The 101883-nt window shown below is 40.1% G+C and overlaps 4 protein-coding genes across 5 annotated transcripts; 1 reads left to right on the top strand and 3 right to left on the bottom strand.

Moving 5' to 3' along the window:
• Positions 1 to 30984: 30984 nt before the first annotated feature.
• rpa1 (replication protein A1) lies at positions 30985 to 58252 on the bottom strand. The gene is made up of 17 exons (XM_022211650.2): positions 58089 to 58252; positions 57639 to 57686; positions 57100 to 57178; positions 56554 to 56662; positions 56382 to 56470; positions 56159 to 56233; positions 54793 to 54907; positions 51999 to 52101; positions 51837 to 51905; positions 51324 to 51516; positions 49318 to 49454; positions 47970 to 48118; positions 41408 to 41537; positions 38588 to 38764; positions 37679 to 37786; positions 37323 to 37409; positions 30985 to 31808 (listed from the first exon to the last, which is right to left on the bottom strand). Exons 1-17 carry the CDS (start codon positions 58116 to 58118, stop codon positions 31704 to 31706), a joined length of 1803 nt encoding a protein of 600 aa, XP_022067342.1. The 5' UTR covers positions 58119 to 58252; the 3' UTR covers positions 30985 to 31703.
• A 1684-nt stretch (positions 58253 to 59936) lies between these two features.
• On the bottom strand, positions 59937 to 65605 carry serpinf2b (serpin peptidase inhibitor, clade F (alpha-2 antiplasmin, pigment epithelium derived factor), member 2b). Of its 2 annotated transcripts, XM_022211647.2 has the most exons (10): positions 65429 to 65605; positions 64898 to 65001; positions 62755 to 62823; positions 62566 to 62640; positions 62161 to 62437; positions 61846 to 61989; positions 61550 to 61738; positions 61119 to 61261; positions 60831 to 61035; positions 59937 to 60718 (listed from the first exon to the last, which is right to left on the bottom strand). In XM_022211647.2, the coding sequence occupies exons 3-10, from the start codon at positions 62806 to 62808 to the stop codon at positions 60366 to 60368; spliced, it is 1440 nt and encodes a 479-aa protein (XP_022067339.1). In that variant the 5' UTR covers positions 62809 to 62823; positions 64898 to 65001; positions 65429 to 65605; the 3' UTR covers positions 59937 to 60365. The 2 variants fall into 2 exon arrangements, with proteins under 2 accessions (XP_022067339.1, XP_051813778.1); XM_051957818.1 differs by lacking the exon at positions 62755 to 62823 and having other exon boundaries at positions 65429 to 65604.
• Positions 65606 to 66132: 527 nt separating this feature from the next.
• Positions 66133 to 81614, bottom strand: wdr81 (WD repeat domain 81). The gene is made up of 12 exons (XM_022211646.2): positions 81342 to 81614; positions 80105 to 80612; positions 75867 to 79435; positions 75676 to 75783; positions 75330 to 75529; positions 74971 to 75152; positions 73960 to 74125; positions 73258 to 73423; positions 72322 to 73137; positions 72075 to 72220; positions 71735 to 71917; positions 66133 to 67982 (listed from the first exon to the last, which is right to left on the bottom strand). Exons 2-12 carry the CDS (start codon positions 80464 to 80466, stop codon positions 67656 to 67658), a joined length of 6225 nt encoding a protein of 2074 aa, XP_022067338.2. The 5' UTR covers positions 80467 to 80612; positions 81342 to 81614; the 3' UTR covers positions 66133 to 67655.
• A 6271-nt stretch (positions 81615 to 87885) lies between these two features.
• Positions 87886 to 97156, top strand: slc13a5b (solute carrier family 13 member 5b). Its single transcript, XM_022211649.2, has 12 exons — positions 87886 to 88064; positions 88930 to 89058; positions 89142 to 89278; positions 89514 to 89734; positions 89855 to 90035; positions 90129 to 90251; positions 90389 to 90601; positions 90716 to 90819; positions 90929 to 91050; positions 93042 to 93203; positions 94274 to 94411; positions 95759 to 97156. The coding sequence occupies exons 1-12, from the start codon at positions 87966 to 87968 to the stop codon at positions 95882 to 95884; spliced, it is 1755 nt and encodes a 584-aa protein (XP_022067341.1). The 5' UTR covers positions 87886 to 87965; the 3' UTR covers positions 95885 to 97156.
• Positions 97157 to 101883: the final 4727 nt, after the last annotated feature.

Below are 101883 nucleotides of genomic sequence, written 5' to 3'. Positions count from 1 at the left end.
GTTGTGCAGTTTAAAAGAATTCCCTTTAAAGATGGATGAATGAAAGGCTGATAAATGTAATTCTGAATTTCTTTAGGAAACTTATTTCTTCATCAGGGTGCATTGGGTCATTTTCTAGGGTGCACAACATCTAATGTCCACTTGGAGCGGTTGAAGTCCTTCCAACGCTGATGGTTAAAAAAAAAAAAAAAGCATGCCATGTTTAAGGTCTTATATTGCATGAAATAAGGGAATATCAAAAAAAATGCATCATGATATCACGTAAAATGACATAAGAAATAGCCTGTTATTTATGTGCGATACAGTGATAACATGTCGGCCCCCTGCAGCCCTCCACTGGATAACGTGGGTATACCAAATGCATCAATGGATAGATTTTCCAAATACAAATAAAGCCAATTTTAAAGCTAAAGTAGTGCTATTTCAGCAAGTTGGTTATTGCTTTTAAAAATAAGGCACAAGGACTTTCTGATTTGATAAGCAGGATAACAGTCTCCAAATCTGATATGACTGCTAAAGAATTATTCATTTGACTGTCGGTAATGATTTCAAATCAGGCACAAAAACTACTCGTTTAGCATTAGGAAACAATCATCATCACGGCTTAAAGAAACCAATGAAGGCTGTTGGTAAAAACAGGATACGAGAAAATCTAAATTAAGTGGTGTATCCCAACGCATTAGATTTATCTCCTACTTTGTGTTTATGTTCTTAATGAAGCAACTTCATTATGCCTAAGAGAGAAAATCTCTATTTGGTTTCATCAATAAAGGGATTTGCTAAGAAAGCAACATAAGCTGAAAAAGCTAACAGGGCAAGTGGTGTCAAAAGTTAAGTATGCAAGCAGTTAAAATAAATGTTATATCAAACATGGATATTCCTGTTAGTCTTGAAATGTGGCAGACTTGTGCAGAAAAAGAGAGATGGCAAGCGGAAAAAAGACCAAAGAAACAAAAGGAGTTTTTTTTTTTTTTACAAAATACAACCATTTCTACAAGAACAACAAAGCATATGAAAGACAAAATACTTGTCTGTGATCCACTGCATTGCTATAACAGTTCATTTGCCTGTGCTTGACAGTACTTCAATACCGTTAGGCTGTTGTATCCCATTCGGCGTGCAGAGGCATGGAACAGGATGGTAAAGGCAGGGAAGACGTCACTTTGTTCACATCTCAGGCACTGCTGCCTCTCGCATAAGGGGACAGATCTGCATTGATTTTGTGGCAAGTGAATCAGGCTCCGCTTTAATTGGATGTGTGCATTGCAGTCCTCCAAGCTAATTGCAAAAGGCCTGGACCAGCATGGTACTTGACAGTTTCTGCCTGCTTTTATAGCCACAAAAGTCTCTACCTCCTTACAGAATAATCACTCCGGGTCGGCAGCAGAGGGCGGGCCCTGTTTAATCACTGATGTGCCTCTGGTGTGACAACACTGGAACGCCAATACCATCCTGGGAGGCAAGTGTTTCAGTCAATAGCTGATGTGTGAAGTCAGAAAAAACAGCCTTGTTAGGGTAGGTGGGCTGGTGCATGTCACAATAAGTAAACAAATGTAGCAAGGTTGATCTGGTGTTTATCCCACCATATACTTGTTACAGATGTACAGTACATGTACATCAGTGGACACCTATGGCAATATTCACTGGTGAGAGTGGGTGTGGTTCAATTGGTGAAACAATGATCTTTAGCCTGGTATTAATATTCAGGTCTCATACTGTGTCCTTTTGCAGCAAATTAATCAAAGACTTACATGTTCCCAGAATATACCTTTAAATTTTTTCATCTCGAAATACTGCAAAGATGGTTCATCTTACAACTAGAGTATAATTCCTGGTTTCAGTCCAGATCGTACAAGTTGTTTCAGCGTCTGCAGCTTTAAATGTATCTGAGTTGCTACTCTTTACGAACCCTTCAGGAAGGAGACTCTCTCTGTATATAGTGATTGACAGCACAGAACAAAACAGTCGACCACGTCACAGCTGACACAGTCATGACTGAATGTGTGAGACCAGGACTTTCCATCACTTCCAACTCTCATGTCACATGTAAGTGTGGTTCAACTCACTGCACAGATGTTGATTTTAAAATGTCACGTTTATAAAAATCAGCAGCTAAAGTGGCTCTGAAGTGACTTCTAGTTAAGATGTATTCCTAATGGCCTGCATTTCAGTCACCACTCATTCAGTTGTCTGACAACAGAAACAGAAAATCATGTAAATGACATCTTTATTGGGAATTGGTTAGTATTAAAAAGCAGTATATCTGTGCACAGAGAGCAGAAGAAAAGCAAACAGTGTAAAAACGCTGGCTGAACTTTGGTTGTACTGAGGCAAAAAAAAAAGCAACATTTTTAAAAAACAAAAAACAAAACATAACCCACTCAGTTGGTGTTAACGTCTCCATCATCCCTGATTGCATCAAAATAATCAAAGCATAAAGTAGCTTAGCCACCTTGGTTGTGCAAAGTGCTAACACTAAGGATTTTCCTATTGTTATAGTGACATTGCCCTCAATAGTAAAATGAATCTCCTGGGTTTTCAGTTCCTCAGTTAGTAGCAGTGAGTTAAGACTGTTGTGTTCACTCTATTTGATGTGCTTCGTTTGTAGCCGAGACATTTTATAGTTAGCAGAAGCAGCGCTGGTGAGTAAACAAACATGGCAGACTTTGAGGCCGCTGCTCTTTCAGACTATTGGCCATCGATTCCTTAGCTCTTATTCGCCAACTGAACACAATTCTGACTGGCTTGCAAAGCTGGGAGGCCATCTAGTTGGGGGATGTTTTCACCGCTTTTACTTTACACCTCTCAGTTTTTCTTACTCCTCATTGGAACAATGTCAAACCACTGAGAGGAACTTTGTATGCCTTCATGCAGGTGCAAATACCATGAGACACACAAAGACTGAACCCGCTCATTGAAACATTAGCAGCTTCAATAGTGGTCAAGAATTCCAAGGGCATCCCAAAGTCTTCTCTTTCACACAGATTTGGACCGTTGCCTCTGTTTCCACGGTCCAGCCCCTACTGACCTTGCTCATCATGTCTCCCTTGATTTTAGAGGAGCACAGCTGGCCTGAACAAATGTGCAACCAAAATGTAAGGGAGTTCTCTGTGTTCCCTGATGTCCATTAATGCACCAAGTGATAATTATACTGTAGAGGAATGCCAGATGGTGGATTTCTATGGCACCTGACTAATGGAATAATAGCTTACAAGCTCCATTTATCTCGCATAGATACTGTATATGATGATAACAGTTCACCAGACAAAATATATCACCTTTGTATATTTTGAAAAGTTGAGTATTTTGTCATTTTTAACTAGTTTTTATCCTGCACTGAAATATGTTATGAACTATTTGTGTTGTTTTGACTATTCTTTGGATATCACAAATCACACAAAAATGCATTTTTTTTCTTTAAAGTTTCCTCACTTTCTTGCAGTGCAGTTTCACTGGACTGCACAGTAATGCTTATTAAATGTTGCTATAAAAGTTGTTCAACTCTGGCAATGACAAATAATTTGCCATGTGTGTTTTTACTGCAGGCGGCTGGTTAACTGGCTAAAGTGGAAACCCGTAAAGAAAAATAGTGCAGGGAGCCTCTGTGGCAGGTGTAATAAATGGAAGGATAGATGGAAAGATAAACAGGGCACAAAGAAAATGAAAAATGGTGAGTATTTCCATTTTTCATTTTAATTTAATGGCAAGGATTGGCCTGCTATCTTTTGTAATAACGTTTGTGGAGTGTGCTATAAAAATGTAAAAATGTACCCAGCAGAGTCCTTTGCCATCTCCCTGGGGGTTTGAGCTGGAAAATCAAGCTCCCACATCACATCCCCGCAGCCCTGACAGCAAACGGTAAGGCAGCGTTGTGAGTGCCACTCCATCACAGGGGACTAGTGCAGCTACTCATGTCAGCCTGCCGTTCTCTCCTCGCCGCTAAAAATAAGATGTTAAACCCTTCGAAAAAATGCCTCCCATCTCTCTTGGTTTCCTAAGTTGTTTCAACAGGGAGACTTAAAGAGATTCCATCTATCCTATCAGCTTTGGTGCAACTCTTTTCTATTCCACAAACACCAGGGAGGCAACCGTCGGAATCTAAAAACGCTGCGTTACACATGGAAATTATTACCTCTGTAGAGCTTCACATCAGTCAGCATACAAGGTGGTGTGCAAGAGATACATCTTTCTGGGGTCTTTTCATGAAGGTACGTTTCTGATCAAAGAATTCAAAATATTTCAAGATGGCTGTGATGCTGTGAATTTGTAAACCCAAACTAGAAAGAACGCAGAGATTCCTGTGAATACAGGTGGAAAAAAATTGCCTCAGCTCTCTTTGTTCGGTAACAAAACATTTTTCAGGTCCACCCGGGGGGTTTGTGGTTGGAGATAACCTTGATTTCAAATGTTTACAAGCCACATTTTAAGGCTGCGGTTCAAAGTGACAAGTGCGATCCCAGTCTTTGCACTCCGCTCCGAACTGAATGAAAATGAAAAGCACCTCTGCTTCTTGTCCGTCCTTCTTCTCGTGTGTCCGCTCCCGTCCCATCACAGTCAATTAAATTCAAACTTGTCAGATCAAACGAGCTTACTCTGCCTTTCCATCTCACACACACACAAAATAACAACCCCCACAAGGACACAAGGAAGGGAGGCGATGCCTTTAATTCTCGGTGAGGAGAAGAAAGCTGACATTTGTGGACAAGCGTCTGTACTGCCAAGACATGCTGCGATGAACCTGCACACTGTCCAGTGCACTCAGTTAACAGCATGCTCCATGAAAGTCTTTGATCTGCGTTAATATGCCCTGTACATGAATCAGCATGCACTGTGCACCCGTTGCTGAAGACACACAATTCTGGACAACAAAGACTAGAATATACTGATACTTTCAATGTCATGTTTCTTTGCAAGATTTCTTCACTCCTGCATCACTTCTTGTGTGTTTGTATAATCTGCTCTCTTTCCAGGTCTCAAGTGGCGTCTCAAAGATGCCCACATCTTCTCTGATCTATAGTTTCACTCAGACTTGGCGGTTTGATCCATAGCTGCTGCTGTCCACATGTGAATGTGTCCTTGAGGAAGACACTCAGCCCAGAATTGCTCCCAAGAGCCTTCACAGAAACTTTATCGGTTCACCAGTTCAACAGAGGCACACAAGAAATATGTTCCGTTTTCTCTGTTAGCACTTAATGTGCTTTTTATGTGTGAATGACTTCATTTGACCCAAGTGCAGATGAGTCTGTTCTTGTGGGTTTAGTGCATATGTAGAAATGTCAGTGCTGGACTAGAAACAGGCCTATCTGCTGAGATTATTACTGTATTTCAAATGACAGCACTGGCAAAATAGCAACTTATAAATTCCCACATGTTGTACATAATGATTCATCTGTTATCTTGACAAGGCTGGAAGATGAGATCAGTGGACAGTGAGACATTTATTAAATCATGACTGCCTAAAATGTTCCTGACAATGAGGGAAAAAAACATTTGGTATCTGCTGTGATTCTGTTAAAACAAATTATTTGATTTATAATCAAACAAGGGTAGCAGCACTTCACGTCTCTTCCCTTGAGCTTTATTAAATCAGCAAATTAAATGTCATAGCTGGTAAGAGGTAAACAAAGAAACCACAGCTTTAAAAAATGGTGTGACAAAGCAAATTTGATTTGGCTTTAGTACATGACCAGGAATTTGAAAAATTATTTTGATTAAAGCCACCACTTTGAAATCGAATAAAAAGTGACAAATCTCACAAACTGGCAACGATCAAGGTAAAAACTTAAATTGCACAAACTTAATGCAGAACAAACAAGAAGCGTCTTCCATAGTTGTAAAATTTACAATACCCAAACAGTTCTAAGGTTGTGTTTGACTGTATTCTCCCCTGCAGCTCATAGGTCTATGCACACACAACAACAACAAAAAAAACCTGAGGGACACAAAACGAAGGAACACTTTACTTTAGTACCATGTTCAGCCCACAACTGACAGAGATCAGGTCAAATGTCTTTCTGCATTTTCACCTAGCACTAAGCATTTTGTCAGCATGTGTCACCGATACATACATTCAACATGACAGAGGCCTACAACCCAGAGATGAGAGGTTTTCACTCTGCCACTCATTAGTCCCAGTGTGCCCTATTTAAGATGTATGGGGTCAGAAGGGCATCGTATGTGCTTGCCGTGATGCTCATATTAATCAGATATTCACCACATGCGAAAGGAGAGGACAGGACGGAAAGTGAGAATATTATCAGAAGGCTGCACACTTTAAAGTTCTAATATATTCCCAGATGTTAGCTGTAGCTTATGCAGCATCTTTATTTATTATTCCTCTCTCTGAAGGGGCAGTGATATGCAAACGGCGAGTGAAGAGTTCTCTGTATTCCCACCGTACAGAAGTGAGAATCCTCAGACCTCCTCATGAGCCGTTCAGCAGAAGCGCTATCAATGTGACGACCGTTTGCACCGACTTCAGAGGAGCCTACCCCTCCTCTACCTATTTCATGGAGCCTTGACATCAGAAATACGAGGATTAAAATTTTCTTCCTCAGCATTGGGGGACTGAAATGAAAAGTAAACAAAAGCGCATTCTCAGCTCACTTTTCTGTGACAGAAAACAAAGCTTTTGATATTTTTCCACGGGAGCTTTTTGTAAAGCCGCACCAGTTCAGCTAATTTATTTGTCCATGTTTTAATAGTGAGGAGTGCCCAGATTGTGGCTGTGTGTTGTGAATGCGACTTCAATGCAATTTTAAGCTCACAAGCAAAAAGTATTTCGTTTTTATGCAGTTCCATCGGTGCAAAACTTTTCTTTAGAACTCTCACCATGGTTACTTAGGTTTGTTTACAAAAGATGAGGCATTAGTATGTGACCTAAAAGCTTTTCTGGAGAAAACTAACTCACAGATACAGTCGCAATCCAGAGTATTTGAACAGCCATACATGTTTGTTCTTCATGATTTGTGCTCCAGAATATTTAATAGGAAATAAAATGATGGATGACGCATTACAGTGCCAAGTCTCAGGTTTAATTTGAGTAGGTTCATATCACTATAGAAGCAACTGTGTGGGAGATGTAGCTCTATGCTACACATAATGCCCTAAAAGTTCAGCAATAATTGAACAGATACATTTGAAGTCAAACTAAATTATCATATTTTGAGAAAATCCAGTGCAGTCAGTGGCTGCCTGAAGTCTTAGATTAATTCAGCAGATGCTTTGTATCTCACAGGCCATCACTGCAGAGTAAAGGGAGTTAAATGGCTTCCTGCCATTGTTCAGTGTGCTGTGGTTTTTAATTTTAGACCAAAAAAGCTTCAATTTACCAAGAATTCATAGCATATTAACCTTATTTAAGGATCCCATATTATACTTTTTAGAATCTCCTTTCCCTTAGTGTCTTACAGCTTTGCTGGGCATGAAAAAGGTCTGCCAACTTCTTTTCCATAGAAAACCAGGCCCCTGACCTGCCTGAAACACCTTGTTTAAAGTCCAGGCTTTTCTTCCTTTACTTAGTGACATCACCGCGTAATACATTTGCATAACGGCTGCCTAGTGGCTAGTTTGGTATACCCTCAGACAAAGAATGTGCAGCTGAGAGCCATTAGACTACAGGTACACCACTGTACTCATAGATCTGAGGTTAGCGTATGTACCCAACTAGCTTTTGTCGGGCCAACTGACCAATCAGAGCAGACTGGGGTTTTGGAAGGGGGCTTTAAAGAGACAATAGCTAAAACGTTTGAGGCAGAGAGTGAGAAGATCTGCTTCAGTAATGTATAGTACAAGAAAACAATATGTGTTTTTATAAGAATAAAGTTTGTACACATATTCTAGTAGATCTTAAAAATAAACTTCTGTGTTTGTACATTTGTATGTTATGGTTTCTTTAAGACAATGAGACATCCAATTCAGTCCATTATTAAAGTGAACAGCTCTTTCATTGCTTTGGTCATTGTTCTCCTGAATGATTAAAATGTTGTCTAACTGAAGCTGAGCCACAGAATGCTCCTGTATTCCTCTGCATTAATTTTGTTGCTTCCATCAGTGAGGAAATCCTCAATAAATGACACTGCGTCAGCTCCACTGACAGCCGTATATGCCAAAGCCGTAAGAGAATCACCGTCATGTTTAACAGATGAGTTATGGCTCAAGTCAAAAGCTGCTCGTTTTTCTCCACATTTTCACCTTTTTTTTTTTTTTTTTTTTTGTTGCAATATTTTGACAGAAGTGGATTTGTGTTGCATCACTTTGTAGAGCACTGTTCCAGGACTCAGCTGGTTTGTTTTTGTGAACTGTAACCTGGCCTTTCCGTTTTTGTGGCTTACCAGGGGGTTGCATCTTGTGGTGAATCCTCAGAGGTTGTACGCCTACATCCTAGAGAGCATCCTTGACTTGCTGTGCAGTCATGAGGGATTTTTCTTCACTTCGAATGCTTTTCTGGCTGTCCAGAACACTCTTGCTTGTCTGTGAAATTTTTCCTGTGCATAACTGCTTTTAATGAACGCATCTGCTGATTTTGGCAAACTACCTACCTTTGATGTTTCTGCATTTTTATTTATTAGAGCCTAATTATTATCTCCTCACTTGCATAGTCAATTCTTTGCCCCTCATATTAATGAGCAACTACAGCTCAATCTAAGTGTGAACTCCTTTGTGCATGAATTACCTTTACAAAGACAGAGAGGAAGCAAATTTTTTCTTCCTTGTGCCTAATTACATTTGAACCCTTGCAGTTTGGCTATACTGTCTTTCAATTTAGTTGTAAATGTACTCAAATTAAATGCCTCATCCTGTGATTAAAAAAGTTTTTGTTTTTTGTTTTACCTTGACAGTGTGGTGTTTTTTTACGAGCTAAACGATACATACTAAGAAAAATCAGCATCAGTTCTACCTTCAAATTTAAGTGTACCAATGACCATGTCAAAAACACAATTTTAGCATTTCCAGTATTCACACAAAACAAAGCAATCCTGTCAATTTCTTTAAAATCACTTTCATTCAATACTTAGTGAGTGGCAAGAGAGGCAGGACCTTCACTGATACACACATTTCACTGGAAATAATGCTGAAGAATTGCATTTAAACTGTTTTGAGGTAAGAATGGGTTACTTTGATGGAGATAAGAAACTCTAATTCTGAAACTGTGATACACAGATGTTTTTAGGGGTTAAATCAATGACCAGAAGGAGACTTTAAAGCTGAGACTTGGCCCTTTAATGTAGGGTAGATTATTTTATTTTGATTTTTATGTGCTGAAGCAATGAGCAAAAGATATGCAACTGTCCAAATACTTAAAGTTTGTAGGGTGACGACTGATTGTCAAGAAACTTTCAAAGTCTAAATGGGATGCATGTCTACATGAACTACATCGTACTTATCTCCTCGTTCATTTGCCTGCAGAGCATACATACTAGATGTGTAATTTTGACTCCTCTTCCAAAAATGCACACATACTCACACAAACAGCAAAGCCACTGAAGAATGCCACAAAGTAATCAATTGATGCAATGACTAAGGATCAGCTTTGGCAGCGTTTTCCTAATCTTGTGCATAAATGATTTCGGTTAATGACAGAGCTTTTACAGTAACAATACAGACGCAGCCAACCCACTGCAGGCGCCTGCTGGCTGCCAATAACCACTGCCTGGCGCTCAGCTGCCTATTGATCAGCAAGGTCAATGTGTGCTTGAGCATCACACAAGTGGAGGTGTTTCATTGTAATCAAAGAGAAAGGAGAGGGAGGGCGGCATGAGAGCAGCTACCTTGCGCGTAAAGAACAATGACAGGGTGTCGGGTTAAATTACGATAACTTGTATTATGTGAAAACATCAACTAATACATGAGTGTCTAGCGGTGTTTATGAAGAAGATTAAATCTCCTAAAGACCTCATATTGATTCATTGTTTAATAAAAGGCTCATCACCACCTGGGCTGGACTGTTTTTGTAAATAGCGGTCTCTGCCTGCTTTTGTGTTGTCCTCATCATTCAGCTGTTGCTCGGGTCACTCACAATGGCCTCAGCTCGCATGCCATCTTGGCAGGAACATCTCTCTATTCAAACCCATTATACATCCTAACCCAATCACTCCATTTCTACTTATCCCATAGTCCACTGAAAAGCCATTTCAAGTCATAATCAATTTTTGCTGAATCAATAAGCTGAAGGGAGGACAATGAGAGATTATACTCTCACTGAGGTTGTCACTCAGATGGTTTCCTCTAGCCGTCTCTGTTGTCTGCTGCTTGATCGTATCTCATCATACAGCGAGTACACACACGCACAACATGTACAATTATGTCAGCGCAGCACTCTGTCACGTCAGTTTTTCATGAAAAAATCCTCCTTAACACGCTGGTTTTAATTACATACCACCTTGAATGTTGTTTCCTGTTGTGATTACACAACCTCTGAACACAAGACACTCTTCCAAAATCAACATTCCTGGGAAAACCAGCAAAAAAGCGATTCAAAATGATTTAATCACATCTATACATGTTGACAGTTGTTGTTACGACTGCATTACAACGGCAAATACTAAATATTTGCATTTCACACCCGCTGAACAGCACAGTGCTGCAGCTGGAGATTTAGCTTCTCATTTCATTTGTTCCTGATAGTCAAACTGGCAGCCAGGAAAAGCTGCAGAGGATAATTAAAACTGTGTCAAACTATTTTAAAATTTGCAGGATGACTGTTTGCTTATCATATTTACCACTGGAGTATTTCAGTGGCAGATAGTGTTGATTTTGGCTCCTGTGATACGAGTTAATGGTTAGTGTTTTAGCCTGCATGCATGAAGCTTCTTGAAGGAAAAGAACTAATCTAATACTTGGGACATACGATATAGCGTGTATAGACAGTTTTATGTTGCTTAAACAAAAGTCTGTCCATTTTTAATTAAGATTAGCGGTTGCAAAAGCTGCAGTATGTGGCATATTGGCTCAGGGTAGAATACACAAAATACAAGCAAAATTTCTTGCTCTGTAGCTGCCCCCAGAGATGATACAGCCTCAAACCTGCTAAATGCGTAGAATCGGCATGGCTGGAACAATTTGTTGCCCATTGATATCATTAGCACTGCTTGACTGAACCTGCAAATAAAATTAGTGACGAAGCGTTGTCAAATCCACGCCTCTCTCGTTCCAGTTTAGCTGCATTTTCCACAAGAACCTGTCATGAGCTCAGGTGAAAAAGTGACACCCCTATGGGCTCAGAAAGCCATCATTAAGGATTAGACAGGCTGACAGATATGTCAATATTTGTAAGGCCATTTTCAACAGCATGTGGGATTCCCATTTATCCGGAAAGTAGCAATACCAGCCCCAAAAGGCAGCCTTTCAGTGGCAGCTCTTTATCACTGAGAGATGCAAGTACTGATTTGTCAGATCAGATTCAGAGTATTTATATTGCAAGAAACAGGTCTGATGAAACTGATCTTTTAGGACAGTTGGACCTTCATGGCACCTGTACAGAAGAATGCAGTTCAGCACTGAAATGAAGCCTTTCTCAATCTCCTAATGGTCTCTGTTCTGGCTCTGTTAATTCAGTTGTAATTTTTCAATCTTTGCTCGGCAGTGGGATGCGTTTGATGGCATAATATTAAAAAATAAAATCTGCTTATTTTAAAATATTCTTATTTTGTCCACTTGCATCTGCATAAATGAAAGGTTAACAAAACATTCAACCGCCTCCCCGAAAGACTCATTTCCTGCTTTTCTGGTTATTGCTTTTCATCTCGACATACTCAGCAACAGATGTGTAAAGGGTCAGTTAACCAAATCACACACACACAAAACAATTCCCCAATTTCTTTTTGTGGTATCGAGTTATTCAGATAGCATTCCTTTTATTCCTCTGCTTCTTAGATATTCACCACTCACATTTATGCCTCACACCAGAATAACGGGACTGAAAAGAATTCGCCTTGTGGTCCTCAAAAAAAAAAATTGATAATGAAATCCAAATTCTGCAGCAATGTGTCTGTCCAAAAAAAAAATACTGTCTGGGTTACTGTGGTTAATCCAAAGACGTCGCTGTGAACCGTTTTATTCGAAATTGTTTCCCCTGTCCCCATTAAATATTCACAGCAAAGTCCGTGGACACAATGAATAAAAGTCTGTCCACTGTACATCTTCAAATTACTCTTAAGTTAAGCTGCATAATATTACAGAAAACAAGCTCATTGTTCCCTTTACAAATAAACCACTGTAGCTCAGTTTGATATACCGCAGTAGGAGGAGTAGCTTATGGTGACTCACAATAGAAATAACACTGTACAGCTCACATTCCTGAGACAGCTTTCTAACATTACACGATTTAGCATATCATAGGTAGGTCATTTAATAGTTTTAGCACAAAAATACAAAAGCAGGTATTTTATCATGTCCCTGTGCAGTGCAGTGTTATTATTCAAATCTTCAGCATGAAGAATGGCTTAGTTTAATTAATAGTCTCATTAGGACACCCCAATATGGCAGCATAACAAGACCAAGACCCTGGCACACCTACATAATACATGATGAATTGCTATTAGTTACACCGGAGTCTTCTCTGTTACGGTGTTAAAATGTCTTCAGTGACAGACGTTGATCATGCCTTCCTGGTAAGAACTTTGAAGACTTTGAAACTCACATCAGTTTCATTGTTGGGTATGGTGAGAAATGGGATTTATAATATCTGTAGCTACACTGAGCAGGAAAGTCACAGTGTTCCTGGAATACAACACTGCTTCAAGGCAATGAAGGAAAAACTAGGAAGGTCCTGAGCCAGATCCTAAGATCAGGCTTGGGGCAGATCACAACAATTTTTACTTGACTGATATCAAGAGGAAGACCGATTTTATTAATGTTTGTTGTCATACAATGGCATGGATTTACTTCACCTTAAAGAGTGTCCCATTTGCCACTAGGATGTAAGAATGTTGTTCTCATTTATTCCAGCTTGAGTGAATAGTTGTGCATGGTCGATGGTCATTAAGCCTCAAAGACGACTTTGTCATGGTGCCCATCTTCTCTGGTCTCTCCAGTATTAAACAGTAAGAGGCTTCATCTGGCAGTGTAACCAGGCACTGCAGCTAATCTACAATACTTGAAGTGTCTAGGAAAATGGTATTGTATCAGCAGGTACTAAATGATAATAACTCGGCAGTAAAGAAAAACTTGCTCAGGGCATCCCTGGTTAAAACGCTGCAGGTGAGCAAAAGCAAAGTTCTCAGATTAAGTTTCTTATTTATTAAGAAGCTTGTAGTGTGCTGGCATCTCCATATGATTTTTTTAATAAGCTGGAAAACACAATGAGTGGAATAGGTCAGAAAACGTTTTTGTAACATTATTCTTTGTCAGAATCAGTTTCTATTTCGAATAGATGTGGTTGAATACTGCAATATTATAATTTGTCACTGTGTAGCGTAGAATTTTATATTATTTAAGCAGAGTCAGAGGTGAGCTGGTGTGCTCCAGCTGCAGAGAGCAGGGAAGGGGTGAGTGGAGAAATGGTATTGGTAAATCTAAATCATATTAAGGCAGGCAGGGATGTTTTTTAAACAGAAAAAAAAAGTCTGAAAATGCAACTTTACTATGAAGAAATTTGTTTTTAAGGGTAAAATCAAAACCCAGAGATGGACTTTAAAGCAGTTGAATTCAACAGAGTCCTGAGAAAACATACGAAATCTAAAAGAGCTGCAAAGTGGGTGGAACTGTTTCAGGCTTCGCTGCTTGCAGATGTAAAAGTCCCATATTACCATAAAAAGCAATAAAGGACTCACAGTTGCTGCACTTTGGTATGAATGAGCATAAACTTTCCAGGTTCAATCATATGTGAAAAACAATTCAAAATTGCATTGTGCAAAATATTTGGTTTTATGATTAAAAAGTCATGGGTAAAAGTTTGTGTACATAAAAAAAAAAATGGCCGGGGAGCTAATTTTAATGAGGAAACATGCAATCACTGAGTTTAAAATGCTATTATATGCACTGCTGACAGGCAGAAACTAAACATGACATTCATGAGGAAGCTGACAATTTAATCTGCATTTAAATTAATTCATTTTCAAATTCGGAGTCAGATTTGCATGAATTCAGAAAGTATGGCACTGGGCTTCATTTTCCAATTCTGCAACAAAGCATTTTGTATTCCCCACGACTCTGATTTGCACATTTGACTGGCTTCTCTTCCGTGACAACAGCAGCCAAGGCCTAAAAGTATTGCAGTATTTAAAACCACCTACCGAAACACAATTTCTCAGAAATAACAATAAAATAGTCACAACTGGTGGCCAGAATATAAACCAATGGAAGCATTACACAGCCTGGAGAGTCCTCTTAAATATACAAAAAGAAACACTGAGGATATTATGGAAACAAATGAAAGGCAGATACAGAATGAGGACATACATTTGCTGAAGCATGTATTATTGTAACAGTGGGCACTGTTGTGTAAAATGTGCATAGATTTGCTTTAAACTGCATATTATATAAGATGATTTACAAATACTGTATTACCTCGCCACTCGATTTTTCTTCTCCATTTCTTTTTGAACCAGAATTTGTGTCTTTATTCTCCAGTCCTCTAACATTAGCTCTTGTACTCCACTGTTTATTCATAACAGAAAAAAAAATCCCACAGAATCCCCAGTGATTGAAGCAGTGCTGCTGGCGACACCAGATCCTGAGCTTATTTCTTTATCAGGACAACTCAGGGTATACAAGATGGCAGGGGACAATGGCAAGTCCTCTGTCTTTACAGGCAGTGTAAACCCCAGTCTTAAGGGGTTGTTGTCGATTCCAGAACTGACAGGCATGAAAGAAGGGATTTAGATGTTGACCCAAACATCTCTCCACCTGGCTTTGAAGGCTGCGAGTAAAGGCCTGGTATCACACTGTCCCACCACCTTGCTTCTCTGCTCTGCTGTAAAGCTTCCAGCACAGCTCCCAGTCGAAGACGTGTCCGCCGCTTCGAATGCGACACATTTTACTTCCTACTCTTCTACTTTTTGCTGCGCGATTTCAAAGGCGCAGCAGCTGATAGGATAAGCCGTTCAAATGCTGCCCAAAAACCTGACCATTAAATTTCCCCCAGAGGCCACCCCACCACGACAAAAAACTTCAAACACCGGTCAGGAAGCAGGTCACCGCGTGGCCAAATAAGAACTTCAATTAGGCAAAAACTATGGGTGCTGGTTCAGGCTACTACTGGCTTGAGGAGACATTCCCACCCACACAGCAGCGTTATCTCCCCCACTACAGACATGCGTGCAGCGCCTGGAGCTTCTCAGAAGACACACAGTTGGCATTGGTTGTTCTTGTTTAATTATAGCTCTTCAGAGTAATGCAGCACATTACCTTAATTTTCCCTCATTAATGATTGTCATAAAGCATCCCTTGGCTTCTCCCTCTACCCGTATTCTCAGTTTGTTGATTTTATTACTCAAACACAAGGCACAATGGCTTGGTAAGTAATGATGTGAAATGATAGCTGCAGGGTATCTCCTGAATTAAAGCCCCGAAGTTGGCAGGGCAGAAGCACCTTGACAGCTGCGTAGTGCGCACTCTCTTTCTCGCAGATGACAATGTGCAACTCAGTTAGAGGCAGAAGCAACTATAATTGAAGTCCTCCACCAGAAAAAGAAACAGCCGAGAGTCACTGGTGTTGCCAAGAATTCCCCACTTCCTGCTCTGCTCGCCGTGCTGGTGGGAAGACAGTGTTGATCTCTCAAACTGACATGCTGAGCCTCTGACCAAAGACCTGACAGCACAGTATGTGACACAAGCGCTCCTTTATCGTGTCCTTCAACCTGGATATCTGAGTGATAGTAGGGTCTGACAGTAAATAGATTTCCCACTAAACTCTAGTTTTCAACTGTCTCTCAGAGCTCTAATTGTAGCAGTCTGCACAGTGCGGCTGAGAGTTTCACTTCAGTAGCCGCAAACACATACATTCCCTCAGTAATAAGCTCAAGACAGTGCATTTCTGTGGAAAAGCTTTAAATGAGACAGTGATAAGAGCAGAACAATATGACAAAAACTGTGATTTCAAGAGCATTTTTTTTTACCATTTAACTTCCCCCTTCTTTCTACTGCAGCTTTGCTTTTCTGTTTTTTCTTTTTCTATTGCATTCACATGACTGACTAAAGTGTACTCCAAGACTAAAGGGTTTCTCCAGCTTTTGCCACGTCTTCAAGGGGTCTGTAAAGAGATGTCAAAATATCATTTCCAGCAGGAAGGGTGTAAGGCTGCCTGTGCAGGCACTCTGTCAGCTCCTGAGACAGCACAGTCGCTCTCCCTGACTTCCCCTTTTTTAGTGTCTTTCCAGAAACAGGAGAAGGCTCCACTGACAAGTAAGTAAGTAAATAAGCCAATTGCACTTTCACTTTGGTAGGAGAGAGGAAACTCCAAAAGGGTTTGTATAAATGGAGGAGTGTGCAGGGGATACAGAGGGGAAAAAATTACCCTGTCACCACAGCGTATCACCCTGAGCATCCAGAGGGCTGGACTACCGGGATGTACTGTAGTAGGGCCTGAGGCTGTGGTCTCCCCTCGAGGGGTCTGCTCGGCCCAGTCTGCTTGACATGGAGATATAATCTGCATCCCGAGAAGAAACAGAGGAGCAAGCAAATTGTGTTTACTCAACAAGACTTTGGCATATATTCAAACAAACATGTTTGAATGCACAAGCTCCCCTGGACTCCTTTTGCACTGAGGCGATAATGTGTAGGCACTCGCTGAGGAGAGATATTGAGGAAACACAGGATAACAATGTAAAAAAAAAAAAAAAAAAGAAAGAAAAATGCTAAAAGTGAATCTCTACACTGAGGAATACTATAAATATAGAAATGGAGTGGTGTGTGCAGAGATGAAGAAAGTGCAGAGGATGGGAGGGAGGGAGGCTAAACAAATGTACAATCCCCATTCTGCAGATGCTGTGTGCTCAATCATGTGCACAAACACACAATCACATGCCGTAGAGGTCACACATTTCGAGACTGAAGGTGACTCCACCGGCATTTCTTAACAATTGAAGTCCCAGTGCATGAAAAAGTGAAGTTGAGAGTGAAAAGGGAGGCACAGAAGGAGCACTAGCAGGGGCCCAGTTATGTAAGTAAAACGCCTGTCCAAATCCGACTCCACAGGGACTGTTACAAATGTCTCTGTATAGAGGCAGGAGAGGACAGGAAAGTGGTGGGAAAGTGGACAGATAGGGAGAAAAGCAGCTTGGTAGAGAAGGTGGACGGAAGGATGAAGCACAAAAAAGCCAAGGATTGAATACACTACTGGCGTCATAATATATTACAGTTTGACTGCATGTATTCAGGGAGACAAGTGTTTCCATAGGCAAGAAAACAGACATTGGTATTTTCAGTGTGGTCCCGGGTGCTGAGAGATTCACACCGTTTCTCCTTGGACTGTCTAATCACTTGTTATCTTGACACTTCAATGAACTCGGAGATGATACCACTCCTCAGTATTCACTGATGAGCAGCCCTTATTCAAAGCAATGGGTCATCCAATTAAAGAGAACGTAGACAAGGTCACTCGCACCTGTACATACTGAATGAAGACCAGCCCATCTCAAAGCGTGGGGTGTCAGTTCCTTTGTGAGGTTTACAAAAGAGCAACATGAAACTTCAAAGTTATTTTGATATTGGAAACCATACTGGAATAGTAATTTCAGTGACGTGCAGAACCTTTGATGTTTCCCCTTTTATTTCCCACCCCCCCACCCCCTCTTTCAATGTAATGAGTATGTGGAGAATATTCCACCGACACTGTTCAAAATGCCCCTGTGGTGCAGATTCCTTTCCTTAAAGAAAAAGAGAGGAAAAAATAGACAGCTACAGGACAACCATCCCACTAACACGATCGTCATCCCTAATACACGTGGAAATTAAAATAAAAAAATAAAAAAAAAGGTGGCAAGTTTAGAAAATGTAATTAGATTAAAATGCTGCTGCTTTAAACATGCATGCAAAAGAGTTTCAAATTCAAATTCACACCTGCTCTGCATGGTATAATTATGCAATTAACATCAAATTATGCTCAGGGTCATGTATAAAAATTCTCAGAAGGCAAAGTTGATTCTGATTTTGTATCAGCATGGCAAGAATAAAAGATTTTAAAAGGCAATTATCATTGAGGCACAGATGGCAGGAGCTTCAGTTACAGAAAACAGCTGAACTGGCTCATGTGTCAATAGAACAGGGGCTAACATTTTCTGATTGTGATGCCTGTACATACGCGATGTGTCGTGAAAAAAAGAAAAAACAGAGAACATCAATGCAGGAAGTGTTTAAACCGTCAGTAAGAACAATCTGTCAACATCAACATGGAGACAGACATTATAGAATGGTTTCAGTGTATAAATTAGGACTATACCTAAATCCACTTACGTTATACAACATATCAGTATATTGATACGATACTGATTATTTAAAATCTTATTTTAATTATTTATTTATTTATTTTCGTTACATTTTTTTCTATTACAGTTCAAAATGTTTATTATATTTTTTTTTAAATCTCAGAACCTGTTTTGGGTACAATGTTGATTCTTCTGTTGCACAAAGAGAGAGTAAGGTAATTTCAATCCTTGGTATGTTATGTACATACTAAAGAATTGACCATAAAGCTGATTTTGACTTGGAAAAAATGCCTCTTTTGTTGAAACATACAGTCCTGTCTCCCAAAAATTCTAAATATTTTTTGAAATATGTTTTCAAAAAAGACTTGAAAACATATTTGCTGCTGGATTACTTTTGTGTGTGCTGTATCATAAATATATTTCAAATGTAACATATTTTGTGACATTTATTCCATTACTTTACTGTTGCTCTTATTCAACCAAGTAGTTATTTATTAGTAGGGGTGGGAATCATCACCCTGGTAACATGAAAAAAGAACAGATGCTTGTAATGAAACAATTGTATTTTCGCCCAAACTAATCAGTTTATTTCCGAGTCGAATCAAGTAAATTTGATGTCAAAACATAACCAAGCTACTAGCAAGTATTAATTGTTGTGAAAGTGCCAACCAAGCTATGATAATTTACTACTAGACATGTATTTTTAATGCCTAGCCAAAAACCAAAAGTAATGTAGTTTTTTTATATCATAGTCTTACCCTTTTGGAGGGAAAATACATTTCTTTAAAGCTACAAATGTCTGTTTAGTGCAGTATAGCTACACTTAAATAGATTTTTGGGAAACAAGGTTCACATGGGACATTGATACTGGTTTCACTGACCGCACAATATGGAAAAGTGATCACTATATTCTTTCATCGCCCCACCAAGTCTGAGAGCTGACAGTTTCCAGCTATCAAATTAAAATAACAAATATAACAAAATGCCTTGTGTTTATTTAAACAAACAGCAACAAGTTCAGTTACAGCAACATGAGATTTATGGAGCTGGTGATGGACTCTGCAGCACTCCAAGCAAAAATGAACTTGTACTATCTAGGAGCACTTTACAGTTACTGATACAGCTAACTTTATCTGCAAACTTTGAAAAGCCACAATAAGTAGAGGCAGTAATGTCAAACACTTACCAACATCTATATTGCTCAACCATAAACATTTCAAACAACAGACACAGAGACACAATTGACCCTTCGCTAAGCCCCTCCCACGAATGGCTAATGTCCAATCCTACCTTAGCAACTGTAACTATGCACGAGAGGTCCGTCAAGCTTTCAGCAGAAGACAATATGCCGAAGCGGTGTGCTTATGGTACTTGCAAGTCCGACACTCGTTATCCACAAAGCTTGGATTGATTTTTGATTGATTTTTTTGCATCCCCCAAGCAAAAGACACAAGAAGAAAGGTGCCGCGTGTGGATTAAAGGCATTAGAGGAGATTTAATTTCCTACGACTTTGAACGTAGCATGCGCATGCGCACATACAACCTCTCCCTCACCCCCCTCTAACCTCCCCCCTCTTAACATTTACGAAGAAACGCCCCCCTCCAGAAACTTGCGTAGGACTCGTTAAGTTGCCTACAGCCGCAGTGTAATACAATAATACATTTTACCTGTCTAGAAGGAATTTAGCAACCAAGACATCTGTCTTTAGGTTCATTTGTTGGTTGAGCTGACGCCATCGCCCAAATGACTCGCCAATAATCACTTTTGTTTTTGCAGTCTCCCGATCCAGTTGTCTTTTATTTTCTCTGACCTCAAAAAAAAATGCCTTTCTTTTACGGCTGGGTCCCCCTGGATCTTTATCTGCCATTATGTGAAAAAAGATGAGCAAAACAAGTCGCCAGCTAACTACGAAGCTATACCAAAGCAACACATACACAAAACACGTAAGTCCAAGGCGTACGTAATCTACGTAACTAGGCCTGAGCCGGAAGATTTTTGATTGACAGGTAAGGGAGCAAAGCAAACGCCTCAGTCCGAGCGCGTTGATTGGCTGATGTTTTTCAGGTCCTGCCATGTCCACAGTTATTTTTTTTTTATATTCTTTTAGAAACCATACATACAAGTCCACTAAAGGTCAGTATATTCATTTTATGTGAATTAGACAAATTAAACAACAAAAACATCCTCCATAATGCCTTTAAGCAGCGTGGGAGACCGCATGATCAGCTGAATCCCTCCAAAATCAATAAGAACACCTACGTCTGTTCTAAGGTAAGTTGCTAGCTAACATTAGCTAACCGTAGCTCTGTGTGTTAGGTCAGATAACATTAGCAAAGAAAGATGTCTCAATGGAAGGTTACTTCTCTTAAAACTTGAGCTACTGTGCATTATTTGAGCAAAACAAATACTGGTGATATATAGAAACAACTTCTGACATACTGGTATCTTTAAGCATTTTTTGGACGGACGCCCTACAACTGAATTCCCAAATCCTGTGGCTGCTCAATATAGAGCTCATTGTACAGTACCTCATCTTCCTAAATATGATCCTACCTGCTTCCTTTGTAGCAGCAATCTATGGGTCTCCGCCTACGCTCACGTCTGGCTTTGGCGACAACAGATGAGATCGGTACTGCATTAATGTTGTAACCCCTTGGTTTGTGCCACTGTTGTGGCAAACTTGTGCAAGATATTGCTGGGCTTTGCTGTGCCTTAATGAGATCAAGTGTATAGATCAGCCCCACTATATGTGAGCAATATCCTGGCGCGCTGTAAACAAACACACATTTAGCTTATCAAGAAATGGGCAGACACATGATAATGACAGTTGACATAAGATTAATTTAAATGTACATAAAACATATCGGCTTACCCTGCTGTACAAGAACATTATTGTTCTCGTATATGATTATTTTTGACGTGAAGTGACAATACATGGGGTCTTTTCCCTCTATTTTAACGTCCTCTTCATTTGCACTCCGCCAACATTTAATTTGGTGAAAGTAGTTCTCAAAAGCATATTGGAGAACCTTCTGTCTGCTTCTCTCTGATATCGCTGTAGAATATGTCCAGAAATTTGCACATATCTCCTGAGAAATATCACTCACCGGTACCGCTAAAACCTCCATATTTCATGCTAGGAGGGAAAGCTTGACAGGCATAGCAACAGTAAACAAGGGAGGCGGGGCTTAGCGAAGAGTCAATTCTGTGAGATAAACAGAAGTTTACACCTGTAGCATAAACCCCTGTTTACAAAAATGAATTTGAGAACTCAGTGGTGCAAAAACCACAGCAGCACAGAGAAGCGGAAAAAAACTAACATGGTGATAATGAGTCACGATAAGTCATCCTTCGCCATATTCTCAACTAGTGGGCGAATGTGTGGACCAAGAGAACGGTACAGGCCTGAATGCTTGACCTCTACATCGAGAGGATCCGGTGGTTCCATTATGCTGTGGGAGGCATTTTGCTGGCAAGGTTTGGGTCCACAGGTCAAATGAGGGAATATCATTTGGAGGAATGGCGTTGTATCCATCCAGAAGAGTTACAGAAACTTGCAGAATCGATGCCAAGGCACACCGAAGCTGTCCTCGCTCCATGTGGTGGCCCAGCACCTTACTAAGACACTTTATGCAGGTTTTTCCTTTAATTTATCACCCGTGTGTTTGTGCAGTAATTATGCCAGGAGACTGCAAACTCGACAGAAACAGCCCCCTTAGAGGATCTTTAAACAGCAGCCAAGGAAGTCAGTTAGTCAGTGGCAAGGGCACTGATTTAATGACAAACAAATGAACAAAGCAGATGCTGTGACAGAGAAAAGGCATAAAAAAATATATATAAAGAAAAAATGTCTACTGTTGTCATTTTCAAAAGATTATTTTAAAACTGTTTACCAACTGGGTCTTCTCATCGCTATTTAGCCAGTATATATACTATATGTTGTTATATGGCATTATAAGGTTGTTTTCACAGCTCTTGTTGTATTGATTGTGGACACAAGCAATCCACTGAAAGAAACTTTCAAACAGAGCAAGGAGGCCAAAAAAGAAGATGTATAAGAGTGTTTTCATCAAAGTAACCATTAACCCATCAGTATAAAACATATTTTTGGCACTTAAGAAGAAAGTGCGCATTCAAAAAGGTCTAACTGCAAGAATTATTCATAAAAGTCCTTCACTTTGCTGCTTTAAATTGTGGATATAGATCTGGAAGCAGAGCGCTATTTTCTTTCACACTGCGGGGAATTTGACCAATTACAGCCTTGTATTTCTTTGGCCAAATTAAACTCTGCTGTAAAGTTGTGTTTATAAGCTATAGAAGTAAAATGAGAAGAAAAAGGTGAAAGAAGCAAAGAACTAAAACACTGAAGGCAAAAAGTCAAACGAAACCTTACAATTCATCTGGACAACAGCGGGGTAAAAAGTGTCCTCCACACAGACCAAATTGCCACATTCTCACTCCCTAAAATATCAAACAATTCCACTTTGCACACTTTGTAAACAGTCACCTAAAATGTTCAGTGCACAGGACAAGATTGTGGCAAGTAAAACTATATAATCTTTGAAATACAGACTGCTACTATGCTTATCCGGGGAAATCTACGAAGCAGATATGTCCTCAGGCTGACATTTGGCACAATAATTGTGAGGAACAAACAAACCCAAGAACGATTTACTGAAATTGAATCAAAGGCAAGTCTGTTTTTCAGGACTTCTGGCTCTGACCCTGACAAGAAGTCACAGCAGAGAAAATAACAATACAAACTCGCTACATGGCTTTATAATCTAGTGCTTGTGAAGACAAACAGAACTTTATCTATAACCAAATTCAATTAAAATGGAAACAGGATAGGGGGCCGGAACACATTTGTGTCTACAGATTCAATCTGCAGTGCTTTTCAGAAGCAACAATGGATTATTGCTTTATTTGATTGCAGCAATTATTGTAACGATCAGCTTTCCACCTGCCAGACATTTTGACTGTCAGTGCAATTTTCTTCACCCCATTTGAAGACAGAGCACAGATGCTGCCAGAAACTCTTATTCTCTTTCTTGCTAGCACAGCTCTCAGAGAGGCCATTCAAAATAAAAAGCTTTACTGCAGCCACATGATCAGTGTTTGGACAACAAGTCTCGAGACTTGACTACCGCTTGTGCAAACAAACAAATGTCTTGCATGTGTCAATGCTGGACTGCACCTATGTTTTTTTCTTGCCTTAGCTGTTTCCAAAGCACTTAGAATTTTTTTTTTGGCCTCTTATTCATTCAGTGTCTTGCCTAGGATCTCTTTGGCACGTGGACCAGAGGAGTCAGGATTGAACCGCCTACCCTGTGATTACCCGCTCTGCAACCTGAGCCGCGACTGTCCCTTCACATGCACCTGGAAGGGAACAGTACCCATGGATCTTGAGAAACACACACACTGCTCACTCCCATTCATTACCACGGCACCCCAGGGGTCTTCCTCGTACTCATTTGTCTCCTTGGTGTCAGGGCCGCAGGCTTTACTGCACTCAGCACAACCCCAACCTGCAGCCGAGGTCCAAAGGTCCAGACGAGAGGCACTGGCAATAAAATTAAGCAACCGGCAGACTAGGCAAGGCCACGGCTGAGGCACTGCTGGCTGTCAGTGACCGCAGTAACTCTAAATGATTTGCAGATATGATCCTCAAAAAAAGATTCTCCAATCTGTAAATGCATTGTCAGTTCCTCAGCACTCAATAATGTTTAGACTCGGGAGGACTGGTTCTACTTTCAGGTCACTGCAGTACTGACTGCCAGACCACATTAAATGTTTGTACTGACACTACTGCATTGTATGAAAAACAGTTTGTTTAAAATGAATTGCTCCTGCATCTTAAACAAATTCTATAAACTATGAACTAAGCAAACAACTCCGATCAAGAGAATTTTCTCAAAAATGCTCTAAAACAGTGTTTAAATAAGATTTAAAAATCTTTACTATCATTGTGTTTCCACACAGCGAAATTTCGACTGGTGACTCCCAGCTATAGATAAGTAAGTAAGGTAAGTATGTGCATCTACACTACCCATCAAAAGTTTGGACACACCCTCTCATTTTTCTTTATTTTCATGATTATTTGCATTGTAGAGTCTCACTGAAGGCATCAAAACTATGAATCAACACACATACACACGTGGACAAAATTGTTGGTACCCCTCAGTTAAAGAAGGAAAAACCCACAATTCTCACTGAAATCACTTGAAACTCACAAAAGTAACAATAAATAAAAATTTATTGAAAATTAAATAATCAAAATCAGCCATCACTTTTGAATTGTTGATTAACATAATTATTTAAAAAAACAAACTAATGAAATAGGGCTGGACAAAAATGATGGTACCCATAACTTAATATTTTGTTGCACAACCTTTTGAGGCAATCACTGCAATTAAACGATTTCTGTATTTGTCAATGAGCGTTCTGCAGCTGTCAACAGGTATTTTGGCCCACTCCTCATGAGCAAACAGCTCCAGTTGTCTCAGGTTTGATGGGTGTCTTCTCCAAATGGCATGTTTCAGCTCCTTCCACATATGTTCAATGGGATTCAGATCTGGGCTCATAGAAGGCCACTTTAGAATAGTCCAACGCTTTTCTCTCAGCCATTCTTGGGTGTTTTTGGCTGTGTGTTTTGGATCGTTGTCCTGTTGGAAGACCCATGACCTGCGACTGAGACCAAGCTTTCTGACACTAGGCAGCACATTTCTCTCCAGAATGCCTTGATAGTCTTCAGATTTCATCGTACCTTGCACACTTTCAAGACACCCTGTGCCAGATGCAGCAAAGCAGCCCCAAAACATTACTGAGCCTCCTCCATGTTTCACCGTAGGGACAGTGTTCTTTTCTTCGTATGCTTGGTTTTTGAGTCTATGAACATAGAGTTGATGTGCCTTACCAAAAAGCTCCAGTTTGGTCTCATCTGTCCAAAGGACATTCTCCCAGAAGCTTTGTGGCTTGTCAACATGCATTTTTGCAAATTCCAGTCTGGCTTTTTTATGAGTTTTTTTCAGCAGTGGTGTCCTCCTTGGTCGTCTCCCATGAAGTCCACTTTGGCTCAAACAACGACGAATGGTGCGATCTGACACTGATGTACCTTGGCCTTGGAGTTCACCTTTAATTTCTTTGGAGGTTGCTCTGGGCTCTTTGGATACAATTCCAACGATCCGTCTCTTCAATTTGTCATCAATTTTCCTCTTGCGGCCACGTCCAGGGAGGTTGGCTACTGTCCCGTGGGTCTTGAACTTCTGAATAATATGAGCCACTGTTGTCACAGGAACTTCAAGCTGTTTAGAGATGGTCTTATAGCCTTTACCTTTAAGATGTTTGTCTATCATTTTTTTTCGGATGTCCTGGGACAATTCTCTCCTTCGCTTTCTGTTGTCCATGTTCAGTGTGGTACACACCTTTTCACCAAACAGCAGGGTGACTACTTGTCTCCCTTTAAATAGGCAGACTGACTGATTATGAGTTTGGAAACACCTGTGATGTCAATTAAATGACACACCTGAGTTAATCATGTCACTCTGGTCAAATAGTTTTCAATCTTTTATAGAGGTACCATCATTTTTGTCCAGGCCTGTTTCATTAGTTTGTTTTTTTAAATAATTATGTTAATCAACAATTCAAAAGTAATGGCTGTTTTTGATTATTTAATTTTCAATAAATTTTTATTTATTGTTACTTTTGTGAGTTTCAAGTGATTTCAGTGAGAATTGTGGGTTTTTCCTTCTTTAACTGAGGGGTACCAACAATTTTGTCCACGTGTGTAGAATTATGTAGTAAACAAAAAACTGTGAAATGAGTCAAAACATGTTTTATATTTTAGATTCTTCAAAATAGCCACTCTTTGCTTTGCAGACAATTTATTGAAATAGAATAAATGAACAGTCAATTATCAAGTTTTCCTTTCATTTTTAAAACTGGAACTCCTCTTTGCAACTCATGACCATTTAATGGACCCTTTTTGGATGAATCAAAACAGTACCAACTCCAAATGCAAATTCATCTAAATCTCAGCATGTGACGCGTAACAAACCATCCCAAATCCTTGTTTGTACATGAAAAAACACTGAAGAAATCCATCCTGGTTGATCCTAAGGTGCTTGGCAATTACCACTTGCAATGTTGGACCCCATTTCCACAACCCTTTTTAAACTGTCATCACATTTTTGAAAGGTTTTCAGATGTTACAGTACAGAAACAGCCCCGGTCAAGACTGTGAAATTACCATTAGATTCAGGTTCAAATCTTATAGATTGCTTTGCAAGCACTGATGAATGCTTATCTAAAAACTACAAAATTGCTTATGGCGATCCTCAAGGTTAAATTTTTGGTCCTTTAATCTGTTCATGATGCTACATCATCTGGAGGCACGGCATCAATATCTGTAGTTCTGCTGATGACACACTTACATCCATCACTGCTTCTCCTGATGAACTCAGGTCAAACAACACCATCCTAAACCATATTTCAGATATCAAGCTATGAATAGCAGAGAACTTTCTGGAGCTCATTCAGGACAAAACTGAAGTCTTGGTTACTGGTATTAAAACATGATGTAAAACTGCAAACATTGGTCAAAAAAAAAGCCTGGGTCAACACAGGAAAAAAACTCCTGTCATCTTTGACTCGGAGCTCAGTCTTAAGCCTCACATCATAAACATAACTGAGAAAGCTTTTCGTCATTTGAAAAGCATTGCCAGACAGTAATTAAAGCCAACAGAAAGACACTACTACACGCTGTTTTTCTTGTTTTCCATTCCTTTTGTTCTGTAAAACATGCTGTGTTACTTTCCATTTGTATGGAAAGTCATACACAAATAAACTCTGCCTGACGGATGCACAACATGAAGTTAGTATTGTTGTTGCATAGCATGTACATACATATTACAATAGCTGCAAAATGGGGCACATCTTTCAGACTTCAAGGAATTTGCTAAATTTATGTTGTTTTGCAATTATCGGACATAGGATACGTCTCAAAAAATGTGTTGTGTGTAACGCAAGCTCCTCTTTTCATCAAACAGCATCTGATCCCGCTGGTAAAAGTGAACATAGACACGTAGGAAATCAGAGCCAAAAACAGCCACGGACAAGGAGTCATCAAGAATTACAACATCCCCGAGGTGCTCAATCTTACAGGCAGTTGCATTCAGAATTAAATTTATGTCATTCTTTAAGGCGGCCGTGTAAACTTATGAGTGATATTTTCCTGTGCGAAGACAGAAAATGTCAAACCCATAAACACCTCAATAAAACAAATGAGAGCACCAATGTAGCAATCAATGTCTCCGCAGCAGCAGCAGCAGCAGCAGCAGCAGCGTCTGCAGTTTACCAGCACATTCAATGCCTGGTATAACTTAGAGCAACAAGCATGCTTTCTTCATAACTCAACCACACATGTCCCAGTGGTGCTTTGCTATCCAGCTGCTTTCTCACTCTGTACGTACCCTCATGCTCAGCGGTCATAACTTTGTACGGTCCTGACAGTTTCTAATAACTGCACCATAAAAGTGCTCCACCTTTTCAGGAGAATGATTAAAATATCTGAATCATTTTTTACTCTCTCATAAGAAAGCAACTACAGACTATATAATATTCTTCTTGCACTGAAAATGCCAAAAATTCTCTGGCTAGATGGGTTTTATGGTTAGATGCAATTTTAGGCATCATGCATGTCCAGTAAATAAAGATTTACTGCTATTATTAGCTGCAGGTTTTTTATATTTCACTCTAACTGCCAGGGCTGCATTAACCTGTTAGAAGGTCCCAGTTGACTGTGGACTAATTGGTGCTTTGCGTATTATCACTTCCAAATACATGCACACAACAACCCACAGCCCAGTCTGTATTCCAGAGCTGAAATTAAACTAACTGGCTCCAGATTTTAAGTGTCAGGCTGTTGGATTACGTGAGCACAGTGGAAAATAAAACTGATATTTGGGTTGAATGTAGAGTTTGACAGCAGGACAAAGCTGTAAATGTTAAGAGGTTGCCTTAATTGGTATTCGATCCGACTGAGCCAAGTTCCCACAGCACTGCAGTTAATGAAATGACTAAAAATCCATCAATTAATTGTGAATCTAGGCTTTTCCCCCAGAGATTTTTGCTTAGTTGGAAATCCAGCCTCCATAACAGCAGTGGACTCTATGATATTCTTACCTGTTTTAAGTTAATACCTGCATTATGGAGCCACAGCGTTTCTTTATTCAGTCAAGGATCAGTTTGTCTTTGAGAGCAGAAACTGTTGATTCCAGCAACCTCAGTGAGGCGGTGAAGCTCTGAAGGAAAATCAGACATTGTTTTGAGAACATTAAATCTTTGAAATTAAATTGAACAAATGGACTACATGAAACTGCAAAACTCTACTGCACAGAAGTGGCTCCTACAAGAACTCAGTCTGACAATAATCATTTCAGCTAGTTAATTGCTGGTGGATGAGCACAGCCAATTGCAGGGTTGTCAGACTGCGAGATGTGATTAATTCAGTTCAATTCAACTGAACTACTGAGCAACCAGAACAGGCTGAAATGAAAAATTAAAGACAGAAAACACACTATACTAAACAAGAAATCAATAATTGTTAACAGATTCACCAATATGTTTCACAGTGACAAAGACATCTCTGTAGGAAAGTATAATTACACTTTGAATTGGTCAAATAATGCCACAGTGGTCATGATTTTGGAGGGTATTTGCTTAGCCATAAATATTACATTAATGAAGCAGATTTAAAGCTAACTATTGAGCTTTATTGTAAAAATAATCCACCACAAAAAAGTAGTTTCTATCAAACTAACTCTAATCAGAACTGTCATTTCTCACTGTACAATAATTACCGTTGATGACTGTGCTATTGCGGCTTTTGAAATTAAAGCTTTAAAAGTTTGTCTTGCTGATAATGAAGAACTCTGAATGTTCTTTGTCTTGTTAACTGTTGGACATTTAGCCTTTTAATGAACAACCAAACAACCAGTGATTTATAAATGAAAGCCTTGAAAATTATCAGGGGTGCCCAAAATCTGCATACCACTGTATTTACATCAAGACCAGGAATAATCTAGGATAAAGCAGTGTATAGAGAATGGATGGATGGATAATCTGGGTTTGATAATCATGGGAAGTTTGTGTCTGGATCATGGTGATACGATGTAACTGCTTTTTTAAAAACCTGCACAAAAAATGGATCACTTGAAGGGAAAAAAACATACGATTCCTAAACGCAAGATAAAAAATTTTCGAACTGGAACTAGGCATTACAACAGCAAAGGGCACATTTTCAACTTTTTAAGAGCCAGTTCTTATTCTTACCTGCTTGTATCTGCAATCCTTGTTACTGCTTCTGTGAAACATTTAATGAAAGATAATTATAAGTGCAATTACACGTTTGATTCCTCATACTTTTTGATATCAACACGGGGCTTAGGTTGTGTATCAATCATGAACGAGAAACCTGGTCAAAATCAAGACCTCAGCAGAGATCACCTCACAATCGATATTTTACGTTTTACTGTATTTTGTATGCCATTTAGCCACACTTACTCACCACTAACACAGCAACTGCAGAGCGAACTGTCTCAGAGTTACTAATGTAATTCAGTCCAATTATTTAGCCAAGCTCATTTAACAAGTGCAAAATCAATTATAAGCGCATGACAATCTAATTTTTTTCCTTAACTACCTAAGAGGTGTGAGAACTGGATTCAAGTGACTTCGCTTTGGTCGAGATTTAGTTTTCCTGCTTCATAAAAAAGGCTTATGGGACGCAAGATGTAAATAAGGGCAAAAAAATAACTCTCTAGACCTGAGTCCCAGGGGAAGCTGCTAGAAAACCCTGCAGAAGTACAAGCCTTTTTCTCCTCAAATGTGCCAAGTGCGTCCCTAAATAAAACATTACAGCTCAGATAGCTAAAGAGCCACCATGTTCTACTGCACCATGCCTCATCTGCTGTAGCTAATTGACCAGGAGTATGAGGCAGGTATGGACTGAAACACTGCTGCAGCCTGTGACAACAGCTGACCCCATGTCTAGCTTCCGGCATAGAATATGTATAAATAAACCACAACATCCAGGAATTCACAGGGAAGCACATTAATACCTAAATAAAAGGCAAAAAGCTGTTCATAGCGGGGTGTAGAGGCGATCGCAGGCAAACTCAAATCAATATCTCCAAGCATGGTGAGAAAAAGCGGAAAACATACCTTTCCTTACCGTTTAAAGACAGGTCTAATCCATCTCAGCACACTACAGGCAACAGAAGCGGCGCTCAGCAGAAACGAGATGTTATCACAAGAAAAATGGGAAGGTGCGGCTTCTCTGATGTTCTGCTTTAATACAACATGAAAGTCAAGTTTGCAGGGAAGCTGTTGCACATCTGAGCAAAACCGTAGGAAATACGGGGCATTGTGTGCCAGCCCTTGAATAAATCCCCTGAACATCGCCCAATGCCGAAAAGTCGACGTGTTTGCGGTCAAAAGGAGCAAGTTACGATCAAGTGCTGGAAGCTAAACAGTTTCTCATGTTAATTATGTGCATCAATTACTACTAATACACTTCTGACAGACTACCAAGTATCCAGTGCAAAATGGACAATAAGGTGATTATAAACATCTTTATTTTTTGATTATTAACAAAGGGAAAAAAACTACCAAACAGGCACTGAAAACACCAACAGCACCTTGTATCTTCTTAAACAGAATGCAGTACATTTCCGATTAGGTCTGGACTGTGTGTGTATGTGCTTGTGTTTGCGAGTATGTGAGAGACGGAGCACACAAAAAAAATGTAAAAAAAAAAAAAAAAGAGAGAGTGGGAGAGTAAACGGTCTTATCAGGGATGTGCAGGTCCAGCCCAGCCATTTTGAGTGTGCGTCAGAGGGTGAAAAGAGCGCTAGCTGCAGTTCAGGTTTCCTGCTTAAAAGCAGCCACCGTCCCCACATGACCACAGTGTATGCACGAACAACTGGTTGACTTAAGACAGACACAGTGATGATTTCTTTGTGTCTTACTGACCCACTCTCTGCTCTGCTTCCCCGAATAACAAAAAGAAAAAAATATATTTTTTTGTTCTGTTCACTGGAAGAAAAAAGCACCCAGAATGAGGCCACTAAGCACTATTTGACAAAGGAAAGGTGAACAGTCACTCCATTAGTACTTTATCAGTATTCACTCATGGGGAAGAAAAATTACAAACTTAAACACACATTTGGAAGAAAATGAAGAAGAAAAACAGTAATACATTTAGAGCTGTTTGTTGGCTGTACAGAAACAAAGACAAACAAGGAAAAATCCAAACACTCCACAAAGGTCACAGCTTCCTAGTGAGCAGCCAGTTTCCTTATGTTCTGAATCAGCCTCTTGATGTAGTCCTTATGGTCAACAGGCTTCACATCCATCACCGTGGCCTTAATCCTGGACTCATCCTGTCAGACGAAGAATGAGAAAATCCATTTGTATGACATACATTCACTTCCTTCGCAGTACAACTCAGGGTCACAGGACAAGACACTTCTCACTGTTTAACATTTTGTGCAAAGCTTGTCTTATTTCCCCTTTACTAAAAGTGTTTTCTACATGGCACAAACTGAAAAATAAAAATGTAACAGACTTTATTGCTCAGGAAAAACATATCTTATGCAATATATTAATTATCAACATGAGCCAAGCATCTCCCACTCTCTCATATGAGATGTTTGAATGAGGTATCACAATTGTGTTGGCATTTAAATGAATGTCTCACACAAAAAAGACAGCTTTTAAAGCCTTGGCAACCTCCACAGCTGTCTAGACAGGGGAAGGTCATTCCTACCAACGCTATTAATCTCTGCATTTAAACAGAGGTTACACTCATTTTGTCTCCATTAATCCTATGCTGCTTAAGCGGGTGAAATGTAAACCGTCTTTCTTTGGATAGACGCCCACTTTCTTCGAGAAAATCCTGTTGCAAATCTTGTTGTTCGTGTTAGAGGCACCTTCACAATAGTGGATTTTTTTCCCTAATTATTAATTAATCTTTGTCATCTCTCTCATCCTCTTCAGGGCCAACTGGTCAGGGAAGCTGATCTGCAGTAGACATGAAGCCAGACAGGGCGGAGCATCACTCACTTTTCTACCAACCTGCGTTGTAGGTGCAGATTTTGTTTTTGTCAGTTATTAGTTTTATTGTTTATTAGTCCTTTTCTGGTTTTGTTTAATCTCTCTTCGTTTGACTGGAAAGGTGAAGTTGTGCTGTTTAATTTAAAATGCAGCAGGGATTTTAGAAGTGTGACCATGGGTGTAGAAAGTAGTATATACTTCGCAGAAGTTTGATCTGTCTTTATAACTTTATGAGTAATGTATGTGCAAATATATATCTAACAGCATACTTACAAAGCTCTGGTTTCACTCTTGTGTTATGAGAACACACCATTGCGTAGATATTTTTTATCAATGGCTGCATTGCACAGACATTAAGATGTCCATGTTTTAAAATCTCTACATCGTGACAAGTTCATGAGAAATTTAAAGAAGAGAGAAATGTGTATGAATGGACAAACGGCTGCATGAAGGTTGTTACGGATTAAATTTGATTTAAGTTCCTAATTATTTTTTCCTTAACCTCGCTGTGCTGCACAGATAAGCCACTAAAATATTGGAAAGGTCAAGTTGTGCAGATTTATTTTTAAGTGTCACACTTTGCTGCAACAAACACATCCAAATCCAACAGAGAAGAAAGGATCTGGACACCAAGTGCATTCATCGGGCTCTAAGGGTTAAGTCGTATTTGAGGACAGGAAGAGTGACCATCTGGTAATCAACATAAATATTTCCGCTACATGATTTTGACACAGTTTAACGAGGTTGAATCAATCAGTCCCTTCAGTGTGCACAGCAGTCTGCTAGAAAGGACACCTATCAATCCTGTACCTGCCTTCAATTTAAATTTTTCACTATAAAAAAATATCACCTATGAGGACTAATGTGGTTGCAGTAGACAGTAGAATGATATTGTTTTCCCCCTACAATGAATATGACTTAAGTAAAGAAGGATCAAATTAAAAAGCTCCACCTTACCCCAAACAAGAATAAATTATGAAGAATGCATTATGAGTTTGTAGTATCTTGCATAAATTACATACACTGACTGTAATGTTGACTATGGCTGCAAGTCAAAGAGTGGGTGTGTGTATACAGGATGTGTGTGTTTGTGCATCTGTAAGTAGCCAACATCACACGGTTGGGTGTTGATCTAGACTTGGCAACCAGAGCTGTGTGTGTGCGTGCGTGTGTATACACAAGATGACAAGGAAAAAAAAAAAAAACAACACATAGAAATTTGTTCCGCTCTGACCTTTTTCTAACAGCTTTAAACTTGCCAGGAACACTTGCAGCAAACAGCAGCCAAGGAAACTAACCATTTCCAACGTGCAAAACAAGGTATTTTATCTCCTATAAAGCCTCTAGAAAGAGAGCAGCAGAGATGAAGACCTGACAGAAAATTCACACAGACACTCATTTACCAGCAACTAATGACTCACTTTAAACCTGCCAAATCTTCGCTTTAAATCCCTAACCTACACGTAACCCGTTTGATCCTTGCACAGTGCTACACCAGTGGTTCTTATCCAACCCTGGAAAGCTGCAGCTCATCTGTGGTGGAACAGAAAGCCAGCAGTGCTCAGGACAACCAGTGCCAGGAACCACTTTCATACTCTCTCCTTCAGCACCCTTGTCTTGCATTGTAACCTCCAAATCGTACGATTAGTGATGGTCACATCACATCAGAAAGATGGATTTGTCAGGGCAAAATAAGAAGATATTAGCCCACCAACCATTTCTACTTCCGTTTAAACAGAGGTTGCAGTTGTCAATACTGTGTCAACAATGCTACAATAAAAAGCCTTGTATGTTCAATCTTTTCTTTTCCATCAGTATCGTCTAGTGTACACTTTAATCAGTTAGAATGTCTAGACAGCCTACAGAGACAACAGCTTAATACCCGCACAACAGTTTGAATGTTACAGCCTCAAGCAGACACTTCTTTATTCCAGACGAGCAGTAGATTTAACAGAGTCAAGTCCTAACCGACAAAGTTCAAGAGATTTGACAATACAACACATTCAAAGTAATGAAATAATTCACTGACATTTTGAGAGTTGCAACACAAACATCTACCAACATTACTTTGAATAGGTTTGATTTCAAGGCAAAAAAAAACAAAACCAAATTTACATGATGCGTCTCACCCGTATGAACCAGCTGCACCTCGCATTTTACAGTGTAATTAATCTGTGCTTTGATTTAAAGTGTGCAATATTGCTTTCGATTTGGAACAACTCCCCAGATTTCTGGCTTTAATACTTAAATATATAAATTTGACATCAAAGTGAGAGTAATTATGGCTTGACAAACTAAAAAGAAATGTTCACTCCACTCTTTATTGGACAGTTGCAGCCTCTCTCAATGTCTGGATTTTTTTTATGTTTATAAGTTCTTGTTCAATAAATGTGTCCTAACACTCAAATGTGATGAAATTTTATTTACTTTTTAAGTCAAATAAATCTATTAATTCCCTGTCAAAACTGCACGGTCTTTTTAATTCCGTATAGTGAAGTCAAGTTTACAACTCGGTCACAGTCACTGTATTATATAGAAATAAAAGTTAAACACGGTTTTCTTTTCCTTCATCTGTCATCTCATTTCTGTATTAAGTGACTAAAAACATCTGGTGATGCCTGCAAGTTTCTCATTTTGCTCCACTAACCTTCGAAAACCCAAAGACAATAAATTTACTATGACGTAACTGAGAGAAGCAGAAAATCCTCCTATTTCACAGCTGGAATTGGGTGAATTTTCGACAAGTCAAACATGAGTTTAAGTAATAATATCATTAAATGTAATTCAAACAACTAATCAGTTTTACTGTCATCAGTTTTACATTACATCTGTGTGTATGTGGCTAAAATCCTGATGTCTACCTTCCCAACATAAGATCCAGCCAGAGTGACTTTTAAAATGTGCTGACACTCTATTTTAGCATCTTGATGGCATTACAGGTGAATTTTATTATATTCCTCAAGCGATTAACATGATTCAGTAAAGATGAGAATAGTATAATTCCCTCAACTGTTCAGATAATCCTCATTGGAGCAATGCTGTCAAAAGTTAAAGCCCTTTCAGTCATGGGCTTCTTTTTATTAATCTGAGGACATCTGAACGTGACAGCTTCATATCTGAATGAGCACTGAGATCACTTTTACGAAAAAAGTCGCAAAGGTAACCTCACTAGGTCGGACCAGGCGGTATTGCTTTTAACAAATCCAAGCCACATGCACTTATATTGACAGGCAAATTACAACCAACTTCTATTTGTGTGAAGCGACCTGGGGGCTTATTTTTCCACGTTGCAGCACTAACATTGGTCCTTAAACACCACAATTGCAAAACACACAGTTGTGAGCCAAAATCACACAACACACTTCAAGTAATTTACTAAAAAGGCTCAATAAAGTATGTAACTTTACAAATGATAAATTCTGCCTCATTCACTTGGTTCCGTCTATAAAAGTGTCACTTTACTGCGACGGAGACAGATTTTATCACGTCAGATCTACCACGCTCACCTGCAATGAATGCAGCCTGGTTTTTGAGAAACACTGAGAGGAGGTGACATTTTGTTTTTGTCCTTCAGCTGTTTATTTTCCCCGAGTTTATTAAATAACTGCAGCATCAAACAGCAGAAAGCTCCATAAGAGCATCTTCAAAGCGAGAAGGTTGCACAAATTTACACACATGGAAAATTAGAGGTAACTACACTAATTACTTATAATTATAAATTATCCAGAGCATGGAGGACAGCATCGATCTGGGTCTATTCTTGAGACAGGTGAGCGCTTACACAGAGTAGTTCATATGCAACATTAAAACTGTTTGGTACACAGGAGAGGCTCCAGCTAGTTTTAGTGTCAGTAAAAATCCACTTACTGAAGAATAAAGGTTTCTCTGTCACATGAAGATTTTTATAACAGTTTCGATTTAGTGTGTTGTTTATTAGTTCATTATGTGTCACTTGATACTGTCCGCTCTCCATCCTTGTCCTGAATATCAGTGAACAAAGTCGGGAAGAACATTAACACAAAAGTGATCGATGTCTCAAAGTCAGAATGTCGTCATTTTAAAAGACTGAGGCAGCAATTTTACACCTCCCCTGCCTGAAAAAGCCTCAGGTCTCTCTGTGATACAAGAGGATGGATGAGTGTCATCAATTGTTAAGGACTTGCTTTGTGTTACATCAAGCCTATACAACACTGTACACGCGACAACATGCGAGACTACAGCACAATGGCTGGCTTGTAGTATCGAGAAGGAGAAAACAAACTCAAAGAGGGGTTGCAGGTGTCTCTGTTGACAGAATATGGGGTTTGGAGACAGAAGCCAATACATGCTTGTAGCAGTGCCATTGGCAGTTAGGATGCTGAGCTGAATGTGACAGACACAGTGGCCTCTTCTGTGTGTTGAAGGCGGATGCAGCCTCTGGCTTGGCTCCAGACTTCCTGCTCAGAGTCCCAGCCCAATCAATTCTTTTATGTGCTTCCCTCAAAACAAACCTCTATCTGTGTGGCCTACAGGAAATAGTGACCGCGGCTAATCTGTGTGTGCACTCTTCACAAAGCCACTGAAAACGAGCAGCATTCGAGGACAAACACAGTTTTTTAGAAGTGCTTCTGTCAGTCAAAATGAAAGCTAGGTTGTTTTGGTAATGAACGGGAAGACTATCAGAGAGGGGGAAAACACAGCCAGAACATAAAGAACCTACGTTTCCGCTACGTACTTTCAGCCTACAAAGAAAGAGTTGGGGGACTTGAAGCAGCCTCTTCTACATGTGGTAAATCCAAGCATGCTGCAATGACAAACCCCTGGGGGTTTATCGGACTAATTACAATTCCGTTTTTACTTACATTATACGTTTCCAGCTTCACTCTGTTGCGGAAGACAAAAGTGTTGAAGTTGGCTTGCTGGAAGATCTCATCGAAGGCAGCTTCATTCTGAACAACACACAAAGCACGCATTTTCTTTAAATTGAAAATTAGTACATATATCATTGTCTCAAGTATAATGTTTGTGATAACTCAAAAAGAACTCGTACCAGTTTCAAAGTAATTATGCTTGAAAGGAACAAAGTATAGCACATGTCTGACACATTTGTATTCATCTACAGGAGCGTGTGTTGTCTGCAATAACAAAGCCAGAGGTTTAGCTCTCGCCCTTTTCATTTCCTGAGGTCAGTATGAAATTCAGGAAGGAAGAGTCTCACCGAGTCCTTGAGCTGCCCCAGGTAAGCTGCATTCTGGCCTAGAATGGCCTCTGCACTCTCCTGGAAGCAAGTCACCCACTGGTTGTCCCCATAATCCGCAATATTGGCCTGACGGACAACACAGAGAAGAGTAACAGTAAATAAAGAGGAAAGTTCCATGAATGAAGACGTACTGACCAGTGTACGCTAGCTCACATTTTGTACGAGGGTGTTGTTCATTTTATATAGCAGGCAGTGGACAGAATATATACTGTTGGCAAGTCTGGAAAAACACGCAGTCAAGGTGCACTTACACATACATAAACAGAGAGGAAGCAGATTCACAGCTTATTCTACAGCTTGTGAAGAACAACAATATGTCAACTGGCGAATGGTACAAAACAAAAGCCGCTTATTTCAGATGCCTGGCTCCCATTACTCTGTTGCTGACTAAGTGAGTTTTTGTCATTTTCTTAAAGAAAAATGCTTATTTGGAGACAAGCTGAAGAAACGTGCTTTGTGTGTGTTCCCCCCTGCATTCTCTGTAAAACGACGGCACTGTATTGGAAGCTGCAGCAATTAACCCAACATGGCTCTAACCGATTGTAGAGACGATCTAAAATTAGTCTTCATTACAACGTCCCACGGAAACAGCTGAATTGGCTTTAAACACATCTAAATTTAACTGCAGAGAGCAGATTGGGACATTGTTGAAGCAGAGGGAGTGAGCCATGAAGAGGGAGAGTGGCTCAAGTTCCAGGACACAGAAAGATGAATAAAGAGAGTTAGTTATGAGAACACAAACTGACTGAGCAGAAACAGGCATGCAAAATATGTGCATTAGCATATCTACTTGTGTGAGTACATATGTGGCACAGCTCCAAAAAAAAAAAAAAAAAGCTTTATGGAAACCAGTTCTGAGTCACTTACAGAAAGGATGAGGCGGTACTTGAAGTTTGGAAACTCTTTGTCACACTTCTCACAGCGGAACATGCCATTCTGTTGGTCGATCACTTTTTTATTGCAGTCTTGGCTCGGGCAGGCTTGATAAAGGCAATTTTCCTTGCGCAGAAACACGACGGTAGCTATGCAGGTGTAGTAGTCAGCCTAAAAAAGGAAAATAAACCAGAATACGTGTAAACAAAAACTTCAGTGCCAAATAAAATTACTCTTCGCTAGATGCAGTTCTCGCACTCTCGTGACCTTTGTGGTTTCTATGTTAAACATGTTGACTGTTGAAAACTAAAAACAAAACAGCAATAAATTAACATTAACATGACATTTTCAGGAGTATGTAGCAATATATGAGAACAGTCAGAAGGCAACATTTATGCAGCAGATGCACAAGTTACACACCAAACCACAATCCTAGCGGTTGACGCAAATGCAAACTAGCGAAGGAGATGCTGCTTTTATAAGGAGACGAAGTTTAGAAAGCCGCTGCATGTAAACAGCCTCCAAGAAACTTTCCTAGCTGACATATAAAACACCCAAACAACAGACATGAATCCACACAGAACAGAAATAGATGCATACAAAAAGAAGCTCAGGATGTGCTGCATTGAGTGCAAATAAGTCACATCACCTCTCCTTGTGTGATAGCCTTTTCCTTTGTTGCACCCTAACAGTTGACAGTTTTGGACAAAGTCTAACCACTCTTACTAACTTCGGCACAGGCTGTCACAATAAAGAGGAGACTAGGCTGCCGCATGCTGTGATAAAGGATACAGATGCCTCTTCAAGGGTCAGGGAGCAAAGCAGCAGATCTGCCACCTGTTCACCAAGTCAGAGGTCAGAAAAGTTTGAAAAATGTCCATTACGGTTTGCTATAAAAAATAAAGACTGAAAGCAATTCATACAAAACATAGATCATATCTGTAAAACAAAATGGCAATCAGTTCTTTACTCTCTCTGTTCTCCACATGCTGTCTGATCCATTAATATGCAAAATGCGTTAGACCTCAATTTACTTCCAGAACAGGACAATTGATACTCCATGTCACTTTGGATAAATAAAAAGCCCTTGAGTGTGTTAAATGACAGCAACAAAATAAGCAAAAATCACCAGTTTGCACACAACAGTGTGCTGTTTTTAATGACTGTTTTGCTTTACAGAACAATCAACGCATCAACCTCTGCTACTTTTTGAAGAGGTCCAATTAGTCAAGTAAATACCTCTTTAATGAGCGCGTGACTGACCAGCAGGAAGAGGACAGAAGCACTTGTTTCTTGCCTCTGTCACAGGATTTTACAAATGCAGTGTCAAGCCAACAGGAGGAGGGTGACCGCTTACTGTCACGGAGGGCACAGGAGCAATGTGGAAACTTGAGATTGTGACACAAAGACTTTGTGACGGTGACAATTAATCGCTAAAGAGTTTGGTTGGTGGGGTCTCGAGAAGCTTGACCCCCATCCCCATGTATGGGATGTCTCAGAGGGTTTGAGGACAGCTTTGGCTCAGCTCCTTTTGTCAGCCCCGGGTCTTATCACAGACAATGCTGAGAAGGAGCGAGAGCCTCTGCAGACTGTCAGGATTTCACCTGAAATGGGCTAATGATTATAGTGCGAAACTTAATAGAAAATAAGGAGATTGAATGATTTAGGTTGCATTGTTGGATTTCGGATTATCAAATAGCTGAAGTGGGTACAGTAAGAGGAGCGATAAGACAAGTGCTGTCTGTGACTGGGATTCATATAGCTTTGTCCATAGGAGAGAATTAGCAGAAGTATGGCAAGGTCAGTCAGCAAACAGCATGAACACCACTGCATTTAGAAAAAAATAAAAGCAGTCATTCAACAAAACATTGTTCTCTTAATTGAAGTTCACAGACGCCTCTCGCTCCATTTTTAATCCAAGCACTTGAGCCTCTTTGTTTTTATGGAATAATAGGCCCTATGGTAGTTTGGAGCTTTCAACTAGCCGATATATCCCCCACCTCGAGTGTTTTACACTTGTCTTTACCAGCCACTGCAAAATTGTCCATCCTGTGCCTGTTGAGGGCCCGTCATAATGGCTTGCATCCTGGTCTTAATGGGACATTTTCATCATACTGTTATGATTTCTAATGTGCAGAGCATGCTAACTGATGTTAAATTACACACCTTAAGATCTCCGTACAGGTCACATTTTCTGCTCTAAGCAATTTCTACACTTCTGTGAGCACCATTTCCCTCAACATTGTACATTTAAAATAATTGGTAAAATTAAAGAAGATAAATTACTTTACTTATCTGACGGCAGTAATTCTATTACAAAAGGGCAAAGGAATAGAGACTAGGTAATCTTCAGAATCGATACCAGAGATAAATGCGACTTTCACCAAGAACATACACCAAAACTATAAGGGGGGACACCCACAATGCGGGGGGATTAATGTACAGTATAAGATGAGGAAGCCTTGCGGGATGAGACTTAAGCACACATACTTGGTGGTGCAGTAATTTTATGAGTCACTGATTGTAAAGATTCATCACACAGACTGTGAACTAAAGGAGCCTTTGCAAAGCAGAGCTGAGAGTGACAAGGTTACACTGTAGAGACGATATAGACTTGCTGTGTGTACCTTGGATTTTTATTAACAAATGCAGCTTAACTGTGAGCACTTTCATATTTGTTGTTTGGGATTCAACAGCGGTCTTTCAGTTTGTCCTTGAATATCTTCAAAGCGTCATCCTTGAATAACAATATATCTGGGGTTACCATATCTTCAGTGGTTGAGTGTGTCAAGACAAAGCTGTGCATGTGTGTACCTTGTCTCCGTGTCCTAGATGCTCGTTCTTCACGTCAGATAGAGACTTCCAATTGGTGCTTCCTCCCCCGCTGCCACCTTTCACCTCCGTCAGAGACTGTCCATCCATGGCATGGCCCTCCTTGTCATACCTACGTGGAATAAAATTATTAACATCCACTGCAGGTTTAACCCCTTTCACAGTAAACCAAGTACAGCTTTAAAAGGGCACCAACAATGTACATAAATTTATAAGTCATTCATCTTTTTGTGGGCTGAATGGCAGCCTTGCATGGAAGCTCTAATGTGTGAGTATGTTTGAATGAAAAATGTATTGTGAAGCGCTTGAAACATATATAAACATGGGCTATTCACCATTAATCTGTTGATCGAGTCCTTCAGTCCATAAAAATAATTTAAAATGTGCATTGAATTGCATATTATGTACAAAAAAATTGCTGAAAAATAAGACATTTGGTTGAATATTACACAGGATTAAAACAAAATATTCACATTTGAGAAAAAAAAAAAATTTTTACGTTGTTGCTTTAAATATTACTTAAAATGATAATTTATTAATATATTTTCCAAATAGAGGTCATTGAATTTTCTGTTAAATTGATTCATCCATTCTTGAACTTATTTCAGCTCCATGATGTTTTCAGTGCACCAATATAGCATTTAATTCCTAGAACATCATCTGACTGATGAAGAGTTAAAGTAGTTAAAAAAAAAAAAATACAACACAACCAGAAATATTGTTTTCTTCTCCTTTGTCAAAACCTGTCAGTGTCTTACACAATAAGCCTCTAATGCCGCCTCAAACAGCGCTAAGGAGACAGAGGGACTCTTGTAGCCCATCTTTGTTTGTAGCTCCACAATCTTCATCCCTTAAACACAGGCTGTTATGGAAGGACATACTGATGTCTGAAATCTGTGAGCTTCCCCTTTAAACTAAGTTAACTCACCCTGTTAACGTGACGAAAACAAATCGAAAGTACTTCCACTTGTCATAATATTGCTTTTTAGAAGCCCACTTATGAACTGCAGCATTATTCATCCAAACACATCCAAACCAGAGCAGGAGGCACAATACGCCGCTGCTCACATGGCTGTCAACACACTGCAGGCTGTCCATTTAACAGTTAGTCTTAAAAAAAAAAAAAACCTTGTTCCAAGCAGAGAATCCGTTTGTGTTTGTCAAAGCAGTGATGGCTCATCTGAGAGCAAGCAGGCTGAGAGGCTTGTGAAATGAATCAACAGCAGAGGGACAGATGAGCTGGCCAGGGTCAGGTTACTGCTGTTACGGTGATATCAGAAACCCATTTTCATCCAATGTTCCCAGTAATTCGGGGAAGACAATAAGAAGTAGTAGAGGGAACACAAGGTACAGTCAGAAGAAAGATGGGTGGAGGTAAAATGCAGTTGGAGAGGGAAAAAATGTCAGTTTGAAATGGTCACAAAGATCAATGGAGCTTACTAATCTGTTGGCCACAAGGCAGAGCGGCGCACAATGAGGAGGTTGGGCTGTAAATATGAGAAGAGCATGCCTTGCTCCTGGAGGCATGACTAATTGAAAATACCCCATTAACGGTTCAGACTGTGGCCCGAGCAACACACAGGCTGCTTATTTCCCACTCCTACTGACAAATGTAAGCAATCCTTTGTGGTGGCACCAACTTCCTCACCACTGAACCTGCACAGATTTGCTTTATTTGTGCCTGCATCCAACAAGGAAGATATCCTGACAAACCAAATCTGACAAAACGGAGACGCCACTTCCTGCCGTGACTTCACAGCTCCTAAGACAGATGTTCTACAGAGGAAAAAAATGTAGTGGCATAGCTGAGCTGATTAAAAATGCATGACACTCTAAAAGGTAAAACTGCACAACAGTAATGATTCACATGGCTGCTCTGGACATCTGATTTGACAGATACTGAAAAGGGCACCAAAGATACCACTGTGACAGCATTCTGGTGTTGTTTCTCATCATACAGACAAAATGGAGCAAGGGAAACCAAAATGGCATGGAAAGTGGTGATTGTGATGAAGAAGACAAAAAAGGGGAACAAATTAGGTCTGGCAGAAAATGTGCAACAATCAACGGAAGGCAGGCGGATCCCAGCTTGGAGCAGAGTGGCTTCAGAGAGGCAAGTGATCTGCAGGAACACCAGGATGGTTGACTGGAGCTTTGCAGACACATGCATATGCATGCTACAGACGTGTCAAATGCCAGCATGTCAATGAACAAGGACAGTACAGGAGCAGACGTGTCAGAGGAGGAACCATGAGGGGATGATGGGAAAACTCTCCATAAGTAGAGTTCTCAGCTCCAGGCTAAGACTCTCATGCCTGAGCTGAAACTGGCAAACACACCACAGATTACCCCATGTTGTGTGTGACATGGTGTTAGCCACTTCATCAGTGGTGCCTGACATGCTGACAGATATGGAATTTGAAGCAACTTTATATATATATATATATATATACATACACACACACACACACAAAAGCAAAGACACAATAGTACTTCTTTTTATGTAAATGAAGATGAATCTATATTTTTCTTTACTCTCATTTTGGCAAAATCACAGCGAAGTGTTCATTTCTCCTCATAATGAACAGATCAAACAGGCAACAGAGTAAATATGCATAAATTCAGCAGTCCAACATTTATGTGTTATTCCTGCACCTTAGGAACATTTCAGCATGCATCAGTGGACTCTCACTGGTGCATCACAAAAGTTGAATTTTAATGAGTTTGTCTTAGAACTCCATGGAGAAAGTATATCATGGAAAAACAGAACAAATCATTAATATGCCATAATGTTTTTCCTTGTATAAATAGATTCAAATAATGCAGCCATAAGGCAACCTGAACTGCCTGTTAACCTGCTATTTAATGCATAAAGTTAAAATTATCAGACAAGTTGATTATCTCTCAGAACAACAGTTTACGCCTTAAGACTAAAATATAAAAACACCCAAACCTTAACTTTGCAGAAGCTGTATTTAAATACACAGTCAATACAGGTAGTGCTTGAAACTGTCAATTAATTTAATATCTATCAACCAGTCTATTCTTTTCTCAATTAATCACTAATTGTTTGGCTACAAAACATTAGAAAAGAGTGACAAGTGTTAATTATAAATTCCCAGAAGCCAACTGAAAACATTCAAAGTGTTTGTTTTGTCCAACCAAGCCCAAAGATATTCCATTTATTATAATAAATGACAGAAAAATCCTCACACTGGAGAAGCTGCAACCCCAAAACATTTAGCAGTTCGCTTGAAAAATGACAATTATCAAAAAAGATTGCATTTTTATCTGTCAACTAATTGGCTGAATACTGCAGCTCTTGTCAAAAATAAAAGCACAAAACAGCATAGCGCTAATTAAATGATTTTGTGCAGCACTGAACAGACCCAGCAGAGCAGCTTGGGGATGAATGTAAGATTTCCTCACTGCTACCAAATATAGTTTAAATCCCTCAGTAGGTCAGTTACTAATTAAATTCAAGCTAATAAATCAGTAATTCAGCTAGTAATTATTCCATTTTTTTTTCATTGACGCAGCATTGTGAAGCATTCGGGTAAAGTAACGGCCAATTCGATGATGAGGCATCGTTTTCACTCAGCTACTGTGTTGACGTTTGTTTGCTTCTTGGTCAAATAATTACGGCCCTAGCTATGTGCAGTGCCTGCATAAGTGGAAAATACCGGAGTCATGATAAGAAGACAGAGAAAATGTCAGCTTGGATTTGTGTGACTAAATGAGATAATGGTGAACGTCTGAGGTTGACAGAATCAAGAACTGAGAATAAATCTGACAAAGTGTAGCTCACAGAGGAGTGACTGAGGAAGGCAGCATGACCAACTTTAAATGTGCTGTTGCCACCTAATGGACAACTGCTTCTGCACAGTTAGATGGATGGAAGTGGGAATGCAGAGTCTGATTTGACACAAATAATTCACAAAGAGGAGCCTACTGTAGGTTTAATGTCAAGTTATCAGCCTGTGTGAAGTCGTTTTAAGAGAGAGTGCAGATATATATTCACATGTAGCACAACAATGCACTGAGACTGGATAAATGAAAGATCAGGATTATTGGTGCATAGTGCAGCAGTCTTATTAAAAGGACATTAAAGCTATTTTCATCTTTACAAGATTAATTACTATGTCAAAACAGGGATGCAGCTCAGCTTTCCATAAAAGCACACCAGTAAATGCTGAGCAGCACCACTAATGCCGTGTCTGAGTTTGAGACAAGAGCCCACCTAGGATAGACTATTCATTTGGGCAAGTCCCAGAGGTCTGCGCCAAAACACAATCAAATTAAGACGCCTCCACAGGAGTAAAACAATGTTTCAGCAGCCTTGGCTGTACTGGAAGGACACCTTTTTTTGGTTTAGAGAGAAAAGGCTTTGGGTTCTTTTGTGCAAGCCTAAATAAATAACTATTGACAGATTGATTCAAATTTGAATACATTTTTTTTCAGAATTCAAATTTTAGCTCTCAGAACAATTATTAAGGTACACACCACAGACTGCAACCATCCTGAGACGCAGTCTTAACAACACAGCAAAACACGCATTATGTATTCCACAGGTAGCAGCTCTCCCATGAAAACACATGCTAACAGCTTCCATATAATTACTGTGATGTCGCTTCAAAACAAGAATAAATAACTCAGGAGGGTATTCTCCCTACTCCCCTTCATAGCGTGAGGCTGGCGGTGCTACAGCTCTTAACATGCTACATAATGATCCTGTCTTTGCGTCGGGTGTCACTTGGATTGACTTGGATCCAGAGTAACAAGTCAGGTCTGGCTTCCTTCCATGTGTGACTTTTAAACCGTTCATTAGTGGACGTTTGCAAACCTGCAGAAACCCACTGTCCCACATGGACCGACCCCTCTTCTGCAGCGCTGAATACCAACACAAGGATTTAAGGATGATTATCCCTGGCTGTCCAAGTGAGGAGTAACTGAGAGTGAAGAGCAAACATCTGTCATTAAACAGAAGAGAGCCCAAGAAGTGCATAAAGTCTGTGCTACTGGGGTGTAGAAAAGTGATTCAGGATTTAATGGAGTAAAGGTAAAATAAATCTTAACACCCAGGAGTGATCTTGATAGCAGAGCGTTTCTATCACCGAGCCAATGTAAAATAGTCCAATTACAAAAATAAAACTTGAGTCATTGGCTTTCTGAGAAATCAAATTTTAAAAATTTAAAGAGAAGCCAGAAGCTGGTACTAAAACTATCATAAAGAAATTACCATTAGACAAGATATCTGATTAAAAGAACCACATTTGAGCGTATTTTGTGATGTTCCTTTTTCCCCACCTGCAAATCAGAGTCACATTTCACTGCTCTGATTATGCAGATCAAGTCCTCTGATCGAGTACAAATGCTCGCAGTCCCATTTTTCACAGCCCAGAACTTACTGCAAAATAAATTTGAACTGTTTACTGTCTTATTTCTTATTGTGGAGCGGCCACTGGTATTGAAAGGTAAATAAATGAAACCCTTTGGATAGAATCGATTGGATCTCCACTCACAAACTCAGACATTTGCCTTCATGTCAGAGAGGAGGGGTCAGACACAGCCTGCTTAAGTAGGATCTATAAAGAGGACAGATCAATCAGTGTGCCACAGTGCTGGAGTGAGGTTAAGTAGCCCCCCCTCCCCCTTCAGTCCATGTGAGTGCCACCTCGTCCATCAATCACGTGCCAACCCAGCCTATACAAAAGGCTCTATATGCTCAAATCTGGCGCACAAAAAAAACATGCATACAGTACATATTTATTCTTCATCATGCTGTGCCCCGTGGAGAAGAAATTATGATTAATGAAGGAACTGACACACGAGGGCAAAAACATATGAAAGCTTGAGGATAAAATTTTTCTCTCTTCCAAGGCAAGAAAGGCAAATAATTAACTGGGTTAATGTAGTTTCGTGCAAGTCTGCATGTGGCTGCTTTACACTATAAATTTAACTATGCCATGTTACAGATGGCTACATGTACACAGATAACTACTCTGTTTTAAAGACAAAGACGACATCTTGACCAATGCCATGAGTTCAAGTGAAAACAACATGAGAGAAAAGCGTGTCGAAACCACACACACACACACACACACACACACACACACGAAATGCTACAAATCAACATAATCATACAGAAATTAGTCGGGATTTCATTTCATCTGGAAAGGCGATTAGAAGAGTAAAAAACGCATTTCCACAGATTAAGTATGATTTCCATTTATATGTAATGCTTCATTGAAGTGCCCCCCCCGCATTGTGGCTAATGGGGGAAGCTAATCTTGATAATGAGAATCAGAGCATGCACTCCTGCAACTTGGGAAATGGAAACTTGTAATTTAAATCCCTCAATTACAACCATATTATTTTCATGCAAGAAGCTGCCTTCTGTTCGGGGGAAATAAATAAGAATGGCCGTCTGGCATAAGATGGGTACCATGTTTAACACCTGCTATAAATGCACTTTGTATACAACTGCTATAACATATAAGCAATTCTCTGCACTGCTTTATCTATGAACCTCAGGCTCACTTACCAGCCTCTGAGCTTGTATGCTTCAGGGATGTCTGGGTTGATCATTATGGTGCTGTTGAAGGATGCGGAGAGTGACCGACCTCCGAAGTCTGAAAGCTTCGCTGCCTTAATGGCTAAAATTGGCTGTCCAGAGCCATCAAACTTCTCTGCCTATGTAAAGACAAAAACATGGTATTAAAATGTCGCATACATTCATCTTTTGATATCTTCTTTCTGTTTTGCAGATAAAGATCAGCAATCTGCAGTCACACACATGGCAGCGCTAATTAGCGTTGTACACAAAGTACAGCTGAGGCCGTTACAAATGTAATTTAGCTTTGCAGGTATTTGGTAAAAAGCCAAAGAAGTGGACAACCTGAAATTTTGAACCTTCGGAAGCAAAATGAAAAGTCAAGAGATCAACAAACATCACAATTCATGCAGTGAAGAACATGAGCGTGTGCTGAATTCCTTAACAATTCAATATTTGACAAAGTATAAACGTCACAGGGGCATCAGGGGGAAAAAAAGTCACATCTCACATTTATTCTTCCATCTGTGAGCACATTTCCTGTTGGTGTGTTTACACGATTTTTAGTTTTGTGATCTTTCAATATTTAATTATAATAGCCTGAAGATGCTAAGTGAGGAAAAACAATAACAGAGGGAGGAGGGGGGCAGTAGCATATATATGTATAAGGGGAAATATTCCCAGCACTTTCTGTTTGGCTTTGCCATTGTTCTCTATAAACTATGCATCTTGTGTACTTCCTCAAGTCCCATTGGAAAAAGGATATCTGTCAAACAAACACACACAGAACACTCTGCTTCTTGTCAAGAGGAAAAAAAAAAGATGAACTCAGCACAGTCCCTGTGAGCCACAGGTAAAAATCAGCAGCAGGATCACACTTGACTGGGTATTCAGACAACAATTGCGAGAAAATCTGCCTCGATTAAACACTGTGCACACTGCTGAATGTTTTTGGAGCTGTTGAACTGTGACCACCAAATGCATTCAGCAACCTTACTAATTAAACACCATCCTGATAATTCTCATCCAAAACTGAAGATTAAAAAAATCCACAAAAAGCAGCTCGTGCTTAAGTCTAGAGTCAGCCATTTACAGTAAACGATTTAACCCTCTTACATCAAATAAATAAGGTCTTACAGGTTCCACTGGAACATGGATGTACGCAGATGATTGATACTTGGAAAGAGAAGCCTTCTAAGAAGAAAGCTTAATCATTACTGTAAGCACACCAATGCAATGCAAGCCCAGTATTGATTTTCACCACTTATTAATAAAGGCTCCAGACACAACATCTCTGCTCCATTACACATTTCAGGCTTTCTCTTCAGACTATACTCACTTCCTCTCCCCACAGTGTGACAGTCACCACCTTGCCAGACATATCTATCAGATTGAGTGTTCTCTTGGACACTTCACGGTTGGTCTTGGTTGTGAGGCGGGTCATCTCATCCACACTCTTGCACACTCCAATCACATCTGTAATGAAAAACAAATCAGTGTTGTTGCACATCACAGAGGTCACTGGATGCATCTTTGTGCCTCACACCAGAATGATTCACAACTGAAAGGACGGTTACAGACGTGGATTGTGGCTTGTCATGACCACAACATATCTCAACAAGATTACGATCACATTTGCTTTAATTTTGATTCCAACATACACATATCATACATGTTGTTGATGTTTTATATACCAATCGGTCACTTTAGGTCCAGCTTAAAATGGTGCTTGGAAATTATTGATTCATTCATTTCAAGGCAACAGAAACCAAGAAATGGGCTTTAACCATTTTCAAATGCTGTTTGTCAAGCGTAGTTTGTTGACTAATCCAACCGAGCACAATAGACATGCAGTTATTTGCTAAAGAGAGTGGCATTATCAGCACCACTCGTCATCTTACAAGCATTCAGAAAAAAATGTGATGCCAACTGGAGGGAAATTACTCAGACAGCAACACAAGCTGCAGTCTTCCTTAAAAGAATTACAAGCAGGCTCCTTATCTTTACCTCCTTTTACCTGTGACAGCAAGTTCTCACTTTGTCATCGGTGCTGCCACGGGCCCCAAAGTCAATCTGTACTACAGGCTATTACTGTCATCAGTATTATTTATACCACTTTTATCTCTCTGCTCGTATACTGTAATTACCTCAACCTCCCAGCATATCCGGCTGTACTTTCCATTACTAATTCTATCCTCAGCTTATAATAGCTTATTATTGGGTGCTTGGGAACACCTCAGTAGGAGCTGGGCTCTGAGCATCAGTTGGTTGGTTTGTGCTTTTTGCAGCACACAGTGCCGAAGAGAATTGTAATGCGTTTAGGCCTCGCAGAGCCAAAAGGAAAATAGTGTGCACTTGTACACTAGGAGTTGTAGAAGACACAAACATGAGCCACCTGTAGGTTCAATGCACTGCATGTTCACTGATGGGCAATTACATTATCACTCCCCTGTGCACTGTGTTATGCAACTCTGTCTTGTTTAGTGTACAGAATATAGAAAACAACATGAGAATTAATGTCTCATAAAATGGAAAGGCACCATTTTAACAAAAAATATAGTTTTAATTAGACAAAATTGCTACACGAATGTAGCACAGGAATAAAATGAGCCCTAAGCTTTGCCTCAAAAGGTTTCACATGGCCGGACTCCCAGTGATGAGACATAGAGCTGAGCTTAGTGGGTTACAGCAGGAAAATTTCAATCACTTCATGTAATGTAAATTATGCTTCCATATCTATGAGGGGAAAATGCTGCCAGTTGTTTATCTATTCCTTAATTTTGGAGCGCTTAAAAAAAACAAAAAAAACAGCCATAGCACAGCTTTGGTCTATCTGGCACTTTGTGTAATATATTTTATACTACAAGCTGAGAATCAAATGCTAAGAAATAAAAGGGTTAATTTAAATATGCTGTTCACCGTTACAACATTGTACTTGGAGGGTTTAAAGTTGGCAGCTTCATTTGTTTATTTCACCCACCACTTCACTGTATAAATACCTATAAGCACTTGCAAAAATTACCAACAGCAACAAGCTTGTGAAACCTAAAAAAAAAAAGAAAAAGCTAACAAAAATTGAACTGTCAATAGACTTCTTTTCTAGTGAGGATATCTGACTTGAGCTCTACTCTGCAGACTGTTTTCCTGATTAAATTTCAACACTAAGCAAAGGAAGACATGTTTTATCTTTGATAGTAGGCAGTTAAAGCCACAGGTTGTTTAGCAACTTTCCTTTCAAAATAAAGTCTGACAAAAAAGAGAATAAATTATAACTTTTGTGTGGGACCTGAATGACACAGGTTGGGTTCAGAAAGGCCGGGGAAGCGCACTGCTGTTGCTTCTTACCAACAATGGCATCTGCATCTCTGCTCTCCAAGTCAGCGATAGACACAAAGTCACACTGCATCACGGGAACATCACAGCTGTCCTCACAGGGGATGATGGAGGACTCTCCATTGAGTGTCATCTCATAGTCATTCTTCACTGATGTGTACTGCTTGTTGGCCATCTTCAGGGAGCCCTTGGAAATGTAGTAGACCTGGGCCATACAGATGGATGAACCGCATGTTAATCACAGATCTGGGGAGCATTTCACCTGACTGAATGGTGCAAACAAGATAGGACTTCAGGCAGTTGAGGAGGGATCAACAAAGGCTGGCAGATGATCATAAGCTGCTTATTGTATGGGTACAGTGCAGCCAGATGACTCATTCATAGTCTCTGTGGTTTTAACTCACAAAGTACTGGCAGCTGTTGATAGAACAGTCTGCAGCCAAATCTGTCTTGAACAGCACACTGAAAGGCAGTTCTGGCAGATAATTAGAACATACTGAATCATTATCTGGAGGAACGTCTCACCTTCCCAACCTCAATCAGGCTGAAGAACTTGTCCACCTCTTGGTTAAAACCAGTTACTCGAATCTCTCCCTGTAATTAAAAAGAAAAACGTGGCTATATGAAAAGCAGGCAAGACACAATACAAGATTTCAAGAGATCTTCGAGTTACACAACAATACTTACACTCTCATCAACAAGCTCCATGGAGAAGAGCTTGCCGTCACCCCGAGTGTTGCTCCACGTACGAATGTTGCTCTTGTTGGTGACACGGGCACGGATGGTCCACCTATATATATATAAAAAAACAGACAAGTCCGAGCTAATTCATGCAATTTTTCTTCATTTTTAGAGGACTTCATAAGCTTAAAATGTCAGGCTACATATATGCATGTATTCATCCGCTAACTCAAGCTTTTAATAATCTGCCCCCTGCTGGTCCTTTGGGTGAATGTGTAAAAACAACACTAAACCTGCATTACTGACTTGCCTCCTCTGTAAAAGTCTTTTCAGGGACATTTTGGGAATTCATTCCAGATACAAGCACAGGTGCAGCTCATGACATTAATGACTAAGTCTGTAATATGAGCCCCGACTGGTATTCCTCAACACACACAGTCGTTAGTAATCTCATCAGTAACACCTACGACAGACAAATTAACTCTGAAACCCAGGTCTGTGTTGTTTAATTCCCTCTGCAGTTACTGATTAAACTCCTAAAACATCATCTTCATGTATCAAAATTACATATTTAGAAGTTTATTTCTTTAAAGAAGCTCTTCATGCCTTAGACTGGATTAAATGTAACTCTTAATTGTTGCTAGCAATTTGGGATGTTGCTAAATAACTGGAAATTGATGAATAATAAATGAATTATTTTGCAAATAAATGGATCAAATCAAAATATAAACCAAAAAGGCAGAAGGTTAAGGACAGGCAGTTTAAGTATCAGATAGCCTATTGTAAATTTGATGTAGTACCTGGATGCTCCACCAGGTGGAGCCTCTTACTCCGTGGAGTTAAAGGTGTCTTTTCTGACCACCCTTAAGAATCGCATAAAGCAAGGGCTTCTTTGCTTCTTACTGATAATGCCACAGTTGTGCTGATGAATTCTGCAGCAAAAACTTGTAAAAAAAAAAGGGTTTGGTTTAATTAGCTCACACTGGCTCACGCTACATATAAACTAGAAATTTAAAATGCTAACACAGGCCAGGAGCAGAGTGTCTGTCAGCAGAGAGCTGCTCTAGTTGCTAATGCTGCTAACATGCCTCCAACACTATGAAAACTAAAAGGATTTAGTATGAGCGACACTCTGTTCTGAGCATAAATCCACTGTGAAGGTGGCAGTAAATACTGACGGAATTCTTGGACTGATAAAGTTGATGCAACCGTATTTGTGGACATCTGTTTCCGCTGAGCAGCTGTTTGCAGCAGCTGGACTAACATGACCTTAAGCGAACAAGTCGCTTCATTGTTAGAACAGGTATGAGGATTGTTTTGACACAAAGCTTCTCAAATTACATTCATAACAATAAAGGTTAGTTTACTGTTAAAGGCTGCAATTTGCCTGCTGTGTTAAACCTTTTTTTTTTTAGCCAACTGTTGAATGGCAATTTAAAATTAAGGTTTGTTTTTGCTATTTAATACATAATCGAATTAAACCGGTATTCATTTACAGGTTGTTTACAGTTGTCATGTTTTCGAACAGACTTTGCGACAACCTTTGAGTGTCAGTGATCAAAAACTGTTTTATCAGCATTTGAAACAACATCCCCTGAATTTCATTTAACAATTGACTTTTCGTGGTTAATGTGGGTGACTATCAGTTCAGGAAAATGTTTTAAATTTGCATTCCTAGTGTAGCTCTCAGATGCTCCAAAACCTGCCACAGCTAAAGCACATGATTCTGCTCAAACACTATGAAACTACTCTACTTTATGACAAGTTGTCTTATTATCATCACAAGGAGACATAACTGGTTCCTTCAGTTTATGTATGAAACCTTGGCTGTCTGAATATGTGTTTTGAGGCTGTCCTCGGTATACTGCAGCATCAAGGTGAAAACGCTGAGTCAAGATGCTGACTACTCATTTTGCTCATGGGTCCTCCTGAATACAATGAAAAATAAATAAAAACACCTTATGTACATGTCAACATAGTAAAAATCTTTATATTCACTAGAGGGGGTCTTGCAGGATGAAAGTCCATTTTGTTGTAAAAATCTAATTGCCTTAAAAATGCATTTACAAAGGCTTTAGCACCATTTTACATATTCCACGTACATATCTTAAGGCTGACTCCTCCAGAAACTTCTCCAAACATTGTAGTTGCACATATCAACTGCAGTCTGTTTGACATCAAACAGTAAAACCTGACCGATACTGGGCTTCTGTGTACACTACCATGCTGACATTTGAGTTTGATAAATCAGATAAAGATGTATCAGCTAAAATTCTGAACATAAACTGTTTTGAAAAGGATTGTCTTTAAGGAGTAATGACCTCCATCTGTACTAAGGATGACATTTGCAGGCTTTTTTAAAGTTGAAAAATAAAGTTGTGAAACTATATAGTGGATCTATATAGAGACTGAATTCAGGCATGTCTTTGACCTTCTTCTTTTTAATCTCTTCGTCAGCCAACATATAAACCAGGACCCAGATGTCTGCAGTAAGGTCATATCGGTTGATCTGGTCTGGCTCAATAAAGACATGCTGCAAAGCATACAATGAAAAAAAAATATGTCTACTGGGATAGAGTCCAATGTGAGACAACAAACTAAAGCTTCACAGTGGGCGTGTTGATTCAGCATTTGTCTGACAGTGTCAGTTCACAATAGAAAGCTTCACATCAGCAGAGCTACTGTAGATTACCTCATCATACAGTTATTGCATTTTTAGATTGATTTTGCAGTTTCTATTATGCATGTATGCAGTATTTTTTTTTTTTTACATTTCTCAGTTATTAGCAAACAGACTCACTTGGACTGGTAGGGGTTGAGGCTGGCAATGGGCACAATTTTGGAGCTGCCCCCTGGAGTATTGGGCATGGAAGATAGAGTCTTCTTTCCAAAGTCTCTGTTGAAACCTCTGTTCACTGTAGGAGGAATGAAGAGAAAAATAAATGATCCATGAAGAGCAGTGATGGAGAGGAGTCAAGAGAGAGGCACATACATTATTCATCAGAGACAAATTACAAAAATCCAATTTCTTTGGATTGCAACTGCTTCATCACCGTAATTATCTCACTTCATGAGGGAAGTTTGATCAAAAAAAAAAAAAAAAAAAACCCTATCGAGTTAAAAAGCAAATTCACCACCGCTGACTCTCGAGTCTGACGAGCAGGAGAGACTCGCACAGGAAACAAAAATCTTGTCAACCCAACTTGGAGATGTGTTATCCAGCATTTTGGTGAGAAGGATGATTCACATTTCACAGAATCAGGGCAGAGTGTGAAATGCTATAACAAACTGGAGCTGTTCTTCCCCCGGAGAGCGGTGCTGCCTGACTTTGAGATTTTCCGTTTGAACAAGCGCTGCACATTTGATTTGTGTGCGTCTCACGCGGAGGATTAGAGTTCAAAGTGTCCACTTAAGTCCTCCCACTTTGCCAACCACTGCACTTCTGGTAATTAAGCCCCCAGATCAAGAAGCACACACAGAGAAATGAACAACGACTGTGCTGATGAGGAAGGTGGTTGCCACAACCTCAATTCCCACACGGCAGATTAGAGGGATGAATACCTGCTATGACACACACTAGAAGACAGTACAACCCCTCTGACAGCTGGTTGGCACATCTCTCCTGGTCCAAGTTATCTGCTGCACTGTGATCCACTGCTTGTCCATGACATGAACAACTGATTGTGCTTCATAAACAAATTGATTTATTCATAGAGGGAATCCACATTTTCCAGTGTTGCTTTGTGTTTGTTCTTTTGTATATTCTGTGCATTTAAAAAGAAAAATATAAGCATAACGACCGCCACAGACCAGCAGAGACAGCTCTACATAAACACAGGCTCATAGCTGTTGAGGTTCAAGTTCATAAAATCAAGCATTGACATGAAACAAGATATTTCAGGAGAACTGGAAGTCAATAACACTGCAAGGAAAAAAACTCTTGAGAAAGGTCTGAGAAAGCTAAAAATGAAAATGTTCCTCAACGGGCCTGTCAAAATTACTTGTGTCCTGCAAATCTGTGAGTGACCCAAATTATTATGGGCAATAGAAAAATGCTGCCATCTGGTGGTTATTGATGAATGATGTTCACAGTGTTAATCAGGAAAAAAGGACATTCTTAACATTTAAATTTGTGCTGAAAAGTTCAAATAAAAGCTTTCACTCACTTTCATTTCTATTTTGTGGCTGCAATGGAGGTCGGCTCTCAGGAGCTGGAGCTGATGGCGGAGCTCTGGCCTGACCTGCAAGGAAGACTTGGCATGAACACTCAGCCTGCAGTAACACTATGACCCATTCTGTGTAACTATATTTATCTCCATCAGTCTAGCTTTATAAGCATATTCACTAAGCACAGCAGCACTATTAACTCAATGTATTCTGAAGGCTCACCTTCAGTGTAAGGAGTAGGATCTCCTATTTTACCACCAGCTTCTTGAGCAGATTCAATGACGTCAAGTTCCAAAATGATCACCACTCGCCTGTAAGGAAGCATCTCAATAAACAACAGGAAATAGCCTTGTAGGCATAATTTGTATTCACTTGTATTTAAAAATGGGCATACCGTCCATCCTTCAGTATGTTGGTCACATGTCTCTTGAGGACGCAGACGCAGTTTGGGGCCAGGACGTTCTCTTCAGCCATGCTGTTCAGCTGGGTGGACAGCATGAAGGCTGAAAAGACGTAGAGCAACAAGGGAGGGAAAGTTAAGCAAGGGAAGCCCAACTAAGGGACTTTTGAGAGCAATAGCTTCTATAAACAACCATAGTCTTCAATCTGATCTTGCAATGAGTCTCAAGTGCAACGTCTAAAGCTAATAGAGTCTCTGCACACCATCAAACCTCGCTGGATTGCACTAGCTATTTAAATGCTAATGCAGTTTACTTTTAATGAGATGCAATTTACTGAGGGGATGTACAATGCAAAAAAAAAAACTTTAATTTTGAATTTTTGGCATTTAAGTAAATACTGGTTCACAAGCAGTTACAGAACTGCATCTTTTTGTCTGCTATGGATCTAAACGTGCTCTTCCTCCATATTTATGCAACAGTTTTGTATTGAATTCTTTTAAATCAAAGAAAATGAAAACACACACACAAATAAAACTTACACGACAGAGAGTGCCGTCCGTCACTCATCATCACCCGAAAGCGAGCTGGACCATTTCCTCCATCAATTTTGCGAATGTTCTGCAAGTGATAGTTTTCAACACATTCAGGGAAAAACAATAACTAAAAAAAAAAAAATCCAGCTTTGCCTTCCTGAATATTCTGCTCCTCTGATCTTTCATTTTGTTTGAATGGTGCAATCAAAAACTGAAGGACATTCAGCTGTGCTTGCCCCCTTTTGTCTCAATGGGATGCACATTGTTTGGAATTATTTCCTGGAGTCTGCTGCTGTCAGACATGTACAGCTTGTAACTGCAAAATAAATATTGCTATATTTGCAGATTCACAAACCCAGATTCCACCATAATCGACTAAATCAGCTTTGATTTTACAGATTTCTTCCTAACCTGCTTCAAACTCCTGACAAAACCTGTGCATGCAATTTTATCCTTAAAAAACTGACAAAGTGAAATAAGCAGGTCAGCAGTGAGCTCAACATTAACAAAAACTGTGTGGCCATAGCGCAGTGAATTCTACTCACCACCATCTGAAGCACTGCATCGTTGCCACCGGTGCCATTTGACAGAGCCTGTAAACACAAACATTTTGTTAGCTTAACTTAAAAAATTCGATATTTAACACCATGTTTCATCCGAAAACTAATAGAAAAGAGCTTTTTCACAAAGCTAACTCAACCCTTATGTCCAACTTGGAGCTCAATTTTGACTTTTGCAAACATATTATGCTTTAAAAAGACGCGAACACTCACAAATGCTAAGGTAACATTAAGCTGGCTTCGACAAATGTTACATTTTTACATTTTACTGGATAAACAACTGACTGCTAGCTAGCTAGCTACTCCAGCTTAACAAAGACGCCAGTTGTCGGTAAATGGCACCCATTTCTACTCAACCTAAACAAGCTTTACTTCAAAATACATATTTAGCATATTAGTTCAACTGTAAAAAAAAAATAAATAAATCTATCTTACCTCTATTGCGCCCTCTGTTAGTCTCGTCATGGCTGTGAAGAGGTGATTTAGCAACAAAAATACAACTTTATCAGAATTGTTCGCTAAACAGTCTTCTCTGTCTCTCTTCTCCTGACGATACACTCTGCATTGAGTGAGTCCGTGGCGCCAACCGCTTGTACAAACGCGCCAAGTGTCGTGTGTTCCGCTTCAGCTTCCGTCTCCGCTCACAGATCTGAGGTCAGTTTGTTCTCTGCCAGCACCCCCACTGTACCGCGTCAGTGTACTCTGTAAAACTGACCAGAGACCAGCTACGAGAAAATCAGCGCCAAACAGAACGTGATGACGTCTGACGCTTTGACGATGCGTTCAATGAATATGAAAATGTTACAATTCTACAATTCTACAATTTCATTTAGCAGACGCTTTTGTCCAAAGCGACGTACAACACAAGCAAGAATTCAGACATGTTAGGCGTCAGTTCCGCCATAACATTTTTTGGTTTTGTGAGAAAAAAAATCTCTCACTGACAAAGTGTTCAAGTGGTTTTTGTTGTTTAAATTAAATCATAATAAAGTTTATTTTTATAACACGTTTGAAACAACCGGAGTCGATCAAAGTGCTGTACATAAAAGTTTACTAAATCAATTTGTGAAAGAAAAGAAAATATCATAAAAATAATAAAACAATGCGAAACAAGATAGCAACTTGTAAGATCAAATCTAAGATAAAAAATAAATGTAAAAGCTGAAACAATGGACACTCAAATCCGAACAATAATATCAATATGATATGCAATATTACTTTTCTCAATAGTTTGTGGGCTATTATAGTTACAATATCATGTTCAATTCTTCATATTTTTTATGTGAAATATTTCAGTGTCATGCATAAGATTCCAATTTACAGTGCAATATTTAAAATTTTACTTTTAATATTTATTTATCATGTGCTATATTCCAATTTCCTGTGCAGGATGTCATTATATTTGATATTCCTTTACTACCTCAGAATCCTGTCCAGTATTACTTTTTCTATTCTAGTCTCTTTTCCAGCTTGATTATTTTTATTTTCACTAATCCATCGGTCTTACATCTTATTGCTTTTCTACTAGACATGGCATTTCTTATGTTATTTAATTTTGTTGTCTTAGCAATATCTGGCAAAAGAATTTCCATTAGAATATATAAAATTTATCATATCTCAAAATACCAACAATGAACACAATTAAGAGAGCCATTGAAAACATGTACGTCTTGGGATTTTTCTTAAAAATGCTAATAGAGAGGAAACTTTTCAGCCTTGATCACGGAACAGCAGCTGCTCTGTAGGATCTGAGAGGGCTTGAGATAGGGGCAAATAAATTCAGAAATGCATCTAGATGCCAATCCATGCATTGATTTAAAAATAATAATAAAACAGAAGACCTTAAAAACAAATGCTTTATTGACCAGGCAGCCAGTGGGTGGATGCTAGTACAGGAGTAATTGCAGTGCTCGTACCATTTAGAAGTCTTGCATTAGTTGCAGACGAGACAGAGAGGAGTAGGAGTGGTTGATATCCAGGTGCAGTGACTTACAGCAGTCTAGCCTTGAGGAAATGAGTGCAGTGATTACAGTCTTCAAGTCATCCAGACAGAGGGTGAACTTCAGGTAAGTAATGATACTGGTTGTCACTTTACCACTGAGTTCATCTGTTCTTCAAGATGAACAACGAGATTCCTGATGTGGGGATCTACACTGGGTGTCTTTTGCTTCTTTCCTGATCTCCATTTTGTCTTTTCCTTCTTTGCTGAATGCATCAACTGACACCCAACTGCAACTTTTTGTTCACTCAAGATGCGCCTCAGTAAAACTCATAATCATGATGTCATTTAGATCAGTTCCATTTATTAATTCATTTGACAACAAATTTAAACATACAGCATACAAACTGATGCAGTGATACTCTGACATTGTAACAGATTAGTTTGGCTTTGCATGTTGACACCATGGAAAATGGATCAAATTGAAGATTAGCATCAACATCTGCAAATATGACTAGAAAACTTTATGCGTATTTAATCACATTTGATTTTCTTCTTTATTATGTGTTGTGTAATGCAGCAAAATTATTTTTTATGGAATATTCAAGTTCTAAAGGGGATATTGGGCACCTTGCTGTGTTTATTTTGTAATGAAAGAAACAAAAATAACGAAGCATCTGTTTTCACACATATTTTGATCCAGCTAATAGTTTGTACAGTCATAAATGCATTGGTCTGAGTTTGCCTGAAAGAGATGTACAGATTATCTGTCCCTACTTAGGTGGGCCTCCAAATGAACCCATGTGATTCTTGTCGATTGGGAATCCCACTTTATCTTTGTTACCGGAGTCTCCTTTCTGCAAGATTGGAGCACCAGGACTGGGGTTGTTGATGACACCCATGAAGATTGGTACTTGAGTCACATCGTCCATAAGCGCAAAGAAGAAAGGTTGAGTGAGGTGGAAAACAGGATTGGATGCTCTTGAGATAACCACAGTGGTGGCTGCAGCTGCTTCTGCACCCTCCTCGTTTATCTCCATGCTGGACTTGTGCATCACACTGGACACCTGCAGGGGGCCATCGGCCATCTCAGCTAAGTTGGGCCTGGAAAACATCTCTCCAAGGCCTAACAGAGCAATCAGAACACAGTCAATTCATGGGAAAACATGTTTGTACCTTTAGCATGTCAGAAATCTTCATTGAATAGGAAGAATTTGTGGAACTCAATGAAGTCTTACCCAGTTTGATAAAAACATCCTTTAATTCTTGAGCATACTCCAGCTTGAATTTGGGGACTTTAACCTGGACAGCTCTCTCTTTGGGCAGACGCTTATACAAGTCAGAGATATTCAGCTTTGTAGAAAGTGAAGACACATTAACCTGGCCAGACAGTGGCATGACCACCAACAAATTCATAAACTTCAGGAACGGAAAGCTCGCTACCTACCCAAGGAAAAGAAAAGAGAGGTTATGTAAGGAAGTTTCTGTCTAAACTGTGCATTTGCTATTTCATAGCTACATTTTACCTGAGCCTCCAGCTCATTATCAATAAATAAACTCAAAGGATGTTTGGCATCTTCCATCACTTCAACGTCAACCATGTGCTTCTCATCAAGGTAGAACACACCTCTGGAGGTAAAGCGTGGGTCGAAGCGAGCCTTCCATTCTCCTGGAAACATAAAAAGATGGTCAAAATCTTTCGAACACATAACATTTCACCACTGATTTCCATTCTCAGAAGATTGTTATTCCAAGCAAACACAATATTTTAGAACATCCTTTAGTTCTTCCGAGATAATAGCATCCTTTTCAATCACTGATTGTCTCCACCACTGTTCTTCCATTTTGCAACAGCATAGTCTAACACTTTTCTCTTCCCCCTATAGCTCTTCTGGTGTCACATCATCCATTAAAATGTTCGTTTTTTCAACAACTCTTTCTTTCACTTCTCACTCACCTTTGAAATGGACAGCGTTAATGAGCATGAGGAGGACATTGGGTGGCAAAGCAGGCAAGAAGTCGGTCATCTTTCCTTGTGTTGCATTCTCTACCCAGTCGTTTACCTGCTGCAGGCTCTCCAAGATTGCTGGTTCTGAGTGATACAATCTGCGAGACTCGTTGATAAACTCCTGCTTTGGCTCAAACCCTAAAACAGACGAACACCCACAGACCCTATATTTCAGTGAAACTCTTGTGACAAACAATGTTAAGTGGAAATGGAGTAAATCTGTACATGTTTTTCTTGATAGCAACCTTGGCGCAGAAAGATCTGTGTGGCAATGTGTAGATCATTGTTTCTGAGCTGCACTAAGACATTATGCAGAGACTGGTGGTAGCAGGGGTGGGCATTTTCATGGAGATGATGCATCAGCAGCTCCTCCGTTTCATTTACTGCACCTACCAAAACAGAGGGGTACAATAATTAGAGGAGAACAGCAGCGTTCTCCTGACAACCATAAAGTGGGGCAAGTTGCTGACACAATTTATCAGCGTGATTACACACATGTAAAAGAAACGACCTGCTTATGTACAACGTATTACAGAAAAGCTGCAGCAGGACATGCGTACCTAAAGCCAGTTGGGAGAGTGCTAGTGATATGCTTAAAGGAGAAATAATAACATTTGGTTGCTCTGGCGTTGTCTCCAGGTTCTGCAGCAGCTGCACACCCAGTTTCTGAATAGCAGCAGCGATGGTCTCCCGGGACTTTGGGCTTCGACCGATAGAAACACAACCCTCATCTTCTTCTTCATGTAGCGACGTTGCGTTGGACCTGCTAGTTGTAATTTCAGGTGCTTCCGTTATATCTGCAGTTTGTGGTTGTGTCGTGCTGTTGTCTCCTCCTGTCTATGGACAGGAAGAGTGGAACACATTAACAACAAGGCTTTCCTTCTTTTCCAAAATGTTTGTTTATGTAACCAGAGCATGGCGATGACATAATGAAAGAAAAAAACATTTAAAATGTTGCTTCTAACCTTTATGGGATGACTGGGCATCAAAGGAATAAGACGCACCAAAGGGACTGAATCATTTTGGGCCACCTCAGCATTCTGTTGAAAGACAGCACAGAATAATAATCTATACATGTTTTATAGAATTAGCACAAATAATTTTTTGTCTAGCATAAGTGTCAGAATGATTTATAGGTAATTTCAGTGGTTTACAATGGCTCCTTGGCTGCAGAGACAGATGAACAGGAGTGTCAGGCAGCGGTCCATGTCCTTACAACACAACTGTGAAAGAGAAATGTTGGCTTGAAAACTGTGTATCCTGACCACTTTACTGAGACAACAAATATAGGGGTCATTCCATGACAAATCAATCAGTACCTCCCACGCGACCCCCTCAGATCCAGGTGTGTTTTCATGTACAATAACTTTCGTTTATGTAATGAAGGCATGCAAGCTTTCACCTTCATAGTATGAGTATTTTCCAAGTTACAGGCTGAAGTTTTAGGATTTTTTTGTAGCAATTTTTACAGCACTATTCCTTTTGTTTAAAATTCAATTTAAGCCATCATAACTTCATAAGTATAGGAGATTGCCACGTCATTTTCAGGGACGAAAACCACATTTGAGCTCTGTTAAAAATAATAAGCAAACAAATTTTAGATCCACTGCTGATGAAACAATCTTAAGCCAAATTCCCTTTTTGGTTCACAATTTTTTCTTTGACCAAATCTCCAGTTTAATGCCTACTGAGTCATAGAAACAAGCTTTAGCACCGATTCTGATCATTCATGAGAAGAAACTTTACAAAGTGCATTTTAGGTAAACTTTTAAGGGTCATATCAGCAAGCGGGATAGGTGGGTGGTCAAAACAAGTTACAACATATGGAAGTCAATTTTTTATCTACAGGATGGGCCATAAGTTTCCATACATCAGAAAATGTATAATGTGTATTTTTTAATGTTTCAGATACCCTAGAAGATGTGTTTGATGCTATCTTTGGGGTCACTTGAAGGCCATGGAGTATCAGGTGAAGATACGAGACATAAATCATCTCAAGGAACGTATCACCAACGCCATTACAAGCATAACGTCAACTGTGCTAATGCAAGTACATCACACATATTGTGTTTTTGAAACAATGGTAATCATATAGAGCCCATTATGTAAATATAAACAGTTTTCCAACATAAAATGTTTATTGTTCCTGTGTATGGAGACTTACAGTCTACCCTGAATATTTTGATACCAGGTTCTGCTTCAAGCCTTTTTAAAATACATTTCCTAATATTTTAATATTGTGACAGTCAAATACAACGTCAAGCAGAGAAATGGAGAAACAACAGTCACTCACATATTTTAATTCATAGTCTGTTCACACTGATCAAACAAGTTTGGGGAATCCTTTCAAATTCTATTCTGATCATGTTCAGTTCCTTTTATCTCAGTTCATGCTGTTGGCCTCCTTCCATCATCAGATTGTGATAATGTGAAATCTTGATATCCAATATTTGTCTTTTCTACATGGCCAGGAAAATGGCAATGCAGGCATTAGCATAGTTGTAATTCCTTAAATAACTACATTTGGAAATTTTACATTTTGCAAGTGTTATAAGTTCAAACTATTTTGACACAGAGGCATAGAAAAGGAGCCTGGTACAAATGTAGGTACAAAAAAGATCTTGTATATAATACAACTTGTGCTGACCAACTACCTAACCCACACAGTGATATATGATCCTTGGACGTTTACCCAAAATGCACTTTTGAAAGTCTTCTCCAATCAGATATCAGAAAACCGATAACACACACACACTGTGCCAGTTCTTGTTTCTAAGAATCTGTGCCATAGATAGTAAACTGGTGCAGTTTTGCTATTGAAATTATAACGCATTATTTTGATGCTCATAATTTGGTTAAAGAAAAAAATGATTTGATGTTTTTCAGCCCTGAACATTTCATGTGGCTGTCAACTGTACTTATGAAAGTTTATTCAAGCGGGTTCAAAAATGATGGAAAAAATAATGTGAATTACAAAACAGAAATTCAAGCCACCTCTGCACCTGAAGGGCCTGTAATTCAAAAAAAAAAAAAAAGTTCATTGTAAGTAGGTAAAATTCTTCATTGCTTCATTGAATACACTAAAGTTATTCTAGAGAAAAATAATCAGCAGATTGTAATAGTGTCAGGTACAAATTTTGATCAGATTTGGCTGAGTATATATAAGGACCTGTATACTTCCCCTCTTGTTTAAAGCACCCAAATATATTGTGCAATAAGTCAATATCCCTTAGAAGTCCACATATTCACGTCTCCAGCTCGCAGCTAGAAGTTAGTAAAATCATTAAACAACCTCACCTTTGCTTTAATTTCTTTGCTGTATCGTCTGCAGGTCTCAAACACTTTCACTCTGCTCAGTCGCCCTCTTTGTTTAATGGAACTCAGATCATCTGGAAATATGCCTAATACATAGGAGCCACACAAAAGTACTCTACATCATACACAAGCATTTCAACAATAAAACGGCAAAGAATATGCTCTCAGCGGTTTACCAGGCTTATGAAGCACAAAATATTCTAAAAAAAATAAAAGAAGTGCTACAGTCACCGTCGAGACCACGCAAACTCCTTCTGACAGAAGCAATTTTCAGTACAAGCATATAGCGTATATAGTAATTCTGTAACGTGTCAAATTCACATTAAAAATGGATTTCCAAAAAGCGTGGTGTCAACACTTTTAGTTTAGCACTGTTGCCTCTTCTGCAGACCTCACACAAACAAGAAAAACCTACGAATAACTGGGTAACAAAGCATATTCCATCAAGTCTTAAAATTATTCAAATGTGCAATGCTGTTCCAATAAGTTTCATTAAAATATAGTTGACCTTACCTTATATTTAAATAAGAAAAAAACTTGCTGCCTTGTCCAAAAAAGGAGCGACTATGCACTGTGGATGGCACAATTCCTGAGAGTAAAAGATTGGCACTTGCTCAGCAAGCAGTTAAATATCAACTTACATTGATCGGGCCTCGTTTAAGCCTCTATTTGTTTGTAAATGCAGCTACTGAGACTCTTCCAGGGTTAAATATTGAAGCCTGACACACGCAGCTATTTTGCATATAGGTAGGTGATAATATCATGACACAACTTAATCCTTTACAGGAAGCATGACAGCTTATTTGTAAAAGTGTGATTAATCCAGCTGGGAGTGCATGAACAAATACAGAGACACTCATTTGATTTCAGAGAACACCATCCCACGCTTCCCAGAAACCCCCTGATTTGACATATTACCAACTTAACAGAACATTCAGCAGCACCTGCTCGCTCCACCCAAAAGTCACGGTTTGATGTTCTGACCAGTTACATCTTCAAGAGTCATGAAGAAATATGCAAAGAGAAACATATTTAGCAGATTTGCTCATAATTCACCGCCAAGCAAAAGTGATATTTTGAAGGTCACATGACTGCCATTTGCAAACACAGAAGGGACTTTGCAGTCTGAGCTCCAGTGATTCAGCCAAGATCAGCAGGTAAAGCTTGGAGTCACGATGAGTCCAGGTGAATCACAGAGAACAAGTGGAACACACAAATAACTTGGAAGCAATTTTTATTAATCCAGTTAATAAATACGTGTTTTCACTGATGTCTTTTAAAATGTTCAGGAACAGAATATCAATTGTAACGAATTATCACTGTGCAACTGTTAACTTTCCTTTTAAAACAAAGTTGGTCATTTTGTGATTGAGCCTTTACTCTGGGTTGACTACAAAAACACAATATTTCAAAAGGTGTTGTACACTTATCAGAGCATTCTGAGTTTGAGGCAAATAATTAGAAAAGTAGGTAAACTGTGTTTCACAACAGGAAAGCCCTGAAAGCCTACAAAGAGCAGAGCTATGACTGTTGGATGCTACCGAGCTTTGAAAAGCGTCAGATTAATCAAAGCTGGACTGAGTTTAAAGAGGAAACAAAAACTACTGTGTATCAATTTGCATTACACAATAAGGAGTGAGTTCAACCGTGTTTGTTTAATTGATTTATAATTTCTGTTGGAATTTTTTTTAAGTTTATTCATATGCAGTTACATATAAAGGTTAAAATACAAAAAAAAAACACTATCTTGGCATTGACTGTTTCTATGTTAGTTTTTGGAGTCAGAAATTAGAAAGTGGTGAGTCTGACAACTGGTATATCCAGTCAGACCAGCATCTGCCAAGATACACTCCTAGTATATTGTTGCTACACGTTCTGGGTGCTAAATCAAGAACACCTAAACATGGTTTAGAAACTCCCAAAGCAACTTCAAGTAATTTATTAGTGGATAAAAACATTCAGTCTTTAAAATCTGAGTGAGAATCTAAATGTTACAATTCAGGCCATACTTGTGCAGTAGATTAAAGGCTGTGCATCAATAACTGACTTTTGTACGTGACAATTGAAGTGTCTCCTCTGAGAAGGTTCACCCAGACTGTCATCGTTTATTGTTCATGATGTATACACAAACTACTGTGGACCATGAAACACGGAGTAACGCTAACACAAACAATTTGATCTACAAATACTGCATAGTTTAATCAGTGCATTTGGATACGCATGATGATTCTATCATTAAGGGAAATGGAAGGTGAGGTCGATGTATTTTTGGTTTTGTTATGCATCTATTTGGAAAAGTGTAAACACTACATAAGACCTTCCTGAGCATGTCTTCCAATTCATTCTTTTGAACAGAATATCTGACCGAGACAAAAGAATAAACGACCTTGTCAAGATGAGAATTTCCCATTATATACTATACATCTATAGGCTTTTATATTAAAAAAAAACAAAAAAAAAAAAATCAAGGAATTCATTTTCAATATACATGATGAATACTAATAGCCTGGCACACATTTCTGTCCATCAAATTCAGTGCCAACAGCCAGACTGGCAAGATTGGGTAGACATAAGCTTATACAACGCCTACTTGTGCTGCCTCATTCAAAGAAACAATTTAAAGGAACTGACAACCTACTCTACCAGTACAACTGCTCTTGAGCACAGAAGGGGCACCTGGTGTCTTCAGGAGTAAGACACTTTAAAGGTCAGTGGAAAGAATGTTTAGAGAGCTATTGATTTACGCCAATAACCTAATGGCACCGTTCTCAGAGCCCAGCAGCAGTAGCCTCTTAGTGGGCAGGACTGCCAGGCTGGTCAGAGTGCCGCGGAAGTTCTCTGAACTCAGCTTTGTGCTGCTAACGGGACTCAGAGAGATGTCGGCCATCGAGTACACCCCAATCTTGTTAGCCACGGTTCCGGTTACAATCTCTGAACCGTAAAGGTCGAAGGCGTGGATGGGGTCAGACTGCGACCTGTACTGGCGAAGAGGCTTGTGCTCAAGATCCTTCCACACAGTTAGTGTGTAGTCGGTGGAGGAGCTGATGACCAGGTTTCCTTCTGCAGCCTGAAAAATAAATCCAGAAACAAAGCTAATGACTGTTGATGGCATATCAAAGTAAACACTGCCCAAATCAAAGTTTTCCCCCCATCATGTTACAAGATTTGAGATTTAGGCTACGTTTACACGAGGACCATCTTAACAGAAAACGCAAAAGTGGCGTCTTGTCATTTCACGTTTAGACGAGCGGTTTTGAAGGAAATCTGCGTATATACGGTGACTCTATAGTGTGCGGAATTCGATTGGATATGCATGCCAGGCAGCTGGGTGGCGCTGTGATAAAACTCCGCCATGTCTACGCGCATGCGTACTATCTCCCTTTCCGGATCTCCACCGCGGTAAATGTTCATGAACGGAATCTGTACAGATTCTGCACGTTTGTTGGTACGACTCCTGTAGTGTACATAGAGCTGCCAGAGTTGCTTGAAGGTACGAAGGATGGAAATAATCACACATCTTTGTTTACTTCCTTGTACCGGCCGGCAAACCAAAGCACCGGCGCACGTATGTGACGTAATCGCGTACGCGACGTGGTCAGATCTTGGCAAAGTTTTGCGTTTTGCTGTTTAGACGGAAACGTAACGGCGGAGAGTTTTCAACTTTTCCACTCTGGAGGCCGGTTTCAAATTTTTGCGTTATTAAGCCCCAAAACGCCGTCCTCGTATAAACAATAGGGTGTTTTGTTGAAACATTTTGACGTTTTTACCTGCAAGCATCCTCGTGTAAACGGCCCCTTAGTGTCAAGCAACGTGATCACAATGGCATTGCAAAGAAGTTAACATTAAAAATATGTCAAAGGAAAACATAACTATATATGAAAGATTTTAAACAGACACTGAATAACACTGAGAGGTTGTTTAGTTATAGTTGTTTATGACAGAAACACGTGCCAAACGTATTCAGACAAATAAATTAGCAAAGATTCTAAAAACTTTTTCACTTAGATCTGTTCCTAACCATTGTCTGAGGTTACTGACTCTCACACAGCTTGAGATCTGAAAAAACAAAATGCAACTAACAGTGTTGCTGTATTCACAGAAGTTGAATTTTTAGCTGAAAGTAAGTTCTTTGTAATATTCGTTTATGACAATTTAACTGTAATTTTGTAGTTTTTAGCTTTCCTGCTAAATACAAAATCAATTTTGGGTTGCTAGTGGTACGAACTAAGGAGAAGAACTTAGAATCTGAGTAAAAAAAAAAGTGCCAACGACAACCACAGTAGTCTTTCTAATGAGTAACCTGTGTCCATATTTGCCTAAACTTGTGCCTTTAAAACTAGAGATACAATCCTTGACCTAAATTGGGGTTAAATAAAGTTTGCGCTCTGTTGACAGCAGGCTGGGTACAACTTTCACCATCTCTGCACAACTACCCTCAGGGATTGTCAAAATAAAAGGCACTCAGCTCATTGTCTTTTTTAATATCAATCATATGACTACTGAAAAGTACAGACACACCTTCTGGCTTGAGTATGTCATTCGGTTGAGGAATACAGCAGCTGGGTTGATGCAATTTTCTGGGAATATTGTTGTGCTGCTGTCATGCAATAGCGGGTGTTTACATACATGGTGTTAAATTAAGTTAATACAACACCTATTAAATGACAGATGAAATGCACATCAAACAGCAACATTCCTCTTCCAGACAATCATCTTCTGAGTCACTGATAACCCTTGAACACTGAGTTCTCAACCTGAATCAGGCAGTTTAAGCGTCACAGTAAAATGATCTAACAATCTACGTTGACAACTCACAATGAGGCCAAGGTCAGACGTGTGATGTGCGAGTATAATGTGGGTCGCTCAGAGACAAAGGGTAAACACCAGTGACTAACTAAGTGATCAATGGCTGATGTGCACTGCATGAGCTGTGACTTTTACAGATGTGGTCATCCAAAAACGTCCACTGTTTGTCTGATTGTGTTAGATTTCGCTGGCTGACGCACAAAAACGTACAATTTGACACAAAGGCAACTCTAAATATTGTCTTCCTTCTGTCTTGTTGTTCAAAAACCAGTTGAGATTGCTGAATATGTTTTTTTAAATAACTAAAATTAACAAAAAAAAATAGCTTAGCAATAAATGCTTAAACATCTGCTGGATTTGATCATTTACCAGTCATCCAATCTATACAAGCATCTCTTCTTTCAGAAAAATCACACTGAGAAGAGACACTGTCTGTGGGGATTTCCAAAAAGTTTAAGTGGCAGAATACAAAGCTTGGCCACAGCATAGAATGCAACTGAAGTAATGTCACACACTGCACAGCCCACGTCTTCTGTAAACAACTTGGCTGGTACTTCGTGTAACCAGAGTTCAGGTTAGTGTGCACTTACCACGGGATAAAGCTGTTATTTTTGTAACTTACAAAAACAATCTTCTACCTAAGAGTCAGCAGATCAGATATCACTGAACACACATAGAAAGACTATAAAATAGCATTTCATGTTTATCCGCTTGGACATATTTTTCTGTATTACAACGCAAATTTGTTGGGGACGGAAGCAATATTTTTTTTTTTTTTTTTTTTTTACAGATTGCCAAACTGTAACATCAGACGCAATAGTATTACCACATCATGCTATGGTAATGTAGCAGAAAGGAAAGCATTTTCTGTTCATACATTTAGAGACACTCCAGAATGTTGGCTGCTAAACTCACAATTTTCACTCCATTCTTTCGTAAATCATACATCGCTTTTCAAAATGTTTAACCCTTTAAGCTTCAGTCAATTCCAGCCATTTTCAGTACAAAAAAATCGCTAATATTCTATTTTTAAATAAAAAAATTACGAAAATACAGGGAATATTGGACGCACATCGCGAGGTGCATTTCCTTGAAAACGACCGATTCGTGGATTTTATACCGACTTCAGGACATGTTTTGGGCAAAATAGTTTACTGGCTTGTGTCATCTGGATGTTAAAGGTTGGATTATGGCCGTTTTTTGTGGAATCTTTTTTTCTGTGTGTAATAATGAACCCGGAAATGTGAGTCGCGCTGTGTGCGTTGAAGCCGTGTATAGAGAACGGATGGATGAATATTTGTTTTTTTTGTCGGACAAATGTGTTTTTCTCACCCGCTGTGGTAATCGCATCTGAAAGTGGTTTATACCGGCAGATTCATGAGAATCTAAGCTTTCCATCGGCATATAGTGTTTGTATAATCGGGTTTGCAGCCGTCGGACATTCTTGAAATTCCTATGCAAATTAGTAGGTGTACCGCCGGCGGTACACCTACGACGCACTGAAGCGTAAAGGGTTAAATTAAATTCTTACATTTTCTCTAAAGACTGTTTCCAACAGCAATTTCATTAAAAGCCACCATTTTTAATCCATTCTAAAAGCATCAGTTTTTTACACAATCAACAAATCGACTGAAACTAATCCCAGTTTGTCTCTGCTAATATTTGAAGAGATGAGATGCATATTTAAATCTTGTAAATAACTATCACAAATGGATATGATAATAATCATGTTATCATTCCTCCCTCTCCCCTACTTCTTGGCTCTTCTTTGCTACCCACTGTTTGAATAAAGGCAAAGATGCCAAAAAAATACAAATGAAATTCACTTTTTTTTTTCCAACTGCCAAAGCTTCGTGGAATCTGCTTTACAGGTAAGTTATCTTCCAGTAGTCAAAACACTCCTGACTACTGACTGAGGGTGTTAACCAGAGGTGGTCTTATCCAGTTACAAAGATGTAATGAAAAAAAAAAAAAAAAAAAACTGCAAACAAAAAGCTCACGGTGTAAGCATACCTTCATCTGGAGGATATCTCCCTCGTGTGCTGGCCAGCCCCTCAGTACAAGTCCTGTGCGTGCATCCAGCAGAACAATGAAGCCAGATGAAAAACCTGCAGCCACTGTGCGTCCTGAGGGGCTCACTGCCAGGTAACGAATGAGCCCAGCACTCACATTGTTGTACGCCAGGCGAAATTCATGCTGGGGACACAGGGGAAGACTTGTCACTGTCAAGCCTGAAACAACTATATAAGAAGTGCAAAAAGCACTCCCATTTTGAAAACACAAAGCCTAGTAATTGGTGAGTGGTGTATGGCCTAAGTCTTGGCAGAATGAGGTTTCTGAGTGAAATTGTTACCTGCAATCCTGGTTTGCGAGGATCAATGAAGCGGAGGACAGAATCTGCGCTTCCAAACACAACACTGCAGTGTGGAGCTGGCATGGTGGTGACAGCTGTGATGGGACTCTTCCCATCCACAGCATCATATGAGCGGATGTGCTTCCCTAAAGACCAGAGATGAAATGCACTGACATAAACAACTAAAAACTACACCCTCCTAAGTTCTAATCATGAGACTAACTGCACTGTGCTTGAAGTTCCTCACCTGTATACTGGTCCCACAGGTGCACACTGCCATCACAGCTGACTACCTCCTGTGAAGCCTCTAGCTGTCCAACATAGAAGACAGACTTTCGATGCTCACTATACGTCAGTCTGGGCTCCATCTCCTTCGTCCCATCTCCATGATTATAGAGGGGCCACAGCTTCACAGTCTTGTCTTTGCTACCAGAAAGGAAGTAATCCTCTCCTGCCAGTGGTGCCAAACACTTTGTGGGGCCTGAGTGACCCAGGAAACTCTGGAGCCTGATCTGGTGGAAGTGGAAATGTGGATCCTGCTGATTGAGACCGATCTCATACTGCCAGTATGCCAGCCAGTTGCCCTGGAGGGAGCGGCTACTACGAGGGAGCTCCTGCTTCAGGGCACTGTCCTCAGGGGCGGGGCTCGTCACCCAGGAGGAGGAGAAAGACATTGTTCCAGTGGATGGAGTGGAGAAGGTAGAGGCAGTGGTGATGATGGGAGTGGTATGACTGGAGCGTCCCCAAGAGTTGCCCAAGCCAGGGTTGGGGCTGCCACCGTAGTCATTGTCTCGGGAAACTTGGATACGATTCCCTACAAGGCGACTCCCAAATGTGCCCGACTCGGGGACGGAGTCTCCTACCGGGGTGGAGCTAGTTGAAGGTGCAGGAAATGGGCTACAACCCATACGTCTGCCAAAACCAGTGGATGCAAGTGGCTCCAACCTGGATGTTGCTGTGACGTATGTCTCTGAACTCCCCTGACTCACACTCTGATGGTAGGACTGGGCCAACTGCCAGACCAACTCATGATTGGGAACCAGTTTCCGAATTGCTACATCACCTACAGAAAACCGCAAAAGAACACTGATTTTCAACAGGATTGTAAAAAATTAGCAGAGTATACTGTCTCAGTCCCACTAGAGGGGGTATTTTGTATGACAAAAGATGAGCTAATTCCTACCTGTGAGGCAGTGGAAAGGGATGTAGGATGCATGGGCCATCTCAGGGTTAAATACAGTCTGCAGCTCCTCCAAAACTGCCATCTCATACGTCACATTGGACTCTTCAGGTGTACAGACATCCACCACCGTGACTTCTCCCACAACTCTGCGAGGCGCGCTGTCCAGCTACAGATAAGATGAGACAATCATTTTTTTGTATTTTCAATTACATTCATTTATTTTTATTCCAAGAAATATGCACAGCAGTAGGGCAAAATTTACACCTGATGCAACCAGAAAAAAAAACCACTCTGTCATTCTCACAAATACACGTACTTCTTTGCCTTCCCTCAGTTTGTATTCAAAGTTACCGGCTCATTTTTATTCAGTCATATTTTTGTTTGGTTTTATGTCATTTGTTTTTCATAAAGCTCTTTGCGACAGATTTGTTTGTCGAAAGTGTTCGAGAAACAAATTCAATATGACATTTGTCAGGTTTTATTTATTGTATAGGTGTATCTTTGTTACGACCAATCTGAGTTTTAGACCCTGAGAGTGAAGACTGTTTTTGAAAAGAGTAATGAAAAGTCTGTTGGCTGACATGATGCTGTATTGTCATGGTAGGAATAAAGTCTCGGTTAGCGTTTAGTTACATTTCAGGTTATTGTACACGGCTACAAGGGAGTGTGTGTGTGTTTGTGCTTGTGTGTCTGCATAACTACCTGGGGCTGCAGAGAATGCAGCAGAGAGAAAACAGCAAAGAACCGCCTAAGAGTGTCAGCCATATGCTGCTGCACCATCTCCTTCCCGATGCGCAGACAGATGAGAGCCATCAGGCTGAGTGTCTTGAGACAGACAGCAGTGCGAGTTTGCACCCCACTGGGAAATCTACACAGTACAGCAGAATGGGAGGAACAAAGCAGAGGATGACGGACATATCTGCTGTAGCATATTTGTGATTACACTATTTCGACACAAAAATTAAAAGACATTATACTTTGAAGTACATCGTGTCACACACACAAAAAAAAAAAAAAATCAAACAAAAGCAAAACAATCGCCAATATTTTGCAGAATGAATTCCAACACCTGCCAATGTTATGACACAATTTATCAAAGCCAGAAATTGAAACAACAGAAAGAACTGTCAGATATTCGACTTCGTAATGGTCTTTAAAGTACTTTATGTTAAATGCCATTTCATCAGAAAACTAAATCAAATCTAAGCTTATAATTAAAATCACTTAATTGTACAGGTCTCCTTAAAAAATGGCAAAAATAATTCATTTTGCCATACACGGGCAGCCATTAGTGATTTACATGCAACTATCTACCCTGGCACTAAATTTCAGGGATTTGTTGTTGTACTGGACAGGCTGTACACAGAGCAGAGTGGAGGCAAATATGGAGAAAAATCCAAAATGTATACATCTGTAGTTTAAAGAGCATTTATAACACATGTCAGCACTTGGAAAATGTTGTACATATTGACTGCAGGATTTTTAAATCCTTGTAAATAATAAAAGTAACCTTTTGTTTTTAAATTATTTATGGCACTGGAACTGTCATACTGCACAGACAATCTTTGAGTTTTCCCTACTTCTAGCCCTGGTTGTGTCATTTCTGTAGAGTTGCAGAACTTACATATCAGTGAAAAAATGAGCTCACAGTGACTAAAACTGTGACAGGAGCTAAAAAATGCATACACATATACTGGTTTGTGTGTTATTTACCCCATACGAGGAGTGGTAAGCAGGTCCAATAGTGGTAGCAGCACATCCTGATTGATCTTCATAAGCATGTCCATCAGATTGGTATCAGAGAGAAAGACGATGATCTTCTGTGTAAGTGCAACAGCGCCAAGCAGACTTGCTTCCTTGCGTGTGTTAAGACGCTGTGAAGAAGGTGGAGACACCTAGAAAAACAGAAGCATAGGTAAAATAAAAGCACACTCTGTTGAAGCCCTCAACTGAAATATCACTTTAAAATAATGTTTAGTACAAACATTAGTTCCGCAGAAATAAGAAAAATTTGCTTTATATTGCAAATGGAAGATTTATGTGTGTGTTACTTCTATAAGCTTTTTTCTCACCAAATATCCTATATAAGGCAGATACTGGTAAGTGAGCACAGGCTCTCCATAAAGTTGAGCTATGTAGATGAGACAGTCTAACACAGGCCCTGCTGTGTGGTCGCCAACCACAGGTTTCTTCTCATACACGCTGCCCATCCCCACACTCTCCAAACTGCTCTCCTCAGATGCTGGGGCCACAAATTGGTGGTTTTCAAGTCCTATAGACACAGAACATGGTAAGGAAAAGGGTTGAGAAAACACAAGCAGCAACACATAGCACTGGCGGAGAACGCAAAACTCCAAAGCATGTTTTTGTCAGTAATAAGTAAAACAATGAAGCTTTTCAGGTTAGAAATGTACGCACCAATATAACAATTTGTGAGCAATCGCAGCAGGTTTCTGGCTACATATCGCGATGTCACTGTTGGTCCAAGTTTTGCTGATAGCCATCGAACAGTTTTGCAAACTGTATCTGTGTATGGAAACATAATTCTAGCATTAGACATTATCAGTTATTAAGCAAATGTTTCATATAAGCTTCCATCATTAACTCACCGAGAAGGATCTTTTGCTCTTTCTCCTCAGATTCTTCAGACGGATCATGGTCCTCCTCTTCTTGTCCTGTAACTATCCCTTTCTCAGTCTCTTCCAGTGTCATTCCATTCACAAACTCCCCCTCTAGAGTGGCAACCGTCGCTCCTGAAGCTTCTGTACAACCGGAGAGAGTGAGCTCAAGGTTGAGGACAGACGGGTCGTCTGTCCCCTCTTTACCCTCATTAGTCTCAGTCACCTCTTCTTCCTCCAATTCTCCGCCCTCCTCTCCTTCACTGGCATGTTTCAGATCTTGGCTGCTGTCAGCTGATTTGAGACTGGCTCTGTCCCGCATTGAATCATCACCCAGCGAGAGTTCACTTGTGCTGCTTTTGTCGCTTAGTTTCCCCACACTTAGAGACTCCTGATCCTGTTCCTTGGCTGCAGAGTTCTGGCTCTGCTGTTTCCCAGCAGCCACCCCTGCTCCACTGTTGACATAGAACCCATTCTGAAAGTCCTCTGCCTCTGACAGAAACACTTGATCACTGAGACTGATGCCAGAGGAGTAGTCAACCAGTCCAGTGTCTCCAACCACCCCCACTCCTCCACTGGCCCCACTGCTGCCTCCCATATTGCCACCAACAGACCCAGAGGATGCCCGCATCTCCCCACACTCAAAATCCTCCTCCTCCTCTCCTAAATTACACATGCCAGTCCTCAGCCCTTTACAAGCTTCCCCTCCAGAGTCTGACATGCAGCTTTCAAAGCCTGTGATGACCTGCAGTACGTGGGGCAGTAAGCTGGACAGAAAAGCCTGCAGGCCGAGCCTCACAATCAGCTGCAGAATGAAACAGTCCGTGTAGAGATAGAAACGCCCGCGCAGGCAGTGAGGGTTTTCATAAACGTTGATCAGTGGCTTCAGTAAGTACTTGCTTGCATTTCTGGGACCCAGAACTCTTGAGATGGGCTCAAAAAGGTACCAAGCTGCATAGACAGCAGTGGATTCCTCACGCATGAGAGCAAGGATGAAGGGCAAGAGGATTTCAAGACCCTCGGCTGTGATCTTATTCCGCAAAAGGGCTTCCAGCTGCTGCCACAAGTGAAAGACAACATCTCTTCCCTGAAGGCTGCACATAGTCCCCATTTTGTCATGGTAGGAAAAGATGAAGCAATGGAGAGCTGCAAAATAGGAAGGGAAAGGAAAAGGAGTGATGATGGAGTTCAGTAACTGGTGAGGGTTTGGAGGGGGGAGTCCATTGCAGATGGGGTCATATTTAAAAAGGAGTGGATTTGGGCAATGTGGTGTTTCTCTGTGTGCTATTCCAGAGTGCTTTTCTATTAGCAGCAGTGTGTCAAGAGCATTGTGTAAACACAGTGGCACATCACGGAGGTTGGCAGAGCATAGCTTCATAACTGCTTGGAAACGCTGCCTGAGGGGCGCGCCTGGTTTAAGTCCCCTCAGTTTTGCAGAGTAGAATATCTCAGCGATGAGAACACCAAGGGCCTGCATGTCTCTTTGGTAGAGTTGTGTAAGAGAAGGTAGAGATTCAATTATCACACCCCCTCTCATACAGTCCCTAGATGCTGCAGGAGGCCAGACTTCAGCGTGAAGACTTTTTACCAGGAAATTGTTCAACTTTTCCAGCTCTTCCAATGGTTGCAATGGGTTGAAACCCTCAGGGAGAATGAGCTTAATTTCCTCCGCGTTGGGGGCAGTCGTACTCACTTCCCCATATTTTTTGTTCGTTGGCCCGCCTCTTTGTAACATGGCACTTCGTAAACCGGGACCTATGTTGCTTGTGAAATCGCCAGGAAATGAACTCGGAGACTGAGATACAATAAGTGCTGTGTGCTCTCCTCCCATCTTTCCTGCCACTGTGCTCATGTTTGGCAGTGGAACAGAGCATGATGCAGAAGTGGATGAGCCAGTGGATGCTAACGAGTCCAGAGCTTCTGTACCTTGTTCAAGCTCTTCATCTCTGTCCACCATGGTCCAGCCACTTGACTCACACCCTGTGGACTCTGGCACCATCCCATCTACAGAGTCACTCATAGTGTCTACTGGAGGGATGTGGAGAGAAGGCACATTAAGAGCAGCAAGGCCGAGGAGAGGAGGCTCTGCTGGGGCATACTGCGAAGGAGATAAGCGTGGTGGGTGGGGCTGGTCAAACAACTGAACTACACCATATGTAGTCAGATTGGTGTGGTTGTCCACGAGGTGCAGGCACACATTCTTGGCCTTGACAGCTTCTTTCCCTGACAGCTTATAGCCAAATGTGAGGTCTATCCAGTGATGCAAATGCTGGGACACCTCTCTGCTCTCCAGAAGGCGCCGATGAACCTCAATGAACTCCTCACAAGACTTGCACCAGGAAGGCACATCCAGGTCTGGCATGTCGGGGTGGATTGAGCGGAAAATGGAGGGGTCTGTGTAGAACTCTGGAATGCACTCATCTGGGGTCCAGCTCTGCATCCGCTCCATACTAGCTGGGTATTCATTGGGCTCCCACTGGGATCTAACATGGCTGCAAAGCACTGACTTGGGTGTCTGCCGGGCTTTGTAGACATAGTAGGTAATGTCTGAGAGCACGTCAGATATGTGATGAGGCACGTGTAGGTGATCAGACTGTCCAGCCCCACCAGCACCCGCAAAGCCACTGAGGTCTCCACCTACACCGCCTCCACCAACCCCATTACCCACTGCAGCAGCCAGAGCCTCTTTGGTCATCTCATACGTAAAGTCGAGCTGCTTGTCTCCCTTGTTCAGCCTGAATTTTGACCTCCTGAGGTCCCGGAATTTTCCAAATGGCACAGTAAAATCCACAACCCATGGCAGCACCGGGTGATAATTTGGGTCTCCTTCTCGACGTCCAGCTAGCCTGTTCAGTTCCATCAGGTAGCGGAAGTTACTGACTCGGCCGTGCACCCAATCCAGAGCCAGTGTCTTCAGCTCATCAAAGCAGTCTTTGCAGAGTCTTTTGTTGTCTTGGCTCACACATGCACTTTCCCTTGGCAGCATACTGTTTGGCTCTTGTCTGCTGCTAACATGCCTGTCTGCATTTCCTTCCGTCCCCAGTTCCTCATAATGGGCCAGGTTGAGCTTGAGACGGCTGCAGAGCTGCTCATCTACTGCTATGTCCTGAAGAGACAGCTCTCCACAAGACAGACCTGCTGCATGACAAGCCTGCAGAGCAATTAGTAACTGGTAGAGGATGAACAACACTTTGGCATGGCTGTTAGCAAGCTTGGCTGGGCTGAAGGAGACAATATCATGAAGTGAATACTGAGTATAAGGTAAAATCACATACAACATCTCTGCTGTCTCCAGCAGACATTCTGCAGGCAGAACATTAGGACAGAGGTGGTCTGACTGGGACTTTGAAAAGCAAGATGTACTAGATGGCAAGTAGTTTTCTTTCTCTTTCTCTCTGGCTGGAGACAGAGAAGGCGATACTTTGTCAGATGGGATAAATGTGGTATTGAAGAGCTTCTGTAGCGCGTGACGCACAGCATCTACAGCTGCAATGTGCATCTGTTCACTGGCTCCTGCATACGCCTGGACAAGTTTGTAGTGAGCGTCACGCCACAGGTTCCTGAATAAAGGAAAAAAAAAGCAAACATATTACAATATTAAGTATGTTCTACACCAGGATTGCGTTGATTTTCTCAACAGTCTGGTTAGCCATAGCCATTACGGCTGACTGTTTGACTTTAGGATCTGTCCAAAAGCTATTAAGAGTGAATGATTAAGCAACCCCTTTAACAAGGAATGGCCTTTCTTCAGCATTAAAAATTACAGCTGAATAGAGCTCCTGTATTTATAAACAACGCACTCTTGCAGTTCATCTGAAGTGGGGTTCCAGGTAAAATTAGTGCTGCATCTAACAAATATTTTCATTATTTAGTTAACTTTTTCAATTAATCATTTACTCTATAAAACAAGATTTTTTAATACACATTCATAAAGTCCAGTGCCATTTCTTCCTACTACTTCTTTTGCAGCAAATACTTTATTTTCTGAGAGTAAAATTGGAGAATGGTAGGCACTTTAGTTAAACAAAAGACCTATCAAGTAATCAGTCATCAACATTTCTTCATCAGTCATCAATTAGTTAAAGAGATTGAGCACTACCTTGCAATCGCAGGAAATAATTTTGAAGTCTTTGGATGAGTTACTTGTCAGAAGAATGACTGCATTTCGCACGTAAGTAAGGTGACAAACACAGTTGCATTTAACAGTATTATTTAAAGTATTACAGTACCTGACATTAAGTTGTGACACACACTGCATGGTTCTGACATAAGAATCTTGTGACAGGAACTCCATCTGCTGATGACATGGGTCTCTGGCCAATCTGTAGCTCAGCTTGTTTTTCCTCAGACCCTGAATACACACCCGAGTCCAGCCAGGAGGCAACTTCGCCTGAGAGGACTGAAGGTATGTGGAAATTTCTGCCTCGCTGATGCTGTCGAATCGGGCACAGCGCATGATCCTTCTCTCCCTCAGGCCCACCAACCAGCGAGTAGGAACAAGGGCTATGAGCTCTTGAGGACGAGGACCTGGGCCTTGCTGCCGCCGGTCAACCCCCAAGTCTCTCTCAACTGCGTGCATCAGCCAATCCATGGCAAGTCTCCAAATGCTCTTTCAGAGGTACACTTGTCAGCTGCGTTCACCTCGCCGTCTCCCACCGGGGATAATTTTCAGGCATCCATGGAGGAAGAAATGAAAGTCATCAAGGGCAGAGATAATCTCCTCTTCCACCTGCCCCTCTGAGGAAATACAGTAATTGAAAAGCATAAATGGGCAATTAGATGAGCAACTGCTGTAACAGTTACATAGCTGTGCAAAGGTGGAATGAAAAACTGAATATTTCAACAGAGGAGTAACATAAGTTCCTGCAATGCAATTGCCGAGCAACGTGATGTTGGTGAATAGATCTTTCTCCAAGTCCCTAAAGGAGAAGCTCAGCTCACACGCACTGCCTCAACCCATTAAGTGCATTCACTTTAGGTTTGCTGATGAGCCTGTAGGTTTATTTTATTTATTCAAACTGCACTTTACCATAAGGAAAATGTCAGTCACTGCTTTTGACCAAATGTGCAACTCAGCAGTAGTTAAAATGAATTTTGTACTTATTGCTAGCTGGTTAACAGAGACAACATCCACGAAACAACAAGACGACAACAAATACTGGAAAGTATAGAAATGTGTAAGCGATTTACATAGGAGTAGCCTCTTGAGGTTTATAACTAACGGAAACAGAGTTAAAAGCTGGAACGAGATTTTTAAGGAAGTAACGTCGAAACTTATTGCTAGCTAACAGTTACCTCAACAAAGAAGCTAACGTTACGATAGCTTGTCAAAGAAAGCAAAAGCCACCAATAATTACAAACATAAAAAACAACGCCTAACAACGACAATCAGCTCGTTTATATGTAACTCAATCGTAATAACATCCAACAACCGCAGTGCTAATTGTTTGATATGAATCTGCTCACCTCTCACCACTTGTAGCCGCTGACAGCTAGTTAGCGCTAAGCTAACGGTGCACTCCGGTTTAACGCATGCTGAGCTCGTACAACATTAACTTCATAAAACTGGGAGATGCTGCGGGGATACACGGTCCTGCTCCATGCCCTGGCGGTTTACAGGTGCGTGTCAGCAGACGGACGGCGGTCGGTCAGCCGATTGTGTTTTGTTCTGAGCTAGTTGGAGCCATGTTTGAGAAGCGACGCCTCACGTGACACAACAGCAGCCCCATCTCATGTGATCCGTGCTGCAGCCGCATCACACTAAAAGCTGCACACAGGAGCAACTTCCTCAATGAGCTGCCAATAACATCTGATGAACAGCAGGAAGAATCTCCGTAGTGGTCACTTGGTAGAGAAATCAGACACTGAAGTGCTCTGTAGATTCAATTCAGCTCAGTTCAGTTATATTTATATAGCACCAATCCACAGCTGAAGTCATATCAAGGCACTTTATACAGTAACAGAGAGACCTTACAGGTTATATTATGGAGAGAAACCCAGTAAATCCAAAGATTACCTTCAAGCAAGCTGGAAAGAGAAAATTCTAATTTAACAAGCAGGAATCTTCAGTAGGACCTGGCTCAGGAAGTGCTTACATCTGCCTCAACTGGTTAGGCTGAGGTTAAAGGGAAAAGAGAAAGTTAAAAATCCAAAAATAAAAGTCCAACATCTTGATTCACTCTTCATATTATGTAATGTTTTCATCACAGAAGATGCAACAAGCTCAACCCTACACGGTGGCTGTCAGTCTCCTCACAGCTCAGATTCACAGTTTTCACTCCTTTATTTATTGACTGCACACTTGTACTGTTTATCTTTTGTGTTTTTTTTATTATGCTTTTGTTTTTTTCTTTGACAGGTGCTGCATGTGCTTTGTTTGTTCTGTAATATAATAGTCTCCTCACAGCTCAGATTCTGGATGTTCATTTTTTTCATTATTCATTTATTTGTATAGAATATTTAATGCCCATTTTAACTTTTTTGTTTTTTGTTTTTAATGATTTATTGTGTTTGCCTTTTCTTTGATTGGTGCTATATGTGTTTAGTTTGTTCTATCATGTAATTGTCAGTCTCATCCAAGCTCAGATCCTAGCTTTTCATTTATTTATTCATTCTTTGTTTGATTGTTTGTTTATTCATTTGTTCATGTATATGGATCAATTAACGCACATCTTCACTGTTTTTGTTTCTTGTTTCCAAATATTTGCTGTGTTTTTTTGTCCTTGATTGATGACACGTGTTACGTTTGTTCTGTAATAAAACTGTTGACTTTTCCTTGTCGCTTTGACAAAATGGCTTATGTGATTTTCATGCCAGGAAAGCAAATTAAATTTAAATAAATTGAACTGAACTGAATTGAAAAGAATAGCACAAAGAACAAAAGCAAAAGAAGCATAAGAGAACAACAAACACTGGGGAAGTTGGTGAGGCCAATAACTGCCGATCTGAAATGTGTCGCTCCAGAGCCTAAGCTACCTGCAGAGGGGATAAAATGCAAACTACAGGAGAGAGAAGACAAAAAGTTAGTGATATGCAATGATAATATATAAATGTGTAGAGAGAGAAAGTGTGGAGTGAAGAGGAGAGTTGCTCAGTGCATCATGGGAATAGTAGCATAACACAGGGGTAGTTCAGAGTCACCTGTAAACCCAATCTAACTGTAAATCTTATCAAAATGGAAAGTTTCAAACCTTATCTTGAAAGTAGAGAGGTTATCTGACTCCTGAAACCAAATGGAGAGCTGATTGCACAGCAGAGGAGTCTGATAGTTGAAGGTTCTGCCTCCCATTCTGCTTTTGGAAACTACTGGAACCACAAGTTAACCTGCAGTCTGAGACCAAGTGCTCTTTTGGGACAGTATGGGACAGTAAGGTCTCAAGGATGCAATGCAGCTCGGTCATGAAAAGCTTTGTATGTGAGGAGCAGGGTTTTAGATTCTGTTCTGGATTTTACAGGAATAGAGGTCAATATGGGAGTCTCTCCTGTCAGAACTCTGGCTGCTGCATTTTTGATCATCTTGAGGTTTTTCAGAGTTATTTTGATATTCAGATAGAAAGGAATTGCCATAGTCCCACCTAGAAGTAACAAATGCATCTTTAGATGTAGTGACAGCTCCAGTGGGGAAAAAGAGACATCTGTAGGTGATTTAAATTCATCTGATTTAACAATAAATTTAAGTTAACATAGTCTTAGTGGTGAGGGAAGGGCTTAAGTATAGCCTATCCTCTAAGCACACCAGCCACACTGTTTAACTTTCTATGTTATCTCAGTGTGGGAAAAACACTGTTTTGTGCCAAACACTCTTTTGCAAAATCTGCTGGTGTTTGACACTTCATGTTTCACCGTAAATCCCATGATTTCCACCTGACAATTTTTTTTAAAAAGAGCTTGAATTCCTCATTTAAAGTAACATTAGCAAATTACTATGTAAATCCCTAATATGAATAACGTCTGGCCACAAATTCAAATTTTGGCAGTACCTTTTGATGAACTACTTCCTAAATGTAAAGTAACTGAGTACATTTATTCAAGCATTGTACTTAATTACAATTTTAAGGTAGTTGCACTTTCCTTGAGAATATCCATTTTATGCTGCTTTATGCTTTCACTCTGCTACATTTGTTTTTGCAGCCTTTGTTACTTATTAAATGAAGCTATCGTAGAATGGAAGCTTTTATAGTACATGGCATTGTTAAAGATTAGCCAGTACTTCCAGAGAGCCCGTAATCAGTGTCATATCTCAGATGAGTTGTAAAAAATTCTCGCAATAATTGATTGATTGACTATTCTAAATAAACTTCTCAAATTGTTTCATTTCAGGAAATGAAATCTGTGGCCAAAGTAGAAGATGAGAGGAAAAAGTTCAAATAATAAAACAGAGCTGTGTATCAGAGTTTGTTTTGTTTGTTTGTTTGCTCTTCTCTTCTCCCCAATTAACCATGTGATAAGCTCTCAGATTTATCTACTGTCCTTGAATATCAAACTGTTTATACAATAGTTCATAGCTGATAATGGAGTATTTTTATATTGCTGTATTGGTACTTTGGCTTAATTAAAAATTTGAATTATTTTTTCCCTCAGTGACAGTTTGGCAGTTTTTCAAGTTTGCAGTCTCTGTTCTGCTCGAAATAAAGAATATTTTCTTTGTACCTCTCTGGGATGTCGTTAGAGTTTTCTCCACAAGGTGGCATTACATCTGCAATTTCACAGACAAACCCTGCAGCAGTTTTGTGCTGACTTTTACATTTGCAGTCATTTGATCTTTTTATTTCGTCTCAGTGGCTCCAACTTTGACTCAGTCTTTTATAACATCCCATAAAGTTTAATTGCATCAGGACCTTCATGGACCACTGTTATATTTTCACGCAGTTGGATGCTGACTGGAGCGATGACCGACAACCAAAAGCACAACAGTGAAATCAGGAAATCAGCTTTAACACTGCTCTTATGGAGTTGTTTCTTCCACAGCAAACCTGGCAAATTGCAGTCATTTGAAGTTGAACCTGTTCATCAGAGGCTACATAAGATGTATTTACTTCTCAGAATACAGTACATGCCAAAAATGGAAGTTTAAAAAGAAAATAACTCCTCGTTAATACAGACAACATAGAAATTGCTACGTTTTTATTTAAATGGTTTCTCTGAGATTGTTTTTGTTGACTCTAACTTGTGAGGATCAAGGTAGAATCTATTCTAAAGATTACAGTTGCAAATTTCATATGGATGCTGTTATAAGAAGTGTGCTAGCTTTTGTGTTAGTTTTGTTGCTGTGTATGAGTCCTGATGTTGTCTGCGGATGGAATGGTGTTCTTATGAATCTTGTGCCCAAACGACATTTAAAACAGCTTTCAGGTACACATACTTTAATGCATTGATGTGGCAACCTGTTTGCACGACACGCCGTTCATTTTGAGAGGAAGGTGAAAGGAGCTAGTGGGCACAGCTGAGAGCACAAAGTGACAGAATTAAGGTGGAAAAGCTCAACAAATTGAGTGTCCAGATTATAACACATTTTGCATGTCATAGAAATTGGTTAAAAATGAGCCTATACGCATGACCGCAGCAGGCTGGAGACGCACAATTACAGGGAAACAAATTAAAAGCTTCTCTCATCCTAGCATACCACCATTGCAGCATAATTACTGTCAGCACTTTTGCAGAAAAGATAGAGCCAAAGAACATGACATTCCTTGGCTCAGCATGTAATGTTCCTTCTTAGGTCCTGCTCTCAGTAGTTTATAGAAATGCCAGGCTGAATGTGCATTATGTTCCGAGGCACAGTGTTGGTTTTGGTTTATCGCATTCACTGCAATGTCCTGAACTTATGTTACATAAGAAGTGAATGGACACAATGCGGTATCCTGAGCATTGCATTCCTGTCTGGAACAGCAGCCCAGCAATGTATGTGCTTTGTATTGTGTGACATAATGTGTGAGTACAATCTTATAAATTCACCAGAAAGGTTCTGTGGTTTTCTTTTGGCTGGAAAATAGCCTGATGTGACCTGTGACAAAGTGGTCACTTTTGTGCAGTATGAAAAGCCATTTTTGACTCGAACATTCATTTAATCCACATTATTACCTCAGCAAGTAGATTCTGTTTTCTATTTGTTTGTTCTGTTGGTAAAACTTGTGTAAAAACAGGCTATGGGATTTTTCGGTTCAAAGAATACCATCTATAAAACACTTTATCCTCATAAAACAACTTTTCTTTTTCTCATCATCTCTGTCATTCATGAACTCGTTGCCCACTTCTTGTGGACAGCAACATTTTGTCCATAGCTCAGTGGTTTTGAGTCTGAAGCTAGTTTTAGTTTTTTAAAATGAAAAAACTAAATCTGAGATGTCAAGGGTAAAATTAAATATTTACCTTTTATTTTGTAAAATTATATTATTTTGTGTTGGCCTGACAAACGTTAACATGTCCACTGACCAAGTGAATACACTGATTTGGACTAAAATGTAGCATTTTCTCTGAAATAAGTGCTTAAATTAAGCATTTCCAGTGTACACAAGAAAGGGAAACCCACATTACTGTTATGCTGAAATAAGTGAAAATTGCTTGCAAAGAACTAAAGAATTTATTGAACTACATCTGAAGAAGCCAAGCCGGGTAATGCAGCTACTTGAATGCAACACGTTTTCTGAGGTTGCTCAGGTAACAAACCCATTTGTGGTCATACTTTGGTGGCAGAAAATGACAAGCCTCGAGTGTGAGGACGATACTTTCTCCCATCTGCCTCACAAGCTTGTGGTCTCAGACTTGAGGTCTGCAGATGGACTATTCCTTGATGGAGCGTTGGTTCTGTCCACTGCATCTGACACACAGACTGACATTTTTATGTTAAGATTGGACTTATTTTAGATACTGCTGCAATTTGTTGTTATGTTGTTTGTTATTTCTACTACAAATAAAGTCAATAATGAGCATATAGGAGAGGTGCAGGATTATTGATTTTAATGCACAGCTGAATTAACTTACTGGAGTGTGGCAGTGAACAGTCCAGGTCAGAATGAGATAAGATCAGACTGACAGGAAAGTTAACTGAAAGTTCAACAGTCTTTTTGGGAATTTGAACATTTCTTGGACCTTCTGCTGAACTCATGACAGCAGCCTTTTCCAGGCACAGACTCATACCAAACTCTGATGAAATTTACTTCAGTTAACAGCCAGTTCACCAGAATAAGATGAGGAAAGAATGATGCATAGTGTGTCATCAGATCATCAGAGGTAGATTTTTAAATTTGACTTAAGTAAAAGTAGTATAAGCAGAAATACTCGGTTACAAATAAAACTCCTGCTTTCATTATATTTTTTGAGTGAAAGTGTCAGAGTACTGGATTAAAAATAACGACAGTACTGAAGATGAAATGTCATGTTTCACAGTCATGTAACTGTATTATAATGCATTCAAATGTTCACCATTGTAAACTGGTGAAGATGAGGCTGTTTTGATTTATTTTTTATGCTGCTGGGTACCGTATCCTGCACTAATACATCATCCTTTATGAGTTATTGTGAATTTTGCAATAATAGTCTTAATTTTCATAATAACTTAAGTAGCAAAATAAATCTAGTCGAGTAAGAAGAGCAACATTTTTCCTCTGAAATGTACAGAAGAAGAAGCTCAGTCGAGCATTTGTGCTTCATCATCCTCCAAAGGCAGATACAAAAATGCCTGGTGTTGTTCTTCCACATGACATTGCTGATAAAAAAAAAAAAGAAACAAACTTTAAAAACTTTCAGAGCCTGTAACTGTAGGATCATCCATTTGCAAACCGTTTTTACAGGATGGGAAAACCGCAGAACTGTGACTGCAATGCCAGAAAAAATAACGATATGAAAAGATCTTTATTGTTGATAATGTTTGAGGAGCTTTTTCTCTGTTAATCAGTAATTCTTTTTGTTTTGGTGGCTCTACATCTCTCTCCCTCCCTCCCCTCTTCTCTCTCCTCGTTGTGATTCGTCTCTCTCTGTCTCTCTCTCTCTTTCTCCTTTATTTGCTGTGGGACTCCCCCCCTCCTCCTCTCGCCTGCGCCTCAAAAGCGCGATCCATGGTGCGAAGCCTTCTTTTCTACGTTTTCCTCCAGGATGGCATTCTTCAAATATCTTCGCTCTATTAAGAACCAGCTTGTCCTCTTCTCCACTCCGTTACTTTTTCTTCCACTGCCTTTGGTGATCGGGACGAAGGTATGTAATTGATCTAAGTGGAATGAACTTAGATTAAATCTTTGCCACTGCAACAAAGTTTAGACTGGAATTTTCCTTTAGTATTGGATCATAAAAAATGTTGCTATTTGACTGCATATAAACAAAACAGAATGTCTTTCATATTTTAATTAGGGGGGATGTTTCTTACTTACATTGCGCATCAGGTGCAGTTTTAACACTTTACCGAGCCAAATTACGCGCAATTTACGCACAGCATAGACATCAACAGCCATAAATTCGGAGATGACAGAAGGTCTGCACTGCTTCTCTCCTGCACCTGTTGATGCAGCTCACAAGTGCACAGCGAAAATACATGACAGCAGTCCAGTGCTGTCTGTTACACCCTTAAGTCCTGTTATTTTAACTGATAACATGAAGGGTCGTGTCCAGCGTGGGAACATACGTTTTCAGGGGGCTCCGTCCACATTGTTACTTCCACATGTGACGCGCAGACATACGCACACGGGCTGCAAGCATGTTATGATAAGGACACAAAGCAAAGCAGGCATGCAGAGGCACATGTGATGTGAACTTCAGCATCAATCTGCTCTGTTTAGAAAGAGGAAAGAGGTTTGTTGAAGTCCAGCAATAAAACATGACAAATTATAATGTAATTTTGTAATAATGGCAATTCAATGGGTGTTTCCATACCCAGGTGATAAGAAACAACAGGACACTTACTTTCACCCTTTGAACCATCTTTACATCCCATTAGAAATTACGCAATTGTTTCAGATAGTGGCACTTTAAAGAGGTAAAGTGACACTTTTATCAAAGGGACTGATCCTATCTAACTCTTATAAATTGAGATTAGGTGTTTTGTGATTGTTTTTTTTAAATCCAGGAGGCAGAATGTGGCTATGTTATCATCCTGATGGCAGTGTACTGGTGCACCGAGGTCCTACCACTGGCAGTGACTGCTCTGCTCCCTGCTCTCCTTTTCCCCCTGTTTGGCATCATGGAGTCCCAAGATGTGAGTAAAATAGCCGCCTTGGTGGCAGCAATTTGGAAATTGTGGCTGCGTGCATCTTACTCTGCGTTGCTCTGGTTTCTCAGGTGTGCATGCAGTACCTGAAGGACACCAACATGCTCTTTGTGGGGGGACTGATGGTTGCCGTGGCCGTGGAACACTGGAATCTGCACAAGCGCATCGCCTTGAGGGTGCTGCTTTTAGTTGGTGTTCGTCCAGCACTGTGAGCGGCTCACTTTCACAATATCATAAAGACTAGCACGTCCATGGCCTATCTAATCAGCTGTGATATCAAAAGTATCAGTAAAAGATATCGTAGATAAGGAAATTACATTCAAGGATTTCATTGCTGTCATAAAACATTGCTTTTGCCTTTTGCTATCGATGCTTATACAAGACGCCTACTTCCAATCTAAGGCCACTAACAGTTCATTTTTTTCCCCCAATCTTCCTGACAGGTTGATGATGGGTTTCATGGGTGTGACAGCGTTCTTGTCTATGTGGATCAGCAACACGGCCACCACAGCCATGATGGTTCCCATTGTCCAAGCAGTGCTGGAGCAGCTCAACAACACCGACGTAGAAATCCCTCAAATCCTCAGCACAGATGAGGAGGTCCAGACATCAGGAAGTGACAGCAAACCTCCTCTGGAGACAGAGAAGCAGAGTGAGGGACAAGGTGAGGTCTTGTTGAGTACAGTGTTCTACCTGTTTGGCCAAGAAAAAAACGTGTATCGCATTGTAAGCTGTTCCTGCTTGCTGCTACTAACTCTTTTCATCCCTTGCTCTTTGTTCGAAGGCCCAGTGGTGGTGACTTTCTTAGATGCCACAGTGGAGGATGCTAAGCGTAAGGAGGCAGCAGAAAGGCTGAAAATGTGTAAAGGGATGACCCTGTGTGTTTGTTACTCTGCCAGCATCGGAGGCACCGCCACACTAACAGGAACTGGTCCCAATCTGGTGCTCAATGGCCAAATGAACCAGTGAGGGCTTTTTAAATCACTTTCCAATCTATGATTCCATTATTTGTAATCTTGATTTTTAATATATTTACTCTCTGTTGTTGTTTTCCACAGATTGTTTCCTGAAAACGGGGATGTGATTAACTTTGCCTCCTGGTTTGGCTTTGCCTTCCCCAACATGATCATCATGCTCACGTTGTCCTGGCTTTGGCTGCAGTTTGTCTTTATGGGATTCAAGTGAGTTTGGTGATGGTTAAAGCCTAATTATAGTGACAGAGACTTGAATCAACATCAAGAAGCTTTTTACCGCATCAACAGTGTGATTGAGTGCAGAGGTGACACAAAGATATTTTGTTCCCGCGTGATCCCTCTAGCTTTAAGAAGACGTGGGGCTGTGGATCCGTGAAGACCGAGAAGGACATTGCTGCCTACAATGTGATCCGTGAGCAGTATCGTCTGCTGGGGCCGATGTCCTTCGGAGAGATAAACATCCTGGGTATCTTCATTTTGCTGGTGGTTGGGTGGTTCACGAGGGATCCTGGCTTTGTCCACGGCTGGGCCACAGTGCTCTTCAACTCTGAAGCAGAGTCTGTATACACATTTTTCAATTTCTACTTCTGACACCAAGTTTTCATCCACATATTAATCTAGTTTATAAAACTTCCATATAACTGGATTTTCTTCACCACTCCACCTCTCAGGTATGTGACAGATGCCACAGTGGCAATCTTTGTTGCCGTCCTTCTCTTTGTTCTGCCCTCTAAACCCCCACGCTTCTGTTCACGGAGGACAAGAGCTGACATAGGTGAGCCATCATTCTGAAAGAGTTTACATTATGTGTTCTACGCCGACAACTTGAAAGGAGTCGACTGTGCAGTGATTTAACTCTGACGTCTAATTTATTGGCTCTGTAGCACCTCATCAAAGTGCTGGCCCAACGCCACCTCTCCTCACATGGAAAGTTGCCCAAAAAAAGTTACCGTGGGGCATTGTGCTTCTTCTTGGAGGAGGCTTTGCTCTGGCCAAGGGCAGTGAAGTAAGTGGTCATGACAGCAGTAAGGCTGAATAATATGCTTTCACACAATATGGTAAGAATAATAATGTCTGCGGTGGAGCAGCCTCTGTCAGTTTTTCAGTCGCTTTTATTGCAAGTGATTCAGAAGAACAATGCATGTATGTAATCCTTTGTTATTGTTTTTAACTATCTCATGACAGCCTCATGTTTTGTTTATTTTTATGCTGTATCAGAGCTGCATTCATTTAGCGCTCATGTGCTACTATCTAAAATGTTCCTCAAATGTGTTACTTTTGTTTTGTTACCGCATTAAGATGTGTGTTCCCAGATGGGTGTTTAGAGGACGTCTTAATGTCTAATTCCTGCATTTTCATTTGATGTTAAAGGTTTAAATGTATTGTGCACAAACGCAAACTAGTGTTTGTAAGTGAAGGTCATTAACTGGTCATCATGTGAGATCAGCTTTTATTTATCATATTTAAACCAAGTAACTATTAAGTGTAAGCTTAATAAAGGGTGTTAGTTTATTTTAATTTTTCTATTTGCTGATGTCTGTGCAGTATGAAACCCAACTGCACCAAATAAAAAACAAACTGGGATGAAGGGATCATTTTCAACCTCATACACAGTTTTGTAAGAATGACAGTGTAGTTAGAATATAGCAGATCAACTGAGCATGAAAACTTGTCAATCAGTAAACAAACAGTGTTTATAGGAAAAATAAGAACAGTCAAGACATAATGAATACACTTTTGTACATAGTTCATATAAAGTCTGGTCAAAAAAGTGTTCAAATTTTAACTTCTTCTGTGTAGATGAAGATTTTCTACACAGTCAAAAGTTTGGACATGTGTTCTCATTTAATCGTTTTTATTTATTTTCATGAATTACATAGTAAATAAAGTGAGAAATAATTCAAAACATGTTTTATATTTTAGATTCTTCAAAATAGCCACCCTTTGCTTTGATTACTGCTTTGCACACTCTTGGCATTCTCTCCATGAGCTTCATGACGTGGTCACCTGAAATGATTTCCCAACACTCTTGAAGGAGTTCCCAGAGATGCTGAGCACTTCTTGGCCCAAATTAATCTCTTCTGCTTGTTGTTCTTCGTTACTAGTGGTTTCTTAGCAGCTATTTGACCATAAAGGCCTGATTCGCATAGTCTGAACAGTTGATGTAGAGATGTGTCTGCTACTAGAACTCTGTGTGGCATTAATCTGGGCTCTGATCTGAGGTGCTGTTAATTTGCGATTTTTGAGGCTGGTGACTCAGATGAACTTTTCCTCAGCAGCTGAGGTGACTGTTGGTCTTCCTTTCCTGGGGCGGTCCTCATGTGAGCCAGTTTGATCTTAGTGTTGGATGGTTTTTACGACTGCACTTGGGGATATATTCAAATTTTTTTCAATTTTCCAGACTGACTGACTTCCTAAAGTAATGATGGACTGTCATTTGTCTTTACTTAGCTGATTGGTTCTTGCCATAATATGGATTCTAACAGTTGTCAAATAGCGCTGTCAACTCTGTACTGACCTGACTTCTGCACAGCACAACTAATGGTCCCAACCCCATTAAGAAGGCAAGAAATTCCACAAATTAACTTTGACGAGGCACACCTGTGACGTGAAAACCATTTCAGGTAACTACCTCATGAAGGTCATCCAGAGAATGCCAGGAGTGAGCAAAGCAGTACTCAAAGCAAAATGTGGCTATTGTCAAGAATCTAAAACATAAAACATGTTTTGACTTATTTCATATTTTTTGTTTACTACATTATTCCATATGTATTCATTCATAGTTTTGATGCCTTCAGTGAGAATCTACAATGTAAATATTCTTGAAAACAAAGAGAAACCATGTGTCCAAACTTTCGACTGGTAGTGTAGATGCACATACTTATCTTACTTACACATACTTTTATTACTTAAACGCTCTGCTTTAGAGTAACAACAAACTTTTGACTCATTGTGTGCGTTGTGTCATTTATATGTAATTTAATGTTGTGTTTTTAGGTATCAGGACTGTCACAGTGGCTGGGAAATCAGATGACTCCCTTGCAATCCATCCCTCCCTGGGCAATTGCTATCCTCCTGTGCCTACTGCTTGCTACCTTCACAGAGTGCACCAGTAATGTGGCCACAGCGACACTCTTCCTCCCTGTCTTAGCCTCAATGGTAAGAACTCTCAACGAGAAAGTGAAATGCGTTTTAAGAATTAGAAAACTAGTTGTAGGATCTCAGAGTGCAAGAGACAGACAAACCGGCTTGGCAGCAGTGGTTCAGTTAGGTGAAGTGCTCCTTCGTGTAATTTCTCTTTAGCTGATTTCCCCAATTGGAGTGCAGCATTGGAACTACTCCCAGTGAGAGCGGGCCTATTTTCCCATGTATGGTTCCCCATCGAGTTGCCCATTCAGCCTGAATATGTTGGGTACCCTACTATGGGCCCCTCCTCCCATTAATCACCTGCCAAACGCCCCAATTCAGCCCAGTGCCCTGTAACACTGCCCTCCCCGCTTGCTGCTGAAGAATAGCATTACTGTGCCTGCTAGTTGAGCACTCGGGGGAATGCCAATGATGGGTTGCGAAAGACAGTGCCAAGTAAGAGGCATTCGGATTGATATGGTGCATGCACAAGTGCATCCAACCCTCAAGTGAAGATGGAGACCAAACAAAAAGAGAGAGAAAAAGAGAGATGACACTTTGCGGCAATCATAGCTTGCGGCATGTTACTTTGTGTCATCCTGTCAAGAGAATCTTCAGCGTTTGATTTAAACAAAAGCGATCTGACAAGACAAAACACTGTCATCGTGGTGACCTGATATACAGCCGACAGTTTAAAGAAGACTAAGTATAAAGTTTAAGTCTTTTCACCCTTAGTTTATTTTGAGAACCAGAAATTACTGTGCACTTGTAAGCTACTGTGCTGCGGGATATGTAATTCAGAAGCAAATTCCACAGAGTAATGTTTTCGGCATCTTAGTAGTCTGCCATTATCGCTACATATGTTGTGCTTTTCTATTTTGGATATCATGACTCAGCACTGAGCTCGCAGGAATTACATCTTAATTACACCCACCTAATGAGCGTTTTCACTTTGCACAGAATTGCACACAATTCACTCTGAGTTATGAGTCAGTGATTACGGTTGCAGAAAAATAGCCAGATAGAGGAGTGGAGGATTTTGTGATCAAGGCTGTGTTCATCCCTGCCTCAGACTGTTGAAACCTTCTGTGTGATTATTGCAGTCTCAGTCTATCGGAATCAATCCTCTGTACATCATGGTGCCTTGTACTCTGAGTACCTCGTTTGCCTTTATGCTGCCTGTCGCCACCCCTCCAAACGCCATTGTCTTCTCTTACGGATACCTCAAGGTTGCTGACATGGTGAGTATGGCAGCGGTTTTTCATGCTTATTGTGCAAATTATATGTTGAACATGCAGTGCTGTGACTTTAGGGCCATTGTCGCACCTTTACGACTGCAGAACTCGCGGTTATTGTCACTTCCAGATGTGTAAAGTCTCTCTCTGGTCACTGATTAAACTCATATATACTTGCATACATTTATTCAAGTTATGTATTTATGAAAATAATGGTTTGGATGTAACTCTACATCACAGCTTCCTCTAGATTTGGTAAATCTATGAATGCCCTCCTCTTTTTCCATCCACCTCTGCCCTCTTGGTGCAGATCAAACACACCAGCTCACTTAACTCTGTTCTAACACTATAAAACCTTTCTCTACTACACAATGGCAAATTGTAATATTTGGAGGAGTTTAGCAGTGCATGTTTGCACCTTAAAGCATTTCTGAAGAAGAATAGTGGTAATGAAAGACCCAGCTCAACACCAGATTGGATTGGTTTGTTAAATATGAAACCCTGGAAGTCTGAATTTGTCTTTTCAGACTGTCACTTGTACACTTGCAGCTTGAGGGTGGAAAATCTCAACCTAGCAATGACTGTTTTTTTCCATCCTGATGTGTCTTCCAGTGAATAAAAAAACGCCACATGGACACGTTAACAAAGGAAAAACTGCAACATGAAAGTATGACAAAGCTAACAAAGTTCAAATGCCTGTCTACCAGCATACCACTAATAAGCGTGCTCCAGCCAGTTTAGTCCAAACCCCAACTGTAAAAATAACAAGGCTTTATCCCACTTGTAGCTGTAGAGCGTAGAAAATGCACATCCGAAAATCTAATCAAATTAGAATTTATGCCTTGTGATTACAGGCCTCCACCAACCAGTCAAGTGCAGTTTAAATCCATTTGTCCAGTCCTGACTTTTGAACTTTTGGATAATAAAAATCATAACTTTATATTTTTTTCCACGTCACATTTATGTTGAGTTAAATGCCATAACTAGCATATGAGTTGTTGCTATGGACAGAAACATGTTTTGTAAGGTCATAGAGATGGTGACCTTTAACCACCAAATTCTATTTAGTTCATCCTCAGATCCATGTAAACGTTTGTGCTGAATTCAAAGAAATTCCCTCAAGACAAATTGTGTTAACGAGAATGGTCAGATAGCCCAAATACTTGGAGGCACAAAGACAAATTCAGGGGAAAAATGTCTGACAGATCACTTCACTGATACAGCAGATATAACAATATTTGTCAGCTACTGATAAGAACTTTGGAGATATTGGTCTTCTCATGTAATTCTCAGCAACACAACAAATGTAGACATACTGCTTGAAAATCACTGCTGTTCCTTCTCCTCCACCAGGCCAAGACAGGATTTGTCATGAACATCATCGGCATCCTTTGCATCACGCTGGCCATTAACAGCTGGGGGAAGGCCATGTTTGACTTGGACACTTTCCCTACATGGGCCAACGCCACTGGAGTATGAGTCCTGGTTCTGCAGCAGGAGAAGATCCATGCACACCCTGTCCTCCAGACAGACAAAGACCAACGGTCAGAGCGACAGCAGCGGACCACACAGTGAATTGTATGTGTCAGTTTGCTGTTAAGACCTCACAAGACTCGTTTTCATGGACACCTGAGACTTGCTTGCGGAAGGCAGAGGTGATTATCGTAATTGGGACAAAGAGGGGTTAAATGATGTCAAAATATTTGTTTATTTGCATTGTATGACAATGAAGTTATATTTTTGAGAAGACCCTTTCTAACTTTACAATGGTGTGACAGTAATTATATACTGCTGGAATTTATGTCCTAAAATACAGAGACTCAACAGCCAATTCTATAGACACCATTCATAGCAACTCTTTCTTTAATCAAAGGAAATCAAATAAAATTCCATTCATATGCATCAAGTTATCTACATTTTGCATACTCACCTGTAGCCACGTGTAAATAGCAATAAGCCATAATGTATATTATGAGAATGCAACTTAACTAAAATTTAAGGTATATTTTTTGCAGCTTCTGCTTTGCTTAACTTCATTTGATGTTATTTTATTCTTGTTAAGACTTTACACTGAAAGAATATAATGTATTTGTAAAATAATGATGCATTTGTACACTGACACTGCATATAAAGTTTGTTCAAAAAGCCCTGCCTTGAACAGATGCAACTTTCCACTTACAGGAAGATCTGTTAGTTCGTGAGCAATAATAATCCAGTGGGACAAAGGCAATTCAGCTGCCTAATGACTTTTACTACTGATACATTATTTGTGTCAATATCTGTATTTTCACCTAAGTAAACTATTGAATACAAGACTTTTGACTTTGTGGTTTTGGTATAAATTTAAAACTATTTTTTTTAATGGCTGCCAAGTATCGAGAGTATTGGAAGGAAAGACTGATCATTCCATTTTTCATTTTGTTATTTATGGATATTTGGCTCATATATGTAGTCCAGCAAAGACCTGACTGTGAGTAAACTTGTACTTTTCCCCCTTTGTGTCCAAACTGACCCTGACACAGACCTATAGATGAAAAACGACACTTCCAGCATCAGTTGAACTTTGACATGTATCATGACAGCAAAAGCAAGAAAGCCACATGTGCTTTGTACAAACACACTGACTTACTGTACTGTAAACACACTTTTATTATTTCAGTCAATACCATCAGTGCTGATGTTGTAAAATGTCTCCTTGCAAGAATGAATTGTACATAACTCGCAATAAAGTGGTAATAATCACTGTATAAATGTGGTTGATTCTCTTTTGTTTTCAGACTTTTGCTCATGATTCCAATAATTTTAAATAATGTGTTTTGATGTTACTTTGTGTGACTTCAGTAATTTTCCGTTACAGTAATGAACAGTGATGCAACAATCTGCTGTTGAAGTGATGCACACAATGTTTTTTTCAATTCGACAAAAATACTCGGTTTAACGTGTAAGCTTCTGATTTAACAGTAAGATCTATCTATCCGCCTGTATCCTTGCACAGGGTTTTAAACAATGAGGAAAGTAAAGTCGGTCTGATCTGTGAAAACAACACTGTCATCCCTCGCTGTCATCCAAAACAGAATGATCTCACTTTCATCACCGGTCGGCTCTTTCTCAGCTTCACATGATTGTTACCTGTGCTTCAAAGTGCGCACGTGTTTCCCTGCCACTTGCTTACTGACCTCTAGTCTCATGCAAACAAAGCTAATATAATCCTGTAAACACAGTGTGGAAAGCCACGGTAATCCCGGGTTGAAAGGCCACACCTAATGTATGAAGGCAAGCGCTCTGTGTCATTGTCCTCGAGTGAGACTCTGCGTGAGCCAAGGGTCAAGGCAGTGATATTGTCCGGCGCTGTCCTGCGTCATAAACATTACGAGCTCAAGGAAGATGTTCCACATGTCTCCATCTAAAGACCCTAGACAACTTTATTACAGCCCTGCGAGAATCCAAATGAGTATCTATCATCATGATGGGATTTATGTTTTACAGCCACGACAAAGGATCATCGCCAGACTCTACATATGTGCCAGTAAACAGCACAGAAACCATGCTGGTGGTATGGTGTGACAGCAGAAAACATGCCAGCTAAGGTAGCTGGGAGGGTAAAAAATGAAAAGGATCACATCAAAGTTCTGACCTCCCTTCTGTTGGACAATTAAAATGTTAGATGGTTGTCAGTTAACAAGCGGTTGGGCGCATTGAGCACTTCAGATGACTATGTTCTCGAGTCCCATTGGGGAAAAAGTTTATGTAATTACAGTGTCTTTCTCTCCCTTTGCTGCCTCTGAGCCACCCACTCATTATCCAATTGAAACACATTCTCATGCATCATAGCCTGCATTATTGGCTATATATACATGTAAGGCTTCAGTAGGAAATTGAACCTGCCGCCTGTTGGGATTTCATGCAACTGGCAACACGCACAGGACCTCTGGTGAACCCAAAAACTCCTTACAACCTGGCTGCAGCGTAAGCAAGAAGCAAGCTTAATGAATGACTTCCACAGAGATCTAACGCGATCAAGGAGTCAAGTCACATAAGAGGTCAGAAAGCACATTTTGTATTTCATCCACCTGTTGCATTCGAGAGCATTTTGCTGATCGGAAGCCTTTTTAAAAGCACACTGACCTTCCACCTCTTCTGTATCAGTTACACACCAGCACAATATGCTGCCTGTCTGATACAATCAGTCCATCCTGGTGCATAAAGACTCGTGTGTAGAGATGGTTTCAGTTAGGAATCGGAGTATCCAGTTAAGCTGTGGGCATGAGTCAGGCCAAAAGCTAAAAGATCCAGAGGAGGACAGAGGGCCTTTCTTTGCACTTTTTAGGTCAAAGTACATTCATAAAGCAGACTAAACTAATAGTGCCCTAATAATCATTGTCTTGCTGGGATAGCATGTAAATCATTACCTTTTAAATAGCTGAAAGTTGCCAACAAAATCACCTGTATCAGTGAGCACAGATGAAAATGTACAGTATATTTTAAGGCTCTACAAGAAAAGCATAAATGCAGATTCATACAGATTAAACAATCAAGGATTTGGAAAAAAATTGGCAGCAAACAGGAGGAAGATATCTCTAAATCAGAGATACTAGCAATATAAAATGTTTATTACATTATAAACACTTTAATAATCTTCTGTATGTCCTACTGAATAAATCTCAACTGGAGTGATCTTATGTTATCTGATAATGTTAGATATCAAATCCTAATTTCTCCTGATTTCAGGGGTTGTTTGTGTTATCACAGGCAGCAGGAATAAAATGATTCTGACCTTCAGTCAAGCTCTTTTATCTGTCAATGGCAAGGTCTGTCCTCACATTCACTTCCCGGCTTAACACATATTACAGTGGTCAAAAATATATTTTGTTCAGTTAGTAACTGCAAACTAATGACATTTACTCTATCCCCAGCTATATATTGTACAATATTTTGCTAAAAAAAAAAAAGTAAGTCATTTAAGCTCTCGATCTGCAAAAAGTTGTACATGCGTCTCTTTGTTCTCTGCTCAATCACTGCATTGCACTTCACTCAGCTGTCAGTCAGGGCTCCCTCCACTGTCTGCAGCTGGTATGAAGTGGTGCTGCTCCACTATTACCTGGACGAAGAGACGTGATCAGATTACTCTTGTGCTTGGCTCTCTACACTGGTTGGATTTTGAACTGATTTCAAAAATGTATTCCTACGTAACTTTGCTTTGAATGCATCACTGATTTGTTGACCTTTCATGTGGCCTCTTGACCTTTCAGCTTGATATGGAGCCCTGCTGCTTATCCCCAGGTCACAGTCTGGGACAGAGATGGATTTACTGTTAGTGTTAGCCTCCACATATACTGAGTCTCTAGAGACTTTTTGTGCAGGCTTTTGGAGATGTTTGATGAATCCCCTTATTGCTACTTTTTATTTTTATTTATTTGATCTCATTCATTTTGTTGTCTTTAGTTCTCTGCTTATACATTTGGGCCTTCATCCCACTTTATCTGATGCTAACAATTTCTTGCAAAGTACTTTGTTAAGAAAAATGCCATATATATTAAATTTATTTGTACATTTTAAGATACAAACGCTAGTGTTTAGTGCTAATACTAACAAGCTAACTGGCTAAAGCAGCCTCACAGAGCTGCTTTGGTGGTGGATTCCTGGTTTTACTTAATTTTGCTACAATACATTCCACACCCACAAACAGGTTTCTATGGAGGAGGATCAAGAAAGTTTCCATTGCATTTGAAGTGAAAAAATACCAACTCCCAGTCAAAGGTTAGTATCCATAACCAATACTGTAAAATGCTGGAATACCAAACGGGTAAAGTGGGCACCTGGAGCCAAAAAACAGCACTCAAAAGTGACAGATTGGAGTAATTTAATTGACTATAGCTTTATTCTGCAATATGAATCTTGAGTCAAAATCTAGTGTGAAAATCTTTATTACATTGTGTGTATTCCTGAATTTATTAGCGCTGATTCAAATAGCACACTGCAAGCATGAAGTCATGTTATGAATGTAAGAAACTGTGAAAAGAATGCAAAGAAAAGGGAAGGAACTGAATCTTAATACAAGCAGTTCATTTTTAGAACAGAGCATCTCGGTACATTAATCTGGGCTTGAATTTTAATTTATGTTTATGCTCATCAAATGCTTTAGTGACTAGCCCTGTAGTTAGAAGCACCGTCATTCACTGCGCCTGTCTCCTACCATGAGAGACATGTTGACAGAATCCAATTTCATTTTTAGCTTCTTCATGTTTATTGGTCTTCAGTACCTTCACAGAGATGCAGTGGCCTCCTGCCAGAAACTTCACCCAGAACCCTTCACCTTAGAGAGTGTTCCTGTTTTAGATGCCGGCGTGGCGTGCACCACACGTGCTCAAAAACAGGGTGAAGCATGAGTCATCGGACTGTATGACCACAGTTCATGTGTTCTTTGCACCGCTTCACTCGCAAAAAGGGCATTTTTAGGTGTAATAAGAGGTTGAGGCAGTGCAACCCTACTATTGTGTCCCTCTCTCTGAAGTTCTCAATAGACTGTTTTGATGAAGCTGCGAGGTCAATTGAGTCCCAGATTGACATTTACAGTTCAGCTCAGCCAGCTGATTCAGACTCGCCTGCCTGTTTTTTTCTGCCGTGCATGTTAAACAAAGCAAAGACATTTTGGCGCCCAAACATCCTTCACCTCCATCCACAGTTCTGATGATGACTTTCCTCCAGACCTGCAGGACAACGTCACCTGATACTGAGGCGGCTCAATGAAACAAACATGCTGGGAAGTCTTCCACTTTGAAGCTGTTCAAAATAGATCTTTGTGATTGTTTTCAGGCCCTTGTGGCCAGAATACACGTGAGTCCAGCCAGCGCTTGATCCAGCTTTTGGCAAAGGGATCAAACCAGCATGAGCATTCATTGTGCTTTGTTTTCTTAATTAGCTGCACAGTAAATTTAAAGAGGATTTGTTGTCACTTTGCAGAACTTCAGAGCTCATTCTTGTTTTAAATGCACCAACATTTACCATTATTTACACTCGGTTAATATCACACCCTCCTGATACGAGTTAAGAGGATTATTTATGGCATAGGAGGACAGATAAACTGGAATCCACTTTTCATTACCACCTCAAACGCCTCTTGATTTGTAGCTAAGCTGCAATGTAATTGGATAACACAAAAAGGCAGCAACATCCCATAAAACTGTATCTTAATATGCTTTATGACCCATATCATGAGTGTATTAGAAGTGACTTAGAGTCAACAGTTCCTATGGAGAAAGTGGAAAAGAAGGGAAGAAGCATGTGCAAGCAGGTTGGAACGGGTGAAGAAAAGTGTCAGGTGTGACGTGTGATAAAAGAGAACCAGCAAGAATGAAAGGAAAGGATTACAAACCAGCAGTGAGACCAGAGGTGTTGTATGGTTTAGAGACAGTGGCACTGAGGAAAAGACAGGAGTAGAGGCTGAAGGTGGCAGAGATTAAAAGGTTGAGGTTCTCTGA

The sequence above is a fragment of the Acanthochromis polyacanthus genome, chromosome 13 (genome assembly GCF_021347895.1).
Source record: "Acanthochromis polyacanthus isolate Apoly-LR-REF ecotype Palm Island chromosome 13, KAUST_Apoly_ChrSc, whole genome shotgun sequence".
Taxonomy (NCBI): domain Eukaryota; kingdom Metazoa; phylum Chordata; class Actinopteri; family Pomacentridae; genus Acanthochromis; species Acanthochromis polyacanthus.
This window is presented reverse-complemented; position numbering and strand designations above follow the sequence as displayed.

Bases quoted from the DNA above. Each gene is read 5' to 3' on its own strand.
- wdr81 (XM_022211646.2), bottom strand. From the start codon at position 80,466: ATGGATTGGCTGATGCACGCAGTTGAGAGAGACTTGGGGGTTGACCGG. The intron at 75,530-75,675 runs GTGCGTACATTT...CTGTGTCTATAG, and splicing joins GCTCACAAATTGTTATATTG to GACTTGAAAACCACCAATTT. The intron at 73,138-73,257 runs GTAGGAATTAGC...GGTTTTCTGTAG, and splicing joins CCCTTTCCACTGCCTCACAG to GTGATGTAGCAATTCGGAAA.
- serpinf2b (XM_022211647.2), bottom strand. From the start codon at position 62,808: ATGGACCGCTGCCTGACACTCCTGTTCATCTGTCTCTGCAGCCAAGGA. The intron at 61,739-61,845 runs GTTGCTATCAAG...CGTCTGTTTTAG, and splicing joins ACAGATCTTTCTGCGCCAAG to GGTTTGAGCCAAAGCAGGAG. The intron at 61,262-61,549 runs GTGAGTGAGAAG...TTATGTTTCCAG, and splicing joins TAACGCTGTCCATTTCAAAG to GAGAATGGAAGGCTCGCTTC.
- slc13a5b (XM_022211649.2), top strand. From the start codon at position 87,966: ATGGCATTCTTCAAATATCTTCGCTCTATTAAGAACCAGCTTGTCCTC. The intron at 90,252-90,388 runs GTGAGTTTGGTG...TGATCCCTCTAG, and splicing joins TTTGTCTTTATGGGATTCAA to CTTTAAGAAGACGTGGGGCT. The intron at 90,602-90,715 runs GTCTGTATACAC...TCCACCTCTCAG, and splicing joins CTCTTCAACTCTGAAGCAGA to GTATGTGACAGATGCCACAG.
- rpa1 (XM_022211650.2), bottom strand. From the start codon at position 58,118: ATGACGAGACTAACAGAGGGCGCAATAGAG. The intron at 57,687-58,088 runs GTAAGATAGATT...TTGTGTTTACAG, and splicing joins TAACAGAGGGCGCAATAGAG to GCTCTGTCAAATGGCACCGG. The intron at 37,787-38,587 runs GTAAGTGACTCA...GTTGTCCGTCAG, and splicing joins AGTACCGCCTCATCCTTTCT to GCCAATATTGCGGATTATGG.